Source organism: Anabrus simplex, chromosome 5, assembly GCF_040414725.1.
Source record: "Anabrus simplex isolate iqAnaSimp1 chromosome 5, ASM4041472v1, whole genome shotgun sequence".
Taxonomy (NCBI): domain Eukaryota; kingdom Metazoa; phylum Arthropoda; class Insecta; order Orthoptera; family Tettigoniidae; genus Anabrus; species Anabrus simplex.
In genome coordinates this window covers 144,053,877-144,198,055 of record NC_090269.1, presented here as the reverse complement: position 1 = coordinate 144,198,055, position 144,179 = coordinate 144,053,877, and the positions used below count along the sequence as shown (strand labels likewise).

Sequence of the window (144,179 nt, the reverse complement as noted above, 5' to 3'; positions counted from 1 at the left end):
AGAGTCTAAGTTGGGTTTAAAGCAAGGGTATAAATTATTACCAATATTGTTTATTTTATTTATTAACGATATTCTGGATGGACATGGGAGAAGCAATTGGACCGTTCCGGTGATTAATGTGTTGAAGATACCGGGGTTGATTTTTGCTGATGATGTAATACTGATGATGCTAACATCAAGAGGGATGCAGAAGGGCTTTAGTGCGGTGTCGGATTTTGCAAAGAAATGGGCCTTGAAAATCAACGGGAATAAATCAAAAGTGCTAGTAGCCCAGGTACACAAAGGAAGATAGGAAATGGATCGTGCAGGGAGAACGGCTGGAACAAGTAAGATGGAATATTTAGGAGTTATTATTAACAGAAAAGGGACTTGGGACCATCAAATAAGTCGAGCGAGAAGCAAAGGTTTTGCCGCCCTAGAATCAGTCAAAAACTTGTTGGCTAAATTTCCTGAGGTTAGTTTCAAGATCGGTGGTTTTTGGTAGGGTAATGTATGGGGCTGAAGTTTGGGAGTTGGATGAGAAAAGAGTGGAATTAAGATGAATCATTTGTAATTTCGGAAAGTTGTGATGCGGCTCCCGCAGTGCACAGCTAATGCAGGGGTGGAATTACTAAGCGGGGAAGATGCAGAAGTTGAGTGTGTGAAAAGAATAGTTAAATACTGGATGATTTTGAAAAGAGGAGAGGGCGGGAAATTATTGCAAGCCGCGTACAATCAATAATGGAAGAGCATGTATAAGGGATGTTGGCTAGAAAAAATTACAGGATATTTGGAGAAGATAGGTTTGGGGTACATATGGGATGCGGTTTGGTCGAAGACAGAAGCAAGAGGGTGGAAGGTACTCTCCAGGAGAATTAGAGATATGCAAAAGCAGAGATTGTTAGGAGAAATTAGGCTAAGAAGTTCCCTTAGTGTTTTGAATAAAGTGTTAGAAGTAACGGAGATAAATATTAGGTATGTTAATAGGCTTAATAAGGGGGTTAATGGGTCTCCACAAGAACAAGGGATGGCTAAAGGGTAGAGATAAGACTGTATGTGTATTATGTGGGGTAGTAAACGACGATTTTCATTTAATTAATAATTGTAAAGAACCAAGGTAGTTAGGGAATTGTCTTTTGAGTGCCAAACATCATGAATTATTAGAAAAAGGGGATGAAAGGTATATTATAAGGTAGATTATCAGGCAATGGGAAGATGGGGGCAGTTGAACAGGTACTTATGTACCATTAAACAGGAGTGTGAGAGAAAGGTGAGAGAGTAGGAGGCATAGGAAGAATAAGTGGATGTGTAAAGGCTGAAAAGAAGGAACTGTGTTTATGTCATTGAAAAAAAAAGTGAGTGTAATGTGTTAAGCAGGGAGCTTGTTTGATTTTGTAACTGTAAAAGGCCCTGTGGATTGTGGTACGACAGGAGATTGTGAAACTGTTGACTATCAGTTCATTGGAATTCAACCATAGTAGGACAGTGGACAAGAATTGTGAACGCAATAGATAGGCAGGCAAGGTCATGTGCTAATAGTTGATGAAACCTGATGTTGGCTGATTTTGTAACAATGACCTGATATAAATGATACGTGTAGAATATGAGGATAGAGTAAGACGAGACTGGATTTATTTAGGTATGGAATTGTAGGTATTCATTTAGAGACTATTATTGTTCTTTATTATTTTTCTTTTCCCCTTATTATTATTTGTAGCCCGGTAGCAGGAGGACACTTAGTTGTATCTAGGAAGGCATGTGTGGTTTTCTCACTATTTATGGATAGTAGATGGGTAAGGGAGAGGAAGGCATGCTCGTAACAGGATGGTGTGGGATGGGCCCCTCCCAAAAAATTAAGATAAATGTGGGACGAGAAGTGAGAGAGGAGAGGAATTGGACAAAAGTGGTTTCAGCCCCATGTGGAAATGGAATGGTGAGAGAAGTGCGCTGTCATCTGGTAAAGATAGAGGGGGGTCCTCTTTTGGGTCCCATGGGTAGTGCCTGTCGTGCCATCGCAGGGGGGGTTGCCTTTTTTCCCACCAGGGACGATGGCGCAGCCGGACAGTAGTAGTGGATAGTTAGCTTATATTATTGATATTATTATACATTTTATTGTTATTTATGTTGTTTCTTAATATTAAATGGAGACGATGGACATGGCATGGGGGACTGAGGATGACTACCGTGGTGGCACTCCCCTTGGGAGTGTCACGTTTCCGGAGTATCTGACGGGCCCCATGGCATGCCCAAGGAGTCTCGTGTTTCTTTTCTATACTATACTATACTATTGCTCATAATATATTATTTCATCAATACTTCTGATTTACAGTGATTAAGTTTACGCCTTATCAGCAATATGCACATATATGAGGATGGAGCACAGTCAACGATGCATTCAAATGCTGAGGACGGAAAATACACCCAGCCCCCGAGTCATCGGGAGTAATCACTGAGGATAAAATCCCGGACTAGGCTGGGATGGGAATCCGGGACCTCTGAAGAAAGACAAACAGGTAATAATTTAACCTATTTAATGTACTGGGATGCACAATGCAACACACCAGCAACCCAGCTCTCTCAACCATCGTCATGATGATACCGATCAGGCCGTTACAAGGTTAAGGGGAGCAACTAATACTCACGACACACGTACTGGATTCAAACGTCGACAACTAGGGAAAGGAACAGGCAAGGAAACCAGTAACATGAGAGCCGCAGAAAAAAATGGCATAGTTCTACATAGGGAGACTTGACAACAATACTACCGAAGGAGACATAAGGAGTCATCTGATAGAAGGTGGCAAAGAGGACATACGAGAGATCACACCCTTAAGTTCAAGAGGACAGAACAAAGCCTTCAGAATTGCAGTTCCATTCACCAAAAAGGAAATGACAGACAAACCAAACGTTTGGGCCAAATGGGTGACTTTTCGCCCATGCAAGTTCCACTAGGAAACCAAACAACCCCATTAGCAGGAACCACGCCAGCACACTGTCTGCAGACCACGCAGACTCCACGGTGGGAACTGACAACATAAACACAAAGACTACACTAATAGCCATGCTTTGGAATGCAGATGGCCTGAAATCACTACTATCCATAGACACAAGCACCAGATGGGACACATACGACATCGTGACGCTCACAGAGACCTTTACCACTGAAGAAGCGGAATTGGACCAATTCTACGGTGCGCACATTTTAGCAAGACAGGGAAGGAGAGGGCGACCCGAGGGAGGGGTAAGCTGCTTCATGAAGCCGCACCTACAACCAATGAGGACAGACCTAAAAACACAGACCACAATAGCGATATCAACTAAACTCATCAATATAATAGTAGCCTACTTCAACCCAAGCACATGTGCCGAAAATGTAATCGACAGCCTGGGTGAAGCCATCTAAGCATTCAATGACAACAAACCTTCAATGGTAACCAGTGACTTCAACTGCCGAATCAACAAAGAATGCAAGAAGATGGACAGCGTAATCAATTTCCTGAAAGACTACGGCCTGAGACTAGTCAACTCGGAATTGGAGTATAAATACATTGCGCATAATGGGAAGAGCACGAATGACCTGGTATCTATCAGCAACGAAGGGATAGAAGAAGTGGAACAAAGGGTTGACTCCAACCCAATCAGAAAGCATATGCCAGTTTAAACCTATTTCCAACTGAATACAGAAAAGCATATAAAACACCCAGAAACACAAGTAAGACACTCAAGGAACATAGACGAGGAGCTCTGGAAGGCGGAAAGGAAGCAATACCGGGAAGAAATGAAGAAATCGAACAAGGAAATCTAGACGAAGCCATGACTAAACTACAAAGCATTCTTTTGTCATCAACAACCAAAGAATAGCTAAAAGATGGTTCGATAGCGAATGCTACAAGGCAAGGCAAATGACACTGAAATCCCTACAAGAAGCCAGATCCAGAAACAACCAATACTACCTCCAGAAATAAGAAGGAAATACAAAGAGCTAATACGGAACAAGAAAAAAGACTATACTCAAAAGGATGAGAGAAAGGTGATCCAAGAGGCAGAGGAAAAACCCTACAGGATACTTAAATCAAACAAAACTGCACCTAAAAATTCCACAGTCAATCCACATCAATGGACGGAACATTTCCAGAAACTATTCGGAAATAAAACATCGAATGAATCTGAAATAAAGGACATACCAATACACACATTACAACATACGAAGTGAAGAAATGTGTAATGGACTCCAAGTCCAAAAAGTCTGCAGGCCTGGATGGGATTCACAACGAACACATAAAGAAAACAGCAGACATCATAGATCCACTGACCCTACTATTCAACGAATGCATGAAAAGAAAAACAATACCCAGCATATGGAGAAAGGCAAAAGTAATCACGCTATACAAAGGAAAAGGCAGCAAGAACGATCCCAGTTCATACAGGGGGATAGCACTGGAGTGTAATATCTTCAAGCTCTTCTCAAAGATCATACTACATCACATACGACGAAGAATAGCAAAGAGAGATACCACCAAGCCGGTACGGGTTCATGGAAGGCAAATCGACCTTACAGGCCATTAAAGGAATCATAATTGAAATAGACAGCCCACTGTACGCCATTTTCATCGACTACGCAAAAGCATTTGACAGCATTGACAGAAAAATAATCATACACAAACTTGAGAAAGCACTACCCGACTTACACCACTAAGGGAGATAATAAAGGCCTTACTTAACGCAAACCGGGTGGTAATCTACGAAGGAATCTCCACCACGCCCGCCCTAACGCAGATGAGAGGAGTCCTGCAAGGAGACCCAATGAGCCCTATGCTGTTCAACGTGATGACATCGGACATCATTAACGTAGTGGGGACCGAAAGGGTCAAACTAATTATGTACGCAGACGACATGGCGCTGATATCCAGGGATCCCATGTAATTACAGACTGCATTCAATAACCTCAGAGCATGGGCGGATAAAAACTCGCTAACCATCAACAGTGCTAAGACAAAAGTTATGAAATTTAGAAGGGGAGGAAAACTGGCAACATATGATGTTTTCTGTAACGGAAATGAACAATTCGAGAACGTGTCATCATTTAAATGCCTGAGTATCACACTGCAAACCACAGGCTCAAACTTCACACTGCACGTAAAGGAAAAAGCAGCGGCAGCAACCAAAGCAATGTACGAGATCCCCAAGCCGCAGAACCTCTCAGTGAACACTGCAATGGCACTATTCAAGCTTAAAGTGGCCCCGGTAGTTACGTATGGGATACAATTGATAGGGCACAAGCGAACTGTTTCAAACATGAAAAGAATTGAAAATATTAAGGCCAGGTACTTGAAACGAATCCTACAGATCTCAAAATTTACAGAGAATTGACTGGCATACATAATGGCAGATGAAACATTCTTTCTGGAAGACATCAAACAAACATTCAGGCTACCAGACATCGCCACATCGACTGCCGTCCTTCAAGATCTGCCCAGCAGATAATTGAAGGTTTCTACGAAATGGAAGTCCTAGGTACCACCTGGTGAACTGTACTCAACAAACACAACACATCAGCACACTTGCCAAAGACTGAAAAAAAAAAAACAACGAAGTGATGTACCAAAAGAAAATAATGACAAATTGTAACCTTTAACACATATGTACACATTGTGTTCAATTTCAATAAATAATACTATTGCTTTTCTCGATTATGAATTACCGTATGTGCTAGGAGATGACTTCTTCGATTAAAAGTACTCTGGCATTCATTGCAACTGTATGGTCTTAGTCCAGAATGAATTTTCATGTGGTTTCGGAGATACCGTCGTAGTATAAACGTTTTATTGCATTCCTTACACCGGTAAAACCCTTCCCCAGCATGAATTTCCATGTTGGATTGAAGATGTCCTTGTTGAGAGAAGGTTTTATCGCATTCACTACAACAGTAGGTCTTTCGCCAGTATGAATTAACATATGGTACCGGAGACCAGTTGACTGACTAAAGGTTTTCTTGCACACTTTACACATATGAACACCTTCCCCAGTATGAAGCACCATATGTGTACTTAGGTTAGTTCTTCGAGCAAATGTTCTATTGCATTCTCCGCAATGAAACGGCCTGACTCCACTATGAACCAGCGAATGGGCCCGGAGATGCGTTCTTCGCGTAAAGGCTCTATTGCATTCGACACACCGGTAAGGTCTTACTCCAGTATGAATTGTCATGTGGTTTCGAAGACTGCTTCGTTGAGTAAACATACGATTGCATTCCTTGCATTGGAACGGCTTTTCTCCAGTATGGACAACCATATGGGTTTCGAGGTGATTTGGACGAGTAAAGGTTCTACTGCATTCATCACAACGATATGTCCTCTTTTCAGTGTCAGTTTCCATTGTCAATACAGGATTTTCCTTACTGAAACAAGCAAATAACCATTACTATTCTGAATACATGTACTATAATAGCTGATGTGCCTGTGCCTTGCCACTGATTTCCACATTGTATACAGATTTCTATATGAAGTTGCCCAGACATCACAAGGTTAAATGAAATTGCCTTACCTGAGAAACAGCACAGGGAGGTCGCCATACACTGTTCTTCATGTGATGTCAGCATGGGGAATTTTAATTATACTGGCAGGACCTCTTGCTTACTGCCCATCACAATACCAAGGCAAGGAGACTAAGGACTATGAGACAGAAAACAGCAAAACACTTTTTTTCTTGAGAATTGATGTACAATAAATAAAAATAGACTGTTGAGTATGTTGAGAGTAAAAATACTTAAATTTATAATTCACAGGATAGTTTAGGATAAAATATTAATTTGGGGGATTAATGAGAAAATTTTTAAAAGAGATGTTTTAATATTGGTTTACAAGACCAGTGTTTTTATTAAACTACTAAGACAATGGTAATAAATATAAGTTGAGTTGTCTTCATTTTGGTATTTTTAATAGGAGTGTGGGCTTTTTGTCCTAAGCATAAGCACTTGTTGTCTATGTTGTTGAGATAAGAATGTATTGTATTGAGCCTATTTGGTTTGCTTTATTTCTATTTGAATTTTTTGATTATGAATTGTATTTTAGTATTTTTTAAATTTCCTGTATGTGAGGGGGGCATTAGGATTATCTGTATTGGTCTCCATAATTCGTACTCATGGTAATGATTTCTTCAAAGATTTAGAGTTTTACAATGTTAAAATTTATATCTATAATTGGATTTTTAATCCCACTGTGTTTTTTATTGATTATTGGTGAGTGGTTCAATCTTTAATATATTTTATAACTTTTATTTTTGAGGATCTATTATATCTGGGGATTGAGGTAATTAAAGTTATTATTTCGGAAGCGATGTTTTATCTTATGGGCTTTTTTTATTGTGTGGGAAATTGAATTTCAAGTACATTTCATCTTTATTGTGCAACAGGACTGCAGTATATCCAATCTTAGGTGTCTTAACCGTATACGGTCCTCTATTTTTCTCTCTATCTAGTCCACACTAAATGAACCTTACAACGTCTGAGCAACTTCATACAGAAATCTATATACAATGTGTAATTCCGTAGCCTGCGTGTTATTCAAACGTATCATCTGTAAACTTGCCAAATTTGAGCTCCATCAGTCAGTGAGATTTTACATTAAGAAAACCAGACCAGCAAACATACAAACTCCGGCATTTATTACTGCCATAATTTTTCCTTAAATCATGGTTCACATGAGATTCCTTTGATATTCTGGGATGATATGTAGCCTGTGTAAACCAGAAGGATATTGTTCTTCAAATGGTAAGATTCGCTATTACTGCGACAATACTTCTGTCTCGTCATTACTGTTGGTAATGAACTATTATTGTCAGTTGGTTAATTGAAATGACCTAGAATGGCTCTTTTCCACTAAAGATGTAGTATCTATAATTAAGTCGACCCAATGCGGACAGGTGGCTGGCATGTCCCGTCTGTCCAAAAAAAATTTTCTCAGCCCTAACATTGTCCTAACGGCTCTGTCGTTTTGACTCTCTCTGACTGAGCTATGTGAGAAAAATGGATTTGGTATATTTTGGGATGGCGTTTGTAGCTTTCACCGATCTCTTCATCGCTTTAAGACGTACTTTGCCGAGCTCCCACCTCTTATTGTTAATTAGGAATTGTTATCATCTCGGATTCTCTTAAGGTAAAATTACACCTTTGTTTCCATTTGTTTAGGAATGCAGCAATAGGTATATTTAGTACAATATATCTTTTTTGTTATTAATCCATTTCTCCTTGGCGCCTTTTTCATGTTCATGTTCTTTGTACCCATGTTTAGTTTTTGAGGGTATTTTATCCATTTTGGTTGCTATCCCAACAGCTATCATACAGCCTGTTATATGTGTTCGAGTGGTGGAGTACTTACTTTTATTCCTGACATTTAGAGACCAAACCTTTTCCCTGTGTCGACAACATGATTCTGCCCGTGTCTAAAGCATGTTACCTTTGTTTATTTGTGTTTACGATGCGCTCATTTTGTCCGTCTATGCTTTGGTTTACAACCACAGGTTAAGTTTTCTGATGAGCGTGGTGAGTTTCCCTGATCTGGTTTTGAGAGTCTCCTTTGTGGCTAATTATGTACATCGACCAAAAGTTTGGGCCAAGTAATGTGGGCAGTTTGTTCGTGGAATGTGTAATAATATAGATTGCACCCCATGTGCTATCCAGTTGATTTACGTATGCGATATTTGACTTGTAGGTGAGAGAATGAATGGTTCTCAGGCAATTCAATACTATCTACCGCTCGTAAGTTAATTACGTTTATTCTTTTCCCTTTTTCTTCGTTCATTTTTATGTTTTATGTTTCATAGATTTTATCTGTTTCTTTAAATTCATTATTTTCTTTGAGGTAATTACGGCAATTCCAAGTTTATGGGATGAAGGCCTCCTCACATCATTTGTGCACGGTGCTCCTTTTGAATTCTACTTTTTTCGCGGCCCATTTTTGCATCAGAACTTTTCGTTTTTCCATGCTCTTTAGCATTCTGAGTTCTGGGTAACAATACTCATGTTCCTCCAGCATGGGCGTCCTTTTATCTCTGTTTTTGTTTTAAATAAACCCTTCCTCTTTGGGTCATGTTTTGTGCGTCATATATAAGTTAGAATGAAAGAGAGACAGCTAATGTATTCATTTCGAATCGCTCGAAAACACATTGGTTAATATGAGTGCCCTAAAATTGTACAACTATTTGCTCTTTGATCTCCCCTTTATTTTGAGACCTATATAACGAGTGGTCCTCCAGCCCCTTGCGATCCAGTGTTATGCATCCCTTCACATTTACTACAATTCTGAAAGACATCGGTCCCTCTCCCTAAACTGGGGTAATATTCCAAAATGCGTGTTTACGCGCTAGCAGACAGCAGAAATCGTGATCGCCAATATCAATTCATTATGGGCACCTCCAAAGAACCTGTAATATCAGTACAGATACGCAGAACACGTACTTTAAAACAGGAGGTGGACGCACAGACCGAGAGCACGGTACTGTATAGGGTGGGAAATGGGCGCCGTAGGTCAAGTGTCGCAGTAGCTCACATGGAAGGCGGGCAGGGAGATACGTGATAGTGTACAGTGCTCGAGGTAGGTGGTTCGAATCACACATAAGAATCTTTTTAACATCCGGATGCCTTTGATGTGTTAAGGTTGCATAATTTATAGCATCCAAGGACTGATTTGTGTATTTGACTCTGTAAAAGACCGTATGTATCGTGCATAGGTTATGGTGCTGGGTTGGACGAAGATGAGGTGGTGATGGTCTGTGGCCAGTTAGCTACGTTGTACATGTGTGTATTGGTATGCTTCCTAGCCCATAAGTAGTGCAACGATTGGAACGATAAGAGCATGTGATGGCAGGTAAGTATGCAGCTGCGCAAACTCCCTCCTTTGAAGCACATAATCAACACTGCATAAATTATGTTAAAACAACTATTTTATTTGATATTAATTAACTTTTATATTATTTTATATTACTGAATGGCTGGAACATCCCTACAGTCTGTTTATGAAATTAGAAAATCAACACGGCTCATGAAGATCATAAATCACATTGAAATCAGGCATATGCAATTAAGATATGGGAGCGGACCGGTTGCGTTTTTGTCGATGTGCAGCGTGCATATGATGGGTAGCCAGTAGGGAGTGGTGTTGCTGTGTGGTGCTGAAGTGAAGAATGTTAATTTCACCATTTTAAAGCATATTTTGGGCCGATGACCTTCGATGTTAGGCCCCTGGAAACAACAAACATCATCATCAAAGCATATTTTCAAATGGCGATCAGCATTCATGGACTAATATCAAGACTGCACATGATAAAAGTGCATCAGAATGTTATCGAGGATTAGGTAAAGCCTGTGGTAAAATGCCCCTACCGTATAGGATGGTTATACAATGGATCAAGGTGTTTTGTGTGGCTCGGAATGAGATTGTGGATTTGCTCCACACAGGTCGGCCATCCATTTCTCAAGATCAGATTGACACTGAGAGGTCTTTCATCCGTAGACCATCAATGGAATGTCTTGGAATCATCCACAGAGATCAGTCTGTCATCAAACGGTGTAGCACATACTGTCAAAATGTTATAATGTGAGCAAACCGCATTTTTTTGGTTTCCACATCAACTCACCAACGCAAAGAAACGGCACCAAGATGCACTGGTTGGCATCCCCCTTGAGAGACAGCGGATGAAAGAGGTTCAGCATATTGTCACCATTGATGAGACGTGAGTACAAGGCTGAATAAAAGTGCACCCAGGTTCACTAAAGACCAGAGAAATTTTGACAGGAACCCAGTTGGTGAAGCTTATGCTGATCGTGCCATACAACTATGAGGGCGTTATTCTTACACATGCTGAACCTGAGGGACTAATCGTCAACAGTGACTTCTACTGCCGATATCTGTGTCTGGCTATGCGGCATAAACACCCATGTTTATTGCGTGACTATCACCTATCCTGTTGCATGATGACACTCATCATGTCGCAAACAATGTGAAGTACTTATTGCAGTGGTGGCATTGGAAGGTCTTGGAAAACTGTCCGTACTCACCAGGCATGAGTCCTTGTGACTTCTGCTTTTTACCCAAGTTAAAGGAACCCATTCCAGGCTGCCAATTTCCTTATGTGGACTCCGTGTAGTAGTGCGTTCTATCACTATTGCCACTACTTTATTTACAGCTCTTGTATTACTGAACAGATATTGGAAATTTAACCTGGAGAACAGCTCTTGTATTACTGAACAGATATTGGAAATTTAACCTGGAGAACCTAAAACATTATGATACAATACTAATGAAAATTCAGGGGAAACAAAACATTGAAAAGGTAAGAGAAATGTACTAAGCATTAGTAGCTCCATACCTTCTTGACTCTTAATTAATTTTGTTATTTACAATACAAATCATTTCTTAATGCAACTGATGCCCCAGCTCCAACTTCCCATTTCCATCTATATAAATAAAATTGTAATGACCGTGTGCCTGTACATTGACTATTTTCGCAAAATTTCCTAACAATTATCCATTTCAGGTGTAATAATGACCATCTGCATATCTTTTAGCTTTGGTGTCTATTTGTATGTTTGTCTGCTTTTTATTATTATTATTAATAATAATAATAATAATAATAATAATAATAATAATAATAATAATAATAATAATAATAATAATAATAATAATAATAATAATGTTATTTGCTTTATGTCCCACTATCTACGTTTACCTTTTTCGGAGATGCTGAGGTGCCGGAATTTAGTCCTGCAAGAGTTCTTTTATGTGCCTGAAAATCTACTGAGCATCTACTGAGATGAGGCTGACATATTTGAGCACATTCAAATACCACCGGACTAAGCTAGGATCGAATCTGCCAAGTTGGGGTCAGAAAGCTAGTGCCTCAACTATCTGAGCCACTCAGCCCGGCTGTCTGTTTCTCTGTTTGTCTATAACTTGAAAACTACTAAGTATATTTCTACCAAACTTCATATTTAGAATTCACCTGTTCTTGGGTAGGTTTTAGGGCCAATATTGTTACTAAATCCCTGAAATGACTGGGGGTTCATACAGAACTGATACTGTAATTTTACATTCACACTAAATATACACAACCAAATTTAATGGAAATCTACCTGTCTTAATGGAAATCAATTTCTAAACCTTTCTTCTCATATACACCATTTCAATATGAGGATTAATAAGGGAGATATCATTAAGGGACCATTTTACGGTACACACCTCAAGAGCGGGTGCATGTAAGGCATATTTCTTGTAACTTGAATCTACTGGAGATATTTCAACCAAACTTCATATTTGGCATCCACCTGTTCAAAGATAAGTTTTAGGTCCATACCATGTCAAAATGGACTGGGGTTTATCAGGAACCAAAACAGTGATTTTCCTCTCCTGCAATACATACAAGACCAGCCTGACTGCAAATCAACCAAGCTTGTTGGAAATCAAATTCTAAAACTTTTTCCTCATGTGCATTCTTTCAATAGGAGGATTAATAGTCAGTTTTGCAAGCTAACTCCACCAGACATAGCCCAAAAGGTGTTGTACGTAGAGCAGATTCCTTATCTATATAAATAAAATCATAAGGAACGTGTGCCTATATATTAACTATTTTGGCAAAATTTTCATACAGTTATCTGTTTCAGGTGTTCTAATGACCACCTGTATATTTGTTAGCTTTAGTTTCCTGAAACTAATCAAAATCAAGATTGAGGCAAAATCTGCCAGGCGAGCTGGAATACTGAAATTTGGTAAAATTATGTGTCAGCCTGTAATCGACAGAAAGCTTCCAAGATCTTCAAATGTTTCATTCTTACCCCTGAAAAATATAAAAAATTGAGGCAATTTAACTTCTGGTGCAGACTTTCATTTCGAGGTATTACACAGCTAAATGGCAAGTTGTATTAAAAAATGATGGCACAATCTCAGTTCAATATCAGTTATCATCAACTTTGGTCCTATGACGTTTTGTCATATCTCTATTTTGTATATGTCAGATTTGTCTCTATTTCTCGATTATAACTGCATTTTGCTCTTTGTACACATATAATTTGTAGTTCGAATCAGTTATACGAAAGATAGAATCATCCAATCCTACACAAACGTTGGCCCACCCAGTATCCATACATGAGCCAAATTCATGTTTGTAGCTGTCACAGTAGTACCGAAAAGTAATGCACTGTGAAAAAACCTCACCCAAATTTCACCCTATTCAATGTTTCTAACTCAATTTTACCCATAAATAGATGAGACAGGAGAAAATACCTTAGGACAAGCCATTTAGACCACTAAATGAGGAATCTTATGGTACAATCCATTTGTCGATATGATGTAACATTTAGCAGCAGTTAATCTGTAAATGAAGGTTTGCAATATTGTAAACATGCATATACTTTGTATGTCAATCTACATATATACATTGAAGTCGATTTGTAGCGATGTACAAAGGGTGTGTTTGCTATTATACACTGATAATGAATCTCAGCAGCAGGACATCTGCTACTGTAAACATTACTTTCCACATTGACTTTGAGTGGCAGTAGGAATGGGATCTTTCTCCAACTTCTTTCTAGCATTAGTAAAGAAGGACTACCATTGTAATTAATCATTAAGGAACCACTTTTGGTACAAGTCCCAAGGAATTTGACTGGCAGAAGTCAAGGGAGCATGCAATTTTGTTCAAAACTCTCCTAACCGATTGTGTTTGGGAGTAGGCAAGTGTGCTCGCCATTATAAAAAAATTTACCCACCTAAAATGTGACAGGCCCTGCTATTATAATGAACAATTACCAACTTGGTGTCACTGTCATTAAGAAAAGGGGCCTGTCATTATAATGATAACAGCACAGCACAATTTCGAATGGCGGTAGGGAAGGTGCCTGCTATTATGATAAAACTCCTCAACTGTAATCTGTCTAGAAGTAGGAAAGGGTGCCTGCCATTGTAACAAAAACTCCCCAAATTGATTATGACTGCACAGTAGGTAATGGGGCCTCCCATTACAATGTAAACTTATCTTCCTGATTGTGAATGGCAGTAGGCAAGTGAGTATGCCATTATCATCACAGCTCCACAACTCGCACTTTATACTGGAAACAACATATGGGAACCTCACCCTGCTGTTTCTGGATAACACCCAGAGACATGCAATTTAAAAAGTCTTATTCACTGCAAGTACAGTAATTTACTTCGATATCAGTATACACCTTAGAATACCATAGCGAAGCACGGGTACATTTTGTAATCTTTCATAAATATAAAATCAAGTAATGAACTACTTATGATTAAATACTTAAATATTATATTTAGCAGTCCACCTATTCAAAGCATGTATATATACATTTACCTATTGTATTATAGTAGTAGAGTAATAGTAGTAGAGTGCTTGAACAAATTTACATTGGACATGTCAAGCGCCATGGCTAAATGGATAGCGTGCTGACTTTTGGTCACAGGGGTCCCAGGTTGGATTCCCGGCACGGTCAGGAATTTTTTTAACGATCTTTAATATTTAGTTAAGAATTTTACGGACATTCTCCTTCGATTCATTTTATTGTATTCTCAACATAATTTGACCACAAGAAGACTTAGAACACCCTGTAGTGTTTGCAATTCACCAGTTTATTATAAATGTTTTGTTGCGACTTGTGATTTTATATGTGATGTTCCCTAGGGGAATATCATGTATTAAATAAATGTATATAACATGCATTGAATAGGTGGACTGACAAATATAATATCTAACCCTGGGGAAGGCGCATAAAAATAACCTGGCGTTCTAGACCAGGTCAGAAAAAATGGCACAAGTTAAGCTAAAATTGTTTTTATAGTTACAAAATTAGTAAATATATTTGAACCAACTTGTAAATAATTTTAAGGTATTTTAAAATTTAAAAAATTGGATCTTAACCAATTGATGTTTATTCTGTGTTTCACTTGATTCTTGACTTTCATCGACGCAATGAATACATGTCACTGCCAAGAGTTCTTTGCAGATATGCCGTTAGCATATGCGGCATCTGGTCATGTTGTTGTTTTCTTTTTTCCTAGTTGCAGTAGGTGCAACATCCAGGTCCTTCTAGTTCTTGTGGAGCTGCAGAGGGCTGATCTCCTTCAGGCAATCCTAACATTTGGCAAATGTTCCTTTTTTGAAAGTATTTTGATTTCTCTTTCCCTATATTTATCCCTGATATTTTTTACTTCAGTATATATGAAGGCACTATATAACACTAAAATAAAACAAAACTGACCCATTCCTACTATATTAACTGAAAAAGTAAAATAAAAATTAACTCATAAACGCACGTCATGTGGCGTGCGAGCAGTTTCAGACCAGGTCCACCAAACAATGAACTTACGACTGAAACTGAGGAGCAAGAGGGGCAAATTGTTTATGCACACTGACAGTGGACAAGTCCGATGTAAGGTACTGAGGGGATGGAAGCTGGCAGCTCACTGTGTTAAGAACTATAAACAAGTATCTGAAACCAGGTCGAAAAGACTGGGATGCTCTCTCTCCAGGGTTAAGTACTTAATCTTACCTGTTTCACTACCTGATTTTCAAGTCAATATGAGTTTCTATAATGGAGTTTTTTATGATCATCACTTGTAACAAATACACAACAATAATTATCAAATAATTCTGAAGTATCAAATATTCATTCTTATCAATTTACTTCAATCACTACTGATCTGCATTTAGGGCAGTCGCCCAGGTGGCAGATTACATGTTATAAACCTCATTTTAGGTCCGTATTGAAAGTTTAACAGTTCAACAATAATAAAGGTGTTTTAATTTGTTCCACCTATTCAATACTTATATTTTCACTTATAGTGGTTACATAATTAGGTTCTTAGTTACATGGGACATGTTTCACCCTCAATTAAGGGCATCTTCAGCCTAAACACAGTCATCAAAAATACAACTAAATTAAAAGTGGAAGTTAAAAGTTTAGTCAGTTATTAAAATTCGGAACATAAAAATGTGAAAAGTGATAAAATATAAAGATGCAAATGGAAAACTGTCTTATGATTAAATTATAATCTTGTCGGAGACTAAAACTTATTCTATTAAAATTCTAATTAAAACAGTTCATATAAAATATTATTGGAAAATCAAAGTGGTAATAATATAAAGCCAATGACATGAGGGCGTGAACACAAGCATAAACTTGATTGTCATGAATACAATCTTTCCAAGGCCACTGATGAAATTCGTCAGCAAGTGAGGCAGAAGCATCTGTTGAAAAATTGTAAGTGGCCGTTGGCACCGGTAGGTAATAAAATGGCAGAAACCTTGCCAGAAAATGTCAGTAGATGTAGAAATAATGTTTTACGTAAGTGGAAGTTTTTATTTGTTATCTACTGTTGAGTTGGTTGCTGCCCGTCTGTTGTGTGGAAGTTATTTGTTATCTACTGTTGAGTTAGTTGCTGCCCGTCTGTTTTACAACACCAGACTCAGAGCCAACAGACGGGCAGCAACCAACTCAACAGTACATAACAAATAACAACTTCCACTTACATAAAACATTATTTCTACATCTACTGACATTTTCTGGCAAGGTTTCAGCCATTTTATTACCTACCGGTGCCAACGGCCACTTACAAGTTTTCAACAGATGCTTCTGCCTCACTTGCTGACGAATTTCATCAGCAGCCTTGGAAAGATTGTATTCATGACAATCAAGTTTATGCTTGTGTTCATGCCCTCATGTCATTGGCTTTATATTATTACCACTTTGATTTTCCAATAATATTTTATATGAACTGTTTTAATGAGAATTTTAATAGAAGAAGTTTTAGTCTCCGACAAGATTATAATTTAATCATAAGACAGTTTTCCTTTAGCATCTTTATATTTTATCACTTTTCACATTTTTATGTTCCGAATTTTAATAACTGACTAAACTTTTAACTTCCACTTTTAATTTAGTTGTATTTTTGATGATTGTGTTTAGGCTGAAGATACTCTTAATTAAGGGCGAAACATGTCGCATGTAACTAAGAACCTAATTATGTAACCACTATTAGTGAAAATATAAGTATTGAATAGGTGGAACAAATTAAAACACCTTTATTATTGTTGAACAGGTGGCAGATTTCGAAACGTTAAAAGAGAATTCAAATATCTTAATGTTTAGACCCCTCACTTCCTGTTAATAGATTGCATTCAATTTTATTACATTATATACTTAGATCATCCATAATTTTAAATCATGAACTGACTTGTCCTCCTCCCTTCTGTGTAATTTTATAACACCTGAATTATCCACCCTATCCTGATTAGAAACGTGCCTTCCTAGAGGTGTAAGGTTATGATTAATATAAATACAATTACTAATTTCATGACCTAGATGCCCAGTATTTCAATCTCAATGTGACGAGCAAAAATTGATTGTGATGTACTACGTGTAATTCCTAGACGACGGCGAGAAGTTCTTGAGGTACCTAAAGAAAAATCATTTGGTGTAGTAATATTCCACGAGGTTTCGACAAATTCATCAAGCACTTAAATTGTTAATGTAAAAAAAATACTAATTGTTTAACTGAACCAATTTCATTTAGTTCAAAATGTGTATTAACCACCAAATTTGCACAAGTGTTATGGAGGATGCCAAGGATCAATCTTATTCTCTTGCGGACAAGCAGTAAATGTGTCACCAGATATACTTTACATGAAAACATTGAAGACATTAGGTTCAATTGGATTTCTTTTTCCCACCATCCTAAAATCTGACTACCCCTGCTGGGTTTGAAAGTGAGAGCTTGGGACCTAGAGGCTGATATCTATCACTGGTCCCTAGAGGGAGTTAGTGTTAGGGGTGTACAACTAAACTGTACTTACTTGTTTTCTTCTTTGAAGTCTGGGACCATTATTTTACCCTTAAAATCTGTAGCAGGCTGAAAGTAAGAAATAAGGGCAGAAATTTAAGATAAATAGAGTAAAGGTATAGAAAAAATAAAAAAAATATAAATATAGAGGAAGCAGCTTATAAAATAAATGTTATATTTGCCAAATTCAAATATCATTATTTCAATTTTATGAAATAGTTCTTCTCATACAGAGGCTGCCTTGCAACAAAGAATATTTTACATTTATTTTTAGAAGAAGGATAAACTTCAGAAATTTAGATGGTAACCTTATTATAACGACTTCACAGAATTAATGAACCCTTTAAGGCTCTGATGGCAATTTCCTCTAACATAATAATTGACAGAGACATCTGTTTCCAAATATCGGCAGCAAAAAAAGAATGGTTCATCTCACTTCAATTATCAGACCCAATATGTCAATTTCTGCAAAATTCAAATGCAATGGTAATTAAGAAGGGGAAACTAAAGAATACAACATTTATCACAATACCCTCAATTAACAAGAAGAAGCTGGTAAATAATTAGGTGAACTTTTTGTGGTGAATTTTTATTAGATAAACGATCTGTGATTAATAAAATAAATTCCAGTATAATTAAGCTTGTTAATTCATCACTCTTGAAATCCAACCAAAAACAAATAAATTACACCAAATATGTGGCCCAGTTTGACATTTTCTTCAACACATTAATGTATGCACCTGTCTCATGTGCAGTTCAAATATGCTTGTGGTACATTACAGAAATCTCAAACAAGAAATTCAAAATAGTTTATGACATCTTAACCTATAAATTGATGAAGAATTCAATGTAAAGAATATTATAAGATGCAGTGTGATTAGGAATTTGAAACATGGAAAACCTAACCTCACTGTGGCAGAGGTACATCCCTGTTTTCAGAGTGGAAGTTACATAAGAGTTGGATACCCATAAAGAATGGACTACCTTCTTCTCAAAGGACAAACAGAGTAAAGATGGAACTGCAATGTTGTCACAGTTTGTGACGTATTTATGACATAATTCAAGTTGCTGCGGGTGCAATTCTTCCTCATGTTCTTGCCTTGTGATTTAAATGGGAGCTCTTAAGAAACAACAGGCACTATACACTCAGAAGGACTGCCAACTACTTTAAAAGTACACAATAGTTTGAAGTATATGAAGATACAACATGTACATAATCTGAAGGTTCAATTCAATGTAATCGAACTGTAGTTTTTTCAACAGGAAATCCAACAAAAGTGCTGGTACTGATCCAGCAATCAAGTTAGAGCAAGGTGGAAAACAATACACAAAGAGATCAATACTGAAAATAACAGGCACAATGAGTCTTGCATTTGTGACTTGAATACAAGTATAAAATAAACAACTGGGATGTTATTGCTGTGTTCGTTAGTGTGCACAGAATAAGTGCAAAATTATCAGTGAGTATTTTCAAATGGCTTCAACTCACTACACATGTTCTTCAAGTTATGTCGACTACGATTTTTGGAGATTCGCTGGAAATTATATAAAATCATCTGTATGAGTTAAAGTAATTGCCATCAGGCGAGTTGGGCGTGCAGCTGTGAGTTTGCATCCGAGAGATAATGGGTTCGAACCCCACTGTCGCAGACCTGAAGGTGGTTTTCCGTGTTTTCCCATTTTCACACGAGGCAAATACTGGAGCTGTACCTCAATTAAGGCCATGGCAACTTCTTTCCCATTCCTAGGCCTATTCTATCCCATCATCACCACAAAACTTACCTGTGTCGGTGCAACATAAAGCAAACAGCAAAAAAAAAGAATTAAGTGCCAATGAAATAAGTACAATTCAACAGCAGATAGCAGCCAAAAAAATAATACTGTAACTAACATTCTTTAAATTCCAATGAAAACTAAAAAGAAAAGTAATTTATTGTCTGTTGCCTTCAAAGATTCATCAGTAGGCTTAACCTTAGTGGTTTCTCTAGTATTAGGACAGCAATTCTCGATCTTGTCAAAGTATGAGTAATGGAAAAGAAAAACAAGTAATTATATAGGGAGGTAGGAACATTAAAAGGAACACATTGCGGGATAAACATAAAGATAGGACAGGACCAGAAGAGTGACCACTTACTTAAAAGGACAACAAACTCCACATCTTCACACAAGGCCATCCCTTGTCTCAAGTTCATTTTTTTCTACTATATCCCATCATTGTGTTCATGTGTTATTTGACTTGACCTGTCACTTGCTTGTTCCTTTCCATTATTTCAATTCCCAAACAGTATTATTATCGTTGAGCAGACTTACGCTAGAATTCATCCCAAAGAAACTCTTCAGGTAGATAACTTGCCTACCATATAAAAGTTCAGTCCAGAAATGGTCAGTCATTCCAATTGTTCTTTGACCCCATAGAATATAAACTCTTGATTATTATTAACTTATGTAATTCACAATAATCTTACTACTATTTAAAAGGACTCTGATAGGGTAAATTAGTTTAAAACAACTGTACATCATCAGCAGAACAGCCAACAACCTTCATAATTTTCATTGCAACAAGGCTTATACTGATGTTACCCCTTGTGATTTTGAAAGAGACAAACAGCAGAGATGCTTTAGGTTTCTCTCAGCCAGAAGTAAATAAAGACTGTTCAGATAATGGTGAAACATTTGAATGTAGTTAACATTCATTAAGCATTTCCATCAGTTCAACAATGGTCAGCTGAATTCATCAATTTGAACCCTATTAAGGCAAGTTAAATAAATACAGAGTGGAGAGAGAGCCTTAGCAATAAGTACATAGAAAAATATGTAAAATGTTTTTTTCCAAGGATCTTCAAATTGTGTCCAGCATATGTAAGCTGTTCAGTAGATTTCTCACAATTTCCACTACCAAGTGATACCTTATCAGATAAATAGACAAATTCAATTGGGATTACCTGTGTAGGTCTTGGCTCTGACAACTCTTCTTTGGTTTCTTCTTTGAAATGTGTCATTGATGATTCAAGTTCAAACTTTTCCTGCAGAGAAGATAATATGTACAGACACAACAAGCAGTCTATCATAAACACGAATGTGTTCCACCTGGATACAGTGACTCAAGAATGATCTCTTGTGATGATGGTGAATTACAGGCCTTCCTCTATGAGAAGCCATTGTTACAAAATTAAAATAGTTACCCTAGGCCTCCCGCTATGATCGGCCATCATTCGACAATAACAATCTATATTCTTGACATTCGTCTATGCACAGCCATTATTACACAATAACAATATATATTATAGGTCTCCCTCCATGATTGGTCATCATTCCACAATAATAATAGTCAATGTATGCTTCCCTCTATGAGCAGCCATCCGTGGCATACATAAAAATCGAGCACTAGAACAGGAAAACAAATTACAATGAAACACATCCTTCCTAGAAACAGAGGCTAGAGCAAGAACTACAACAACAGATCCGTCATGCTTGACAAATACCAATATAATGGTCCGTTATTGGACATTATATATTTTCCAGTTAACTCATGCCTGGTTGGCAGCGTTTCGCCCTCGTGTGCTAGGTTGGGCTCATCAGTTGGCACCTAGCACACCTACCAAGATGCTGGCTAGTGCATACCATGGAGGCCACTGCGCAGGCATCAGTTTTTGGTAAAGAGAAAGTCTCTCATAGTGCATTGGCAATGCCGGTGGCTCCAAGTAGCCTACGCAGTGGCCTCCACGGTATGCACTAGCCAGCTTCTTGGTAGGTGCTCTAGGTACCAACTGATGAGCCCAACCTAGCACACAAGGGCAAAACACAGGCAACTAGGAATGAGTTAGCTGGAAAATTTATAATGTCCAATAACGGACCATTATATCGGTATTATAAATTTACTCATTTGGGACAAATATTTCAGATTCTCTATGGGAATCAACATCTGTATCATCTGATGGCCAAGCAGGCATCAATTTTTGGTAAAGAGACAAATTCTCTCAGAGTGGATTAGCAATGCCGGTGACTCCAAGTAGCCTACGCAGTGGCCTCCATGGTATGAACTAGCCAGCATCTTTGTAGGTGTGCTTGGTACCAACTTATGAGCCCAACCTAGCACAAAAGGGTGAAATGCTGGCAACCAGGAATGAGTTAGCTGGAAAATTTATAATGTACAGTAATGGACCCTTGTATTGGTATTATAAATATACTCATTCGGGACAAATATTTCATATTCCCTATGGGAATCAACATCTGTATCATGCTTGACAAATGCGCAGCAATCAAGATCACAATTTAGCCTGCTCAGGAGTGCTGCAAGACAGTTGAAGTCTCAGAACAGTACCCAATCACAACACTGCAGTAAATAGTAATACCTTTAAATGTCCAATGACAAGATAATTGTATACTGTAATTTATAAGTAACATCCAACAGCAAATTAATGGTCAATTGTACATTATTAACTTGTTCCATTTCAATCCTGGAGGGGAATATCACTCACGGTTATAATAATAATTATTATATTACCTAGACATGATTATGACATCACAGCCTTTAACCTGAAAGAACGCATCAGAGTTAATGAGATTACAAAGGTTGCATATTTCATATAATTTAAATAGTATGCCAACTTTAAGTAAGCGTAATCAAGAAAGTCAAATTGCCTCAGACTCAAATCATGATGTACATATCTCATTTGTTCAGAATGAAGTTGGAGTGTTAATGCTCAACTGAAGGGCACATTTTACTTCGCCAAATTATAACTAATTTCAGGACTTGTTCAAGTGGACTTGACCTCATAGCATCTGAAACTAAACATTGGAAGTGGATCGAGGCAGTACAGACTTTAGACTTCAAGGCATCCAGTAGAAAAGCCTGGCTTGTCCTGCAAAAAATGGGTGAGGGCATAACAACAACTCGAATTGACACTCCAGTATCTCCAAATAAAATTGCACCCCATATTGTATCTACATCTAGAACATCATGTGATAGTGGTGGTGGTGATTATTATTTTACGAGGTAGTACAACTAGGCAACCATTCTCGATAGACAGCACACCACTCAAGTCAAGCTGGAATTTCAGGTATTCAGAACTACCAGAGAAAAATAAAGTAAATATTCTGGTCCATTCTCTTTTGATGAATTAACAACTGCACTTAAAGATGTGAAGACAGTTAAAGCACCAGGAACTGATGGAATTCATCCAGAATTTCTTTTCAACTGTGGCAAATACTGCAAGAAGTGGCTGGAAAATTTGTTATCTGACATCATAAGAACAGGCTTAATTCCCCAAAAGGTCAAGCGCTTAAAAATTTTGTCTATTCTGAAGCCAGGAAAACTGAGTGAAAAAAGCCAACAGCTATCATCCAATTGCATTATTAAGCACTATTTTCAAACTGCTCAAAAGACTTCCTTATAACAGAATCAGCTCCTCGATACTCCAGCAAATGCCTGTGGAGCAAGCTGGATTTTGCCCAAAGTGTAACTGTATTGATCAAGTGATGTAATTAACAAACTACAAAGAAGCAGGTTTACAAAAGAAGCTGAAGATATCAGCTGCCTCTACAGACACGTCTGATGCATACAATATGGTATGGAGACATGGCCTCCTCTACAAATTCATAAAAGTAATCCTTTGCAAAAGAACTGCTCAAATTATCAATAGTATACTAGTTAGCAGGACACTACGGGTGATAAATGGATATTATGTTAGTGTTTCCAAAGCTCTTAGTAACGGCTTATAACAAGGCTAATTTATTAGCTCCCCTGCTGTTCTATTTGTAGGATGCCGACATGCCAGACACCATCTTGAGAAAGTTTGGCTTTGCAGATGACTGGGCCTTAGCCACAAGACACCAGAATTTTGAGACAATTGAAGCTAATTTAAGATCTGGTCGGTCAGACATTGGTAGTACACATTTTCAAAGGTCGACTGAATTCTGTAAACATAGAAAGAGCATGCTTCCACCTCTGTAGCAGATTAGCATACAGACAACTTTCTGCCTACTTTGAAAGCTATCAACTCAAGCATAACATCCACTCCAAGTGCCTTGGGATTATTTAGATAGAATGCTCTCCCACTAGAGGCATCTGGAGAAAACTGCAACCAAACTAAGAACCAGAAACAATATCCTGCATAAGTGATGTGGCAAACATGGGGTTCCTCCTCAAACACACTATGCATCTCTGCACTTGGACTGATCTATTCAGTAGCAGAATATTGTTCTCCAGTGTGCACTCGCATAAGAAAAATTAACACTCACCTCAACAGCATAATGCAAATTATCAGTGAAACTACAAGATCAACACCCACCTACTGAGTCATATACCTCCTCCAGGCCTTCGGCAGATGAACACTCTTTTTTCGGGAGAACATGAAAATTTTAGACAACCCTCAGCTTTTGATACATATTCAGCTATAAATGAATCTGTTCCCATGAAAAACAGCAAAACATACCCCATTTGGTTTACAGAGAGCATAATTTGAAAATTAAAAGAAAAAGAATATTACAGAAAGTGGAAGCATATTACAGAATATTAGTCAATATTAAATTCCAAGAGCTCAAATTAAACCTGAAGTTAAATACACACATGAAAGATACATTGAGACAGCGGAACAAGGCATCAATAATGATGCCAGATCTTTCTGGACATACATTAAAAATACGAGAAAGAACAGTAGGGATTGCAAGACTTATAAATATGAAAATAACTAAATACTAAGGATGAAATTGTAGAAGATCTTGTGGACTACTTCCAGTCTGTATGTTCCCCACATAAAGCATTACATCGCACACCTAACTCTCCATTTTTCACTAACTATTCATTGGAAAGCTTGCTTTATAAGAGGATCAAATTGCTCTTTAAAATATGAAAACTAAGCAACTCCAGGACCAGACCACGTACCACCATATGCGATAAAATGTAGTTCAGACATTCTTAAGCACCCACTTTTATTTATAATTTGACTATTAAAACATCCATATTTCCATCCACCTGGACATTATCATGGGTGTGCCAGCCTATTTCTATATTATCTGTGATGGCAAAAGTTTTTGAATTTATTTTATGTAATTGACTAACCACATATTAAGGCATCTTGTATCAGATAAACACTATGGTCTCCTTCACAGCATTCCACAGTCACAAACCTGTTTAACTTCACTCAGCGAGTATCCACAGAAGTTGACACAGGTGGACAAATTAACGTAGTGTTTACACACACTTTGCAAAATTTTTCGATAAAATTAATCTTGATGCTCTACCAAATAAGTTAAACTTATACAGTTTCTCAAAACAACTATTGCATATTTCATCTCCTATCTGGGCAACAGAAAGCAGTTTTTTTTCAGGCATACTCCTCCATGCAAATTCACGAATAATTCAGGGGTCAAATTTGGGCCTTTTAGATTTACTTGAATTTATCAATGACTTGCCTGAAGAAGTCAAATATTGCAGCTGTCTGTTATACAAAGATGATTTCAAAGTATTCAAAGCCATTGAAAATATAAATGACTGTAAACAGCTTCAGCTAGACTTGAAAAGTGTATTAGTCTTGGCGACTGAAAATCAACTGTTCTTAAGTGCAGAAAAATGCTGGGGCTGTACCTTAATTAAGGCCACGGCCGCTTTCTTTCCACTCCTAGCCCTTCCTTGTGCCATCATCGCCATAAGACCTATCTGGGTCGGTGCGGCGTAAAGCAACTGGCAAGAAAAAAAAAAAAAGAAAGTGCAGAAAAATGTTTACTGATATCGTTTACCAGAAAGAAAACTCCCGCCACTACACTACAAGCTAGATGACAGTAATTTACGATTGGTTTGCGAGATGAAAGACCTTGGGTTTTATTTGACCACAAGCTTACTTTGAAGTTGTATATACTGAAAGTGGTATCTGAGTCATACAAGACCCTAGGATTCATTATCTGGAAATAAAACCCTTCAAAACCACACATCTGTTCAATACCATAGGAAGACCAAAAATAGAATATACCAGCATTGTTTGAGCCCTAGGTGTCAATCATATGCCTATGAAATTGAAAATTATATAAGAGAATTTTTTAAACTCCTAGAATACCAGAGAGCCCAAAAGCGTTCCTTGGCAAGTGAGCGAAAATTCCCGGGAACGGAATGGCGCTCCTCACACAAGCAGTTTTGTATTTGCTTGTACTTCTCAGTTTTCTGACAGATAGCAGTACAAAGCAGATGATCTAGAATCTACAAAGCCTGTAGTATCTAAATCTACTGCAACTATTGCGCGAATCACTTTATTTACCTAGACATGATTTTTTCAAAGCGACCCATATTTTGTACACTGTGCAAGTTTGTAAGTAGGAAAATAGCCTCAACCATGCGTGATGTGTTCCCGAACGATGACAATTTAGCCGAATATATGAACAGATTTTGGGTCGATGTTGAGTATTTTGAGTCTGATGAAGATGTAGCTATATTGGGGTCATGCAATAATGATGTTGGCACTGTTATTTCAGAGACAGGAAGGGAGTGTAGCAACGACATTCCACAGTGCCATAAACCTCGTAGTATTATCGTTAGTAAAAGTGACAGTTTTACTGATTCGGAAAGTGACGGATATGAAGACAGTGTTGGCCATGATGTAGGCAGTAATGACAACAATGGATATATACATAATGCAGTGTTCAGTGAAGTTTCAGTTGGAAGTGACACAAGGTTTGAACCCTCCCCACTGTATCTCGAAACGTCAGGTCCAAAATATGCCCCTCCGGCTGATGCAGAACCGGTGCAGTATTTTAAACTATTTTCTACACTGCATATTTTGAATCTAATTTTGAAGGAAACTAACAGGTACACAGATCAGTTCCTCTCTTCTCTAAAGCCACTGTTGCCCCATTCAACAGCTTGACAATGACGACCTGTTAGTGTCACGGAAATAAAAGATTTTGTGGCAATATTATTGGAAATGGGTATTACAATAAGGGCAAGTATACTTTCATACTGGTTGACTAATTCAAGACAGATTCCTTGGTTCAGTACCATGTTCTCCCACAATAGATTTCAGTTAATTCTCAAATGTTTCCACCTTATTTACAACAGTAGCATCTTTCTATCTGGCCACCCTAAATACGATCCATATACAAGATTTAGCCAATTGTTGACCATTCCAATAGGCCGTTCTGGTTTTACTATACACATCATCAGGAAGTAAGTGTAAATGAATTGTTAGTGAGCACGAAAAGCCATTCATCTCTGATGCAATACCTCCATAATAAGAAGCATCATAGGTGGGGAATTTACTTTTGGATGATTTGTGACTCTGTTATCAATTACTGTCTGGGGTTTCCTTGTTGCAGAGAGGCAATGAGGGATGTAGACAAAGAAAAACTTAAGAAATTTGGATTTAGCTTGGGACATGTAGCAACTCATATATTATTGACTATGGGAAATTATTTAAAGAAAGGCTACCATGTTTTCACTGACAATTTTTTACTCGCATTCCTTGGGCCCAGTACCTATTTGAAAATGGTACTTACCTAACAGGTACCCTCGGAAGAAACAGGAAAGATATTCTGCAGGAACAGGAAGGGAAATTTGGTGTAGATTAAGAGAAGTATTTTCGGAGTAATGATGTTCTTGTTGGTGGGTACTGGGAGGAAATTCACAGTGCTTCCTTTGTCTACATTCTGCATAGCACATACTAAAACAAGAGTAGGCATCAAGGACAGCAAGTTGAAGTCAGAAAGCCAGCAATAGTGCTCGAAAACAACATTCAATGGGGGAGTGGTTGCATCTGACATGATGCTGTACACATAATTTGATGAGCACCGAACTCCAAAATATTGGAAGAAGGTGGTATTTTGTATCTTTGCGTGAATGGTGCTGAATTCATACTTGATTTATAAAAAAAACACTTTAAGTAAAGTTATGACATGGCTAAAGTTCACATCCTCCACAATAGAATCTATAGAAAAGGAATGGATCCAGGAGAAAAACCTCACAAACAATGTATTACCCAAGCTAAATCAACCAAGGGAAGGGGAACCAACGTTGGGTGAAGTTGGATGGCAGGTTGCTGAAAAGGTGCATTGTGTGTAGTAAAAAAGATGGAGGGCTATTAAGATCACGAACTGCCTGTTCCAAGTGTATGAGGGGTCTTCATAGTATCTGCGTAGGATATCACAAGTGTTAAAAGTGACCAGCATGAAATATGTACATTTGTATAGCGAAATAAAGTATTTTTTAAACTAGAAACGATAGTGCCTCACAATTTGAAATTTTCCACATAGTTAACTTAGGTAGAAAATGGCACATTAAAAAGAAGAAAGAATATATTCTAGTGTTAACATAACAAAATTTTTGAATTTATAAACATATAAAGCAACTCCTTTTCCATGATAAGTAAACATTTCGGAGGCACATGTTCAATAATAAGAAAGTTTAATGATTTTACTGAAACATGATAACTTGTTAAAAGTACGGCTGGTATTCTTCAAATATTCCTATAAGCAATTGGTACTAAAAAGGGTTAAAATACTTATAATACAAAAAACTGGTTGCTATCCACGTATGGTACATTATAGTGATATTCTTTTAAATTTCATGACAGAAGGATGCAGTAAAATTTCTATTTAAAATTATAAACTATGCTATTGCTAGTCCTGAATTACTGTCTCACTTAAATTTCCATGTACTTTAATTCTAGAAATATGTTAACATTTTCAAATGGAAAAACCAGGATGTGTGCGCAATGTAACTCACTGGTGAACAGACTCTGCAGTATCATAAGCAGTGCCACTCACAAAAATAACGGTATTGACTTCAGTCTGCCAATGCGCAAGTTTCTAACTGAACTTCATTGTGCAATTGTATGAACTCATAAAAAAAGGGGAAATCTAAGAACTATGTATTGTAAGATGAAGTTCTATTATATTATGCTTGTATGTGAACTGCTTCAATTTATTTTGTCATATTTCTTTATCATGTGTGTTTTAAGGCTCTTTAGTTTTTAGATATATACTTTGGTATTTTATATTCATATTGTAGGATATTAGGTTAGATAAAATTCTATAATATAGTCATGACGAATATAAGAACCAAGTGTGATGGCTCATCGAGTTGAGGCGCGCCCCGCCAGGCAGCGCTAGAGTTCGGTAGCTCCACAATACCTATCAGCTGGTCTTAGGAATGGTGACACAGGAAACCCTGGAGGGGCGTGCCATTCCAGCTGATGAGTCCAAATGGCACGTATGGACGAAACTCTGCAAAATGCACATGGCCTAACCACCCAAAAGCTGGTTCTATTCCCGTGATTATAAGATCTGCGGCCGTGAAAGCCTTTTTTGATATTACATCTCCAATGGGGGAGTATTTTTTAAACGGAGAATTCATTTCTCCTTTAGCAGGTTAGCAAACTAGATTTGCTAACAAGGCAGGGCCACACAGTTTGGTCTGCCACTGCTAAGCAGAGTCCTGGAGGGGCGTGCCATTCCAGCTGATGAGTACAAATGGCACGTCTGGACGAAACTCTGCAAAATGCACACGGCCTAACCACCCAAATCTGGTTCTATTCCCGTGATTATAAGTATATACACTGTCTTTTATTTTTAAAAATGAGAGATTACAATTAAAATACCATGGCAGAGAACAATGGAAAAATATCATACATGGAAATAAGAGCTACGACTTTCATCACATGTTGCGAAAAACACAAGTTACTCAAGTGTATATATACATAAATAACACAACTCCCAGCATGTTAAAAAACACCCATCAACTATTTAAAGGTAATACTCTACTTATCTCAGTTTGTCGGTTACTGGACTTTCGAAAGCTTGCGTGAAGATTTGGCGGATGTTCGAGATTATAAATCTTGCTGGATTTCTTTCACTCTGAAGAAAAATCGGCACTCCGGATAATGATAAACAAGGCTGGGGATTATATCCATAACATGTTGAAGACAACAGCCAGCACCTGAAGGATCAACTGAAATTTTGTCTATAAAATCGATACAATCAAGAAATATTTCACTCCACATCGATTTTGAGTTCAATTTTTCACTAAATACTTTCTCGGCCTGGAAAAGAGTCACACATACTTTTCGAAGGGCGTGTTAAAAACACTTCATTATTGCTTAAACCGTAGTCTGTTATTTAGGAGAGAACTGAAAATGTACTATAATTATTGTCACGCAGAGAATGGGCACAGGGCGAACACTTAATAAATTTAGAAGAGTGCTTAACAACGTACCTAGCCAAATGGTAGAGTTTCGAACTGTGTATTTCTAACCTGCTTGTCCAATAAATTAGTTCTCGATTTTGCTGAGTTTAGGCTGGATCTAGCGCGAATTAGATTTGGATTAGCATTTTTTAGGCGCCTTTTGAGCGATAATATTTTCTTTTCGGCATCAGAAAGCACACTAGAATAACCCAAACTTTGATCAACATTAGACTGACCTTTTAATTCTCCATTTGCTGCTACACTCCCGCCTTTAATCTTCTTTCTTCTTCTCCTAGTGGTGTCTAGATTCTTTTTTCCTGCTGGGAGTTTCACGGGAATTAATCTCACTTGAAAGGTATTTCGGCAAATTAGGGAAAATGTGAGGCACTGCTCCTGGACGTAATTTCCATCTCTCACGAGCCATAACCACTTTTTCACCATGCACTATAAAGTTATCTGATTTTACTACCAAATCATCAGAGAAATGAACTTGACAAATTCTTCTATTCCTTTCGTGGAATAGCTCTGGCCCATTTTTCAAATTTATTTCTATCCTTCGGTGGTGGAAAGAATTTTATACCATTAACTACTCTACCATAGCCTGACTTACAGCCAGGCACAAAACAGTATGGCATGTTGAACTATTAATTTAATCAGGCCACATAACACACATGTTTTAAGTGCTCAACACACAGTGAAGTGAGTTTAGGAACTGAAAGCAAAGGAAATTCAACTTGTTGACTTGAAATATCTTGCACAATAACATCTCCCGCACTTTTCAACACATGGTTTGCTGGTCTATTGAAGCATGTGTTGGACACCGACGTTTGCAGTGCTCCCAGTGGCGGGTCCACAAACTACCACGCTATGAGTGTTGAGTCATCACACTTGGTTCTTATATTCGTCATGATATAGTTAAGATGTAAGTACTACCATGTTAATTGTAGTTTATGTAATGTAGTTGCCACTGTAATTAGGGCAATAAGTCCTGTAGTGTGCAATAAACAAATTAATTCATTCATTAATTAATTAAACATATAAATAAATAAATGGCATGCAGTATTTACAAAGATACCAGCTAGTATCTAGGCATCCTCCAGTGACCTCTGGTAGGAAATTAAATATGACAACCTTCAAACTTGTTAGTTCCTGGAAACAAAGCTGGCAGAAAACTGCCCTCCAAGCTGTCAAACTCTACCCTGCATCTCGAGAAAACCTCCTGCATTTGTACAGCCTCACAGAATTTTTTTTTTTGCTATTGGTTTTATGTTTCACCGACACAGGTAGGTCTTATGACGACAAACCTCGCAGAAATTGGTCTGCCTTAAATAGAATACGGAACAACCCTGGCAGGTGCATAATAGATGCTGTCCATAACTGGGGTAAATTACAATCTCCAAAGTGTGACTGTGGAGCTGACAGGTAAACCATCTGCTACATTACACAGGACTGCAAGACCAGATCCTATAACGGTGACTTCACCGGCTTCTTGATGGCAACTAATGATGTCATAAAATATGTCATCAGTTTAGATACCATAGTGTGGCATTTATTATGTAAAACGTACTGTTAATATTACATGCATAACTGCAATGTCTAGCCATCAAATAAATAAATAAATGAGTTTGCTATTTGTTGCTTTCATGCATTCATTTAATATGCAATACCAATGAATTCATTCTTTTTGGGTTAAGTATTTTCCTAAAATTCATTACTTTTTATAATAAATATGAGTGTTGAAAGCCCTATTCTTTTATTCAAGTAGTTACCATTTCTTTTGTATCCTGTCAATCATTTGATGAATTGAATACAATGAATGCACCCCACTGAGATAAAGAACTAGTGAGTACCTACACACGACGCCAAGGTCAAGACCAAGAATCAGCAAATTAATGGTGCAGAAAATTTGTGGCGCCCAAAGTTAGGCTTAAGTCACAGTATATAAAATAGCAACCATTGTTGAGATTTAAGTTACACTAAGACACACGGAGTGACCAGAAATCATGTAATTGAACTTTGAAGACTTAACACGTTGAGTGCAAGACCGAAGTTGATAGGATTGCCGCCTAGTGCCGTGAGTTAATAACACTGAGTTACTCACTGGTGCTAAAACGTTCACAGGCTTAACCAAGCAAATGATCGCTGAAATGAGGGATGTATTTATATATTTATGATATATTAGGTTGGCTTATTATGTATATTAGGTAAAATATTGCGACCCCATATGGGGTCATACAGCCATTACAAATTGTACTTGTACATGCGCCCCCGTATGTGGTTGCACTTATAAACTAGTTACTGTCCTGACGCTCGGTCATACTTACCTTTTACTTTGCAGGGATGCGTACAATCCCCAATTTTAGGTCAGGAAATGTTTGTAAATGACGATTTTCCGATTTCAGGTTAGGAAATTTATGTATAAAATATAGTTATATAAAGTGGTGAAAATCATATGAAAAAGTATAATATTTTGTTTGTATATATTTTAATTTGAGTAAGAGAACCTAGCAGCAATGACTATGCAACATGGGAAACCAGTGAATATATAGTTGAAGACGGTCATAATTGTTGCAAGAGCTGGCTTGGAAACTGGGAGTACAGTGAGGAAATATATGCTGATCAATGTGGATGAACGTGCAAGATCGCTATTTGCTCGATATATCACCCAGACTATCTGCACTAAGTCTTCTACTGATCAATTTACTCATATCCACTTAAACAAATAAGGGAAGTCACAGCATTGCACACTTACATAAACAATCCGTTCGCGAGATAGACATTGATTTTGTCACCCTACAAAGCACTCTTGACGTAATTATATCGGGTGGCGCCAAGATAGGAATTGAGGAATGGAAGGTGGATTATGCACGTACTTAAGCAGACGACAAGCAGATGGCAGGAAGAGACTTTATACAGCTTCAAAACAGATACATACTGAGCACCCAAATGGGTTCGCACAGTTCTCAATTTAGAACGAACGTATGACCCCACATGGGGACGTGAAGTTAAAAAACTTGACTACTCTCACGTACCCAAATGGTGTCACCTGGCACTCAATGTGTTAAGTCACACTGAAACATAATTAAGTCACATTGTAACTTGAATAAAGGTATAAATAAAAATAATAAAACTGAGCAATGAGAGTAAAAAAAATATTGAAAACTTGATTATGATCGATATCAGGAAAGCAAACAGGTTTTGGAATTATGAAGCTCAAGTCACATTAACATTTTTGAGTGTCAAAATGAAAGGCATAGCTAAATTCTCTCTCTCTCTCTCTCTCTCTCTCTCTCCAGTCGTTCCACTCATGACTGAGTATCGTGACCCAAGGACTTTGTTGTTTCTGTTATAAGCCTGATACCATTCTGTACGTACTTGCGTTTTCCATAGTTAAATTAAACTCATTAAAATCATCCAGTGCTGACTCCACACTTCTTCTTCTTCTTCTTCTTCTTAACAACATTGACCCCAACATCAAATTTACCCTCGAATATGAGCATAACAAAACCATTCATTTTCTTGACTTAAATATTACCAGATATCCTTATTTTTTAACTTACAAAATTTTCAGAAAACCAACTCAAACAGCAACCTCTATCCAGCAAGATTCTATACACCTGCAAGTACATAAACAAGTTTCCTAAAACACCCAATTTTTCGAACATTTAACACTCCAACGTCTAAAACATATTTAAATAATGAATTAAACACCATTGCAAGATTAAACAGCCTTAACAATTCTTTCTTAAACCATATTAATAATAAATTCAAACACCGCCCCAAAACCACATTAACAAAAGACAAAACCAAACCCACTGCATTTTTAACTTTTACTTTCTCGCAAAACGCTTATAAAATCACCAACATTGTTAAAAAACATAACATGAAAATATCTTTTAGAAACAATAACAGATATGTTGATATATAACAAATCCCTAATTAAATTAATAAATCTAATGTTTTTTTCTAAATCTGGTGTGTATAGATTCCAATGCAATAACTGTGGCTCTTTGTATATTGGACAGACAGGATGTAACTTTAATATCAGATACTCAGAACACATCAATGCCATAAAATACAACAGATTCTCTGCAATAGGACAACACATATAAGACGCTAATCATAATTTCACCAGTATTGATAAAGACATAAAAATACTTACAGTTATTAACAAGGGCCTCCTTCTTAAACACTACTCAAAATTGTTTTACTCGTCTTGAAAAATATTTGAACCCCAATTTGAATTTAAATGACATTTGTGAAAACCTAATATTTTATTTGAGTTCTGCTTTTTCAAAAATGGTAAATTTACAAACCCAAATTCAATATTCCAGTCCTTACATAGTTCCCAACATTTTCCACTTCCTATAACCCCCCCTCCTGATCCACCTCGAACTACATCACCTCCTCATTTATTTTCGTATTCGTCCCTTTATTTTATTTATTTTTCTGCTTCAACTTTTTTCTTTCCTCAATACATTTCTCTTATTTCATTCTCCCATTTGAATTACATTTTCTAACATCTTTATGATTTTGACCACTCTAACTTTCAAATTTATATTTTACGCTAGTCTAAGTTCGATCTCAACTCTTACCTTCAAATATATCTCACGCTATGTCATTATGCTTTTAAGAATTTTTTTCTCTTCATAATTGTTTTTTTCATATGTTTTAATAACTTCATTGATCTAACTTATGAAACGTTTGGAAGCACAGTGCCGATCTACTCTTCAAGAACTTGCTCCGTAATAGATTTATATATTTGATCTGTAACTTTCTTCATAATTTATGGATATTTCAACAAGCAGTGCTAATACCTAAAATTATACAGTGCCTTATGGACTGCAGCTGAACTCTTCAAGAATTTACTGCATGCTAAATTTAGATACAAATTTGATTCTGAACTTCTTCACACACGGTGCTCTCTAACATATCTAACTTAAGAGACTTCTAGAAGCACAGTGCTGATCTACTCTTCGAGAACTTGTTCAGTAGTACATTTGCGTGTTTGATAGATGACTTCTCCATAATTTTTGGATCTATCGACGGGCAGTGCTATTCCCTAAAATTATACAGTGTCTCATAAACTGCCCTTGAACTCTTCAAGAATTTGGATACATATTTTGATTATGGACTTCTTCCCATACAGTGCTCTCTAACGCTTATGTCTTACTAATGTTCACGACTGACACGCAGTATGCCTAAAATTGTACAGTGCCCTATAAACTGCAGCTGATAAATATGAGTGTTATCGTGCTTCATAAACTGCATCTGACAGTATCACCTAAACTTCATATATTTTTAACTGTGCATCTTTCAGGACACAGTACTCCCTAAAGATTTTAGTGCTTCACTATCAGCAACCTACAGAATTCTTTATACTTTGCAAGTAATTTATCTGTGCATTGTTTTGTACCTTTTTGCGACCGGCTGATGATGACCAAAAATACTGGTCGAAACCGGTAGCTATTTTTAATTAAACAGGAATGTAAACTTGCATTTCTTATTGTAATAGTATAGAAAGATTGAACCAGTTTATACTATCCTTTACCTTATTAGTGAACTCACTTCAATACGGAACAATATGAAATTCTTATCTCTTGACATTTCACTAAGTTGACTGTAAAATATGGCTTCAATCTTAACAAACAATCTGAACTTAGGTCGTTCATGAGATTCTTAACTAATTTATTTAATTAAGTTAATTTTTGTTTAACTGCTCAAGCCGGTTGAACATGTACATGTACAGACTTACGAAACATAAGCCAGGAGATGTTTGACGTAAACTTGTACGGACTAGGCTGGCAATGTTTTACATGTAGAGCTGTGTATCATTTGTTGGATGGCAAGGTGAACTTTAGCATGGATCACAGCACAGGGTATCATTTTATGCACGGAAGTATCTTCTACCATAATGCGGTATTGTGTTGGCGCAAACAAAAGTTTGTTTCATCTACGTCGATTGTTGTACACAATGGAAGATAGGAAACTTAAAAGGGTCCACCTTTTCAATACAAATAAATGTTATAGTTTATTTACAACATATATTTACACTTGGAACTATTTTTGATGCTGTTTGGCGTCATCTTCAGCCAAAATGTGGGAAATAGGCATAGCATGTAGACATTTATATTATACAAGGTGTTACATCAGTGCGATTAAAAGAGAGAATATGAAGGCGTGAAGTACAATGTCAGTTTCAAAATGGTCATGAAGGGCGAGTCCAAATTGTATAAACATGAGATAACATAAACACATAAACAAAAAACATATATACATATAAACTGTAACAAAACCATGCGGAAGTACGAGATGATTGGCATTGGAGATTCAAATTATTTCAGACACTCTTCCTGCCGCGAGTGTAGTACAAAACATAGATTAGGTTTCAATAAACACAATCGTCTCAAAAATGCACATAACATTTTAAAAATATTTGGGTTGAGATGAAATTTGGCAGTTAGGGATTGAAATCACTTATTCAATAAGTGTCAATTCAAAAAAAAACTGTGAAGGGCGAGACAGAAATTGCACAAGCATGAGTTTGGACTCGATAAATGCAAAAAACACATGTAACACACTCAGAAATGTAGGTTCTTGATGGATTTGGCATAAAAGGTCTCCGTTCAATCATTCATTGAATGGCACTGGTGCGAGTGTAGTTCAAATGCGCGTGAGGATTTAACAGCCTCCTAGAATTGCACGTAACATCTGAACTCATGGTGCGAGATAACTTGGCAGTGAAGGTTCGAATTGTAGATATTCAGTAATGCCATTTCGAAACAGTCCATGAAGGATGAAACAAAAGCTATAATTCATATGAGTTAGGACTCATTAAATAATACTTTCAAATACAAATAACATATTCAAGTTTCCGTAGTACAAGGTGAAATTGGCAGTTAAAGAATTAAAATTTGTAGATATTTCTTCGTCAGGTGCCATATAGGTCAAGCGCAGTGTAAGTATGAGACAGGGCTCAATATATCCAAACTTGTACAAATGCATATAACATATCTGAATCCAAGTGTGAGATGAACATGGTAGTTAAAGAATCACTTTGTTGAGGGTGTAGTAAACATATTCAGCTCGACAAGAATACAAAATTTGAATTAAGGAAGACGTTAGAGCTTAGAGGTTGACTGTGCTAATATTTGTGGTGTATATTTGCAACGTTACGTATAGGGTGGGGGCAGATTTCTATGATGATTATTGCGGGACCTAAGGCGGTAAAGCTATGGCGCGAGATGAAGAGGAACAGAACACATTGGATAGTTTAGGTCTGGGGAGCGGCCATTGTGGGATTAGGAGGGGAGAGGGAAGGAGTGGTAGGGGAGGAGGAGTGGAAGGTGGGGTGATATGGAGGGTGATGCGGTGAAAGTGTGTGGCGTGACAAAGTATTATGCATAATGTGAAAGACAGATCCGTTTTACGGAATATTAATATTTCTGAAAAATTCAATGATGAAGTCGAATAGGATCTTTGGTTTCTCTGAGATATCATTCAAGTTAAGGTTTGGATTGAAATATTGGTCTAAGTGAATATAGAGGCTTTCAGTGATGTCTAGGAAAGAACCTTTGTTTAGAATTTATGTAAAGTTGTGCTTAAATTCTTTTATATGTAAGCTGACCACGGAAAAACGATTGTGTTTTATGGCATTGACATGTTCTGGATATCTGATTTTAAAACTGCGTCCTGTTTGCCCTAGGTAAGAGCTTTTGCAGTCTTGGCAAGAAAACCTATATACACCTGATTTAGAAAAAGGACTACTTTTATTTATTGATGAGGAGTTATGTAAGATCTCTATGCTTCTATTGTTAGTACGAAAGGCTATTTTAAGGTTGTGTGTTTTAAGAACATTAGTGACGTTGTAAATTTCTTTATTAAAGGTGAATGTAGAAAACATGGCAGTGCTAGAATTGTCTTTTATTAGGGTGTTTTTTGGGTGGTGTCTGAATTTATTGATTATTCTTTCAATAAAGGTTTTACTATATCCATTAAATTTTGCTATAGAGCGAATGGTGTTCAGTTCTTTATTTAAGTTTTTTCTGGACATCGGAATCTTGAATGCTCTGTCTACTAAGCTATTATATGTAGCCGCTTTATGTGTTTGGGGATGTAGTGAGTCATTTCTTATAGTAGTGGCCGTTTGAGTGGGCTTTCTATAGATACCACAAGTGAACGAAGAGGGGTGCCTATTGATTGTTAGGTCTAGAAAGTTGATGGAGTTGTTTATCTCTGATTCTAAGGTAAATTTAATGTCATGATCAATGTTATTAAGGTTTTTGAGGGTGGATGGCGCGTCTATGGAGCGTTCATCTAGGATTATGAATGTGTCATCTATGTACCTAGCCCAGAGTTGGATATTAGCAAATTTGATGTTATTGTCGATGGCGGTGTGCTCTAGGAAATCAAGGTAGATCTCTGCTAAAATTCCTGAGGCTGGTGAACCCACAGCCAAACCATCTTGTTTGTAAATGATCTTATCAAATGTGAAATAATTACTGTTAATTAGTAATCTTAATATAGTTATAAAGTCTTAAACTTCTAGTTTACTTAGTTGGTTGTTAGCAAGCAAGTTCTTTTCGATGATCGGGAATAATGAGTTGGTTTTTATACTGGGATACATGTTGAATATAACAAAGGAGTGCATTGAATGATATGGTTGAAGTTTGAAACTGTTTAGTTTGTTCACTACTTCTACAGTGAATCCTGATGGATTTATTTGATGATAATTTATAATTTTTATTAAGAAATTGTTGGATAAATTGAGATAATTTATATAAGGGGCTTGGTCTGTAGTTTATTATGGGTCGAATCGGCACACCGGTTTTGTGGATTTCGGGTAGTGCTTTAGCTGTTGGCAGACCTGGGTTCATAGTGATTAACTTTTGTTTTTCTTGCTCAGTGAGGAGAAAAGATGTGTTTTTTAGAATTTGTTTCAATTGCCTTTGAATTGATTGTGTTGGGTCCTTCATAACTATCGAAAAGGAGTCATTATCTAAGAAATTTTTGGTTTTTTGAATGTAATCTGTTTTATCCATAACGACTGTTGTGTTGCCTTTGTAATAATGAGTTGGTTGTCTTTGACTTTCTTTTTAAGATTGAGAATTTGTTTTCTTTCAGTAAGGGAATCTTTGTTGATTTTGGTGATTAGGGGTCACGGTGCGATTTTTTGAGAAAAAACTTTTGTTTAATTGTTTTTTTACGTCCATTCTGAGTTTGTCTTGTAGGTCATATGGCATTTTGCTGATAGCACCTTCTGATTCAACTACGAGTTTGGAGGCTGTAAGGGCCGAGTTGAAACAGGGCCAGTTGCGCTTTGGACCTTTTGAAAGAATTCTTATGTCATCCTCATCTAAGATGGTGGTGGAAAGATTAATTACTGGTGGGTGGAATTGTTGTAGAATGTCATTAGCGAGTTTATGCTTGCTGTTAAGTTTTGGAGGGGAGTTACTGTGATTTTCCTTATTTTTAAGTGCTTCAAGTTTTATCTCTAGTGTTATCTGTTTTTTGGACTAACCTATGTTTTCTACTACACTCGCGGCAGGCAACATTCAACGGAAGAGTGTCTGAAATAATTTGAATCTCCAATGCCAATCATCTCATACTTCTGCATGGTTTTGTTACAGTTTATATGTATATATGCTTTTTGTTTATGTGTTTATGTTATCTCATGTTTATACAATTTTGACTCGCCCTTCATGACCATTTTGAAACTGACATTGTACTTCACGTCTTCATATTCTCCCTTTTAATCACACTGATGTAACACCTTGTATAATATAAATGATGTTATACCTATTTCCCACATTTTGGCTGGAGATGACGCCAAACAGCGTCGAAACTAGTTCCAAGTGTAAATATATGTTGTAAATAAACTATAACATTTATTTGTATTGAAAAGGTGGACCCTTTTAAGTTTCCTATCTTCATTCTCAGTTGAATACGGACAAAAATGAAATTCTTAGATTTAAATGTTGTAAACAACACGGCTGCATCCTCGCATGGACTGTATTTATCTAATGTAGTTCTCAAACGCATATTAGGTGGAAGTAATAATGAGGATAATCTGAATCATAATTAAAGTGTTAGTGCTGATGATTATGCACAGCAGGAAATTACGTGTATAACATAATGACAGCACTAGGCGAGTTGTCCGTGCAGCTAGGGGCGCAAGGCTGTGAGCTCGCATCTGGGAGATAGTGGGTTCGAATCCCACTGTCGGCAGCCCTGAATATGGTTTTCCTGGTTTTCCAATTTCACACCAGGAAATGCCGTGGCTGCACCTTAATTAAGGCCATAGCTGCTTTCTTCCAACTCCTAGAACTTTCCTATCCCATCATCGCCATAAGACCTATCTGTATCGGTGCAATGTAATGCCACTAGCAAATTCATAGATGTTTAGGTAACATTTCTAAAAATTCAGAACCCTTAACATGAAAGGGTGCACTTCAGGAGAACAGCATCCTGTTTGAATGCTTAAGGATAACTTTTTGTTGTAGAGCAATTATATCACATATAATAGTAATATAAGTGAATGCTCACCCTAGCATTCATGGGCACCTGTTGATTCAAATTTTATTCCAACACAAAGGTGAGTAGGCATTTTTTAATTTGCATGCCACCTTTTTGTATATAAATACAACATCTGCATGATATGAACTGTGTGTCCACTTATTTTGAACAAAACCAGACAAGCTGCTTAGAAGGTATATACCAATGTTTGTGACAGCATGAAAAATTCTGATATACTTCTGAAATTTATTACTGCTGTAGGGTAAAACTTAGTCAACTTTTAACATCAGATTGAAGGATTCATTAATTACATCATGAAGTACATACTGGTACGATATCTCAATCATTCAGACTGAAGTTTGGTCTTTAAGCTTGATTGAGGGGCATATGTGACTTCATTAAATGACTGCTTATTAATTTCAGGACTTGCGCATGTGGATTGGAGGTCATACTATAATTACTTCTTTCACCTTAAAAACTAAATTTTCTTCTGTTAAAATATTATATTTAAATATCTCAATATCTGTGATTATTTTAATTACTGATGAAATTAGATTTTTTCTTGAGATTCTTTCTAACTGATTCTTGTGACGTTGAGCACACTTTGAGGCTGGGCCACCATTTTTATCATGGAGTTTATTTCAGAGATAATCAATTTTTTATTTACATGGATATAAACAAGGCCTCACAATTATTCTCAGATCTAAACGGGTTAATTGTATCAGACTATATACGGAATATTGTTCACTTTTTTGACTAATACTTTTATTTGATGAGGTATTGTTTTTCCTTTTTGCATGTTTTAATGATGGAGGATTTGATTCTTCACACTGACATTTACCGTTTTGTTGTTGTCATGTAACCATACATTTTAATTTACTCCACCTACTCTAACTTGAATCGCCGGGCTGTGTGGCTCAGATGGTTAAGGCACTGGCCTTCTAACCCCAACTTGACAGGTTCAATCCTGGCTCAGTCCGGTGATATTTGAAGGTGCTCAAATACGACAGCCTCGTGTCGGTAGGTTTACTGGCATGGAAAAGAACTCTGCGGGACTAAATTCCGGCACCTCGGCGTCTCCGAAGACCATAAAAGTAGTTAGTGGGATGTAAAGCAAATAACATTCATTCATTCTAACTTGAATCTTGAAAGATATAACTTTTTGGTTTATTACTTGTCTGCCTTCTGATTCTTACAATATATGATACATAATTTGTGGAAAAAATAAATATTGAAATCCCTTTTCATATGACGCTAACTTCACTACAAGATTGAATTATTTGCTTTATCACTTAATTGCCTGCCCACTGATATTATGATTATTTCAATATATGATATATAATTTCTGGAATTAGTTGATACTGAATTCCCATATGATACGTGCTAATTTCACTATATGACTTAATATCAATTTTGGGATTCCAGAATAATTTTGACTAATTGATTTAATTGAAGAAGCTATATATATGAAATGATTATCCATTCTTTCAAAGAATCTATTTAATAGAATTTCTGTATTTTAAACAGCTAATACTTTCAAGGAATTACTTTATCTTGTTTAATTTTGCTGATTTAACTACTTAATACTGTTTTCTTTTAATTTTTCAAGAAATTATTGTAAGTTATAAATCATTATGTAAAAGAATATAGATTTGACGTACATCATGTTTTAAAAATATGAGCAATCATCTTTAATTTTTTTCTTAGTTGTTATTTTACCTTTAATTCTAATAAGTAAAATTTATTAATATCTATAGGGTGTTCCTAATTTACTGGAGGATTTCTTGGGGAGCTGGATTTAATTTGGCAATTTCTAATCTCGTCTTTCTGGTTTTGCCAGAGTGTTGATCTATTGAATTGTTTCCACATGAGATTAATGTTACTGGTAAGAAATTTCTTCACCATAATTTCTGTAAGAATGTACACCCAATGACAACTGTTCAGCCATTTTCTCACTATTTCTATTTCAGACAATGGTTGATTATGTATATTACCTCAAATGCATTTTCCTGTGCTGGCACTGGCTCTGTTACTCTGATGTGGTTTCTTGCTTCAGAAGTATCATTTCTGGTAGAGGTTCATGATTTTCCCGTGGAAAAGAGCATATATTGGGCATGTTATTCACTCACATCTGCCAATCTAGTCACCTACGAATTAAATTGGAAATTATTTGCCAGCAGTTGAGTTCATTTCAAAATCTCACTAATGTTTAAGGAAAATGTCTATATATAGAGGATCCTTAAAGTCTAGGGGTGAAGTTCAAATGAAGAATTCCTGCCATTTGCTGCTAGCAGCAATGACACCAACAGCCACATACTATGTATTTTGAGAAAAAGCTGTTATAGGGAGCAGTGGGCCTTTAAACAATACTTATCACAAAATGCCCATGTGTGCATTACAATACCCAGTGGAAGACCTTGGAACTAAATGAAGAAAATTAGAATTTTTACTATATAGGAAGTCTCCCAAGCCATCAAAAGTATTACTTTCCAGGGGCTCTTCAGACTACATGTTTCAAAATAGGTCTCTCACTGAAATCAGTTTAATAGTTTTCTTGCGTTTTCTACAGTGTGTCAAGACCTCTAACAAAAGAATAATAACTCTTCAAAGATATTTACACAGTAGCAATGATCTGTCACATGATACCAAATATGAGGTCTTGGAACCACTTGATGGGCATATGAAAATCAGGTAAGAAAACCATCAATTTTATAAAAATTGTATATTTTAATATAACATAAGATTGGAAATTAATGTTCATCAGTGTAATATCTAAGCTATTTCTCATAAATTCCATTATCAAACAAAGGCTCATCAAATTATGTTCACTACCCTGAATGTGTTTTCCTTTGCTGGCCCTGGCTCTGCTAACTCTGAATTTGTTTCTTGTTTCAGAGAATTCATTTCCGATACAAATTCAAAATTTTCCTGTGGGGGGAAAAACATATATTAGTTATACACTCTGCACATATCTACCAATAAAGTCAATAACAAACGAGGATGGTAATTCATTATCTGACAGTATTCGATTATTTCTTCAATCCACAGGTACATGTTTAGGTAACATTTCTAAAAAATTGAGAACACTTAACATGAAAGGGTGCAGTTCAGGAGAAGAAGAACAGTATCCTATTTGAATGTTCAGGGATAACATTTTCTTGTAGAGCAATTATATCACATATAAAAGCCTTTAAAATGTCAATGTGAAATCAGCAGATATGTACATAAAAATTGATAATTTATTCTTCATTCTAAACAAAATAATTTTTAAGAATTCAGACCACAAACTCTACTTTACCCCTGTAACTTCATTTCAACCAAAAACCAGTCTCCTCCATCTCACATACTGTATTTTAAGTCCCCAGCTAAACTACTTGTTGGAACCTCGACAAATCTATAATCAACTGCGATAGAGAGCCTGAATATCACCAAGGGGATATACTAAGGAAATGAGGAGTGAATTAGTATTCCATTACTTCCCTTTCCTAGCCCGACATATTAGTCACCCACAAATGAAATTCTTTTACATCACACCCACACAGACATTCCTTACAATAACGATGACACAGAAAAGGGGCGGGACTGGCAACAAGCAGCCACAACCATCAATTAAGGTACAGAAATAAGAAACCACAGACAACCAGCTTTGAGGATGCCGACAGAAGGGTTCAACCCACTGTCTCAGGAAAGCAAGATGACAGCTATGCGATCCAAATCATGTAGCCATTTTACTAGGTTCCTATGAAATCTATACACCAAACAACCTTAAAACCAGACCTAAATGCATTACGAGGAACTACCAACAAATGGAAGAAATGATGTGGTGCTACTACAAACATGACACACCTTTGCCTACCAAAGAACTGCTGTTCAGCCTCCTCTACATTTTTCAGAATTGTGTCCTATCATCCTTTCAGATAACTCTTGAATTATTTTTACGCAGGACAAGTGGATATCAAACAGAAATCTCATTTGGGTGAAAATGTACCTTATGGGCTGGTAAACAAAACCCAGAACCTCTAGGTAACAGGAAGGATCTCTATCATAAACCCAAAAACTGGCTATGAAATTTTGATGCAGACAGTAAAAACTACAAAGTAACCAAACACTAACCTGAACACTTCAACTAACAGTAACTTACAGAGGTCATGAGACACCACCTGTTGGTCTCATGAATAGTAATGTCTTGTGACAGTATGCTTCTCTTGACAATGAAATTCTTTGAAATTATGTGAGTGTAATATCTGTTACCTACTGTGTTTCACAGACATGTTACTAACCCACCATGGGAGTATGATTTTTGTTCTTCTTGTGCCTACTTTTATGACACACTTAGGAGACCCGGAAAGCAGCCTTGACAAGGCCAATTGATAAAACATGACTTTCGGGATAGCTGAATTTGAAGTATTAAAACACCGGTCGCGTAGGAGCGCATGGCTGTGAGCTTGCATCCGGGAGATAGTAGGTTCGAATCCCACTATCGGCAGCCCTGAAGATGGCAAATACTGGGGCTGTACCTTAATTAAGGCCACGGCTGCTTCCTTCCATCTCCTAGGCCTTTCCTATCCCATCGTCGCCATAAGACCTATCTGTGTCGGTGCGATGTAAAGCCCCTAGCAAAAAAAAAAGTATTAAAACAGTGGAAGTTGATGATGATTTTTGTTGTTTAAAGAGGCCTAACAGCTAGGTCATCAGCCTGGACAGTGGAATAATGTGAATTAAATTACTCATATATCGGCAGACGTATAACAGTGGCATCTGTAACTAATTATATGCACATTTATCAATGCTAACATATACTACCTTAATTATGTAAAAGCATTTTGCTGGGAATACCTAAGATTTTTATCATTAACTTGGAATATTTTACAAGTGATGCAGTGGTGATAATTTTGTAATAACTTAATGATTAAGTATTTCTACTGAACATACTTTGATATTGCACTGGAACTATGCATATACTGATGTCGACAGCTGTCTGTGGAAAGCTGTGCTTAGACAGCTTGTTAGCCAGACACGTTGACTTGACCTTCACTTGAAATAAAGTACGTATTCTTCTGAGCTATGGAAGATTTACGAGGATATTCCGTAATTATTTTGTACAAGTTTCAGTACATATCAACAAGGATTTGTCACCATCAGAAGAGGATTTTTACCTACATCACATAATAAAGGTGCAATGTACCAATATATACAACTTCCTTGTCAACATGTGTTGTTAAACAGAGTCCAAAACCGACAGTCCACAGATGGGAAGATGTCCAACTTGAATATATCAGCTGAGGGTAGAACTGCTCCATCCAAAATGAAACCAGCAACCTATATTAAGTTGGTATTTCATCATGCCAAATATCTGTTTTGTAGATTTGTAGTTTACTTTTCTTCTTTCTTTGTGTGGTCTCACAGACAGTTAGTTGTTTCCCATTTTATGAGTAGTAGTTCATATGATATGGATTTTCTTGGGTGCATTTGTGCTAAAAGGTGATCTTCGAGAACTGAATATATTTGACCTCGAGTGATAGATTTTGTAGTTGAGTGCGAAGCATCAGTGACAGTGGGGAATCACCTAATTTTCTATATGTATTGTATTTTTGCCATCAATGAATATTTCTTGAATATTAAGTCATCTGAGAACTAATAATATTCTTGTGAATTTTCTATGAAAATATTTTTGGTCTGCTAGTGATATTCCAGTAATTTTAGGAGTTTTTCTTTGCCTCATGATAATTGAAGTTAATGTCATCTCAATGTTTCAACAGACGGCAGATAGTTGTACGTTTCTCTAAAATGACAATTAGTAAAGTTGCCAATTAAGCGTAAGGTATGAGACATATTATTTAATTCAGTGAGACATATTTTGTTATACATCTAATTTTAGACCATGTGTTTTTGTGAAATACTGTAATGAATTGCAGTTAAATGTGTAGAGTCTTCAGAAAATTAATTAACTGTGGAAATTTATTACATGATTTAAGTGTTGGAATTAGCATGCATCTGACACTTTTCTGACATGTTTGTGGAGATCTATTAAGATGATGTGACGATGAAGTAATTGATATATTGTGTGGTGGAAGATAATTTTGTCTTCTTATGTCAAGTTAACGTGGTACATAACAAAGTCTTTGAAGATTATTAAACCTGTATGTTTTGCAATTTTTTAATCATGTGTGATAAATCACCTGTAGAAATTTATAAATATCAGATTATACTGAAGTGCTTTCTAATTTTATTCACTGATGATTATCTAAATTATACTGTAGAAGTTCAAATTAATCAGTCGGTGAACTGTAATTCCCTTAAAGCAACTTTTAATACCCTAATTCTGCTAATACTTGTGACTATGTGATCATTACCATTACCTTTTATATGTGAATTACTACTAGCTTGTTGTTTAGAAGGGCCTAACATGTAGGTCATCGGCCCTATATGTGAAATAAGTGTTTATGATGAGCCTGAGATTGCTGTATGTTATCATGTTCTGTAAATACTTTACATTTCTTCTTTAGATACTTTCTAGTAGTTAGTACGTAGAATTTGTTGCAATGGCAATTTTCATAGATTATTCAGATTTATTCCAGAGTTGTAGATAGCAGTATTACTGTATTTCAGGCATGTGTGGCACATGTGCAACTTGTATGTTGATTTCTCTGTGCTGAAATTACCTACGTTGCTATTTGTTTTCAGTGTTCCTTATCCGCTCTGTTAATTATTGGTTATTTTAATATATGAGCTTGTGATATTTTTAGCTAGTCGAAGTGACAACACAATATTGATTGACTAGTTAATTAATGGGATAAACAAAGATCGTGTCTCACTACTTAATGTTTTCACAGAATTTGGACTTGACAAAAAAACAAGAAATATTCTAAAGGATAAGCTGAATGAAACGAAAGCTGAAATAAAGGTTAAGGGCAGATGTAATGATGAGTTAGAAATAAATGCAGGTGTACATCAAGGTGATGGGATCTTCCCTTTACTCTTTAACTGTGCTCTTGAAAAAGTTGTCAGAAAGTGCAGAAAAGCAGGTGCACCATGTCACGTACGAGGACCAAAAATTAAGGATCCTGATATATACTGAAGCATTTGCTGATGATATGGCATGTATTGCCAAAGGCATCTCTGATGCACAGAAAAAGATTGCTATAATGGAAGAAAAAGCAGCAAAAATAGGACTTACAAGATCATATAAAAAAACTACATTTATGACAAATGTCAAAACTGCCCCACCTGAACTTACCAATGATATGAATAAAATGACAAGAGTAAAGGAATTTAAGTATTTAGGTGAATGGAACACTGAAAATGGCAATGAAAATAAATTAGTAGCTTCAAGAATTCAGAAAATGGAAATTGCTTTTCAACATACAAAGAATGCTTATAACAAAAAATGCTGATCCTGGAACAGCAAAATTCATTATTACTCAACAGTGATCGAAACTGAAGCTTTTCATGCTTCAGAAATTCTCAATTGACATCATAAAATTATAAAAGAACAATTAGGGATTAAACAAAAGAAAGTCATGAGAAAAATCTTAGGGCCAAGAATTAAGAATGGAATACATTACATACATACATAATGAAAAATATTTTAAAATATCTAAACTTATTGATACAATGAGACTGTGATGAATTCCATATTTAAGCCATTTGGAAAAAACAAATAACAACACACTTCCTTATCAAATACACAACCTTCTGCGAATCAAAAGTACAAGATCAAAATGATATAAGCAATTTTGCAGGATAGATATCATTGGATCATGATACTGTGTTTCCAAGATGTACGAGCTCTTACCCATACTAAATACAACAGGTCTAAGATTATATGGGAAGCTGTGAAAATATGTAGGAATCCTAACAATTTAGCATGGACACTGGCTGTCAATTAAGTAATACAAGATTGCCAGCCATTAAGAAGTAACATAGGTATTTCCATTCCCTGTCCTTTCACTATTGTAATTATGTTTCGGTGTTTTCCAAATTCAAACATTCCTCATCACCAAATGTTTCCTTCCAGACTTGTATTAGTGTCATACTTTTATATATTTACACCTGTTATGCCTCTCCCCTCCCAGCCTGACTCTGATGGTACCGTTAGCTGCCATTTGGAGTGCTAGCGCTGTGCCAGGGTACAGTAAGCCATCTGGTGATGAATGAACACACCAATTCATATTATTAATGGCTAAATTCAAACCTTCATTATTGGAGAAGTCTTCCTCGAGAAGAGTCGAGGCTACCTTCTGAAGACGCACAGCAAAGTTCTCTGAGAAACGTAAAGAATTTCACCTTATTTTCTTGATATGGCATACGCCTATATCATACTAAGATTTGTCAAAGCTACAGATGCGGAACTGGGGTGCACTAATATGTCGGGTAGTTTTAGACATCACTCACTCCTGTAGTTCTTGTACCTTGGGACCCATGAAGCACAAATTTATTCTGAGAATATTGCAAATTATTTATAGAATTCTACCTTTTAGCAACTCTTGGACAACATCACATCTATGAAGAAGTAGTTAACAGTCTTTGGAATGGAATATTACTGCCATGTCACAGTTATTTGTTGAATGTAGCTCTAACAACCTTTAAAGCTTTCCAAGACACTGAGGTTCCAAAATGTTCTCATGCAGGTATCCACGTACATGCCAGGATAACTACCCACACATGCTGGGTTATTTGAGCATCACCAAATACCATTGGACCTAACCAGGATCACACTTGTCAACAACAAATGAACATGGCATTGCTTTATCCTTGTAGGTACTCAGACTGACATGTTTCCTGTGAATATTAAGAGCCACCAATGAATTGGAAGTCACACACTCCAAAGATTAAAATGGTATGAGTTGAGTGTAGAAACCAACAGGGCAAAGACAAATGATTAAAAACTCTCATTTCTTCTCCAAAACTTTCCACTGAACCTTAGGTTTCATCAGGTTTTTTGGTTTGAGATCTGCTATAGTGACAATAAACTCCCAAACTTATCTGAATACTAAAGGTTAAATTCTATTCAGTATAAAGTTATCTGGAATGACACTTACAAACGAAGAACCAGCAGTTCCTTCAAGCCATACTGGTTCCTCTTTTATCTCTATTTTGTGGTCCATTTCACACTGCATATATAGTAGTTCATAGGTGCTGAGTTTGTAAATTGCTTACAATGACCCTGCACTGAAACATATATATTATTACTGTCTAGGTAATAGTCCACAGAATAAGCAACAAGCCTGTAATTTTACATGTCCATTGATATCATGATCATAGCTAAAGGACATACAGTTTCACACAACTGTCAATATCATGATAATATGACCTCCAATTTTATAATACTGACAATATTGTGATGATGGCAACAGGACTTACAGTTTTACATGACTGTGAATATCATGATCGTAGCCACAGGATATAGATTTACATAAAAATAAAACCACAGGGATGTCACTTTTCATTTTATAAATCTCTTATTCATTGATCAGAACCAAACATCAGTGAACTTCATTAAAATCCAGTGACTAAGCCACTTGTTTATCAGAATGAACACCTGGTTCCATATCTTGGTTTGATGCAGCTGTCCACAACAATACACTATGCTAACATACTAAAACATCCGAAATATTCTTGAATATGTTTGTTTTATTTTGCCTGGAATCATTCTGCCATTCTTATCCTCTGCACTTCCATGATATTGTACTATAAATATATAGGTACTTAATAAGGCTGATCCTAAGCACTGTCAATGATTACTTACATTTCTCCCACATGTAACATGAAGTACTGGTATTTGACTTGTTAATTTTATACTTCAATATGAGGGACAGTACTAAATGTTACCAGGTTAACTTCTTCAGGTCAGAATTAAATCCTACAAAAGTTATTTTATGCAACGAAAAAAGGAAATGTCGGGAATGTTTTATTTTGCCTAGTATCTTCCTGCCATTCTTATCCTCTGCATTATCATGATGTTTTACTATAAAAATATTGGTATTGAATAAGGCTGATCCAAAGCACTGTCAATGATTACTTCCATTTCTCCCACATGTAACATGAATTACCAGCTACTATCTGCGCACCTTTTCTGGATCGATTTACTCCCTATTGCTGAACTGATCGACCTCGGCAATCTTCAAAATTCGTACTGGCAACCTTTGAAACACAAATCATGAATCGCTTATGCATCGCTGTGCGACATCTGGCGTACACTTTACGTACTATTACTGTTGTTATTTATACAGCAAAGCCAAACTATACAATTCACTCTAGGAATAAGATTCGCATGCAGAAATGCTATATAATGTTATATAATGTGTGTGTGACACAATTGCTGGCTTAAGATAACAAAGGTTTAGCAAAATTCATATCGATCAATCATATTATCGATTCAATTCAGATTTAATTTCCAATCAGTTGGCAGTACTACTGGAACCGAAATTGCTCCCTCCTTACTTCTCAAACCCGTACACAAATCTATTGATAAAAAGTGCGCAGATAGTATACTAAATATATTCTGATATACCAACAAATTCTACAGAAATACAGATCATTTTACAGATAACATACTGTAATGTACCATAAAGTGGGGTAACTGTGAACGGCGAGGTGCCGTTGACAGTAATTCAGCGTTTTCTAAATTTAATGCCCTGCACTCCACTGTGTAAATAAATAACTATGGTTACAAGCATTAAAAATCGCCAATAATCAATATTTTCAGATGATTTAACAGTCCCTACAAAATAACGTTGTTTACCAACTCCAGAAAATAAAATACATTCTGGAAATGATGTTCTTTTTCCTAACCTCAAATATTTTGCCTAATATTAGAAGTATTTTAAGTTTCAGAATTTAAAACAAGTCCTTGTGTTCAAGGTAAACATCTTGAATGGACATTTAGAGAAAGCAAAACATTTTATATTTATTCTGTGGTGACGTAAAAACTTAAGTATGAAGCCTTGTCCTTCAAGGGGTGACTTTGAACAGCAGTCCGATGTTCTCTGACACTGACAGATCAGCTGTTCATTGATGGCTGATGGTTTGTTATGAAGTTTGTTATGTGTGTAGCTTGAGTGTGTTGTGTTAATCTAATTTGGAAACATACCGGGTAGGTGTTATTGATAATATTTACATATATTTTTCTATAATAGAGGAAAATACCCCTAACTTTGGCCAAAATTAACATTGCTTTGTATTCATTTTGCAGATATAGTGAGAAACTAGAAGCCATCTCCCGGTTCTCAAACCTAATGGGAACTACTCAAAAAGTAGTATGGACAAAGCCTTACTGTTAATTCCAGAGAAGAAGATGTCACTAAGCAAAGTCTCCCAAATATTTAAAATACCTAAATGGACCCTGTCCCATAAAAAGACAAATACACATTCAAAGAAACCTGGAGGTCACACTATTTTTACTTCAGATGAAGAACAGAAACTGTGCGATTGTGTGATTCAATTGGGTGCCTGGGGATACGCATTTAATTTGTTTGAACTAAGGGTGATCACTAAAATATTGTTGGACAGAATGGGACGGAAGGTAGCTAAGTTTGGGTCTACCAATCTTCCTGGATTAGATTGGGCTAAGTCATTTCTAAGCAGAACAAAACCACTATTGTCAGTGAGGCAGTGTAGTAATATTGCTCCAAACAGAGCAGCTCTGAGAAGAGAGGTTGTTGAGAAATATTTTGAAAACCTCAATGATTCTCTACATGGTGTACCACCAGAAAATATTTCAAACTTTGATGAGACAAACTTCTCCAATGATCCAGGGAGCAGGAATACTCTTGTCAAACATGGCAGCAAATATCCTGAGAGGGTAATGACACATTCCAAAACCGGATTTTCAGTCATGTTTTGTGGTATGGCTTCAGGTGTTTTGCTACCAGTGTATGTTGTATACAAAGCTGAGAATATGTGGAGTAAGTGGTGTCGTGGTGGACCTTCGAGAGCCCGTTACTTGATGGGCACCACAATGAATTGCAAATTTTATACCAGACACAATATATCTGTGTTAACCACAACTTCATGTGCCCTCCTGACAATGTCCAACAACATTTCAGCATGATTTAACAAGCACCACAAGAGCATCCCATTTTATTACCTTGATTGATGATGAAACAACATCTAACAGTTCTCCGTCAGGTAGTGGTTATTTACAGCAATTTCCAATGGCTTGCATATGGATAACATCACACAAATAGATTTGGTGATGAACTATGGGATCAACATTTACCAGTTCCCATTCACTATTGAATTATTAATTATTAGCAGTATTAGAACTAACAGTTCTGTGTATATAATAAATAAATACTTGAAATAGTCTCAATGATGAGCATACTCGAGATGTTAGAACCTAGTTTATTTTGAAATTTAATCATAATTTCATCCCAGTTATTAATGTCAATTTGTATATATTTGTTTCATTTGTTTTATGTCAATTGTGTGCATGTACATTAGTTGAGTTATTAGATGCTTTACATTAAGGCTGAAGATGGCCAGTCCCGGCCTAAACTAGTCCCTAATTAATGTAATTTATAATTTTATATATTATAGTATTGAAAGGTGGACCATTACTATATTAATTTAGTACCGGTAATTATGTTGTGAAAATGATCAGTCAAAAATGTTTTAAAATAAAAGTGTGGGGGAGAAAAACATATAATTTGCTTGGTCACATTCAGTACCTAACACCTCTTGCAACTTCCTGAAAAGTCTACTGTCAATATCTTGAGAAGTTTGGTTTTATTTACAAAAATAATTTTAAAATATTCAAGTATTTACAGTACATGAACAACTCTCAAGTTTTCAAACGTGGAACGTTACTAACAATATGTTTTGTTCGTACCCTGCAAAGTAAAAAAAAAAAGAAAAAAATCAATCAATATCTAGTGTATTCCTCTTAAATCGTGTGACGTGAAAATGGGAACTAATGTTTACTGCACATAACTGAATTATAACATCAAAATATTTACGAGATTTTTTAAAATTTATCTGGCAGGTCTGCTTGTGTATCGAGCCGTTATCTACATTATCGGCCATTGTTGGAACTGCTGCCTAACTGTGGAATTTACCATCAGCTTTTAATTCAAAACTATATCCCTAATTGTTACGTATTTGCTGGATATTTGGCTGGACTAATGTGATTCGCTGAATTGCCGTTTGATTTCTGCGCGCCTTAGCGGTGCGCGTTTTGAATCATGGGAATTTTGCCACTTCCGCCTTCTCTGTGAGAGAGTGCAGTCGCTCTCTTGTGGTTGAGTATTCAACATGGCTACGTTAAGCCGAGCTACTGAAGTGACATCGTTGCGGTATCGCAGCGCTTTAATAATGGAGCTTGACTCTGGAGGATAACTTTATCAACCTCAGGGCTATGCCCTTTAATTTTTTTAAATATTTCTCAGTGTGCTCCAGCCTTAATTCCTTATTATTGGTGTAAGAAGAAAACTTCATATGAGTGTTTACCGTTAACTAGGTGGGATGTACAAAATGTATTGTAAGTTGGATATCTTAACTCTACTCAAGTAAGTACTGTAAAGCATATATTATTAAAGTGACCTCGTACGGCCAAGGAGCACATCTTCGAAACGTCTGTTTGTTAATAAAAAAACTGTAAACGTCTGGTAACAAAATTTACTGTAACGGATAGGATTTAAATTTGTAAAAGTATGTAACAAAGTTTTACGGGAACTTGGAATCGCTAGGTATGCATGTATGAGGTTGTAGTTCGCGGGTGTTGTTTAAACTTACTGTGTTGTGGTTCGTATCTTGTTTGCCTTCCCATTCTTGGTGACGTTATTATTATTATTTCCGTCGTGACCATTATTATTATTATTATTATTATTATTTTTCTATGTGTATTTTCCTCCCTGTTCTTCTTCTTTGTTTGGAATTGCCTTCCTACTGTGTTGCTTTTGCGTTTGCTGGCTGACAATTTGTAATTTGTATGAGATCGTTATCTGCATTGTCGGGACGTTAATTAAATGACACCTCATGTATGCATCTTAGCGTTATCCAAAGCCCCCTCCATTCAAAATTATCTAAGCTGTTGGCGTACTGTTTAAAAATAGGTAAATGTAATTTCCTACTATAACCCATGGGAGTAATAATATATTATTACGATTTTTAGTAAGGTCGAATCTGTGAAAAATTGAAATTTGCTGGTCGACATTTAATTTAATGTATGCCATTCTCTTAACGTTTACTTGTCACATCTATCCTTTTTTTGAGTTCCTTGCCTTTGTGGATTATTACGTATTGGTCATCTTCTTTTTATCTTATCTGATGACACGTTATTAATTTTGTTGGCTTTGATGATTATTATGAGATGATGGCTTGGCGTCGGTAAATGTTGCTCCGGGGGTGTGTGCTTCGTGTTCTGTTGTTGTGTGGGCATGCACTGTGTATCTTTTCCTTTGATATTTTCTTATTTCTTATTTTTTATTCGCGGTTGGAGCCACTGATGTTTTTATTATTATACTCCTTGGTGTGTTTTTTTTGGGGGGCGTGTGTCCTCTTATTTGTAGTGTAGCAAATTTCAGTTTGAAACAGATTTTATATCGCGGGCCCGCATATCGGTTGCAACCAAATTTTAAGATTTAGTTTTTAATCTTTCTCTACATAAGGTAACGAGTTAGTTATGAATTTCAAACTTTGATTTTGGTGGAAGCCAATGTTAATTTAATGTAAGCTTCATTTCATCTTAATTTCAAAATTTATTTTAAAATACTGTTTCTCTCATTTAGTTTAATTGCATTTTAAATTTTTGGAAAAAGAAATATATATATTTATTGTTCTTATTTTTATACCATTTTCAAATTAAATTTACATAGTAAATTTTCTTCATTTTAAATTTATCTCGTGTGTCATTTAGTAGCTAGCAATATTTACCTGGCAACCTGTCAAAGTTATGTAAGACCCTGGCCTCTTAATTCTCCCCTTTGCCCTCCACGCTTCATATTTTATGCTACTGCCCTTACGGTAAGTATTGTGCTTGTTTTCTTCTTGATGTTTGTGCTTTTCATTTGGATGTTTTGTTTACTAATTGGTAAGGTTGCAGTAGTGATTGGTAGTATTCTCTGTGGTTGTTGTTGTTGTAAGGGCAGTAGCATAAAATATGAAGCATGGAGGGCAAAGGGGAGAATTAAGAGGCCAGGGTCTTACATAACTTTGACAGGTTGCCAGGTAAATATTGCTAGCTACTAAATGACACACGAGATAAATTTAAAATGAAGAAAATTTACTATGTAAATTTAATTTGAAAATGGTATAAAATAAGAACAATAAATATATATATTTCTTTTTCCAAATATTTAAAATGCAATTAAACTAAATGAGAGAAACAGTATTTTAAAATAAAATTAAAATTAAGATGAAATGAAGCTTACATTAAATTAACATTGGCTTCTACCAAAATCAAAGTTTGAAATTCATAACTAACTCGTTACCTTATGTACAGAAAGATTAAAAATTAAATCTTAAAATTTGGTTGCAACCGATATGCGGGCCCGCGATATAAAATCTGTTTCAAACTGAAATTTGCCACACTACAAATAAAAATAATAAAAAAACACACCAAGGAGTATAATAATAAAAACATCAGTGGCTCCAACCGCGAATAATTTTTTTTTTTTGCTATTTGTTTCATGTCGCACCGACACAGATATGTCTTACGGTGACGATGGGATAGGAAAGGCCTAGGAATGGGAAGGAAGCGGCCGTGGCCTTAATTAAGGTACAGCCCCGGCATTTGCCTGGTGTGAAAATGGGAAACCACGGAAAACCATCTTCAAGGCTGCCGACAGTGGGATTCGAACCCACTATCTCCCGATTACTGGATACTGGCCGCACTTAAGCGACTGCAGCTATCGAGCTCGGTCCGCGAATAAAACACTACACAATTAAAGGAAACCAGATTAAATAATAACAAACAAGGTGGATAATGATCCCAACCAAATAAGAAAATATTACAGGAAAAGATACACAGTGCGTGCCCACACAACAACAGAACACGAAGCACACACCCCCGGAGCAACATTTACCGACGCCAAGCCATCATCTCATAATAATCATCAAAGCCACCAAAATTAATAACGTGTCATCAGATAAGATTAAAAAAAAGATGACCATTACGTAATAATCCACAAAGGCAAGGAACTCAAACAAAGGATAGATGTGACAAGTAAACGTTAAGATAATGGCATACATTAAATTAAATGTCGACCAGCAAATTTCAATTTTTCACAGATTCGACCTTACTAAAAATCATAATAATAATAATAATAATAATAATAATAATAATAATAATAATAATAATAATAATAATAATAATAATAATAATAATAATATATTATTACTCCCATGGGTTATAGTAGGAAATTACATTTACCTATTTTTAAACAGTACGCCAACAGCTTAGATAATTTTGAATGGAGGGGGCTTTGGATAACGCTAAGATGCATACATGAGGTGTCATTTAATTAACGTCCCGACAATGCAGATAACGATCTCATACAAATTACAAATTGTCAGCCAGCAAACGCAAAAGCAACACAGTAGGAAGGCCATTCCAAACAAAGAAGAAGAATAGGGAGGAAAATACACATAGAAAAATAATAATAATAATAATAATAATAATAATATCGCCAAGAATGGGAAGGCAAACAAGATACGAACCACAACACAGTAAGTTTAAAATTGTTACATACTTTTACAAATTTAAATCCTATCCGTTACAGTAAATTTTGTTACCAGACGTTTACAGTTGTTTTATTAACAAACAGACGTTTCGAAGATGTGCTCCTTGGCCGTACGAGGTCACTTTAATAATATATGCTTTACAGTACTTACTTGGGTAGAGTTAAGATATCCAACTTACAATACATTTTGTACATCCCACCTAGTTAACGGTAAACACTCATATGAAGTTTTCTTCTTACACCAATAACAAGGAATTAAGGCTGGAGCACACTGAGAAATATTTAAAAAAATTAAAGGGCATAGCCCTGAGGTTGATGAAGTTATCCTCCAGAGTCAAGCTCCATTATTAAAGCGCTGCGATACCGCAACGATGTCACTTCAGCAGCTCGGCTTAACGTAGCCATGTTGAATACTCAACCACAAGAGAGAGACTGCACACTCTCACGCAGAAGGCGGAAAAGGCAAAATTCCCATGATTCAAAGCACGCACCGCTAAGGCGCGCAGAAATCAAACGGCAATTCAGCGAATCACATTAGTCCAGCCAAATGTCCAGCAAATACGTAACAATAAGGGATATAGTTTTGCATTAAAAGCTGATGGTAAATTCCACAGTTAGGCAGCAGTTCCAACAATGGCCGATAATGTAGATAACGGCTCGATACGCAAGCAGACATGCCAGATAAATTTTTAAAAAATCTCGTAAATGTTTTGATGTTATAATTCAGTTATGTCCAGTAAATATTAGTTCCCATTTTCTTCAAGTTAAATAACACGCCAAAATATGCAGTTGTAAATCAGATATGCATTTTTACAGCACAGCAGGGAAAGACTTCCCGGCACGTGTAACGAAAAGCTAACAATTTTCAAAAAGAAATCAAGCTATGTAATTCACCAAACGAAAATAGAGCTAACACAAATTATGTGGACTTCTGTAACAGGTTTGCCTGATTCCTGACGGAAAGGTTTCATATGATGTACCGGTGTGGTACTATATTATGAAGTTCGCTATTGAGACCTAGAAGATCGGAAGAAGTAAAACGACTGAGCCTTGAACTTTGCCGAAACTAGAAATCACAAATCAGTAATGAAAAATCAAGGAGAAGTAATACAATTAAAAGAATAAAACTGTACAACATATAGCGAATTACTAATGAATATACAGTATTCAACATTAAGTAACAACATACCTGCCACTTCGAAACCAAACCGAATAGTACGGCGCATGCAGTAATCGTAAATTATAAACAAACGATACTAGTACCGTATCACTTAAGCAAAATGCTACACGAAAATGCTTGACTTCTGTCAGCTAGTAGAACAGGCTCTATTTAGAAAAGGATTTGATGATCAACTCTAGATTACGATCAAAATGATTATAGAAACAAAGAGTAGGGCCTACCTAACAAATTACATGTGCACCATACCAAGGAGCCGAATTGAACATTGATACCGGTACTCCATACAGTATTTATTATTAAATGATCATACCTTGATGATGATCATAAGCTTCAGGGCTTAATTATTAACAGGGGAGAAGGAGCTCCCGTTTGACAATACTTGCTAAACTTTTGGTAGGTACGGTATCAGAAAGGCTTTGGTTTTTACAGAATGAAGAAACTTAAGCTTCCAATATTTAATGTTTTTTTGTTTAATGGGATATCAAACCTATAACTTAAATTTACGATGGCCGCCCAGGTCTAGAGTTCGATCCAGGTAACTCTGCATTTACAAGCTTATCAGTTTTTACCCAACAAGGCATTAGCTGCCCTTAGTCCATGGGGAAGCAACAACACAAAGTTTGGGATCCAAATGATCTGGAAAACAGGAGCAGAAGCTCATACAACCCGGCCGAGAATTACAAAAAGGAAAGTAGAACAGGCCGAAAACAAAAGGCTGGGACGCTCAACCAACTCAGGCAATCCCATGAGATGGCTTGCCATAAAACCTAAGGGGTGACACAGAGGATAAGATGTAGGTATTACTTTGATGACTAAAACGGGAAAGAAAATAACTGACTAAAATGCTAAATGTAAATTTAGCAAATAGTAAAACTTAATCACCCAAAAGGCAAAGTGAACAATGGAAACGAGGATCCACACTCGCACATTCTTAATACCGTACATTACATGATATCAAGTAGGGTAGTTACACTCCAAAATCCAAGCGAGCTGTCAGTGTGGTTAGGGGCGCGCTGCTGTGAGCTTGCATTCAGGGGATAGTCATTTCGAACCCCACTGCCGGCAGCACTAAAGGTAGTTTTCCGTGGTTTTCCATTTTCACACAATGCAAATGTTGGGGCTGTAACTAAATTAAGCTGACGACCGCTTCCTTTACACTCCTAGAGACCCAGCCCTTTCCTATTACATCGTCGCCATAAGACCTATTCTTGTCGGTGTGATGTAAAAAACAAGTGTAAATATTAATTTAAAAAAGAACAGTCAAAATGATGATTCTGTCTCAAAATCTGCCTGCCTTCTGGCGTATAAAGTGTTGCATACCACTAGAGAGGGGCTTTTCTGCTTGTATGATAATAATAAGAAGAGGAAGAAGAAGAAGAAGCAATAGAAAATCAAATTACTGACAAATGTAGAGAAGAAAAGAAAAAATGGACTAAATAAACGTCTAAGGAAATACAGGAAGTTATTGATTAACGATGGTGAAATACGTGCTCAGTTAGGAAAATTTTGATTTCTCTGGTACTTTATATTTAGCGATTGGTATTATCAGAGCCCTTCCACAGGTTCTACTTAGCCATAGGTTCTACTCAGACCATTAGCGTTGGTTCCCATCTCCTTGTTGGTACCTATCACGTATATCTCAGTTAAATTTGAACCGATTGAAAAATTCTAAGGCACTGTCAATATTATTGTTTTAAACAGTGACCAATTAGAAAGAAAGTATCTAAATCTTCTAACTAGGTATGGTTTTGCTCAGTGCAATAGAACATATCCAACTCGAATAAGTGACTCTGCTAGCACCTTAATTTACCACATATCCGTGAATAATTCTGAACTAAGCTATACAGTATCAAATATTAGTAATGACTTAACTGACCATAATATTTTAGTTTTTGACATGCTATGGCCAAACCAAAACACTCACCCAACATCTCCGCAATCTATTTCTGCAATAACTTGTAGGTGTAAGGAGAATGAATCAACCGTATCATGCGAACATTTGCCACATAGATATATTGTATGCTTTATTCATTAACCAAATACAAAAAAATGGCATTAAAACAAGCTGTCCTAATAAACATAATAGGACATTAAAGGGCATAAACACACCTAAGAAAATTCCTCAGGTTTTTTCTTTGATATTTGTTCGTGGCATCGACCTCTGTAGATTTTTTTGTCACTACTTTCATCATATGATAGAAACCTGTGTGTAAGTGGAGTTGTGGAACTGTAGAGTGTTGAATGTGAGGAAAGGAACTTTAAGGACAACACAAACACCAAGACCCCAGGCCAGAGATATTAATCATTTACAATTAAAACCCCTAACCAGGCCGGGAATCGAACTCGGAGCCGCCGGGTAACAAGCAGACGCGTTGACCCCTAGACCGCGGGGCCAGACATTCCTTAGGTTACTGATGATCTTCTTACCATTATAAAGAGACGAGACTGCTTGCATGCAAAACTCAAACATGCTACTAAGTCAAGAACACTGCAGATGTAGAAATACAGTAACTAATTTAAAAAGAAGACTCAAACATGGCTACAACTCAAACCTATTCAAATCTCGTAATATTAATCCAAAACAGACATGGAAATTAATGTAGAAGATCATTCATAATAAAAAAGTAACGAATGTCTCGTGTACCACGCTTGAAATTGAAGGCAAAATAATAACCGATAAACAGGTTCTGTGTGACTCATTCAACTTTTTTTAAATAAACATTGCATAAAACTACACTCTAAGTATTCCTAAACATAATACTGTGTCTTTCTGTGAACTTAATAGTCATGAATCCCTTTACCTGAACCCAACGGATGTAGCAGAAGTAACGTCCACTATATCTGACCTTAAAAGTACGAATAGCTGCAGAATAAATTGTTGTATTTGTGTAGTACTGGTGTAGTAGAGGTATCCACAGAAACTCTTACTAAAATTCTGTTGTTGTATTTAGGATAGGCTTAACTGCAGTTTGGAATTGTGTAGTTCTTGTGTATTCAGTAATTAACAGCAGTTTTAGCTGCCTCTGTGGATCCGTGGTAGAGTGTCGGCCTCCGGATCCCAAGATAGCGGGTTCAAACCCGGCAGAGGTAGTCGGATTTTTGAAGGGCGGAAAAAAGTCCATTCGACACTCCATGTCGTACGACGTCGGCATGTAAAAGATCTCTGGTGATACATTTGGTATTTACCCGACAAAATTAATTAAATCTCAGCCATAGACGTCCAAGAGAGATCCGGTTTACTCTAGGTCCGCTAGATGGCAGACAGAGTAAACCGGAACGTCGAAATTGACGAGCAGACAGCCAGATGGCGTCAAATCGAAATGTCTGCAAAAGGAAGCTGAGGCCATACGATTATTATTATTATTATTTAACAGCAGTTTTTATCCTCTTAGGGGTTGTAGGATAAAAAATAGAGTACGACTAAGTAGTATTGTAGTGTAGTCGTATATTAATTACCTTACTGTCGTGTGATCTTTGAGTACTATCCCAGGCAATATTGTAGTGACTTATTAGAAATGAGAGTGCTTATTCTATTATTTTGAGTAGTCTTGCACATTTCATTTCTGTTTGTGCTTAGTAGTGACTTGTATTGTAATTCGGATACATCTGAAAGTAGTTTAAAAATTACTGTACTGTACTGTACAGCAGTATACAAGTAATACCCATCCTATTAGAATTTAGTGTGCTTATTTTATTATTGTAAAATATTCGTGTAGTACTGGTGTAGTAGGGGTATCCATAGAAACTATTACTAAAATTCTGTTGTTGTATTTAGGATAGGCTTAATTGCAGTTTGGAATTGTGTAGTTTTTGTGTATTCAGTAATTAACAGCAGTTTTTATCCTGTTAGGGGTTGTAGGATAAAAAATAGAGGATGACTAAGTAGTATTGTAGTGTAGTCATATATTAATTACCTTATTTTCGTGTGATCTTTGAGTACTATCCCAGACAATATATCCCTCCATTCATTTATTTTTTTGCAAATAAGTTATTTTACCTTCATTTTTTCCGTAAAGAATGGCTAAGGAGCGCGAGTGTATGAACTGTGGGTGTGGCGAGGCATTGAGGGGTATGAGGGAGGAGTTGGAGAGTTTGAAGGAGATAATTAGGATTCTCACAGAAAACAGGAAGGAAGATAGGACTCCCTCAAACAATGTACAGGTTACAGTACGTGTACAAGAGGGAGGGGAAGGAAAGGGGGAAGCTGTAGAAGACAGGTGGTCTAATGTTCTAAGGGGAAGGAGATTGCAGGCTAAGACCTCTATTCAGGATCAGAGTTCAGGACAGGTGTGTGTGAGAAATCGGTATGAGTCACTCCAGGTAGAACAACAGAGGGAAGATGAGGGACAGGGAACTGTTGCTGAGATGTGTGGAAGTAGGAGGAAGGGAAAAGTTAGGAGAGGGAAATGTAGAGTAGAGGATAGGAAAAGACAGGTGGAACAGGGTCATGCGAAGGAGAAAAGGGAGGAGGAAGTAGCTTTTGCAGCTATCAGGAAAGATAAGCCTGACCAGGAGGGGAGGGGAGGGGATCAAATGAAGTGGGTAGGGCTGAGGCTCTGGTCATGGGGGATTCCATCGTTAGACACGTGGGGAAAGTGTGTGGAGGAAATAGAACTAGGGTAGAGTGCTATCCAGGAATTAGGTTGAGGCAGATGTTAAGGAAAGTAGAAGAGAGGGAGGAGGGGAAGGAGAGGTGGTAGTGTTTCATGTTGGTACCAACAACGTAAGGCAAGCTGATATAAGTACCAACATAGTTGGAGATGTGTGGGATTGGGTAAATGCAGCATGGGTGAAATTTAAGAAAGCGGAGATTGTTATTAGTGGAATACTGTGTAGGAGGGATACTGACTGGAGGGTGATTGGGGATTTAAGTGAGACTATGGAGTGGGTATGTGGAAAACGGGGAGTGAAATTTCTAGATCCTAATGGGTGGGTGGGAGATAGGGATCTGCGCTCAGATGGCCTTCACTTAAACCGCAGTGGTATGTATGAGTTAGGAAATTTGTTTGGAAGGGTAATAGGGAGGTACACTCAGGGAAACGGGGTGGCCTAGGGAGCGGTGGTAAGGGAACAGGGAACTGGCAATCAAGTAGGGATGACATAAAATTGTTAGTGTTGAACTGTAGAAGTATTGTAAAGAAAGGAATAGAATTAAGTAATTTAATAGATATATATTTACCAGATATTGTAATAGGGGTTGAATCATGGCTGAGAAATTATGTAATGGATGCAGAAATTTTCTCACATAACTAGAGTGTGTATCGTAGAGATAGGATAGGAATGGTGCGAGGGGGAGTATTCATTCTGGTGAAAGAAGAATTCGTAAGGAACGAAAAAGTTAAAGATGAGACACATGAAATTCTAGGTGTAAGGCTAATTTCTAAAGATAATAGGCAACTTCATATATTTGGAGTGTACAACCCGGGAAAGGGTAGCACTGACACGGATTCAGAATTATTTGATAAGATAATCAGCTATGTAGGAAACGACATGGAAAGATATGTGATTGTAGCGGGAGATCTGAATTTACCAGGTGCCAATTGGGAAGGAAACGCGAACGACAGGAAGCACGACCAACAAATGGCAAATAAGTTAATATGGGAAGGACAGCTGATTCAGAAAGTGATGGAACCAACCAGAGGGGAAAATATCCTGGATATGGTGCTGATAAAACCAGATGAACTCTATGGAGAAACTGAAGTAATAGATGGTATTAGTGATCATGAAGCTGTTTTTGTTGTAGTTAAATATCAATGTGACAGAAAGGAAGGTCCTAAAAGTAAGATTATTAGGCAGTACCATATGGCTGATAAGGCAGGCATGAGGCAGTTTCTAAAAAGTAACTATGATTGGTGGAAAACGGTAAATAAAAATGTAAACAGACTCTGGGATGGTTTTAAACCAATTGTTGAGGAATGCGAAAACAGGTTTGTACCTATAAAGGTGGTAAGGAATGGTAAAGACCCACCTTATTATAATAGAGAAATAAAGAGACTAAGAAGGAGGTGCAGAATGGAAAGAAATAGAGTTAGAAATAGCTGTGGAAGTATGGAGAAATTGAAGGAACTTACTAGACATTTGAATCTAGCAAAGAAGGCAGCTAAGGATAACATGATGGCAAGCATAATTAGCAGTCATACAAATTTTAGTGAAAAATGGAAGGGTATATATAGGTATTTTAAGGCAGAAACAGGTTCCAAGAAGGACATTCCAGGAATAATTAATGAACAAGGGGAGTGTGTATGTAAGGATCTTCAAAAGGCAGAAGTATTCAGTCAGCAGTATGCAAAGATTGTTGGTTACATGGATAATGTCCAGATAGAGGAGGAGACTAAGGCTAAAGAAGTATTAAAATTTTCATTTTTCAACAATGACATGCAGGGAAATAGCACCCCTATAGCCGTGTGCACGTTAGTTGAGCTGCAGCAAACGATATAAGAAAGGGCTTTTGAATCACAGTGTATAAACCGCTCATGAGCTTATTATCATCGATATACAAGTTGGGGTTTATAATCACCCTGAATAGTCATGTTATAATAAAAAACCAGAAGCGCCATGCTTTAGATATCTCACTGAGTTCGACGTATCTCCTAATTCTCGTTCAATATTATTAAGGGATTAATTAGCCAGATTGTAACGCTGTCGACGTATTTCTTTTAAAATATCATAATCTACGTCTTCTGTTAGTAGGTCATACTTATATATTATTTTCAGATTTGGGGTCTGGTTTATAACTCTCCATTTTATACCGTAAATTCTCAATATTTGGTTAAGTAACACATGAAAATTTCTCGGCATGACTATAATATCTCAACGTTATTTTGTTTCCTAACTGGGTCGTTGTCATGAGCGCTCAGATTTTGCTGAGAAACGAAATGTTGCAAACACGTATCACATCCCCTGAGACAGTTAACTGCAAACGTATAACTCCATCTAGAACCAAGTTCGACCAGTTGATAACAGGCAGACAAGTGAGGTTCGATTTGATGATGAAGGAAATTTTTACCAGGTAAGCTAAACAATCCAGATGCGGCAACTGCAAGAAAGAAATCAACAATGAAATATGTGCAGTGTACTGTTTAGTGAATTTTCACCAGAAGTAGGCTTACAGTAAAATTTGCTGCCTTGTCATCTTGCATGCAGGTTGCTTCTAAAATTTTCATGAGAATCTGAGTTTTTTAAATGCTATTTGTTCGGGGCGTCGACCTATGGAGATGTTTTGCTCCCACTTGCACCATGTGATATGAACCTGCGTGTAGTTAGAATGGAAGAAGTGTAGAATGTTGAATGTGAAGAAAGGAACGTTAAAGACGACACAAATACTCAGTCCCCAAGCGAGGGATATTAATATTTTACAACTGAAAACCCATAAAGCAGCCGGGAATCAAACCCGGCGCCACCGGGTAACAGGCGGACGCGTTGCCCCCTACACCGCGGGTCCGGATAGAATCTGAGTTAGGCTTGTTTGAAATATTGATTTTAGCCTTTAACTGATTACTGCACACCTGCTGTACAGTAATTGAATAATCAGACTTAGAGTTAGTATCTAGAATTAATCCTTTCCAGAAAACTCCGTACCACCCTCGGGACTGCTTCTTTTAATATTTTGGAATATTGCAGAAAGCGTAGTCCTCTCAGGACCTTGTCCTATTTTAGGAACACAAGAACGATACAGGTCATTGACCGCAGAAAACGAAAATATATTGATAAAAAATATTGAAGTTATTTTAGTTACATGTATCTTTATTGAAATTAGAGCAAAATTTAAAAAAAATAAATAGGTCCCAAATGGATTGATTTCGGTGACCAAATTTGTTAATACGACGATGGAGTGTAGCCTCCGAAGAGACCTGTTGCTTATTCAATCTTCCTGTAGGTGTTTTACTTATTTTTATGCGTAAGACTAATTAATTCCTTAAGGTTTATTTCTTTATCTGCAATTCCCTTCATATGTTATATAAAATTATGTTATCATTATAAAGCATAAATTTTATTTTATGAACCGTGTACTGCGATTTTATTCGAATTTTTACTGTCAACCACATATAATTTCTTATTATATCATTTTCTGGTTGTAACATTTTCAGTACTACAGAAACATATTCTTCTTCATTTACTACCGCTTGTCCCACAGCTATGGGATCGCGGGTGCGATCTGTATAGCACATGCGGATTTGGCCACGTTTTACGGCCAGATGCCGTTCCTGACGCAACCCTATATTGCGTCTTTCTCTGGTGGTTAGTAGTGTAGTGTGTTGTGTGAATATCAAGCATAAAGTGTTGGGACGAACAAAAAACCAAGTTCCCGTGCCAAAAGAATTAATGAAATGGGATTAAAATCCTCGACCCAGCAGAGAATCGAACACGGAACCCTCTGAACGAAGGCCTCAACTCTGAACATATAGCCAAACAGCCGGACTACAGAAACATACAGTATGGAAAGGATTTACAGTGCTCAGGGTTTAGTGTTTTAAATTTATTATCCCTCTTAATCCAAGCCTGTGCCGGGCTTGCATTTTTCGTTCATTATTATTCGTTGGGGCGGGGCTCGATTTTTTGTGTGTTCTTATGTTTTGTCCGGGGGGCTTCTTGAACCTCGAGTAAAAAAAGAATAATGTAAGATCATTATCGTTGGAGATTGAGATATTGGATGACGGTGATTGTTCTGTGAATTGTTTTAGATTCAGCCTACATCTGTTTAAGTATGTTCTCAATAAATGTTATCATTCATACGTTACTGTGTTCTGGTGTATAGCTCAAATACGCATTACGCCTGAAATAACCTCACATGCCTTCTAATGTGAGGAGGTTATGTCATCATAAGACTTAAGGAGGTTGTGCAGTTGATCTACTATTGAAAATTTGACATGAAATTTGTCTGTAATTGTCCTGAACTTCGAACTACGTTTCATTCTTAAAGTTTCAGGTTTTTAATTTTCTCATAAGTTTGATTGAAGTTGTATTCAAAATGTGACATTCGTTTTTAATCATACATACTTATGTATAATAAAACACTACACAGACAATTATTAACATTTTAATCAGAGGTCTAATTAGACTATGATTTGAATTTTCTTTACAATTTTTGAGATTTGCTTTATTGAAAAATATTCATGACTGCATAAAAATGTATATCCTTGCTGGATGTCAACTATTTTTGTATCAATGTGGTTCAAAATTTTACACTGACTGACAGAACAAATGCAACACCAAGGAGTGGTTCAAAAGGGATGAAAGTTGGGAAAAAAACAGAGACGGCACGGACGAATAATTGATGTTTATTTCAAACCGATATGCAGGTTACACAATGCGCACGGCATCGACTCAGTAGGATGTAGGACCACCGCGAGCGGCGATGCACGCAGAAACACGTCGAGGTACAGAGTCAATAAGAGTGCGGATGGTGTCCTGAGGGATGGTTCTCCATTCTCTGTCAACCATTTGCCACAGTTGCTCGTCCGTACGAGGCTGGGGCAGAGTTTGCAAACGGCGTCCAATGAGATCCCACACGTGTTCGATTGGTGAGAGATCCGGAGAGTACGCTGGCCACGGAAGCATCTGTACACCTCGTAGAGCCTGTTGGGAGATGCGAGCAGTGTGTGGGCGGGCATTATCCTGCTGAAACAGAGCACTGGGCAGCCCCTGAAGGTACGGGAGTGCCACCGGCCGCAGCACATGCTGCACGTAGCGGTGGGCATTTAACGTGCCTTGAATACGCACTAGAAGTGACGTGGAATCATACGCAATAGCGCCCCAAACCATGATGCCGCGTTGTCTAGCGGTAGGACGCTCCACAGTTACTGCCGGATTTGACCTTTCTCCACGCCGACGCCACACTCGTCTGCGGTGACTATCACTGACAGAACAGAAGCGTGACTCATCGGAGAACACGACGTTCCGCCATTCCCTCATCCAAGTCGCTCTAGCCCGGCACCATGCCAGGCGTGCACGTCTATGCTGTGGAGTCAATGGTAGTCTTCTGAGCGGACGCCGGGAGTGCAGGCCTCCTTCAACCAATCGACGGGAAATTGTTCTGGTCGATATTGGAACAGCCAGGGTGTCTTGCACATGCTGAAGAATGGCGGTTGACGTGGCGTGCGGGGCTGCCACCGCTTGGCGGCGGATGCGCCGATCCTCGCGTGCTGACGTCACTCGGGCTGCGCCTGGATCCCTCGCACGTGCCACATGTCCCTGCGCCAACCATCTTCGCCACAGGCGCTGCACCGTGGACACATCCCTATGGGTATCGGCTGCGATTTGACGAAGCGACCAACCTGCCCTTCTCAGCCAGATCACCATACCCCACGTAAAGTCGTCTGTCTGCTGGAAATGCCTCCGTTGACGGCGGCCTGGCATTCTTAGCTATACACGTGTCCTGTGGCACACGACAACACGTTCTACAATGACTGTCGGCTGAGAAATCACGGTACGAAGTGGGCCATTCGCCAACGCCGTGTCCCATTTATCGTTCGCTACGTGCGCAGCACTGCGGCGCATATCACATCATGAGCATACCTCAGTGACGTCAGTCTACCCTGCAATTGGCATAAAGTTCTGACCACTCCTTCTTGGTGTTGCATTTGCTCTGTCAGTCAGTGTATTTATCATTAATTTTCTTACCAAGATTTACCACAAGAATATCATTTTTAAGAGTCAAGATTGAAAGTCGGTTAAATAATTGTATGCTAATTACATTTTTCTTCATTAAGTGGTGATTTCCAGGTTGCGTATTTATTTAGCATTCGCATTAGGTAAATTGATCATTTTATTGTAAGTTAGGAAAACCAGAGGATCCAGGGCTTCAGTTTCATTTTCGTGGGTTTTTGAAGAACATAATTACATATTTTATAGAAAGTTACATTCTGGACGTAAGGCGAGTGATTTGTCTCCGATTCTTTTGGTGATGTCTGTGCGAATTACCAAGTACATGTACATCTCTCCTCGTTTTTTATGATATTCTCCCTATTGTTTGAATCTGTATTTTTTTCTGATTGGCTTGAGGAAGTTACCTTACACTCTATTCAACAAGGGGTTTGCTTCATAGGATTTCGATTAACTGTCTTGATATTCAGTATTATTCTTTATCCATTCTGCATTGTTAATTTATCTGAGGTGAAATCCGTACTGTAGCAATTTTAATTTGCAAATAATTCTATATTCATTGATGTATTAATTCATATTTGACGCACTAATTAAACTGATTTCTCTTGAAACGTGCAATCTTATTCAGACAGTCATCTGTATATTTGGGATGTGTATGCGTTTAATAAAGTGGATATCGAATATAACCTATGTCTTTGTTGCGTTTCACGAGGAGTATCCGTGTATATTTAGTGAAACGTTAGCTGCAATCAGTACCAGTTTAAGTTATTCCACTTTGATCAGTTTGATTTGATTGTCCTTCATTAATTTCTCTAATTGTGCCCCAACACTCAAAGCTAAAATTTTAATCTCATAATATATCATATATACTTCTGATTTTCAGTGAAAAACCTGATGCATGATTTTCAAGTTTACGCCTTATCGGCAATATGCACATAGGTAAGAACGGAGCAGAGCCAACCATGAATTCAAATGCTGAGGACGGAAAACACACCCAGCCCCCGAATCATCGGGAGAAATCACTGAGGATAAAATCACGGGCTTGGCTGGGATGGGAACTCCTGACCCTCTGACGAAGGACCAACTCGTAGTAACCAGTTTAAACTACTGGGATGGAAAACGTACAAGTGCAATAACATAATTCTATTGTTTTCCTCGAGCATGAATCATCGTATGGGCTAGGAGGTGACTTCTTCGAGTAAAGGTACTCTTGCAATCATCGCAACCGTGTGGCCTTTGTCCAACATGAATTTTCATGTGGTTTCGGAGATACCGTCGTAGTATAAATGCCTTATTGCATTATTTACAGCGATGAAACCTCTCCCCAGCGTGAATTTCCATGTGGGATCGAAGATGGCCTTGTTGAGTGAAGGTTTTATTGCATTCACTACAACAGTACGGCCTTTCGCCAGTATGAATTGACATGTGGGTTCGAAGGTGGCCTTGTCGAGTGAAGGTTTTATTGCATTCACTACAACAGTAAGGCTTTTCGCCAGTATGAATAAACATGTGGTCTCGGAGACCACTCCTTTGACTAAAGGTTTTCTTGCACACATTACCTTTAATGAGACCTACTCCAGTATGAAGCACCATATGAGTCCGGAGATTAATTTTTTTAGCAAAAGTCCTATTGCATTCTCCGCATTGGTAAGATTTGACTCCAGTATGAACTAGCATGTGGGAGCGGAGATGCGTTCGTCGCGTGAAGGCTCTATTGCATTCAACACAACGGAACGGCCTTTCTCCAGTATGAATTGTCATGTGGTTTCGGAGACTACATCGTTGTGTAAACGTACGACTGCATTCCTTGCACTGGTACGGCTTTTCTCCCGTATGGACCACCATATGGGTTTCGAGGTGATTTGGACGAGTAAAGGTCTTATTGCATTCAACACAACGATACGACCTCTTGTCAGTGTGATTTTTCATTGCCAATACAGGATTTTCATCACTGAAACAAACAATAACCATTACCATTCCGTGTCGTGTTATGCAATTCCACACAGTAATACAGATTTCAACATAAAGTTGCCCAGACGTCATAATATTTAATGAAATTGCCTTACCCAAAAACAACACAGGGAGGTCGTCAAACGCTGTTCATCATGTGATGTCGGTTTGGGGAATTTTAATTATACTGGCAGGCCCTCTTGCCAACTGCCGGCCACAAAACCAAGGCAAAGGGACCATGGACTACGAGACAGAACACAGCAGAACACTTTTTTTCTCGAGAACTATTCGAGATGTGAAGACCATTCATATAAACCTTTGTGAGGGAAATCGAATTTCAGGTAAATTTCAGCTCTATTGTGCAACAGGGCTGCAGTGTTTCCAATCTTAGGTGTCTTAACTGTACGCTGTCCTCTATTTCTCTCTCTATCTAGTCCACATTAAATAAACTTTACGATGTCTGGGCAACTTCATACAAAAATCTGTATACAATGTGGAAATCCGCAACCAGCGCGTTAATGAAATGTATCGTCTGTAAACTTTCCAAATTTGAGCTAAATCAGTCAGTGAGATTTTACATTAAGAAAACCAGACCAGCAAACATACAAACTCCAGGATTTATTACTGCTATATTTTTTCCTTAAATCACGGTTCACGCGAGATTCCTTTGATATTCTGGGATGATACATAGCCTATGTAAAGCAGAATGATATTGTTCTTCAAATGGTAGGATTCGCTATTACTGCGACAATACTTGTATCTCTTTAACAGCCCACCTGGTGGCCATGATCGTTAAGGCGCTGAAGTCTAAACGGTCTTACACCGAGGTTAGCCGGTTCGACTCCCGTTGGTCGCAAAAACTTTCACCATCAGAATATTGGCCGGCAGGGTAGGGGAGGTGGTGGTATACAATTTCTAATCACTAGATTGCGTGCCAAAAGCCTAGATTAAATTCCAAACCTCTCCGCAGTGCTCATATGGAGTGAGGGCATATGAGGCCGTTGATGGTGATTCGTCCGTCGGATGGGGACGTTAAGCCTTGAGCAGACCCCTTGGTGCTATTCGACAGGAGTAGGCTGTGCCGGCACCGGGTTTCGCCCTCTCCCTGTTATCATATAGCACGTCATTCATTTCATCTCATTAACTCCTCTGATGAGGTTGACGTCAGGAAGGGCATCCGGTCATAAAAACTCGCCACGACAGATTCATCTCACCTCATACCCGACCCCGTAGGGAAACGGGACAAGGGTTGGACAAACACTTGTATCTCTTTAACATTACCGTTGGTAATGAACTATTATTTTGAGTTGGTTAATTGTCACGATTAGTTAAGTCCACCCATTTCGGACAGGCGGCTGGCATGTCCCGTCTGTCCAAAAAACTTTCCTCAGCCCTAACATTGTCATTACGGCTCTTTCGATCTGACTCTCTCTGACACCTATGCGAGAAAAATGGATTTGGTATATTATGGGACAGCGTTTGTACGCTTCCACAGATCTTTTCATCGTTTTAAGAGGTAATTTGCCGAGTTCCCACCTCTTAATGGTAATTAGGAACTGTTCTCATCTCGGATGTCCTAAGGTAAAATTACACTTGTTTTCCTATTTGTTTGGGAATGCTGCAATATGTACACTTATTACATGATATCTTTGTGTTTTAATTCATTTCTCCTTGGCTCAATGGTGCCTTTCTCATGTTTGTGTTCTTTCTATTCATGTTTACTTTTGTGGGCATTTTATCCCTTTTGGTCGCTAACCTAATAGCTATAATACAGCCTGTTATATGTGTATAGTATGGTATAGTACTTGCTTTTATTCCTGATATTGCGAGATCAAATCTTTTCCCTGTGCCGGCAACATGATTCTTCCCGTGTCAAAAGCACGTTACCTATGTTTGTGATTACGGTGCGCTCATTTCATCCGTCTATGCTTTGGTTTAGGACCGTAGGGTAAGTTTTCTGAAAAGTGTGGTGAGTTTTTCTGATCTGGTTTTGAAAGTCTTTTTGTGGCTGGTTATGTACATCGACCAAAATTGGGCCAGGTAATGTGGGCAGTTCAGTACTATCTACCGCTCGTAAGTTAATTTCGTTATTCTGTTCCCTTTTTCTTGGTTCAGTTTTATGTTTTACCTTTCATAGATTTTATCTGTTTCTTTTCATTCAATATTTTCTTTGAGGTAATTACGGAAATTCCATGTTTATGTGATGAACGCCTCCTTATTTCATTCGCGCACGGCGTTCCTCTTGAAGTTCACTTCCTTTCGCGGCACATTTTTGAGTCAGAACTTTTCAGTTTCCGTGCTCTTTAGCATTCCGAGATCCAGGTAACAATACTCATGTTCCTCCTGCATGGGCGTCCTTTCTTCTCTGTTTTTGTTCAGAAAAAATCTTTCCCCCTTTGGGTCATGTTCTGTGAGCCATATGTATGTTGGAACGGAAGAAAGAAAGTAGTATAATTGGATGGTTCGGCCGCCTCCTCCTCCTGGCGGGAAATTTGAATTTTTGGCGGGAGATTTGAATTTTGGCGCGGGATTTGAATATGTAAACAAAGCCACGTGCTTTTTGACAGCTGTCATCGACAACAACGCATCGCTAACCTCACTGCTGCCATCTTGACGGGCCTAAACCTCAGTAGTGCCAACTTAACCTAACTAGCGCGAGGTAAACAAAGCCACGTGCTTCTTGACAGCTGTCATCGACAACAACACATCGCTAACCTCACTGCTGCCATCTTGACGGGCCTAAACCTCGGTAGTGCCAACTTAACCTAACTAGCGCGAGGTAAACAAAGCCACGTGTTTTTTGACAGCCACGTGCTTTTTGACAGACAACAACGCATCGCTAACCTCAGTACTGCCATCTTGACGGGCCTAAACCTCAGTAGTGCCAATTTAACCTAACTAGTGCGAGGTAAACAAAGCCACGTGTTTTTTTGACAGCCAAGTGCTTTTTTTGACAGCTGTCATCCGCCATCTTTAAACTACAGAGCACTGTGCTGCCCTCTTTATCGTAGTAGATGTAAATTCGTCACCTGTCATCCGCAGTGCTGCCAACTTCGCGGGTCTAAACCTTAGTGCTACCAACTTAACCTAACTAGCGCGAGGTAAACAAATCCACGTGCAGCTGTCATCCGCCATCTTTAATCACAGTGTTGCCCTCTTTGTGGTGGCGGATAATTTGAAAAATGCTTTTTGATAGCAGCCATCTTTGAGCACCGTGCTGCCCTCTATGTGGTGGCGGTAAATTCCACGTGCTTTTCAAACCTATATGCTTTTCTGACAGCTGTCATCCGCCATCTTTAATCCAGAGAGAACAGTGCTGCCCGGTGGCGGCAAATTCCACGTGCTCTTGTTTGGAAACAAATCAACATGCTTTTTTGACAGCTGTCAACCGCCATCTTTAATCACCGTGCTGCCCTCTTTAGCTACTTACGTCATCCGCCATCTTTAATCCAGAGAGAACAGTACTGCCCTCCATGTGGTGGCGGCAAATTCCACGTGCTCTTGTTTGGAAACAAATCAACATGTTTTTTTTGACAGCTGTTAACCGCCATCTTTAATCACCGTGCTGCCCTCTTTAGCTACTTACCTTTGACAGCTGTCATCCGCCATCTTTAATCCAGAGAGAACAGTACTGCCCTCTATGTGGTGGCGGCAAATTCCACGTGCTCTTGTTTGGAAACAAATCAACTTGCTTTTTTTGACAGCTGTCAACCGCCATCTTTAATGACCGTGCTGCCCTCTATGTGGTAGCGGTAAATTCTACGTGCTTTACAAACCTATATGCTTTTCTGACAGCTGTCATCCGCCATCTTTAAGTTGTAAATCCTCGATTCTCGTGTTAGAAGTTGTAAAACAGATTCTTAATCCGAGTTCCTTCACGTCAGGAAGGCCAACCGGTCGAAAACAATAGTGTATGATGTAAGAGGCTAGATACTGCCAGTTTTGCGTCAGGAACGGTAACTCAACAAATTCTTGCGATTTAAAATCTTAGTTTTGCGTCAGGAAGGGCATCCGGCTGTAAAACAATAGTTCGTGATACAGCGATTTAAAATCTAAGAAGTGCATCTAGCTGTAAATCCCCGATTCTCGTGTTAGAAGTTGTAAAACAGATTCTTAATCCAAGTTCCTTGACGTCAGGAAGGGCAACCGGTCGAAAACAATAGTGTATGATGTGAGAGGCTAGATACTGCTAGTTTTGCGTCAGGAAGGGTAACTCAATAAATTCTTGCGATTTAAAATCTTAGTTTTGCGTCAGGAAGGGCATCCGGCTGTAAAACAATAGTTCGTGATACAGCGATTTAAAATCTAAGAAGTGCATCTAGCTGTAAATCCCAGACTCTCGTGTTAGAAGTTGTAAAAACAGATTCTTAATCCGAGTTCTTTGACGTCAGGAAGGGCAACCGGTCGAAAACAATAGTGTATGATGTAAGAGCTTAGATACTACCAGTTTTGCGTCAGGAAGGGCAACTAGTCTTAATACAAAACAGATTCTTAATCCTAGTTCTTTGACGTCAGGAAGGGCAACCGGTTGAAAACTATAGTGTATGATGTAAGAGGCTAGATACTGCCAGTTTTGCGTCAGGAAGGGCAACTCAACAAATTCTTGCGATTTAAAATCTGTAAAACACATTTTTATTCCCAAGAGAATCGAACCCGGCACTGCCGGGTGAGAGGCATGCACACTAAACCGAACTGTAGGCTATAGGTTACATTTTTTTGTTCCACAGTCTATGAAGTTGTATCAGCGCAGTCATTCTGAGCGAGCCGCGGAATGCATGTGTTGGCTGAAATTGTACACGTATCTTCCGGCTGTAGTAGTAACCTTGAACGAAGACACGGTGTGCTGATAAGCGACTTGTAACTCACGAACGTCTTCTTAGCTGAGTAGCATTCAGCTCATGTAAGCTCCTAACATATTATGATTGTACGGAGAGGTTAAAACACAGTACCAATTAAGGTTGTAAAATATTGTTCTGTAAAACTGAAATAGTCCTCCTCTGTGGTGTAGTAGTTAGTGTGATTAGCTGCTACCCCCGGAGGTCCGAGTTCGACTCCCGGCTCTGCCACGGAATGTGTAGCATTTAGCCTATGTATGACGTCAGGAAGGGAAACCGGTCGAAAACAATAGTGTATGATGTAAGAGGCTAGATACTGCCAGTTTTGCGTCAGGAAGGGCAACTAGTCTTAAAACAAATTCTTCTGATTTAAAATCTTAGTTTTGCGTCAGGAAGGGCATCCGACTGTAAAACAATAGTTCGTGAGACAGCGATTTAAAATCTCAGAAGAGCATCTAGCTGTAAATCCCCGATTCTCGTGTTAGAAGTTGTAAAACAGATTCTTAATCCGAGTTCTTTGACGTCAGGAAGGGCAACCGGTCCAAAACAATAGTGTACGATTTAAGAGGCTAAATACTCCCAGTTTTGCATCAGGAAGGGCAACTCAACAAATTCTTGCGATTTAAAATCTTAGTTTTGCGTCAGGAAGGGCATCCGGCTGTAAAACAATAGTTCGTGATACAGCGAGAAATCGCAGTATACGCGATAAATTTTTTGTAGCGGGGTTTATAACTAGATATCCCGGTACCGGCACATAGCCTACTCCTACTGAAGAAGCCAGCACAAGGCTTATTGCCTCCATCCGACGGGTGAATCACCATCAACGTCTTGTACTCAAAATCATTTTCGAAGGAGTCAGCACAAGGTTTAACACCCCCTATCAACAGCCCCTACTTATTGCTGGCTTTTTTGCACACCCCGTCTCCTAGATCATACACCATAGTTTTACGACCGGTTGCCCTTCCTGACTAGGATTTTAAATCGCAGTATACGCGATAAATTTGTTATAGCGGGTTTTATAACTAGATATCCCGGTACCGGCACATAGCCTACTCCTACCGAAGCAGCCTGCACAAGGCTTATTGCCTCCATCCGACAGATGAATCACCGTCAACGTCTTGTACTCAAAATCATTTTCGAAGGAGTCTGCACAAGGTTTAACTCGCCCCCATCAACAGCCCTTACTTAATGCTGGCTTTTTTGCACACCTCGCCTCTTAGATCATACACCATAGTTTTATACGACCGGTTACCCTTCCTGACTAGGATTTTAAATCGATAACTAGATGTCCCGGTACCGGCACATAGCCTACTCCTACCGAAGAAGCCTGCACACAGCTTAACGCCTCCATCCGACAAATGAATCACCCTCAAACACTCTTCAATCATTCTCGCTACTTCGGAAGATAGCGGGTTCGAACTGGAAGCTGTAAAAAATAGCAAATGCTAGGCGAGGAGCCTGCGCGATCGTCATAACGTGATTTAGCTAAATGTAGTTTTAGCTCAATACCTTTAAGTGCCTACAGGTAAGGAATACCGCGGATGTAGCTTAGTACCCTCCCGTTTAAGTCGAGAAGTCGAGGATCGCGCGCTAACTTTCCAAGGCTCGATCCGCTGCAGAACTCTTAAATTCTGACACCTCGGCATCAACAGGAGGTTCGATTCCGGCTTAAATACATCAGCCTGCGGGACTTCAGGAGAGCTCTTGTTGCATAAACACTTCGGTCCGACTGTACTGCAGTTGTCAGCGATTTTCACATCCGCTTGGTAACAAGCAGCATATTTACTCGCTGCAGTCTGCGTGAAGTGCTCACAGTTCTCTGTATGCGTTTATTACGTACACACATCTCCCGTCTAAGTACTGTCTGCTGTGAATATTATTCTTCAGCCTTTATCTTAAGGTAAGGTAGAACTGTTAGTTACTTTTTGCAAAGCAACTTCTACGCTAGACATCTACATTCATTAGGTACCATTCGAGTTACAGGCTTGAACGTACGCATTTTATTCATACGAGTAACAGTCTGCAGCACATGCATTTTTAAGGTATGTTTTCGAACTTTGAGTTGTAAAGATAGCTAGGTTAGATGATGTACCCTACACTACATTCATATATGTTTCTTCTTTTTAGGTACGACCAGAATATTATTATTCGAGTTTCAGGCTTGAACGCACGCATTTTATTCATCTGAGTAACAGTTTGCAGCGCGAAGATTTTAAGGTATGTCTGACCTCTATTCGTTGAAACTTGGTTTCTTCTAAAACATCGTAACTTTAGTCTATTGATAAATAGTCATTTTCTTTAATCCTCATGCTATAGACGAGGTTAAATTTATAATTTCAAACACGCACATAGCTATGTCTGACCTCAGCAGGCTGAAACTTGGTTTCTTCTAAAACATCGTATCTTTAGTCGTTCTCTTCAATCCTCATGCTACAGAGAGGTTAATTTTATCATTTCAAACACACACACACACATAGCTATGTCTGACCTCAGCAGGCTGAAACTTGGTTTATTCTAAAACATCGTAACTTTAGTCTATTGACAAATAGTTATTTTCTTTAATCTGCATGTCATAGAAGAGGTTAATCTTATAATTTCAAACTCACAGCAATGTCCGACCTCAGTAGGTTGAAACTTGGTTTCTTCCGAACATTGCAACTTTAGTCTATTGATAAATAGTTGTTCTCTTCAATCCTCATGCTATAGAAGAGGTTAAATTTATAATTTCAAACACGCACATAGCTATGTCTGACCTCAGCAGGCTGAAACTTGGTTTCTTCTAAAACATCGTAACTCTAGTCTATTGATAAATAGTCGTTCTCTTCAATCCTCATGCTATAGACGAGGTTAATTTTATAATTTCAAACACACACATAGCTATGTCTGACCTCAGCAGGCTGAAACTTGGTTTCTTCTAAAACATCGTAACTTTAGTCTATTGATAAATAGTCATTTTCTTTAATCCTCATGCTATAGACGAGGATAAATTTATAATTTCAAACACGCACATAGCTATGTCTGACCTCAGCAGGCTGAAACTTGGTTTCTTCTAAAACATCGTAACTTTAGAGTATTGATGAATAGTCGTTCTCTTCAATCCTCATGCTATGGACGAGGTTAATCTTATAATTTCAAACTCACAGCAATGTCCGACCTCTATACATTGAAACTTGGTTTCTTCCGAACATAGTAACTTTAGTCTATTGATAAATAGTCGTTCTCTTCAATCCTCATGCTATAGGCCTAGTTAATTTTATAATTTCAAACACACATAGCTATGTCTGACCTCAACAGGCTGAAACTTGGTTTCTTCTAAAACATCGTAACTTTAGTCTATTCATAAATAGTCGTTCTCTTCAATCCTCATGCTATATAATTTCAAACTCACAGCCATGTCCGACCTCTATACGTTGAAACTTGTTTTCTTCCGTAACTTTCGCCTAATCTCTATCGGTCGTTCTCTTTTCAGATGTTCCCCTGCTGCGAGGAATGTAATGTAACGTTTACAAGGCGAGATAACTTCATGCGCCATATGAAATCAAAACACCCTAGCATAACATCTGCTTAATGTAAAGTTTGTAGTGTGTATTTCGCTAACGTAGAGCGATACGAGGCTCACTTAGCAGAGGTACATCAAATATCTACTTGCCCTCAGGTAGTAGTAGGGAAAAAGCGTGCAGCTACTGATGTAGCTGTAGAAAGTACTAGTAGTAAAAAACCTAGAAAAAATCATGAACTTCAAACTATTCACTGCGAGCACTGTAACACTGATCTACCATCTTCGCATTTTCAGGGACACTTACGGAGTAATGCGCATAAAAATAATGCGTGTAGAAGTGGTAGTAACGCAAACATCGAGGAAATTAATACAGCATTTAAAAGTAGGATTGCTAGTTACCGAATTCGCACCAGTCAAACGTTTCAGAGCACTTCAAACTTTTTAAATTGCGTTCAACCGGATGTACAACAGCTTCTTGCTAAATCTTTGTCCAATCATAATTTATTTAAAGTTAATTTTGAACTTTTCGCCTTGTACATTAAAAGCACGGATGAATCCGAAATAACGGACATTAAATCATTTAATACGAAGAATTTTGTCATAAGTCAGTCAACTAATTTTGGTGATGTACTTAGGGATGTCTCTAACATTATTTCAACTAAGAGCGAGGAATTTCAGGAAAAGGAATCAGGGTGGGCTTTAGTTGAAATAATGTATCTAGAAGTTAACATCAATAAGTACAATCCCATGCGAGGTTCATCGTACATCGAGCTGCCGACATGGATTCAGCGAAAAGAAGCTGTTGTAAACATCCAAAACAATGACGAAGCATGTTTTGCATGGGCGGTGATGTCGGCTTTAAATCCTGCTAAATCGAATGTAGCGAATAGAACATCATCGTATCCACACTATTCAACGCAGCTAAATTTCGATTTCGATAGTATAGAATTTCCTGTGCAGATAAAGGATATTAAGCGCTTTGAGGAATTAAATAATATTAGCATTAATGTGTATGGTGTAGAGAAAAAGTCTGTAGTAGGTCCTCTGTATTATACATGTCATAAGAAGAGTACTCATGTTAATTTACTCTATATTGAAAACAGTGAAAATAGCCACTTTTGCTGGATTAAAAATCTGAGTAGTCAGTTGTCAAACACGTGTAACAAAAAGTGGCTATGTGATGGATGCTTGCAGAATTTTAGAACTGAAGATCAGTTAACGAAGCATTCCAAGAATGACTGCAATCATGTACGTACAGAGATACCTTCTACAGGCAATAATGTTTTAAAATTTACAAATTTTCACAAGCAGATGTGGGTACCGTTCGTGATTTATGCAGACTTTGAAGCCATCCTCACGCCATGCAACACATGCTCACCTAATCCTGACAACTCTTTCACTAATACTACGCACATGCATGTCCCGTATAGCTTCGCGTATTACATCAAGTGTAGTTACGATAGTACGCTTAACAAGTTAGAGCTGTATCGAGGACATGATGCTGCTAAAGTATTTTTAGAAAGACTTGAAAGTGATGCAGTTCGTCTCGGTCGTATTCTAAATAGTAATATTCCTATGAAGCCACTCACCGAAATTCAGTTAAATGATCATGAACGTGCTACAAAGTGTAGCACTTGTGATGGGGAATTTTCCGAAAATGACCCTAAAGTTTTTGATCATGATCATTTAACTGGTTTCTACAGATGTGCCGCTCATTATAGCTGTAATCTTAAGTATAGAGTACCTAAATTTATCCCTGTAATTTTTCATAACTTATCTGGTTACGACACTCATTTCATCATTTCACAATTTGGAGCTTCAGATGAAAAAGTAGATATAATCCCTCAGAATAAAGAGCGGTACATTGCGTTTGCAAAGTCTGTAAAAGTAGATGCTGAGCATTCTATAAAACTTAGATTCCTTGACTCGTTTCGCTTTATGGCGAGTAGCCTCGATAAACTTTCTAGTCATTTACAACCTGAACAATTTACGGAAATTCGACGCGTTTTTCCCGAAGAAGCGCAGTTTAATTTACTTCGGCGTAAGGGTGTTTTTTGTTATGAATATCTCGACTGCTTAGAACGCCTCGAAGAACGTGCCTTACCATCGAAACAATCCTTTTACAGATCGCTGAATTCAGCAGATATTAGTGATGATGACTATTTACATGCACAACATATCTGGGAGCAGTTCCACATTCAAACGCTAGGTGAATACTCCGATTTATGTTTAAAAACAGATGTACTTTTGTTAGCTGATGTTTTTGAAAATTTTCGCTGTGTTTGCAAGAAAACCTACAGCCTTGACCCATGTCAGTATTTTACTGCACCTGGGTTAAGTTGGGACGCGATGTTAAAATACACGCAGGTGAATTTGGAACTGCTAACTGATATTGATATGGTGCACTTTATAAAATCATCTATTCGAGGCGGTCTAAGTCAGTGCAGCGGGCGATATTCCAAGGCAAATAATAAGTACATGCCGAGTTTCGATTCTAGTCAGGAATCTCAGTATATCGTTTATCTCGATGCTAATAATCAGTATGGGTGGGCGATGAGTCAGCATCTACCGGTGAGTGGTTTCCGCTGGCTAACGCAGCGCGAAATTGATGCTTTACAGCTGCACGCCCTAGGCGATGAAGCTGATAAAGGCTATTTCCTCGAAGTTGACTTACAGTATCCTAAAGAGTTACACACTTCTCATAATGACTTACCGTTCTGCCCTGAAAATATGAAGCCCCCGTACATCGCATCAACGACGAAAATGCTCATTGCTAATTTATGCGATAAATCTAAGTATATCATTCATTACCGAAATTTAAAACAGTGTTTGCAGCATGGTTTGAAGTTATCCAAAATTCACCGCGTACTAGAATTTAATCAGTCACCGTGGCTAAAGCCATATATCGATCTGAACAATAATTTAAGAACGAATGCGGTTAACGAGTTTGAAAAAGATTTCTACAAGCTCATGAATAACAGTGTGTTTGGTAAGACTATGGAAAATGTTGACAAACGCGTTGATGTAAAATTGATTATAAACTGGGAGAATATTAAGAAAAGGTATGGTGCTAACTATTTAATAAGTAAACCAAATTTCCACAGCTGCACCATCATACATGAGAATTTAGTTATTATACAGATGAATCGTGTTAAGGTTAAGTATGACAAACCTACCTACGTCGGCTTTGCAGTACTTGAATTGGCTAAAACACTCATGTATGAATTCCATTACGATTATATGATGAAGAAGTACGCGCATAATGCGCAATTGCTCTACACAGATACCGATTCGTTTATTTATCAAATCAAAACTGATGACTATTACAATGATATAAAGCCAGACTTTGGTAGGTTTGATACAAGTAACTATCCTGCAAATAATCAATATCATCTTCCACTAGTGAACAAAAAGGTTCTAGGCAAAAAGTAAGATGAATGTGCTGGGAATATTATCGATTCATTTGTAGGTACTAAATCCAAGTCATATTGCATAAAACTCTTAAATGAATTACAAATAAAGAGATTGAAGGGGGTTAAAAAGAATGTCGTTCAGAATCAGCTAAGTTTTGAAAACTATAACAATTGCATTAAAAGTAATCCACCTGTTTTGCATAAGCAAATGTCTGTCATTAGAAGCAAGAAGCACCAGTTGTACACTCATTTAATTAGTAAGGTAGCCCTTAATTGTGATGATTGCAAACGGTTTGTCATCCCAAATTCTACCAACACGCTAGCCTGGGGGCATAGTAGTATTGATAGGTACTACTTTACATAAAGCAGATGTAAACATTATGCTAGAGGTGTGTACTTACGTTACGCTGTCTTACATCACAATTCACTGTACATATTGTAGGGAGAGGTACGCTGAGAGAGTAGTACGGCAAGTTTAAACTTGTACATTCAAGAATTGCATCGAGAAGTACGCAAACATCACTAGGGTAAAATGATTCGAGATAAAACTTGTACATACAAGATGTAAATAAATAATGTAGAATTGGGATATTCTTTTATTTTAGGTTAGGTATTACCTTCCACCCGCTCCTTATTTGCAAGATAGAGTTTTTGTTTATTACACAAAGAAGAAAAGCAAGAAAGAAGGTGTTGAGCATATTCGTAAGTATGTTATTGTCTAGCTCATGTTGAGAAGAGATTTTTTTTCTAAACAGTGTTTGATTGCAATGCAGTGCCAAACAAGAGCACGTAGAATTTGCCGCCACCACATAGAGGGCAGTACTGTTCTCTCTGGATTAAAGATGGCGGATGACAGCTGTCAAAAAAAAGCATGTTGATTTGTTTCCAAACAAGAGCACGTGGAATTTGCCGCCACCACATAGAGGGCAGTACTGTTCTCTCTGGATTAAAGATGGCGGATGACGTAAGTAGCTAAAGAGGGCAGCATGGTGATTAAAGATGGCGGTTGACAGCTGTCAAAAAAAGCAAGTTGATTTGTTTCCAAACAAGAGCACGTGGAATTTGCCGCCACCACATAGAGGGCAGCACTGTTCTCTCTAGATTAAAGATGGCGGATGACAACTGTCAAAGGTAAGTAGCCAAAGAGGGCAGCACGGTGATTAAAGATGGCGGTTGACAGCTGTCAAAAAAATGCATGTTGATTTGTTTCCAAACAAGAGCACGTGGAATTTGCCGCCACCACATAGAGGGCAGCACTGTTCTCTCTAGATTAAAGATGGCGGATGACAACTGTCAAAGGTAAGTAGCTAAAGAGGGCAGCACGGTGGTTAAAGATGGCGGTTGACAGCTGCACATGGCTTTGTTTCCAAACAAGAGCACGTGGAATTTGCCGCCACCGGGCAGCACTGTTCTCTCTGGATTAAAGATGGCGGATGACAGCTGTCAGAAAAGCATATAGGTTTGAAAAGCACGTGGAATTTACCGCCACCACAAAGAGGGCAGCACGGTGCTCAAAGATGGCTGCTATCAAAATGCATTTTTCAAATTATCCGCCACCACAAAGAGGGCAGCACTGTGATTAAAGATGGCGGATGACAGCTGCACGTGGATTTGTTTACCTCGCGCTAGTTAGGTTAAGTTGGTAGCACTAAGGTTTAGACCCGCCAAGATGGCAGCACTGCGGATGACAGGTGACGAATTTACATCTAAAGAGGGCAGCACAGTGCTCTGTAGTTTGAAGATGGCGGATGACAGCTGTCAAAAAAGCACGTGGCTGTTAAAAAACACGTGGCTTTGTTTACCTCGCACTAGTTAGGTTAAGTTGGCACTACTGGGGTTTAGGTCCGTCAAGATGGCAGTACTGAGGTTAGCGATGCGTTGTTGTCTGTCAAAAAGCACGTGGCTGTCAAGAAACACGTGGCTTTGTTTACCTCGCGCTAGTTAGGTTAGTTGGCACTACTGAGGTTTAGGCCCGTCAAGATGGCAGCAGTGAGGTTAGCGATGCGTTGTTGTCGATGACAGCTGTCAAAAAGCACGTGGCTTTGTTTACAAATTCAAATCTCGCGCCAACATTCAAATCTCCCGCCAAAAATTCAAATTTCCCGCCAGAATTCAAATTTCCCGCGCCGCGGGAGGAGAAGGCGGCGGCCGAACCATCCAATTATACTACTAAAGAACATAGGAAGTTCGGGAGCAAATGTATTCATTTGGAATCGCTCGAAGACACATTGGTGACTATGATTGCTCTAAAATTGTACATGTAAGTGATTGTAACCATTAACCATTTGCTCTTTGATCTCGCCTTTATTTCGAGACCTATATAACAGGTGGTCCCCCACCCCCTTGCGATCAAGTATTACGCATCCCTGCACATCTACTACAATTCTGAAGGACATCGGTCCCTCTCCCTAAATTGGGGTAATATAGCGAGATGTGTGTTTCCACGCTAGAAGACAGCAGAAATCGTGAGCGCTACTATTAATTCATTACGGGCACCTCCAAAGAACCCGTAAAACCAGTACAGATACGGAGAACACGGAGACGCACAGACCAGGAGCACGGTACTGTATAGGCTGGGAAGTGGGCGCCGTAGGTCAAGTGTCGCAGTAACTCACACAGAAAGCGCGCGGTAGGATATGTGATAGTTGACAGTGCTCGAGGTAGGAGGTTCGAATACCACATAAGAGAACTTTTAACAGCCGGTTGCCTGGGATGGGTTAAGGTTGCATATTTGATAGTTTCCAAGGACTGATTTGTTTATTTGACCCTGTAAAAGGCCATATGTATCGTTGCATTGGTTATGGTGCTGAGTTGGACGGGAATGTGGAGATGATTTTTTTTTGCTTGCTGCTTTACGTCGCACTGACACAGATAGGTCTTATGGCGACGGTGGAACAGGAAAGGGCTAGGAGTGGGAAGGAAGCGGCCGTGGCCTTAATTAAGGTACAGCCCCAGCATTTGCCTGGTGTGAAAATGGGAAACCACATAAAACCATTTTCAGGGCTACCGACGGTGGAGTTCGAACCTACTATCTCCCGAATACTGGATACTAGCCGCACTTAAGCGACTGCAGCTATCGAGCTCGGTGTGGAGATGAGGGTCTGTGGCCAGTATAGACAGGGAAGTGGGCACTGTAAGTCAAGTGTCGCAGTAACTCACATGGCTAGCGCGCGGTAGGATGTGTGATAGTTGGCGGTGCTCGAGGGTTAGAAGGTTCGAGTCCCATGCAAGTAATTTTAAGCCAGCTGCCTGGGATGTGGCAGTGATGTATACTTTACAGCGGTATTCTTCACAGACTGATTTATTTGGCCCAGAAAAGGGCCGTTGGTATGGAGTTGGGTTAATAGACGCTAAGAAACAAGTGGCAGGATTTCAGTTACCCACGTCGTTCAACGCAGCACCTGCTCGAACTGACGACCTCCGTGGTCGATAGAGAGCTGCGCGAGATGCTGTAAGGACCGTCTGGCCTATTGCAACATCTCTGGCGAAACGGATCGGCATGCCTCGGTGATGAGCTGTCTAAGGTGACAAGGACTGGCCGGTTCCTGTACATACACCAGTTTTTACATGGACCCACAGAAAAAATTTAGGGGCGTAAGATTGGGAGATCTGGCGGGCCAGGTGGCAGGTCCTTCCCTTCCTATCCATTTATCAGGATACGTCGCATGCGGTGCCGTGGAGCCCTGTCATGTTCAAACCACATTCTGCAGCGGCCAAGGAGTGGCACATGTTCCGGAAACGGCGGTAGTTCATCTTGGAGTAACTGCAGATAGCGTTGGCTGGTCTGATGGCCCTGAAAAATGGGGACCGATGAGGTGATCATCCATGATTCCACACCACACATTCACGCCCCACTGTACCCGAAAGGTTGTCTGCCGCACCCAATACGGATTATCCACACTCCAGTAATGCATATTATGGCGATTAACGGTTCTTTGTTGTGGAATCATGCTTCATCAGTAAATAAGAGGGCCGCTAGAAAAGCAGGATCAGTGTCCACTTGCTGTAGGATCCATTGACAGAACGCCACCCGAGCATCGAAATCATGACCATGGAGTTCCTGGTGTAAGTGCAGATGGTACGGGTTAAACCGGTGGATATGCAATATCCGCCTAACAGACGCTGGGCTGATGTTCGTCTCCTGTGCAGAGGCCCGTGTGCGAGTACGACGGTTATGTCGGACAGCGTCAAATACGACCTCTTCATTGTCAACAGACGTCACGGGATGACCTCCAAAAGGTCGTGTCCTTTCCAGGGATGCAGTATCCCGCAGGCGTCTTTTCTCATTCCAAAATGTCATGCCCCTCGGTTGTCGTCTATCCGGTAGCGTTCTTGGTACATACGTTGTGCCCGATTTGCATTCTGTTCAACTTCTCCACAGATAAGTGATGATGATGATTGTTGTTTTAAGGGGCCTAACATCGGAGGTCATCGGTCCCTACCACAGATAAGTAACATATCCACATACCCGTCACTGGCCTGCCATCGCATGCTGTTATCGTTCCAATGGGGCATACTTTGCACTATTTGTGGGCTAGGAAGCATGAAACATGTACGACGTAGGTAACTGGCCACAGTCCATCATGACCTCATCTTCGTCTAACCCAGCACCATAACCTATGCACGATACATAGGTCTTTTACAGGATGAAATACACAAACCAGTCCTTGGAAGCTATCAAATATGCGACTTTACCACATACCAGGCAACTGGCTGGTAAAAAATTCTTATGTGGGATTCGAACCTCCTACCTCGAGCACTGTCCAGTATCACATACCTCCCCGCCCGCTTGCCATTTGAGCTACTGCGACACCTGACCAACGGCGCCCACTTCCCAGCCTATACAGTACCATGCACCTGGTGTGTCCGTCCACCTCCTGTTTAAAGTACGTGTTTTGCTGGTCTGTACTCGTTTTTACGTGTTCATTCGAGGTACCCATAATGAATTAATAGTAGCGCTCACGATTCCTGCTGTCTTCTAGCCCATAAACATACATCTCGTTATATTACCCCGATTTAGGAAGAGGGAATGATGCCTTTCAGAATTGAAGTGAATGTGAAGGAATGCATAAAACTGGATCATAAAGGGCTGGTGGACCACCCGGTATATATCCCTAATTTATTTTCTCCCTTTGAATAAACATGTTTCCAATTACTTTTAATTGGTACAGTCAGGTTTATGATACGAGACGCGGGTTCAGTTTCAGACTGTTTTCTGTCTGTTCCAGTCGAGTTCGTTATTATTTCTCTCCAACACCGTCATAAATTTCTGCCAAACGCTATCCCCCTCTTGCAAGACAATCTCCATTGTGGTTATTGCCAAGAGAGGGATGGTATACTACGTACAACCAAACTCACAATCTCTCTCTGTGTATTAGTATAGATAGGTACTGTATACATTATTAGAGTTACGAAGAAAATTTATATAAACTTTCTTCTGGTAAATTGAATTATAAGTACATCTGCTCTCCTTCATCGTGCAACTCACCCCTTCCCTAGCGATTTCTAAGACGTAGAATCATGCGCACGTAGGGAAAAACGAGGCGTGAAACGCGACTAGAAAAGGCCAGCAGAGAAACGCCATGAGCTGGAAACGATCCTCATTATTGATTAATAAGGATATCAGTCTACAAGTACAGCAATAAAATCAAAATAAAATTTAAATGGAGGTTTATTGATAAAATAAGATTGAAGCAGAAAGGTAAATTGTGATGTTAATAAATAAAAAAGGGCAAAATATTGTATCATAAGCATACCTCGTTCAATGGATATCTGAACATTATAGCGTGAATGCGGCGTTTTTACGCTCCAGGATAGAAATAAAATATTACCACAAGCTTGCCCCCACACATATTACCAGATTACATCATGTGCAGGTAATTATACAGCTCACACGCCCAACTAGGTCGTTCTTTTTACGAGATTTACTTCATTAACAACATATCCCTCATTGCACTCATTATCAACACAACAACAATAGTCATAGCACACAAAAAAAAAAGCTCCATGCATAATGGAGGGGGAAAAAGGTAAAAAAAAACGTTAGATAATAACACGCTAGAGAGAGAAACGTCTCTGGACCAAAGAAGTGAATAAATCAAAAGGAGAAAACAAAGGCATCTGCATAGCCCAACTGAATAAAAGTAAACAATCATGGCTGCCTCACGGCCAAGCAAGCGCCCGAGACAGAGACCAAGATAGAATAAGCAGTACTGTACCCAGAACAAACAAAAGGAACAAAAACAAAATCATAAACGAAAATACAACTGACCGATACATCGTCTTTCCCCTCCCCTCACTCACACACACGCACCCAGCTTCACACACACATGCCAGCACGGCAGGCAATAGGAGCGGTAGCTCCAATTAATAAAGCAGAGCAACAATTCATATAGGGTGACTCACCTGGTCACGAACTACAGGTCTCGCATTCACCAGACAGCAGTGTGCACGATGCAAACAATAATACAAAGGGGTCGGAGGGATCCCGTGCTCATAACCATCATGTCATACGCCTCGTACGACGAGAATGAAGCTTCCGGTCGACACGGAGAGTATACACATATATGATGGAGAAAGACCACACGATGCAGTGCACATAAATAGAACCAAATTTTGAGACCCAGTTACTAACATGGTATAGTCACAAACATTCGTGCTGCATGCGGCGGAAGACACACATTAATCAGCTATATTCAATGGGGTGAATAGTACTACAAAGAAACAAAAATTAACGCACCTCCAATATGAATAATCAAAATCTTAAGATGCATGTAGTATGAGCTCGGTTTGAATATATTAAACACGCATTTATAAGATAGGAATGCAGCTCTGCTCAGTGAGGGCTTCATTGTTAATTAATCTTCCATAAAGAAAGCAAAGATTCCCTTAAAGAGGTAATACTCCTCGTCTCGCAAAAGGAACGATCTTCCGTGTTTATATCAGATAGTGAAGCCCTCTCTACTACTTCATCAGAAACGCATAAGTTATTCGATTTGAGGCCATAGGAAGCCATTTATATATTTGAAAAAGGTCACATTTATGAACATGCCACTAGGCATGGTTCAATTGTTTAACAGGATTAACCATTCAGGCTGCTGATTAACTTTAGCCCTAGAACACTAACCCTATTTCGCCACACATTATTACTAACCCTTCGTAAATTTGACTATTCCAAATTTAATTCTTATATTTTCTATGCAACAGCTTATATTTGACAAAATTTTGGTTATTTAGAGTTCCTATAGTGTCGTAAACTTAACATGAATCAAAATAGGTGGATATTAAATCATTTTATGCGATTATTTATTAAATATAAAAAACTTGACACACACAAAATATTAAATGAACACGTTTTATAAGAAATGAATTTTATAACACAACATATTCAAATAAACCCTTAAAATTAAGAATGTGGGTTATTTACATCGCAAAGAAACCAAAACTACCAAGAAAATAAATAAAATAAGTATGAATGTAAAAAAAAAGGCATGAAGACACATACTTATCAGTTCACACTATCACTAGCCGTTCGTCAATATGACGACACCCACCCAATTATTACAAGAATGAGCAAAGATATCAACAATCGCACTTGCCACAGTCAATAACTGCTCGAAAAATTCAGCTACACAAAATGGCGGTAGGCACGCATGTGCGGAAGGCAATAACCTATACCGTTCTGCTACCTACCGTCGTAAAATTTACGAAGGGTTAGTGTTCTAGGGTTAAAGAGTCCCATGCACACATTTTCCTATGGCATGCTTCACATTTTCTTTTGTTACATGGCTCGGTTAAGATATAATATGAGAGTAAAACACAGAAAAGCATCTTTTTCTTTTAGAATTATGAAGAAACTTCTATCTAGGAAATATAATTGATTACACTTGGCTGACGCCATTATGTAACAGGACAAACCATTTAGGCAAGATTTTCACATTTTAAGGCTACTGAATGTACATTTATCTCTAACTTGCTTCAAATTTTATTTACCTACAGGACCACTCTAAGACACACTCATAGTAATTAGCCTGTATGTAAACCAATGGTTCCATTTGTATACTGGCCATATTTGAGCAGCAGCATCATCAAGTACTTTCAATGTGAAAGAGAACAATAAAAAGAGACCAGGATAAAGCATGTGCCAAAAATACAGCAAAATATTTTTTCACGTGAACTATTCGAGATTCGAAGAAAATTCATATAAATGTATTTCTAGCAAACTGAATTTCCAGTACACTCGGTGTGCTTCATTGTTCAATATTACAAATCATTTAGACTTCACATTTACTTTTGCTAAACAGCCAAATAGTAAGGCAACATATTCACAGATTAATGCTAGCTATGAGTTTAAAATGTTTAAGCAACCTCTCCTTGGTCTTTCATACACTCACACCTGTTTTCTAGAACCCTTGATTTAACAGCATCATGGGTACGGTTGGTCATTTCGTATCCAATACTCCTCCTTTATTTCCGTACCTTCTTATGTTAGTGCTATTTTGACACGCCCCTGCAGGGAATGTGGTGATAATATCTCAAACAACGGTTACATTTAGGCCCTTAGAATGTGGTTATTGGTGTCCCGTAGGACCTAACCTTGTTTTCCTCTTCGCATCTTGATGTTTAAAGTGAGCTTTGTCTCATCCTTGTATGACAAATTCGATATTTCACATACATTAACATATGCTGACATTCGAAAGGGCCCAAATAACGGTTGTCAAGGGAACCCCTCGATACTCCAGAATGATACGTAGCATACATTACACGGAATAATTTATTGGTCAATTGGAGAAAGAAGTTTCAAAACTACTTCAGTAATTTTTGAGATTCATCATGTGTTCAGTTTACAAATAAACAATCTTACAGTCTCTCTTTATGTATTAGTACAGATTTCTTAAATGCAACGTGTTACCCACAAGGTACCAGAATAATTTGCCACACATACAAATACATGTAGATATGTATGATTTGTTAATAAGTAAGCTATATTTTCCAGTTTTCACATAATTCTGTAACTTGCAGGCTTTTCAGTCTGTCTCAAACACTAATTGTAACAAATATACTGATAGAACAACCATGGTAGGTAAGACCTCATGACTTACACTCGTAACGTCATGTCTGCATATTCATGTGCAAGTTGAAGCATGAAATACCAGAAAATCAACAAAGACAAGGACAAATAGGGCAGCAAATAATGATCAAAATACAGCAAAAACAAAATTTACAATCAAATATGCAACACAAACGCCACCTTGCTATTATGTTGATTCTCAGCCAATGTGGAGGTTAAAACACGTTTCCTTCATTTTCAAGAACATACCCAGTTGAGGAATGATTATCCCTAATACGTAACGCACATTTGAAAGAATACAGGAATTTTAATTAAAATTCCATTTGTGTTACTTTATTATGTATTGGGTTTTGTTTATGCATTGGTTACATTTTTCAGTTTGTATGTTACTATATTGTCATTATTACTTCTTTCCCCTTTCTTTTTTACTTTTATGTTCAGGATTAGATTTTATTTCATTTGCTGAGCTTTGCTTTCTTTATTCGTTATATGTTCTCAGAATCCATTATTTAGTTATCTTTGATTTTATAATAGGAGAGTGCATTTCTTTCATATTTATGAATTATCTTTTAACTTACCTGGTTAAGTATAAGAGAGGGCAACAAGCCCATTCTTCCCCTATGCTCAAGTCAAATAATTAAATACATCAATAAATAAACAATGACACAAACACATTTGCACATGCAACATCGGACATCATATTTAAATTGCAATATACTTTTCTGCACAAAATATGAACTAAACATCATAAACAAGAAAAATGACTTAAATTTGATTAAAACAATAAAAAATGGTAAATTATTCAGGCTAATTAGGCTAAGAATCATCCAATTCAAATGTAAATTCAACAAATAGCTAAAAGAGAAGATGGGGAATAAATAAATTTCCTGAACATCCAAATCCCATTAATTAAATATTGAAGTATGCCACCTGGTCCACTATATTTCTTGTGTTTTAGTTTGTGAATAGCATTCTCAGCTTTTATTTTTGTAATTTCTGTCATGATCAACAAATATGTAACTGGATAATATTTCAGCAAGCACAGTAGGGCTTGCACCGCATCAGCTATAGAGCCAATATTTGAATTAATTCATGATATTACAGACCGAAAATAATCAGCAAATCTATCCAAAATATCTTCATTAGTGGATATTGCAGTATTTTCCAACTTCATGTTCTGAAAGGATGATCCAACATTTGCCTTCTCGTTTCTAATGAAACTCCAAAATGGTTTAGAATTTTTATTCAGAAGTTCCTCCACATGTTTGATGTAGTATTTATATGCCATGTCGATCAACTATTTACCTAATTTTCTTATCTTGATATGATTTTCTTAGCAAAATATGGATGAGCTGATTCTTTCCAAACTTTCTGTCTTTAAATTTATAATATTAACAACACTTGAATTAAAAAACAAGGAAATGAATGCATTTGGTTCAAATTTGTAACAAAACAGTAAGCTCCAATAAGAAGTTTATTTGTTCATAGAAGTGCTGTGCCAGTATTAAATAAACTGAAAAATTTCTCCCATTTGAAGCCGTTTAACATTCCATACATAGTAGCAAAATTTGTTTTCAAATTGTAGACATAAACTGAAGAATAAGTTTTCTTTCCAGCACGAATATCAGAGGTTCATTTTTCAATATGTAATGAAAGATGAGCATCCTCTGGTACCAATGAGAATTATTCTCTAGTACCAGACATTAAATCAGCAAAATCAGTCATTAATAAATTCAAAGTTGTTGAATTGTATTAACCATGATGTTCAAAGACAGCAAGTTATGTAGTGACATGAAAATGAGCAATGTTCCTTCAACCTCTACATTGCTCGGACCTCTAATTGATGGAATATTAGTCACGCACAATTATAATATGAGGGATGTAAGTAAAGTAGTCGTAACATCGTTCAGACACTTGCAGAGATCAGGCATTTTAATAACAGACTGATATGGATATTCCACATAATCAACACTGCACAAATTGTGTTCAAACAACTATTTTATTTTATATTACTGAATGGCTGGAACATCCCTATCGGTCTGTTTATGAAATTTGCATATGATGGACATCCAATAGGGAGTGGTGTTGCTGTGTGGTGCTGAAGTGAAGAATGTCGATTTCATCACACTAAAGCATATTTTCAAGAGGTGATCAGCATTCGTAGACTAATATTGAGACTACACATGATAAAATGCATCAGAATGTTATCGAAGTTTATGTCAAACCTGCGGTAAAAATGCCCCTACCGTAAAGGATGGTTACACAATGGATCAAGGCGTTTCGTGCGGCTCGGAATAAGATTGTGGATTTGCTCCGCACACATTGGCTATCCATTCCTCAAGATCATATTGACACTGTGAGTGGTCTTTCATCATAGACCATCAATGGACTATCTTGGAATCATCCACAGAGATTGGTCTGTCATCAAATGGTGTAGCACATACTGTGTAACACATACCAAGATTCAATGATTGGCATCCCCCTGGAGGGATACCGCATGAAAGAGGTGCATTTCTGCAGCATATTGTCACCATTGATGAGACGTGGTTACAAGCCTACAAGCCTGAATAAAAGTGTCAATCGAATGAATAGTGTCACCCAAGTTCACCGAAGACCAGAGAAATTTTGACAGGAACCCAGTCGGTGAAGCTTATGCTGATAGTGGCATACAACTATGAGGGCATTATTTTTACGCATGCTGTGCCTGAGGGACTAACCGTCAACAGTGACTACTATTGCCGATATCTGGAGCAACACCTGTATCCGGCAATGAGGCATAAATGACAATGTTTATTACGTGACTATCACCCTATCATGTTGCATGATGACGCTCATCATGTCGCAAACAATGTGAAGTTCTTATTGCAGCGGTGGGACTGGAAGGTCTTGGAAAACTGTCCGACCTCACCTGGCATGAGTCCTTGTGACTTCTACCTTTTACCAAAGTTAAAGGAACCCCTTGCAGGCTCCATACCTTCTTGTCACTTAATTAATTTTGTTACAATTCAAATAATTTCTTAATGCAATTGATGCCTCAGCTCCAACTTCCCATTTCTATCTATATAAATAAAACTGTAATGACTGTGTGCCTGTACATTGACTATTTTCACAAAATTTCCTAAGAGTTACCCGTTTTAGGTGTAATAATGACCATCTGCAAATCTTTTAGCTTTGGTGTCTGTTCGTATGTTTATTTACCTGTTTTCTAATAATAATAATGTTATTTGCTTTACGTCCCACTATCTACGTTTACCGTTTTAGGAGACGCTGAGGTGCCAGAATTTAGTGCTGCAAGAGTTCTTTTAAGTGCCAGAATATCTACTGAGATGAGGCCGATATATTTGAGCACATTCAAATACCACCGGACTAAGCCACGATCGAATCTGCCAAGTTGGGGTCAGAAAGCCAACACCTCAAATGTCTGAGCCACTCAGCTCAGCTCTCTGTTTGTTTCTCTGTTTGTCTATAACTTGAAAACTACTGAGTATATTTCTACCAAACTTCATATTTAGACTCCACCTGTCCTTGGGTAGGTTTTAGGACCAAAATTGTTTCTAAATCCCTGAACTGACTGGGGGGTTCATGTGAAATTGATACTGTAATTTTACACTCCCACCGAATATATACAACCTAACTTAATGGAAATCTACCTGCCTTAATGGAAATCAATTTCTAAACCTTTCTTCTGATATGCATCATTTGAATATGAGGATTAATAAGGGAGATATCATTAAGGGACCATTTTTCGATACACGTCCCAAGTGACTTAACTCAAGAGCGGGTGCACGTAAAGCAAATTTCTTGTAACTTGAATCTACTGCAGATATTTCAACCGAACTTTATATTTGGCATCCACTTGTTCAAAGATAAGTTTTAGGTCCATATTATGTCAGAATTCCAGAATGGACTGGGGGTTCATAGGGAACCAAAACGGTGATTTTACTCTCCTGCGATATATACAAGACCAGCCTGACTGCAAATCAATCAACCTTGTTGGACATTGATTTCAAAACTTTTTTCTCATGTGCATTCTTTTGATAGGAGGACCAATAAGGGAGATATCATGAATGGTAGGTTTTGCAAGCTAAGTTTGGCAGAAATAGTCCAAAAGGTGTTGTATGTAGAGCAGATTCCTTATCTATATAAGTACAACTGTAATCAACATGTGGCTGTATGTTCACTATTTTGGCAAAATTTTCATACAGTAATCCATTTCAGGTGTTATAATGACCATGTATATTTGTTAGCTTTAGTTTCCAGAACATCCTCATTTTTAACCCCTCTCCCCCAAATCAAGATCAAGGCACTATCTGCCAGATGAGCTGGAATATTGAAATTTGGTAAAATTATATGTTTTAGCCTGTAATCGACAGAAAGCTTCCATGATCTTTAAATGTTTCATTTTTAGCCCCGAAAAATATCAAAAATTGAGGCAATTTAATTTTTGGTGCAGACTTTCATTTTGAGGTATTTCGCAGCTGTATGTTAAGTTGTATAAAAAAATGACAGCACAATCTCAGTTCAATATGAGTGATCTACAACTTTGGTCCTATGACATTTTGTCCCTTGTCTATTTTTTATATGTCAGATTTGTCTCTATTTCTCGATTACAACTGCATTTTGCTCTTTGTAAACTTATAATTGGTAGTTCGAATCAGTTATACGAAAGATAGAATCATTTAATTCCACACAAACCTTGGTCCACCCAGAATCCATACATGAGCCAAATTCATGTTTGTAGCTGTCACATTAATACCCAAAAGTAATGCACTGTGAGAAAATCTTACCCAAATTTCGCCCTATTCAACGTTTCTAACTCAATTTTACCCATAAATAGATGAGACAGGAAAAAATATCTTGGGACAAGCCATTTAGACCGCTAAATGAGGCATCTTATGGTATTATCCATTTGTCGATATGATGTATCATTTAGCAGCAGGTTATCTGTAAATGAAGGTTTGCAATATTGTAAACATGCATATACTTCGTATGTCAATCTACATATATACACTGAAGTCAATATGTAGCGATGTAGAAAGGGTGTGTTTGCCATTATACTTAATATTTTAGACTGAGTATGAATCTCAGCTGGAGGACATCTGCTACTGTAATCATTACTCTCCACATTGACTTTGACTCGCAGTAGGAATGGGATCTTTCTCCAACTCCTTTCTAGCATTAGTAAAGAAGGACTACCATTGTAATCAACCATTAATTATTTAACCATTAAGGGACCATTTTTTGGTACAAGTCCCAAGGAATTTGACTGGCAGAAGTCAAGGAAGCATGCAATTTTCTTTAAAACTCTCCTAACCAATTGTGTTTGGGAGTGGGTAAGTGTGCTCATCATTATAAAAGAATTTACCCATTTAAAATGTGACAAGCATTAGGCATTGTGGCCCTACTATTATAATGAAAACTTACCAACTTGATGTCACTGTAATTAAGAAAAGGGGCCTGTCATTATCAAGATAACAGCACAGCACAATTTTGAGTGGAAGTAGGAAAGGGTGCCGGTCATTTTAATGAAAACTCCCCAAATTGATTGTGATTGCACGGTAGGTAATGGGGCCTCCTTCATTAAAATGTAAACTTACCAATTTGATTGTGAATGGCAGTAGGCAAGTGAGCATGCCATTATCATCACAACTCCACAACTTGCACTTTACCTTGGAAACAACGTATGGGAACCTCACCCTGCTGTTTCTGGATAATGCTAAGAGACATGCAATTTAAAAAATCTTCTTCACTGCATGTACAATAATTTACTTCGATATCCGTATACAATGTAGAATACCATAGTGAAGCATGGGTACATTTTGTAATCTTTCACAAATATAAAATCAAGTAATGAACTACTTATGATTAAATACTTAAATATTATATTTAGCAGTCCACCTACTCAAAGCATGTATATATATATATTTATCTAGTATAGTAGTAGAATAATAGTAGTAGAGTGCTTGAACAAATTTACATTGGATATGTCCAACTCCATGGCTAAATGGATAGTGTACTGGCCTTTGATCACAGGGGTTCCAGGTTCGATTCCCGGCAGGGTCGGTAATTTTAACTACCACTGGTTAATTTCTCTGGCATGGGGGCTGAGTGTATGTGTCGTCTTCATCATCATTTCATTCTCATCATGATGTATGGGCGTCAAATCGAAAGACCTGCACTTGGCGAGCCAAGCATGTCCCCGGACGCTCCTAGCACTAAAAGACATATGCCATTTCATTTTACATCAGATATAAATTAACATTTTAAAATGGTAAGTCACAAGTTATAATTCACTGTGTTACAACAAAATATTTATAATAAACTGTTGAATTGTGAACACTACAGGGTGTCTTAAGTCCTATTGTCGTTGAGAATACATTGAAATTAATCTAAGAAAAATGTCCGTAAAATTCTTAAATAAGTATTAAAGATGGTTAGAAAAAAGCTTTAAGGTTCTAAATTGAACCCTTGCTTTAAGGTTCTAAATTTAACCCTTATTCTTTCAAGGTAATGATCTATCAGTACCCACAGTTCCTTTGAAAACTGACATGGTAACGTTCCATCGTTACCGACCTTTGTTATTATTTCGTTATTTACATGCCTGATAGCAACATTTTGCACGGAATTAGAGCAGAATTTTAACTCACGTTATACTCGATGGGGACTGCTGACTACCCATATTTATCTATACTTTTAGAGTTCAAAATGTGCTCACTGCAGTTTGGTGTCTTGTTTAAGTCATGACTGGCAACATACATACTAGCCTTTCTCTCTGTCTTTGTTGATGATACTGATTATATAGTGAAATTAAGCAGTATCATATGCATTATACTTAGTTTACTTGGTAGTTCACTATTTAAATAATTTTCTTAGGTAATTATGTGCGTATTGTAAGCAAAGTTTTAGATATAGTCTAGTCGGATATAGTTCATTTTGGTTAGGCCTAATTACTTATTGCATGTGACATGGTGTAGAGAGTTCATTTAGCAGACTATATCACTGAATATCTTGACAATTTTTCAAGTGATCATGTTTCTTTGTCCGAACCAGAAAGTGTAGATGAAGATGATAATAATCAAGCACTTCCAGTAGGAAATGTGTATTTTATACAAAATAGTCAACTCTTTTCAGCAATACATCACTTTACACAATTTAATCTATCCTTGGATCTAATGCGCACAGAATCTTGATATTTACTATTCTGGTAAACAATGATATGAAATTTCTACTAACATCAATCACAAATTTGTGCACTGAACATTTCTTAGAATTAAGTTAAAACTTTCAAAATATTCAACTTGTAACTTTCTTTGTTATTTTTAAAAATTGAACCCTTCTGCTTTAGGGACATGACTTACATGCTTTGATAAAAAGTGATACATGCCCTATTTACACACTTTCATGTTGATATCTTTATTGGTGTGCCTTCCATGTTATTTTAAAAGTGAGGTAAATGTGGCTGACAATCTTCACACATCCACCAACTGAGAGATTGAAACAAAAGGGTTAAAATTACTGAGTGAAAACTGACACCATTGTGTCTTTTCTTCCATCAGACATATGAAAAATCAAGACATAAATGATTCTTGACAAATCTTTTAAAAAGTGCTCCTTGTTGATTCAGGTCAAAGGTGAGTTACTTATTGATTTGAAGTCCAAACGGGCTGAGGATGATAAAGCAGGCCATAGAATCTGATACTGTAAAGTCTATGTGCGAGTAGAGAGAGGACTGAATGTAAAATAATGTAATATTACATACTCTGTTGTTGGGCCCGACATGAGAAAGACGACTCACCTCTGCTGAGGTGTGTAACTGACAGAACTTGAACAAGTTGTCAGTGTATTGAAGGAAGACTGTGGAGTATTAAGGGCAGAGGAACGACTCGAGTCTCTGAGCATATGCAGCTCTATAGCTTGATGTTTCTTCTTAATTTTAACTTTAATTAACTCCTGATATAAGATTTGCATGTTATAAATCTCATTCCGTATCGACAGTTATCACATTACAAATAAAACATATTTATGTGATCCTTCTTTTCAATACAAAACAACCATCTATATTAGATGGGGCAATATCTATACATATATTGAAAAGGAGGATCATGTAAATCCCTTTTTTTGTAAAGTGAAAACCTGATATAAGATGTTAATCTTCTCTGATAGGTCGTTTAAGCTTCCTACAGGATTGTTCCTTTGGTCTAGATATATGAACATTTCTTTATTTATACTCAGGAACTGCCTTTTATTTAAAGTTTTCATGATACTGAGGTCATTGTCTATATTTTTAGGTCTACATAATTTAAATTGTTATCAACTTCTGAATTGAGTGAAAATCTGAAATTTGGGTCAATGGAATTAAGAAGATTCAAGATTTTAAGACCATTTATCAGTTTTTCATCTAGTATTGCAAAGATGTCATCCATATGCATGGACCAATTGTATAAACCATCTCTTTTGTCAATAATTTTAGTCTTTTCGATGTGCTTAACATAAATTTCTGCTAAACTGCCTGATACTGGGTCACCCATCGGGAGAAAATTTTGTCAATATATTTTATTAATCATGAAATAGTCGCTGCTCAAGATGAAGTCCAAAGAAACTACTAACACATCTATTTCTTGAAGACTCAAATTACTAAACTGAACCAAATGATCTTTAATAATATTGATAGTTTCCTTTATAGGAATGCTCGGATACATATTTTTAATATCGAAAGAGTGCATTATGTGATGGGAATTTAGCTGTAGATTTTTGGCAGCTTTACAGAATTCAACACAATTCTTTATAGATTTGTTAATTTTAAATGTGTTTTGAGAAATTTGTGAACAAACTGTGACACTATAAGTCAGATGATTTCTATCATTTATAAGAGGTCCAATGGGCACTCCAGGTTTAGATATCTTGGGCATTGCTCTAGCAGTAGGAAGTCTTGCCTTCATGTTAGATTTTTGGTTTCCTGTTCGTTTAACAGAAATTTATTTTTCAAAATTTATTTAAAATTTTTGGGAGTCCATTGGTGGGATCTTCTTAACTATTGAAACATTACTTTCTGAAAAAAATTGTTTGGTTTTCTCAATATACTGAGTTTTATCCATGAAGACTGTAGAATTGCCTTTATCAGCTTTTGTAACTATGAGGTCCTTATCTTCAATTTTCTGTGTAAGTTCTCTCAATTGTTTATTGTTGGTGTATTTAGGATCATCTTTTTTATTGGAACTAACCAAGATATCCTGTCATTTATTTGTAACAGGATCATCTTTTTTAATGGAACTAACCAAGATATCATGTCATTTATTTGTAACATCAAAGAGTATTTCCTCTTGTTGATCTAGGCATTATTTCCTCTTGTTGATCTAGGCATAAGTTTTTTTTGCCTGTTCTATTTTTGCAACTGTGTTCATTTTATCTTGAGTTTGTTAGATTAGGGCCAATTATGTTACAGTCCTTTGCTTAGAATGGCTTTTCCTGTTTTGCTGAAAGGGATATCAGAAAAATTCTTAATCGGTGGGTGAAATTCAACTTCCATTGCTTTATTGTCACTTAGTTCAGGGCCGAGAAATATAATAGATTTATCGTGTGTGACTGGATGATAGATTGCATCCATGCATTCACAAATATGGACATTGACCTCAATGTCATAAAAACTATCAATAAAAGGCAGTTATGAAACATATAGTGTATGAAGAAATTTTCATATATCAGAACCAAAGGAACAATCCCACAGGGAACTTCGGCCTATCTGAGAAGATTAACAGCTTATATGAGGAGTTAATGAAAGCTAAAATTAAAAAAGAAACATCAAGTCCTAGCACTACATACACATGGAGACTCTCGGGTCATTCCTCCCCCTCTGATATGTCTTCCCACCTCCCCTCCACTCTCTTCCCATAATACACAAACAACTTGTTCGAGTTCAGTCATTTACACATCTCAACAGAGGTGAGTCCTCATTCTCATATCAGCCCCAACAACTGAAGATGTAAGTTATATAACATTTCAATTTACATTATTTTACATTCAATCATCTCTCTACTCAAACTTAGGTTTTCATTCCATTGAAGACTTCACAGTATCAGATTCTAACACCTGCTTTATCATCCTCAGCCCATTTAGACTTCAAATCCAGAAGCATCTCACCTTTGAACTGAATTAACCAGGAGCACTTCCCAAAGATTGGTTGATAATCTTTTATGTGGAGATATTTCATACCTCTCATAGAACAAGGAAAACTTTTTTTTTTTTTTTATACAATCTTCAAGACTTAGTTAAGAATTTTACGGACATTTTCCTTTGATTAATTTTTTTGCGTTCTCAAAATAATTCGACCACAACATGACTTGGAACACCCTGTAGTGTTTGCAACTCACCAGTTTATTATAAATGTCTTGTTATGACTTGTGCCTTACCATTTTAAAATGTGATTTTATATCTGTTGTATATTTATGTAAGCACTCTAGCTTATGATGTTCCCTAGGGGAATATCATGTATTAAATAAATGTATATAACATGCATTGAATAAGTGGACTGACAAATATAATATTTAACACTGGAAAGGGTGCATAAAAATAACCTGGTGTTTTAGAACACAAGTTTAGCTAAAATTGTTCTTATTGTTACAAAAGTAGTAAATATTTGTGAACCAACTTGTAAATAATTTTAAAGGTATTTTAACAATTAAAAAATTGGATGTTAACCAACTGATGTTTATTCTGTGTCTTTACTTGATTCTTGACTTTCACTGACGCAATGAATACATGTCACTGCCAAGTGTTCTTTGCAGACATGCCATTAGCATACGTGGCATCTGGTCTTGTTGTTTTCTTTTTTCCAGATGCAGTAGGCGCAACATCCAGGTCCTTCTAGTTCTTGTGGAGCTGCAGAGGGCTGACCTCCTACAGGCAATCCTAATATTTGGCAAATGTTACTTTTCTGAATGTATTTCGATTTCTCTTTCCCTATATTTATCCATGATATTTTTGACTTCAGTATATATGGAGGTACTATATAACACTAAAATAAAACAAAACTGACCCATTCCTACTATATTAACTGAAAAAGTAAAATAAAATTAACTCGTAAATGCACATGTCATGCAGCGCGCCAGGAGTTTCAGACCGCGTCCGCCAAACAATGAACTCAGACTGAAACTGAGGAACGAGAGGGGTGAATGGTTTATGCACACTGACAGTGGACAAGCCCGATGTAAGGTACTGAGGTTATGGAAGCTGGCAGCTCACTGTGTTAAGAACTATTAACAATTATCTGAAACCAGGTCAAAAAGACTGTGATTCTCCCTCTCCAGGGTTAAGTAATTAATCTTACATGTTTCACTACCTGATTTTCAAGTTAATACGAGTTTTTATACTGGAGCTTTTTGTGGTCATCACATGTAACAAATACACAACAATAATTATCAATTAATTCCGAAGATTCAAATATTCATTACTGAAAACGTTAAAAGAGAATTCAAATATCTTAATGTTTAGACCCCTCACTTCCTGGTAATAGACTACATTCAATTTTATTACAGTATATACTTAGATCATCCATCATTTTAAATCATGAATTGACTTGTCCTCCTCCCTTCTGTATAATTTTATAACACCTGAATTATCCACCCTATCCTGATTACAAACGTGCCTTCCTAGAGGTGTAAGGTTATGATTAATATAAATACAATTACTAGTTGCATAACCTAGATGCACAGTATTTCAATCTCAATGTGACGAGCAAAAATTGATTGTGATGTACTACGTGTAATTCCTAGATGATGGCGAGAAGTTCCTGAGGTACCTAACGAAAAATCATTTGGTGTAGTAATATTCCATGAGGTTTTCACAGAGGTGCCAACCTTTAAAGTGGGTTATCAGTAATCCCATTTTTAACTCCCCCTGCCAAAAACGTTTAAGAGTCAAATCCAAAGCACCCCGTTTGCCCTTTCCTACAGCAATCTATTCTAAAGTATATAATATAACACAATAAAATTTGCTCATTACCTATTAGTTCTGGGAGAAAAAATTCTTTGTAGCTTGTTTCGCACCCAGCAGCTGCTTTTCGGTGTAGGTTTTCTTGTAACATACTTCCCCCTGAGATGACATTTTCATCTTCAGAACCATAAGCGATTCCAGTGTAGATGTACTTAGTGAAGGCCTGAATTCTGTCTGATTTTTCCTAACAACACTGAAAACTCTTTCTGTGGGAGAGTTACTATGAGGTACGCTTAGTACTACAAATACAACATTACTTAAGGTTTTATACTTAATTTGTCCACTTTCATTTTTAAGCTCTGCAATCTTGCCCCAATTCACATCAATGTTAGGTCCATGTGCAATATACTCTGGGAAAGTATCATACTAGTAAACTGCAAATTCTTCTTCAAGTTTGTCATGTTCACTTTCTTTGACCAAAGTTGGGAATCTTCGAACAAAGTATTCACGAGATGAATAGGAAACCTTCATTCTGAGAGAGATTCTACAACTTTGGCATGATGAAGAAATTCATCATCAAGGGGAAATTTCCTGGTAATGTAACTGCAAGATGCCATCTAAAACTCTCTTACAGAATTATAAAACATCTCTTCATCACAGTCATTATCTTTCAAGTATGCCCTAGCTTTTGCTCCAATTACTAAGTCCTAATTGGCTTTCTGGTATTTCCTCCTCTTGAATTCAATACTCAAGAGGGAGGTAGATTCTGACTGAAGAGAACGTGGCTGAACAAATCTGACCAATAGGTCAGTTACAAGACCAGTAAGTTTCCTCCTAAGAAGATGTATGGCTGGAGCATCTTGTTGCAGAAATATATTCACACAGTTAAAAACAGGAAGTGTACTCTGAAGAAAGTAGCAAAACAGTTTTGTGTGTGAGTCTTGTATGAAAGATTTCACAGTTTCAAACTGCTTGGTGGTCCATTTTTATGGTGGGTCTCACTACAAAACATGAGTGTCAAAGCTTCCCACTGCTCAAGAACTCTATCAACAGACTGAAGAAGCGACAGCCAATGGGTACTAACATATTTCAAAATCTTGTGACCCTCTGTGCCACAAACAGCCTGATAAACTTTCAACGTGTTTCGTCTTTTAGAACTCTTATCAAGATAGTAATATAACTGAACCAAAAAGTTCTCTACATTGACTGGCAATTGGGCTGCTGCTTTTTGTGCACAGATGTGTATGAGATGACATGAACAACCCTGGACATAAACAGAAGAATGTCTGTCCTTCACAAATTGGGCAACACCTTTATTTGCCCCTATCATTGTGTATGCATTGTCAGATGAAAAAGAAATGCAATTTTCCCATGGAATGGCTAAAGAAAACAATTAGCTATTAATAACAGAGAAAATTCCCTCACCAGTATTGTCGCTACTCTCTAACAATGACGATAGAAGAGTTGATATTTGACCTCTCTGAGCATTAAAGAAAGAGACAACTATAGTATAAAGTTTAACTGCATTTGAATCCGTACTAAAATCAGTAGCCAAGGAAAAAGGTGTTATTTGCAAAAGTTCACTTAATTCCTTTTTTGCCTCAGATGCCGTGTATTGAACTAAAGCAGAGGTTTTAGTTCTTGCACAACCATATTTCGGAGATATTTTAGAGTCGGGGAACATTGATCTAAACAAATTTTCAGCGTGGTCTGAAACTGATAACAGAATATTATGCTCCAAAAGAAATGATGTGAACAATAATTCAGCATTTGTCACCGCAGTTTCGTAACTATTTACGAAGAACGACAGACTGGTTTCGTAATTTTGATTCACTGTATGTGTGATGTTTCTTGGATTCTATGTGTCTTCTGCAATCATCTCGTCCACCGTGAGCCATAGAGAAATCACACGAACACACACTGCAGAACACGTGGTTTTCACTAACACGTGAGGCTAGTAAGCATGGCCATTCCTTTGTGTAACCATCTTGATATTTCTGTAACACTGCTGTCTTCTTAGAAGAAGATGCAATTTGACAATTGCTCTGCTTTATTTCACAAAACCAATCACTACTTTTCGAATCAACGTCTAGGATAATTAGAATTGAAATGCGCAAAATATATACCATTCTTTCTACGAACATGACAGAGAGCCGAATGCGCGCACTGGAGAACAGCAGAGCAAGGGAGTAGCGAGTAGCAAGGAGTAGAGCCTACCTCACGGCCGACTTGATACGTCATTCCCGCTCATTCTAGCTAAGAGAGCAGCGTATATCTATGTAGCTGGCCGTGATTTCACAACGCTTACAAGAAACGAAAGGAAGTGACGACGAAATAACTGCCAAATATGTTTAGTAGCCAACATACAAGCATTGAAACGAGGAGGGTTAACCAGTAATGCTCTAAGAGATTGAACATTTTTTACTTGATTCCTTTTTTCGCAGAAATTAATTTTTATCGTGACAAGGTTGCTTTTCCATAATAATTTCCCCTTCGACCGTAATGCCGTAATTGTGAAGTGAAATCCGTAATCATTACGGACAATCCGTAATAGTTGGCACCTCTGTTTTCACAAATTCATCAAGCACTTAATATTGTTAATGTAAAAAGTACTAATTGTTTAACTGAACCAATTTCATTTAGTTCAAAATATGTATTAACCACCAAATTTACACAAGTTTTATGGAGGATGCCAAGGATCAATCTTATTCTCTTGCCGGACAAGCAGCAAATGTGTCACCAGATATATTTTACATGAAAACATTTAAGACATTAAGTTTTGATCGGATTTCTCTTTCCCACCGTCCTAAAATCTGACTACCTGTGCTAGTTTTCAAAGCGAGAGCTTGGGACCTGGAGGCTTATACTCTACCACTGATCCCTAGAGGGAGCTAGTGTCAGGGGTGTAAAAATTTACTGTACTTACTTGTTTTCTTCTTTGAAGTCTGGGACCATTATTTTATCCTCAATATCTGTAGCAGGCTGAAAGTAAGATATAAGGGCAGAAATTTAAGATAAATAGAGTAAAGGCATAGAAAAAATAAAAATATATAAATAGAGAGGAAGCAGCTTATAAAATAAATGTTATATTTGCAAAATTCAAATATCATTATTTCAATTTTATGAAATAGTTCCTCTCATGCAGAGGCTGCCTTGTGACAAAGATTATTTTGCATTTATTTTTAGAAGAAGGATAAACTTCAGAAATTTAGATGGTAACCTAATTATAACAATGACTTCTTAGAATTATTAATGAACCCTTTAAGGCTCTGATGGCAATTTCCTCTAACAATAATTGGCAGAGACATCTGTTTCCAAATATCAACAGCAAAAAACAGAATAGTTCATCTCACTCCAATTATCAGACCCAATATGTCGATTTCTGCAAAATTCAAATGCAATAGCAATTAAGAAGGGGAAACTAAAGAATACAACATTTATCACAATACCCTCAATTGACAAGAAGATGATAAATAACTAGGTGGACTTTTTGTGGTGAAATTTTATTAGATAAAGGATCTGTGACAAATAAAATAAATTCCAGTATAATTAAGCTTGTTAATCCATCACTCTTGAAATCTGACCAAAAACAAATAAATTATACCAAATATGTGGCCCAGTTTGACATTTTCTTCAACACATTAATGTATGCAACTGCCTCATGTGCAGTTCAAATATGCTTTTGGTACATTACAGAAATCTCAAACAAGAAATTCAAAATAGTTTATGACATCTTAACCTAAAAATTGATGAAGAGTTCAATGTAAAGAATATTAAAAGAAGCAGTGTGATTAGGAATTTGAAACATGGAAAACCTAACCTCACTTTGGCAGAGGTACATCTCTTTTTTCAGAGTGGAAGCTACATAAGAGTTGGACATCCATGAAGAATGGACTACCTTCTTCTCAAAGGACAAACACAGTAAAGATGAAACTGCAATGTTGTCACAGTTTGTGACGTATTTATGACATAATTCAAGTTGCTGTGATTGCAATTCTTCCTCTTGTTCTTGCCTTGTGATTTAAATGGGAGCTCTTAAGAAACAACAGGCACCATAGACTCAGAAGAAGGACTGCCAACTACTTTAAAAATACACAATAGTTTGAAGTATATGAAGATATAACATATACATAAACTGAAGGTTCAGTTCAATGTAATCGAACTGTAGTTTTTTCAACAGGAAATTCAACAAAGGTGCTGGTACTGATCCAGCAATCAAGTTAGAGCAAGGTGGAAAACAATGCACAAAGAGATCAATAATGAAAATAACAGGCACAATGAGTGACTTTGTGACTTCAACACAAGTATAAAATAAACAACTGGGATGTTATTGCTGTGTTCGTTAATGTGCACAGAATAAGTGCAAAATTGTCAGTGAGTATATTCAAATAGCTTCAACTCACTTCACATGTTCTTCAAGTTATGTCGACTACGATTTTTGGAGATTCGCTTGAAATTATATAATATCACCTGGGTTACGTCGCGCATTCCCATCTACAAAATGTCACTGTAAAATATGTCACAAATGGAACATAATAATTGCCTTAACACAGTTGAAGTCTAAAATCTGCAGTAAATTAAGAAATATATTATTTTTGGAGAATAATATGTATACCTACTTTACTACTTTACAAGTACATTTGGTGCTACGCTCGCAGTAATACACGTACGTCTTTTGTTTGTCTTACACTTTCAACAATTCCGTGTGTGATGTCTGTGTTCACTGAAGTTCTTTGCTTTCGTTTCATTGCTTCATTTCTCAATGACATCATTTCCTGAATTGTATCGTGATATGCAAGATTTAATAGGCGACAAAAGGCTATGGCCAATGTACATAAGAAGAATTCCGTTGACTAGTGATTTATTGGTCCAGGGATCGTGCTACTTTCGTTCAAACAAAAATAAAAATATTCATTGGTCCGGGGATCATGCTATTTTTCTGTTGACTTCCATTTTGCTGTTTGAACTGGCCGCTCTAGTCATTTGGACAAATGGATAATGAGAATCCACAGACATAGCACTCCCATTGCATGGTGCTAGCCCTGGACCAGAAGAAATTAACAAAAGACGGCACCAGCAGTGGAGTACGACATAAACGAGTCCTGTCTATAAGCCTTAAGTATGTTTTCATATTTCTCTAATAACGACGGTATTTCTTAATTTACCGCAGATTTTTCACTTCATTTAAGTAAAAGCAATTATTATGTTCCATTTGTGACAAATTTCACAGTGACATTTTGTAGATAGGAATGCGCGACGTAACCTATCATCTGTATGACTTAAAGTAATTGCCACCAGCTGAGTTGGGCATGCAGTTGTGAGTTTGCATCTCAGAGATAGTGGGTTCGAACCCTACTGTCGCAGACCTGAAGGTGGTTTTCTGTGTTTTTCCATTTTCACACCAGGCAAATACTGGAGCTGTACCTCAATTAAGGCCATGGCAACTTCTTTCTCATTCTTAGGCCTATTCTATCCCATCATCAGCACAAAAGTTATCTGTGTCAGTGCAACATAAAGCAAATAGCATCAATTTTTGGTAAAGAGACAAAGTCTCTCATAGTGTATTGGCAATGCCAGTGGCTCCAAGTAGCCTACGCAGTGGCCTCCAGGGTATGCACTAGCCAGCGTCTTGGTAGGTGTTCTAGGTACCAACTGATGAGCCCAACATAGCACATGAGGGCAAAACGCTGGTAACCAGGAATGAGTTAACTGGAAAATTTATAATGTCCAATAACGGACCACGGTATTGGTATTATAAATTTACTAATTCGGGACAAATATTTCATATTCCCTATGGGAATCAACATCTGTATCGTGCTTGACAAATGAGCAGCAAATCAAGATCACAATTTAGCCTGTTCAGGAGTGCTGCAAGACAGTTGAAGTCTCAGAACAGTAACCAATCACAACATTGCAGTAAATAGTAATACTTTTAAGCTAGCCCCGTGGTGTACGGGTAGCGTGCCTGCCTCTTAACCGGAGGCCCCGGGTTCGATTCCTGGCCAGGTCAGGGATTTTTACCTGGACCTGAGGGTTGGTTCGAGGTCCACTCAGCCTACATGATTAGAATTGAGGAGCTATCTGATGGTGAGATAGCGGCCCCGGTCTAGGAAGCCAAGAATAACAGCCGAGAGGATTTGTCGTGCTGACCACACAACACCTCATAATCTGCAAGCCTTCAGGCTGAGGAGCGGCTGCTTGGCAGGGGGCCTTCAAAGGCTGTAATGCCATGGGGTTTGGGTATGGATTTTAGTAATACTTTTAAATGTTCAATGACAAAATAATTGTATACTGTAATTTATAAGTAACATCCAACAGCAGATTAATGGTCAATTGTATTATTAACTTGTTCCATTTCAATTTTGGAGGGGAATATCACTCACAGTTATAATAATTATTATAATATTCCCTAGACATGGTTATGACATCACAGCCTTCAACCCAAAAGAACGCATCAAGGTAGGGCTATAAACTAGTCTGAGTATGTTAGTTAATGCAGAGTTAATGAGATTACAAAGGTTACACATTTTATATCATTTAAATAGTATGCCAAGTTAAAGTAAGCCTAATCAAGAAAGTCAAATTGCCTCAGACTCAAATCATGATGTACGTATCTCAGTTGTTCAGAATGAAGTTGGAGTGTTAATGCTCAACTGAGGGGCACATTTTACTTCGCCAAATTATAATTAATTTCAGGACTTGTTCAAATGGACTCGACCTCATAGCATCTCAAACTAAACATTAGAAGTGGATCAAGGCAGTAGAGACTTTAGACTTCAAGGTATCCAGAAGAAAAGCCTGGCTTGTCCTGCAAAAAATGGGTGAGGGCATAACAACAACTCGAATTGACACTCCAGTACCTCCGAATAAAATCGCAGCCCATATTGTATCTACATCTAGAACATCATGGGATAGTGGTGGTGGTGATTATTATTTTACGATGGAGTATAACTAGGCAACCATCCTCGACAGACAGCACACCACTCAAGTCAAGCAGGAACTTAAAGTATTCAGAACTACCAGAGAAAAATAAAGTAAATATTCTGGTCCATTCTATTTTGATGAATTAACAACTGCACTTAAAGATGTGAAGACAGTTAAAGCACCAGGAACTGATGGAATTCATCCAGAATTTCTTTTCAACTGTGGCAAATACTGCAAGAAGTGGCTGGAAAATTTGTTATCTGACATCATAAGAACAGGCATAATTCCCCAAGAGATCAAGCGCTCAAAAATTTTGTCTATTCTGAAGCCAGGAAAACTGAGTGAAAAAAGCCAACAGCTATCATCCAATTGCATTATTAAGCACTATTTACAAACTGCTCAAAAGACTTCCTTATAACAGAATCAGCTCCTCGATACTCCAGCAAATGCCTGTGTAGCAAGCTGGATTTTGCCCAAAGTGTAGCTGTACTGATCAAGTGATGTAATTAACAAACTACAAAGAAGCAGGTTTACAAAAGAAGCTGAAGATATCAGCTGCCTCTATAGACACGTCTGATGCATACAATATGGTATGGAGACATGGCCTCCTCTACAAATTCATAAAAGTAATCCTTTGCAAAAGAACTGCTCAAATTATCAATAGTATACTAGTTAGCAGGACACTACAGGTGATAAATGGATATTATGTTAGTGTTTCCAAAGCTCTTAGTAACGGCTTATAACAAGGCTACTTTATTAGCTCCCCTGCTGTTCTATTTGTAGGATGCTGACATGCCAGACACCATCTTGAGAAAGTTTGGCTTTGCAGATGACTGGGCCTTAGCCACAAGACACCAGAATTTTGAGACAACTGAAGCTAATTTAAGATCTGGTCTGTCAGACAATGGTAGTACACATTCTCGAAGGTCGACTGAATTCTGTAAACAAAGAAAGAGCATGCTTCCACCTCTGTAGCAGATTAGCAAAGAGACATCTTTCTGTCTACTTTGAAGGCTATCAACTCAAGCATAACATCCACCCCAAGTGCCTTGGGATTATTTTAGATAGAATGCTCTCCCACTAGAGGCATCTGGAGAAAACTGCAACCAAACTAAGAACCAGAAACAATATCCTGCATAAGTGATGTGACAAACAAAGGGTTCCTCCTCAAACACACTATGCATCTCTGCACTTGGACTGATCTATTCAGTAGCAGAATATTGTTCTCCAGTGTGCACTCGCATAAGAAAAATTAACACTCACCTCAACAGCATAATGCAAATTATCAGTGGAACTACAAGATCAACACCCACGTTCTGGTTACTAATCTTGAGTCAAGTACCTCCTCCACACCTTCGGCAGATGAACACTCTTTTTTTCGGGAGAACATGAAAATTTTAGACAACCGTGAGCTTTTGATACATATTCAGCTATAAATGAATCTCTTTCCAAGAAAAACAGCAAAACATACCCCGGTGGTTTACAGATAGCATAATTTGAAAATTAAAAGAAAAAGAATATTACAGAAAGTGGAAGCATATTACAGAACATTGTAAGTCAATATTAAATTCCAAGAGCTCAAATTAAACCTGAAATTAAATACACACACGAAAGATACATTGAGACAGTGGAACAAGGCATCGATAATGATACCAGAGCTTTCTGGACATACATTAAAAATAGGAGAAAGAACAGTAGGGATTGCAAGACTTATAAATATGAAAATAACTAAATACTAAGGATGAAATTGTAGATCTTGTGGACTATTTCCAGTCTGCATGTTCTCTACATAAAGCATGATATCGCATACCTAACTCTCCATTCTTCACTAACTATACATTGCACATCAATAACCTCGTTTTATAAGAGGATCAAATTGCTCTTTAAAAGCTGAAACCTAAGCAACTGCAGGACCAGACCACGTACCACCGTACGAGATAAAAGGTAGTTCAGACATTCTTAAGCATCCACTTCTATTTATTTATAATTTGACTATTACAACATCCATATTTCTATCCATCTGGACATTATCATGAGTGTGCCAGCCTATTTCTATATTATCTGTAATAGCAAAAGTTTTTGATTTTATGTTATGTAATTGACTGACAACATATTTAACCCATAGAGAGCCAGACAACGATATATCGTTGTTTCGTATATACGCGTAAAGTGCCAACCACGATATATCATTGTTTGGACAGCTTGAAATTCTATACGAGTTGTACTACTTGGGCCGTCAGATTGCAACATCCTTTGTGTCGAGTCCATAGAGAAATGTCATTAGATTTTAACTACGCCGCTAGATACTGCGTAAATTCATTCGCTATCATGCATTGAATTTCTAAAATCCGTGTTCATCTACGACGTATGATCTTCATGCCGCGTGAGTAAAATGGCGACTAGCGGGAGAAGTTATTTTGTTAACGATGACGAACTGGCTGTATATCTTAATAACTTTAGTGAAGAAGAGGATGATGAAGACTCTGATGAGGAATTCATTCCTCCAACAAGTGAGGAAGGGGAAAGTGAAAGTGTTATTGGGAGTGATAACGGCGCGTTTTCTGTAAACACTCAACCACGTGCTCATTGTACGAGTGTGAACGTTGAAAGTGGTAATGACCGTCTGAGTGACAGTACTGATGATGATGACGGCTGTAACAATATCCAGCGGTAACAATTTCCTGTTTTCCGTGAAATTCAATTAGGTCAAGATGAAAAATACCAACCCTAACCTGATTATTATGATACTCCTGGCCCGAGACACGCCCCTTCGTCAGACGCGAAACTATAGCGTACTTTTATTTTATTTTTCATGGCTCAATTATTGAATCTCATAACTACATACAGAGACAGGTAGATATGAGAAATCATGTCTTGTCACCACATGCCAGAGCACAGCAGTGGAGCCCGGTTACATTGACTGAAATGAAGGCTTTCATTGCTGTTTTGTTGGAAATGGGTATAACTACAAGGCCGAGCATATGTTCTTATTGGGTCAAGAACTCCCGTTATATTCGATGCTTTGGAAATATGTTCTCCAGAAACAGATTCCAATTGATCTTGAGAATCTTTCATCTTGTTAACAATGATAATTTATCACCATCTGGTCATCCTAACTACAACCCATGTGCCAGGTTCGATCCCATTGTTGAACATGACAGTTGTATATTACGATACCACTGTACATAACTCTTAAATTACTGAAGATAAAAATGCAAAACTTTACATGTTTATTCACCTGAAATAGGACATCTCAAAGAAGTCATCAATATTTACCGTTGAGTTGAATTTTCTGTTCTTTTCTGTTTGGTTTCTGATTTTTAATGTTTGGTGTTTTAAAATTGTTTGGAAAATATTTCTTTTCAAGATACCCAAGAGCATTTTTGTGCTATATTTTAGTTAATTACTAAGAATGTCTTCTGGTTAACATTTAATAAAAATTTCAAGTCATAGTTATAATATTTGTGAACTATACAGTCCAAAGAGTGAGAACCTGCAAAATTCTCTAAATCTGTCTGGCACTCTTGGCATACTGTGAGCAAATGGGCCTGGCACTAAGAGGGCTAAGGCATCTTGTATTAGATAAACACCATGGTCTCCTTTCCACAGCATTCCACAGTCACAAACCTGGTTAACTTCACTCAGCGATTATCCACAGAAGTTGACACAGGTGGACAAATAAACGTAGTGCTTACACACTTTGCAAAATCTTTCGATAAAATTAATCTTGATGCTCTACCAAGTAAGTTAAACTTATACAGTTTCTCAAAACAGTTATTGCATTTTTCGTCTCCTATCTGGGTAACAGAAAGCAGTTTTTTTTTCAGGCACACTCCTCCAGGGAATACCATGCAAATTCAGGAATAATTCAGGGGTCAAATTTGGGCCCTTTAGATTTATTTCAATTTATCAATGACTTGCCTGAACAAGTGAAATATTGCAGCTGTCTGTTATACACAGATGATTTCAAAGTACCCATTCAAAGCCATTGAAAACAAACGACTGTAAACAGCTTCAGCTTGGCGACTGAAAATCATCTGTTCTTAAGTGCAGAAAAATGTTTACTGATATCGTTTACCAGAAAGAAAACTCCCGCCACTACACTACAAGCTAGATGACAGTAATTTACGATTGGTTTGCGAGATGAAAGTCCTTGGGTTTTATTTGACCACAAGCTTACTTTGAAGTTGTATATACTGAAAGCGGTATCTGAGCCATACAAGACCCTAGGATTCATTATCTGGAAATAAAACCCTTCAATACCACACATCTGTTCAATACCATACGAAGACCAAAAATAGAATATACCAGCACTGTTTGAGCCCTAGGTGTCAATCATATGCGTATCAAATTGAAAATTACATAAGAGAATTTTTTAAACTCCTAGAATACCAGAGAGCCCAAAAGCGTTCTCCGGCGAGTGAGCAAAAATTCCCGGGAACGGAATGGCGCTCATTACACAAGCAGTTTTGTATTTGCTTGTACTTCTCAGTTTTCTGACAGATAGCAGTACAAAGCAGATGATCTAGAATCTACGAAGCCTGTAGTATCTAAATCTGCTGCAACTATTGCGCGAATAACTTTATTTACATAGACATGATTTTTTCAAAGCGACCCATATTTCATACACTGTGCAAGTTTGTAAGTAGGAAAATAGCCTCAAGCATGCGTGATGTGTTCCCGAACGATGACAATTTAGCCGAATACATGAACAGATTCTGGGCCGATGATGGCAATATTGAGTCTGAAGAAGATGTAGCTATATTGGGGTCATGCAATAATGATGTTGGCGCTGTTATTTCAGAGACAGGAAGGGAGTGTAGCAAGGACATTCCACAGTGCCATAAACCTCGTAGTATTATTGTTAGTAAAAGTGACAGTTTTACTGATTCGGAAAGTGACGGATATGAAGACAGTGTTGGCCATGATGTAGGCAGTAATGACAACAATGGATATATACATAATGCAGTGTTCAGTGAAGTTTCAGTTGGAAGTGACACAAGGTTTGAACCCTCCCCACTGTATCTCAAAACGTCAGGTCCAAAATATGCCCCTCCGGCTGATGCAGAACCGGTGCAGTATTTTAAACTATTTTCTACACTGCATATTTTGAATCTAATTTTGAAGGAAACTAACAGGTACACAGATCAGTTCCTCTCTTCTCTAAAGCCACTGCTGCCCCATTCAACAGCTCGACAATGACGACCTGTTAGTCACGGAAATACAAGATTTTGTGGCAGTATTACTGGAAATGGGTATTACAATAAGGGCAAGTATACTTTCATACTGGTTGACTAATTCAAGACAGATTCCTTGGTTCAGTACCATGTTCTCCCGCAATAGATTTCAGTTAATTCTCAAATGTTTCCACCTTATTAACAACAGTACAGTCTTTTCACCTGGCCACCATAAATATGATCCATATGCAAGACTTAGCGAATTGTTGACCATTCCAATAGGCTGTTCTGGTTTTAATACACACATCATCAGGAAGTAAGTGTAGATGAATTGTTAGTGGGCACGAAAAGCCATTCATCTCTGATACAATACCTCCATAATAAGAAGCACCATAGGTGAGGAATTAAGATTTGAATTATTGGTGACTCTGTTAAAGGAGCTTCATAGGTGGGGAATTTAGTTTTGGATGATTTGTGACTCTGTTATCAATTACTGTCTGGGGTTTCCTTGTTGCAGAGAGGCAATGAAGGATGTAGACAAAGAAAAAAGTAAGAAATTTGGATTTAGCTTGGGACATGTAGTAACTCATACATTACTGACTATGAGAAATTATTTAAAGAAAGGCTAACATGTTTTCACTGACAATGTTTTCTCACATTCCTTGGGCCCAGTACCTATTTGAAAATGGTACTTACCTAACAGATACCCTCAGAAGAAACAGGAAAGATATTCTGCAGGAACAGAAATGGAAATCTGGTGTAGATTAAGAGAAGTATTTTAGGAGTAATGATGTTCTTCTTGGTGGGTACTGGGAGGAAATTCACAGTGCTTCTTTTGTATACATTCTGCATAGCACACACTAAAACACGAGTAGGCATCAAGGACAGCAAGTTGAAGTCAGAAAGCCAGTAACAGTGTTCGAATACAACATTCTAAATGGGGGGAGTGGTTGCATTTGACATGATGCTGCACACATACTTTGATGAGCGCCGAACTCTAAAATATTGGAAGAAGGTGGTATTTTGTATCTTTGCGTGAATGGTGCTGAATTCATACTTGATTTATAAAGAAAACACTGAGTAAATATATGACATGGCTAAAGTTCACTTCCTCCATAACAGAATCTATAGAAAAGGAATGGATCCAGGAGAAAAACCTCACAAGCAATGTATTACCCAAGCTAAATCCACCAAGGGAAGGGGAACCAACGTTGGGTGAAGTTAGATAGCAGGTTGCTGAAAAGGTGCATTGTGTGTAGAAAAAAAGATGGAGGGCTATTAAAAAGATCACGAACTGCCTGTTCGAAGTGTATGAAGGCTCTTCATAGTATCTGCGTAGGGTATCACAAGGTTAAAAGTGACCAGCATGAAATATGTACATTTGTATAGCAAAATAAAGTATTTTTTAAACTAGAAACTCTAGTGCCTCACATATTGAAATTTTCCAAATAGTTAACTGAGAGCATTCAGCTGCAGACAATAATATTAATGAAAGAATGAAGAATCTCGTACACTAGTATGGGTTGGACATGATGTGTCTGTTCCGTGTTGCTGCATCCAAACTCAAGGTCTCCGTGTTGACCGCCAACCTTATGTAGAAGATGGCACATTAAGAAGAAGAAAGAATATATTATAGTGTTAACATAACATAACTTTTGTTTTATAAAGATGTAAAGCAACTCCTTTTCCATGATAAGTAAGCATTTCGGAGGCACATGTTCAATAATCAGAAAGTTTAATGATTTAACTGAAACATGAAAACTTGTTAAAAGTACGGCTGGTATTCTTCACATATTCCTATAAACAATTGGTACTAAAAAGGGTTAAAACACTTATAATACAAAAAACTGGCTACTATCCACGTATGGTACACTATAGTGATATTCTTTTAAATTTCATGACAGAAGGATGGAGTACAATTTCTTTTTAAAATTATAAACTATGCTATTGCTAGTCCTGAATTACTGTCCCACCTAAATTTCCATGTACCTCACCTTAATTCTAGAAATATGCTAACATTTTCAAATGAAACAACCAGGATGTGTGCGGATTGTAACTGACTGGTGAACAGACTCTGCAGTATCATAAGTAGTCTCCAGTCAGAAATATAACGGCATTGACTTCAGTCTGCCAATGCGCAAGTTTCTAACTGAACTTCATTGAGCAATTGCATGAACTCATAAAAAAAAGGGGAAATCTAAGAACTATGTATTGTAAGATGAGGTTCTATTATATTATGCTTGTATGTGAACTGCTTCAATTTATTTTGTCATCTTTCTTTATCATGTGTGTTTTAAGGTTCTTTAATTTTTAGAAATAAACTTTGGTATTTTATACTCATATTGTAAGATATTAGGTTAGATAAAATTATATAATATAGTTAAGATATAAGTACTACCATGTTAATTGTAGTTTATGTAATGTAGTTGCCACTGTAATTAGGACAATAAGTCCTGTAGTGTGCAATAAAAAATTTAATTAAATCATTAATTAATTAAATATATAAATAAATAAATAAATGACAAGCAGTATTTAGAAAGATACCAGCTAGTATCTAGGCATCCCCCAGTGACCTCTGGTAGGGAATGAACTATGACAACCTTCAAACTTGTTAGTTTCTGGAAACAAAGCTGGCAAGAAAACTGCCCTCCAAGCTACCCTGCATCTCGAGAAAACCAACTGCATTTGTACAGCCTCACAGAATTTTTTATTTTTTTGCTATTGATTTTATGTTGCACCAACACAGACAGTACTCATGGCGACGAACCTTGCAGTAATTGGTCTGCCTTAAATAGAATACGGAACAACCCTGGCAGGTGCATAGATGCTCTCCATAAGTGGGGTAAATTACAATCTCCAAAATGTGATTGTGGAGCTGACAGGCAGACAATCTGCCACATTACAAAGGACTGCAAGGCCAGATCCTATAACGGGGACTTCACCGATTTCTTGATGGCAACTAATAATGTCACAAAATATGTCACCAGTTTAGATACCATAGTGTGGCATTTATAATATAGAAAGTATTGTAAATATTACATGCATAACTGCAATGTCTAGCCATCAAATAAATAAATAAATAAATAAATAAATAAATTAAATAAATTAAATAAATGAAATAAATAAATAAATCAATCAATCAATCAATCAATCAATCAATAAATAAATAACTGAGTTTGCTATTTGTTGCTTTCATGCATTCATTTAACATGTAATATCATTGAATTCATTCTTTTCGGGTTAAGTATTTTCCTAAAATTCATTACATATAATAATTATTTGATATACTGTGACTTAAGCCTAACTTTGGGCGCCACAAATTTTCTGCATCATTAATTTGTTGATTTTTGGTCTTGACCTCAGCGTCGTGTGTAGGTACTCACTAGTTCTTTATCTCAGTGGGGTGCATTCTTTGTATTCAATTCATCAAATGATAATTAATTGATAAGACACACGGAGAGACCAGAAATCATGTAATTCAACTTTGAAGACTTAACACATTGAGTGCCAGACCGAAGTTCATAGGGTTGCCGCCTAGTGCCATGAGTTAATAACATTGAGTTACTCCCTGGTGTTATTATTTATAAGTTTCTTGTCTATTACATTTACTCCCTTGTGCCTAAATGTTCACAGGCTTAATGAAACAAATGATCGGTGAAATGAGGATGTATTTATGATATATTTATGATATATTAGGTTAGCTTGTTATGCATATTAGGTAAAATATTGCGACCCCATATGGGGTCATACAGCCATTACAAATTGTACTTGTACATGCGCCCCCGTATGTGGTCGCACTTATAAACTAGTTACTGTTCTGACGCTTGGTCATACTTACCTTTTACTTTGCAGGGACGCGTCCAATCCCCAATTTTAGGTCAGGAAATGTTTGTAAATGATGATCTTCCGATTTCAGGTTAGGAAATTTTTGTATAAAATATAGTTATATAAAGTGGTGAAAATCATATGAATAAGTATAATATTTTGTTTGTGTACATTTTAATTTGAGTAAGAGAACCTAGCAGCGATGATTGTGCAACATGGGAAACCAGTAAATTTATTGTTGAAGACGGTCGTAATTGTTGCAAGAGCTGGCTTGGAAACCGGGACTACAGTGAGGACGTATATGCTGAAGACTGTAATTCATCAATGTGGATGAACGTGCGAGATCGCTATTTGCTCGATATATCACCCGGACTATCTGCACTAAGTCTTTTACTGCTCGATTTACTCATATCCACTTAAACAAGGAAGGGAAGTCACACCTTTGTACACTTACCTAAACAATCCGTGTGCGGGATAGAAATTGACGTTATTATATGGGGTGGCGCCAAAACAGGAATTGAGGAATGGAAGGTGGATTATGCACGTACTTAAATAGACGACCAGCAGATGGCAGGAAGAGACTTTATACAGCTTCAAAACATATACTTACTGCGCACCCAAATGGGTTTGCACAGTTCTCAATTTTGAACGAACGTTCGACCCCATATGGGGATGTGAAGTTCAAAAACTTAACTACTCTCACGTACCCAAATGGGGTCGCTTGGCACTCAATGTGTTAAGTCACATTGAAACATACTGTAATTAAGTCACATTATAACTTGAATAAAGGTATAAATAAAAATAATAATACTGCTCAATGAGAGTTCTAAACAATATAGAAAACTTTACTATGATCGATATGAGGAAAGCAAACAAACAGGTTTTTGGAATTATGAAGGTAAATTCACATTAACATTTTTGAGAGTCAAAATGAAAAGCATAGTTAAATTCTCTCTCTCTCTCTCTCTCTCTCCAGTCGTTCCACTTGTGACTGAGTATCGTGACATAAGGAATTTGTTGTTTCTTTTATAAGCTGATACCATTCTGTACGTACTTGCGTTTTCAATAGTAAATTAAACTCATTAAAATCATCCAGTGCTGACTCAACTCTTCTTCTTCTTAACAACATTGACCCCAACATCAAATTTACCCTCGAATATGAACATAACAAAACCACTCATTTCCTTGACTTAAATATTACCAGACATCCTTGTTCTTTAACTTACAAAATTTTCAGAAAACCAACTCAAACCGCAACCTCTATCCAGTAAGATTCTATACACCCGCAAGCACATAAGCGAGCTTCCGAAAACACCCAATTTTTAATACATTTAACACTCCAATGTCTAAACCAGATTTAAATAATGAATTAAACACCATCCGTACCATTGAAAGATTAAATAGCTTTAACAATTCTTTCTTAAACCGTATTATTAATAAATTCAAACACTGCCCCAAAACCACATTAACAAAAGACAAAACCAAACCCACTGCATTTTTAACTTTTACTTTCTCGCAAAACGCTTATAAAATTACCAACATTCTTAAAAAACATAACATGAAAATATCTTTTAGAAACAATAACAGATATGTTGATATATAACAAACCTCTAATTCAATTAATAAATCTAATGATTTTTTTCTAAATCTGGTGTGTACAGATTCCAATGCAATAACTGTGGCTCTCCGTATATTGGAGAGACAGGATGTAACTTTAATATCAGATACTCAGAACACATCAATGCCATAAAATACAACAGACTCTCTGCAACAGGACAACTCATACAAGATGCTAATCATAATTCCACCAGTATTGATAAAGACATAAAAATACTTAGTTATTAACAAGAGCACCTTCTTAAACACTACTAAAAATTGTTTTATTCATCTTGAAAAATGAGACTTCATTATCTGCTTTTGAAAAATGGTAAATTTACAAACCCAAATTCAATATTCCAGTCCTTACATAGTTCCCAACAATATTTTCCACTTCGTATAACCCACCCTCCTGATCCACCTTAAACTACATCACCTCCTCATTTATTCTCGTATTCTTCCGTTTATTTTATTCATTATTTTTCTGCTTCAACTTTTTCTTTCCTCAATACATTCCTCTTTTTTCATTCTCCCATTTGAATTACATTTTCTAACATCTTTAATGATTTTGACCACTCTAATATTCAATTTACGCTAGTCTAAGTTCGACCTCAACTCTTACCTTCAAATATATCTCACCCTATGTCATTATGCTCCTCAACTGTTCCAATATTGTGCTTTTTAGTATTTCTTCTCTCTTCATAATTTTTTTTTTTCAAATGTTTTAATAACTTCATTGATCTAACTTACGAAACTTTTGGAAGCACTCTTCAAGAACTTGCTCCGTAATACATTTATAAGTTTGATCTGTAACTTTCTTCATAATTTTTGGATCTTTCAACAAGCAGTGTTAATACCTAAAATTATACAGTGTCTAATGGACTGCAGCTGAACTCTTCAAGAATTTACTCGATGCTAAATTTACATATGAATTTGATTCTGGACTTCTTCACACACATTGCTCTCAAACGTATCTAACTTAAGACACTTTAGAAGCACAGGGCTGATCTACTCTTCGGGAACTTGTTCAGTAGTACATTTGCGTGTTTGATAGGTGACTTCTCCATAATTTTTGGATCTATCGACGGGCAGTGCTATTCCCTAAAATTATACAGTATCTCATAAACTGCCCTTGAACTCTTCAAGAATTTGGATACATATTTTGATTATGGACTTCTTCCTGTACAGTGCTCTCTAACACTTATGTCTTACTAATGTTCACGAAGGACACACAGTATGCCTAAAATTGTACAGTGCCTTATAAACTGCAGCTGATAAATATGTGTGTTATAGTGCTTCATAATCTGCATCTGACAGTATCATCTAAACTTCATATATTTTTACCTGTGCATCTTTCAGGGCACAGTACTCCCTAAAGATTTTAGTGCTTCACTATCAGCAACCTACAGAATTCTTTATACTTTGCAAGTTATTTATCTGTGCATTGTTTTATACCTTTTTGTGATCGGCTGATGATGACCAAAAATACTGGTTAAAACCGGTACCTATTTTTAATTAAATAGGAATGCAAACTTGCATTTCTTATTTAAATAGTATTAAAAGATTGAACTATTTTATACTTTCCTTTAACTTATTAGTGAACTCACTTCTTATCTCTTGACATTTAACTAAGTTGACACTGTAAAATATGGCTTCATTCTGAACAAACAATTTGAACTTAGGTCGTTCATGAGATTCTTAACTAATTCATTTAATTAAGTTAACTTTTGTTTAACTGCTCAAGCCAGTTCAACATGTACATGTACAGACTTACAAAACATAAGCCAGGAGAGGTTTGACGTAAACTTGTACGGACTAGGCTAGCAATGTTTTACATGTAGAGCTGTGTACCATTTGTTGGTTGGCAAAGTGTACTTTCGCATGGTTCGCAGCACAGGGTATCATTTTATGCACGGGAGTATCTTCTACCATAATGCGGCATTGTGTTGGCGCAAAATAAAGTATGTTTCATTTACGTCAATCGTTGTAAACAACACGGCTGCATCCTCGCATGGTCTGTATTTATCTAATGTAGCTCTCAGACGCATATTAGGTGGAAGTAATAATGAGGATAATCTGAATCATAATGAAAGTGTTAGTGCTGATGATTATGCACAGCAGGAAATTACGTGTGCTACATAATGACAGCACCAGGTGAGTTGGCCATGTGGCTAGGGGCGCAAGGCTGTGAGCTCGCATCCGGAGATAGTGCGTTCGAATTCCACTGCTGGCAGCCCTGAATATGGTTTTCTGTGGTTTCTCATTTTCACACCAGGAAAATCCTGTGGCTGCACATTAATTAAGGCCATAGCTGCTTTCTTCCAACTTCTAGACTTTCCTATCCCACCATCGCCATAAGTCCTATCTGTGTCGGTGCAACATAAAGCCGCTAGCAAGTTCATAGATGTTTAGGTAACATATCTAAAAATTTAGAACCCTTAACATGAAAGGGTGCAGTTCAGGAGAAGAACAGCATCCTATTTGAATGCTCAAGGATAACCTTTTGTTGTAGAGCAATTATATCACATATAATAGTAATATAAGTGAATGCTCACCCTAGCATTCATGGGCACCTGTTGATTCAAATTTTATTCCAACAAGAAGGTGAGTAGGCATTTTTTTACTTTGCATGCCACCTTTTTGTATATAAATACAACATCTGCATGATATGAACTGTGTGTCCACTTATTTTGAACAAAATCCGACAAACTGTTTTGAAGTTATATAGCAATGCTTGTGACAGCATGAAAAATTCTGATGTATTTCTCAAATTTATTACTGCTGTAGGGTAAAACTTAGCCAACTTTTAACATCAGATTGAAGAATTAATTAATTACATCATGAAGTACATACTGGTACGATATCTCAGTTATTCAGACTTAAGTTTGGTCTATTAGCTTTATTGAGGGGCATATGTGACTTCATTAAATGACTGCACATCAATTTCAGGAGTTGCTCGTGTGGATAGGTCATACTATAATTACTTCTTTTACCTTAAAAACTAATTTTTCTTCTGTTAAAATATTATATTTAAATATCTCAACATCTGTTAATATTTTAATTACTGATGAAATTAGATTTTTTTCCTTGAGTTCTTTCTAACTGATTCTTGTGAATTTAAGCAAACCTTGAGGCTGGGCCACCATTTTAATCGTGGAGTTTATTTCAGAGATAATCAATTTTTTATTTACATCGATGTAAACAAGGCCTCACAATTATTCTCAGATCTAAATGGGTTCATTGTATCGGACTATATACTTTTGGAATATTGTTCACTTTTTTGCCTGATACTTTTATTTGATGAGGTATTGTTTTTCCTTTTTGCTTGTTTTAATGATGGAGGATTTGATTCTTCACACTGACATTTACTGTTTTGCTGTTGTCATGTAACCATACATTTTAATTTACTTCATCTATCCTAACTTGAATCGCTGGGCTGAGTGGCTCAGACAGTTAAGGCGCTGGCCTTCTAACCCCAACTTGGCATGTTCGATCCTGGCTCAGTCTGGTGGTATTTGAAGGTTCTCAAATACAACAGCCTTGTGTCGGTAGATTTACTGGCACGTAAAAGAACTCCTGCGGGACTAAATTCCGGCACCTCGGCGTCTCCGAACACCATAAAAGTAGTTAGTGCGACATAAAGTAAATAACATTCATTCATTCTAACTTGAATCTTGAAAGATGTAACTTTTTGGTTTATTACTTGTCTGCCTTCTGATATTGTGATTGTTTCAATATATGATACATAATTTGTGGGAAAAAAAAGATATTAAAATCCCCTTTCACATGACGCTAACTTCACTACAAGATTAAATTATTTGCTTTATCACTTAATTGCCTGGCCTCTGATATTGTGATTATTTGAATATATGATATATAATTTCTGGAATTAGTCGATACTGAATTCCAGTATGATAGGTGCCAATTTCACTACATGACTTAATATCAATGTTGGGATTCCAGAATAATTTTGACTAATTGATTTCATTGAAGAAGCTATATATATATAAAATGATTATCCATTCTTTCAAAGAATCTGTTTAATATAATTTCTGTATTTTAAACAGCTAATACTTTCAAGGAATTACTTTATCTTGTTTAATTTTGCTGATTTAACAACTTAATACTGTTTACTTTTAATTTTTCAAGAAATGGTTGTAAGTTATGAATTATTAGGTAAAAGAATATAGATTCGACGTACATAATGTTTTAAAATTATGAGCAATCATCTTTAAACCCTCAGCGCTGACCTCTATACGTTGTATAGACCCTCTTTTCTTCCGTAGCCGCCGACCTCTATACGTGGTATAGACCCATACATGGTTTCACATTTACGGCTATAGCGCGAAGAGTTTTGGAGTTATGGATTTGCAAATTGTTTTTTTTTCCAAGACGAAACGTTGGGGTTTATCACTGTTGTGATTGTTGTAAAATAAGAATTGAAGATCGTTAAAATGTAGTTGTTTTGGTAAGGGTAAGTATTTGTCGAGTAAATCTGGGCACTAGTAATCTCTGCTTTTTTAAAGCCTTTTGCTTCATTCTTTCCCACGTAATAAAATAAAGAAATGAAGATCGGAGAAGTTTGTCTTTTCATGCAATGTTCTTTGCACTATTTGTACACTGAGAGTGTGAATTATTTATTATATTGTCTTTATTACTCGGCTTGTAATATTTTTGCAGCTCTCCACGAGCGCTCTGTGTAGGCATCAGTTAGTGCTGCTGTCTGTCATACGATATGACAACCAGTTGTTCATGGTAAACATCTCGCTTGAAAAACGATGTCTCGACCTTTTATCTGAAATATGTATCCAGTTGGTTTGTTTCGTAATGAAAGTTATTCACCTAATTCAGTTTCGTCCTGCTGCTTTCGGTCTCGTTGCAGTTTCATCAGTCCGTGTGACGCACTGCACTCAGCCGTGGTTTGACTGATGACAGTATTAGCAGCAGCGATAATGAAATAAATGATGCGGCTCTGGCGTATGCAGTGATAAATGATGAGAGTGACGATGAGAAGGAACCAGTACTTGGAAATTTCATGTAGGAGACTATTGATAATTATACATGTCAAAGGGAAGTTTTCAACAGTGAATTCGGATTCCTAAATTGCCTAATAATATCCAGACAAGTCACAGGGACAAACACTGAGCAGTTAGGCCTATCTTATCAGGTTCAGATGGAGGAAGGTTTGTTTACAAAATAAGCTCGCTCAGCTGGGGAACGTAATATTCAAGGCCGGCGCGCATCAGATAATACAGTTCCAAGGTTACAGGAAAGATATTTTATCATGGAATTATTACCCAAGGGTGAGAAATACAAACCTCAGAGACGTTGTATGATGTGTTCAAAACACAGCAAAATGACTACGTTGGTGTAGGCCTACTGCTACCAGAAGTGTGACGTGGGTCTCTGTCTCGAAGAGTTCTTCAAACTCTTATCACATAAAACAAAATTACTAGGTAATGTGAAACAATTATGTCATTATATGCATGTACATAGTTCTATCATAAGGAATTCAAAATTTCATAAATATCGGGCTACTCTTATACTTGTAGTAACGCTGTAAGTGAATCAATGTATTTCAGTCGCGCATAGTTGAAATCTCATCTGGCCGCAGGGTAGGAAGCTCCTAAAATGGCTGCGACGCTGAGGGGTTAATTTTTTTCTTACTTGTTACTTTACCTTTAATTCTAATAAGTAAATTTTATTAAGATCTATAGGGTGTTCCTCATTTCCTGGAGGATTTCTTCGGGAGCTGGATTTAATTAGGCAATTTCCGATCTCGTCTTTCTGGTTTTGCCAGTGTTGAGCTATTGAATTGTCTCCACGTGAGATTAATGTCACTGGTAAGAAATTTCTTCACCATAATTTCTGCAAGAATGTACACCCAATGATAACTGTTCAGCCATTTTCTCACTATTTCTATTTCAGACAATGGTTGATTGATTATGTACATTACCTCAAATGCATTTTCCTGTGCTGGCACTGGCTCTGTTAACTCTGATGTAGTTTCTTGCTTCAGAAGTATCATTTCTGATAGAGGTTCAAAAGTTTCCTGTGGAAAAGAGCATATATTAGGCATGCTATTCACTCACATCTGCCAATCTAGTCACCTATGAATTAAATTGGAAATAATTTGCCAGCAGTTGAGTTCATTTCAAAATCTCACTAATGTTTAAGGAAAATGTCTATATATAGAGGGTCCTTAAAGTCTAAGGGTGAAGTTCAAAGGAAGAATTTCTGCCATATACTGCTAGCAGCAATGATACCAACAGCCACACACTATGTATTTTGAGAGAAAGCTGTTATAGGGAGCAGTGGGCCTTCAAACAATACTAGTTGTCACAAAATGCCCAACTGTACATTACAATACCCAGTGGAAGATCTTGGAAGTAAATGAAGAAAAATCAGAATCTTTACTAAATGGGAAATCTCCCAAGCCATCAAAAGTAATAGTTTCCAGGGGCTCTTCAGAATACATGTTTCAAAATAGAAGGTCTTTCATTGAAATCAGTTCAATAGTTTTCTCACATTATACTACACAGAGTCAAGACCTCTAACAAAATAATAATAACTCTTCAAAGATATTTACACAGTCAAAAGTACCATCTGTCACATGATACCAAATATGAGGTCTTGGAACCACTTGATGGACATACGAAAATCAGGTAAGAAAACCATCAATTTTATAAAAATTGTATATTTTTAATATGACATACGATATCTTAGCTATTTCTCATAAATTCCATTATCAAACAATGGCTCATCAAATTATGTTCATTACCCTGAATGTGTTTTCCTTTGCTGGCCCTGGCTCTGCTAACTCTGAATTTGTTTCTTGTTTCAGAGATATCATTTCCGATACAAATTCAAAATTCTCCTGTGGGAAAAAAACATATATTAGGTATGCACTTTGCACATATCTACCAACAAAGTCAATAACAAACGAGGATGATAATTCATTATCTAACAGTATTCGAGTTAATCTCTAAATTAATACGTACCTGTTTAGGTAACATTTCTAAAAATTGAGAACACAACATGAAAGGGTGCAGTTCAGGAGAAGAACAGCATCCTATTTGAATGCTCAACGATAACTTTTTGCTGTAGAGCAATTATATCACACATAAAAGCCTTTAAAATACCAATGTGAAATCAGCAGATAGGTACATAAAAATTGATAATTTATTCTTCATCCTAAACAAAATAATTCTTAAGAATTCAGACCGCAAACTCTACCCCTGTAACTACAGCTCAACATGAAACCTGTCTCTTCCATCTCACAGGTTGTATGTTAAGTCCCCGGCAAAACTACTTGTTGGAACCTTCACAAATCTATAATCAACTGCGATAGAGAGCCTGAATATCACCAAGGGAATATACTAAGGAAATGAGGAGTGAATTAGTGTTCCATTACTTCCCTTTCCTAGCCAGACATATTAGTCTGTCACAATTGAAATATTTTTACATCACACCAACACAGACATTCCTTACAATAACGATGACACAGAAAAGGGGCGGGAGTGGCAACAAGCAGCCACAACCATAAATTAAGGTACAGAAATGAGAAACCACAGACAACCAGTTTTGAGGCTGCTGACAGAAGGGTTCAACCCACTGTCTCAGGAAAGCAAGCTGAGAGCTATGTGATCTAAATCACGTAGCCATCTTACTTGGTTTCTATGAAATCTATACACCAAAAAACCTTAAAACCTGATCTAAATGTCATTACGAGGAACTACCAACAAATGAAAGAAATGATGTGGTGCTACAAACATGACAAACCTTTGCCTACCAAAGAACTGCTGTTCAGCTTCCTCTACATTTTCAGAATTGAGTCCCTATCATCCTTTCAGGTAACTCTTGAATTATTTTTACATAGGAAAAGTGGATATCAAACAGAAATCCAATTTGGGTGAAAATGTACCTTATGGGCTGGTAAACAAAACCCAGAACCTCTCGTTAACAGGAAGGATTTCTATCATAAACCCAAAAACTGGCTATGAAAGTTTGATGCTGACAGTAATAACTACAAAGTAACCAAACCCTAACCTGAACACTCCAACTAACAGTAACATACAGAGGTTGTGAGACACCACCTGTGGTCTCATGAATAGTAATGTCTTGTGACAGTATGCTTCTCTTGACAATGAAATTCTTTGAAATTATGTGAGTGTAATATCTGTCATTTACTGTGTTTGCCGCACTTGTTACTAACCCGCCGTGGGAGTATGATTTCTGTTCTTCTTGTGGCTACTTTTATGACACGCTTGGGAGACCCAGAAAGCAGCCTTGATAAGGCCAATTGATAAAACTTGACTTTCAGGATAGCTAAATTTGAAGTATTAAAACAGTGGAAGTTGATGATGATTTTTGTTGTTTAAAGGGGCCTAACAGCTAGGTCATCAGCCTGAACAGTGGAAGTATGTGAATTAAAGTACTCATATATCAGCAGACGAATAATAGTGGCATCTGTAACTAATTATATGCACATTTATCAATGCTAACATGTACTACCTTAATTATGTAAAAGCATTTTGCTGGGAATAGCTAAAATTTTTATCATTAACTTGGAATATTTTACAAGTGATGCAGTGGTGATAATTTTGTAATAACTTAATGATTCAGTATTTCTACTGAACATACTTCGATATTGCATTAGAGCTATGCATATACTGATGTCGACAGCTGTTAGTGGAAACCTGTGCTCAGTTAGACAGCTTGTTTGCCAGACACGTTGACTTGACCTTCACTTGAAATAAAGTACGTATTCTTCTGAGCTATGGAAGATTTACGAGGATACTCTGTAATTATTTTGTACAAGTTTCAGTACCTATCAACAAGGATTTATCACCATCAAAAGAGGATTTCTACCTACATCACATCATAAAGGTGCAGTGTACCAATATGTACAACTTCCTTGTCAACACATGCGTTGTTAAACAGAGTCCAAAACCGGCAGTCCACAGATGGGAAGATGTCCAACTTGAATATATGAGAGGAGGGCAGAACTGCCTCCATCCAAAATGAAGCCAGCAACCTATGTTAAGTTGACATTTCATCATGCCAAATATCTGTTTTGTAGATTTGAATTTTACTTTCCTCCTTTCTTTGTGTGTTAGTTGTTTCCCATTTTATGAGTAGTAGCTCGTATGATATGGATTTTCTTGGGTGCGTTTGTGCTGAAAGGTGATCTTCGAGAACTGAATATATTTGACCTCAAGTGATAGATTTTGTAGTTGAGTGCTAAGCATCAGTGACAGTGGGGAATCACCTAACTTTCTATCTGTATGGTATTTTTGCCATCAATGAATATTTCTTGAATATTAAGTCATCTGAGAACTAATAATATTCTTGTGAATTTTCTATTAAAATATTTTTGGTCTGCTAGTGATATTCCAGTAATTTTAGGAGTTTTTCTTTGCCTCATGATAATTGAAGTTAATGTCATCTCAATGTTTCAACAGACGGCAGATAGTTGTACGTTTCTCTAAAATGACAATTAGTAAAGGTGCCAATTAAGCGTTAGGTATGAGACATATTATTTAATTCAGTGAGACATATTTTGTTATACATCTAATTTTAGACCATGTGTTTTTGTGAAATACTGTAATGAATTGCAGTTAAATGTGTAGAGTCTTCAGAAAATTAATTAACTGTGGAAAGTTATTACATGATTTAAGTGTTGGAATTAGCATGCATCTGACACTTTTCTGGCATGTTTGTGGAGATCTATTAAGATGATGTGACGATGAAGTAATTGATATATTGTGTGGTGGAAGATAATTTTGTCTTCTTAGGTCAAGTTAACGTGGTACATAACGAAGTCTTTGAAGATTACTAAACATGTATATTTTTCAATTTTTTAATCATGTGTGATAAATTACCTGTAGAAATTTATAAATATCAGATTATACCAAAGTGCTTTCTAATTTTATTCACTGATGATTATCTAAATTATACTGTAGAAGTTCAAATTAATCAGTCAGTGAACAGTAATTCCCTTACAGCAACTTTTAATACCCTAATTCTGCTAATACTTGTGACTACATGATCATTACCATTACCTTTTATATGTGAATTACTACTTGCTTGTTGTTTAGAAGGGCCTAACATCTAGGTCATTGGCCCTATATGTGAAATAAGTGTTTATGATGAGCCTGAGATTGCTGTATGTTATCATATTCTGTAAATACTTGTATATTATTACAAGATATTAGAATCATTCCATCTCATTTTTCGCCATTGTAAAGTGAATACTTGTATATTTCTTCTTTAGATATTTTCTAGTAGTTAGTCTATAGAATTTGTTGCTATGGCAATTTTCATAGATTATTCAGATTTATTCCAGAGTTGTAGATAGCAGTGTTACTGTATTTCAGGCATGTGTGTGCCACATGCGCAACTCGTATGTTTATTTCTCTGTGCTGAAATTACCTACATTGCTATTTGTTTTCAGTGTTCTTTATCTGCTTTGTTAATTATTGGTTATTTTAATATGTGAGCTTCAGATATTAACAGCTAGTCAAAGTGACCATATAATATTGATTAACTAGTTAATTAATGGGATAAACAAAGATCGTGTCTCACTACTTAATGTTTTCACAGAATTTGGACTTGACCAAAAAACAAGAAATATTCTAAAGGATAAGCTGACTGAAACAAAAGCTAAAATAAAGTTTAAGGGCAGATGTAGTGATAAGTTTGAAATAAATGCAGGTGTACGTCAAGGTGGTGGGCTCTTCCATTTACTCTTTAACTGTGCTCTTGAAAAATTTGTCAGAGTGGTGAAAAGCAGGTGCACCATGACATGGACTAGGACCAAAATTTAAGGATCCTGATATATACTGAAGCATTTGCTGATGATATGGCATGAACTGCCAAAGAAACAGATTGCTATACTGGAAGAAAAAGCAGCAAAAATAGGACTTACAAGATCACATGAAAAAACTAAATTTATGACAAATGTCAAAATTGCCACACCTGAACTTATCATTGATATGAAGAAAATTACAAGAGTAAAGGAATTTCAGTGTTTAGGTGAGTAGATCATTGAAAAGGCAATGAGAATAAATTAGTAGCTTCAAGAATTCAGAAAACTGAAATTACTTTTCAACATACAAAGAATGCTTATAACAAAAAATGCTTATCCTGGAACAGTAAAATTCATTATTACTCAACAGTGATCAAACCTGAGGCTCTTTATGCTTCAGAAATGCTCAATTTATATCATGAAATTATAAAAGAACATTAGGGATTAAACAAAGGAAAGTCATGAGAAAAATCTTAGGGCCAAGAATTAAAAATGGAATACATTACATAATTAAAAATAACTAAACTTACTGATACAATGAGACTGTGATGAATTCAATACTTGACCCATTTGAAAACAAAAACAAATAACAACACACTTTCTTATCAAATACACAAACTTTTGCAAATAAAACGTACAAGATCGAAATGGTATAAGTAATTTTGCAGGATAGATATCATTGGATCATGATATTGTGTTTCCAAGATGTACAAGCTCTTACCCATACTAAATACTACAGGGCTAGGAAATATGTAGGAATCCTAACAATTTAGCAGGGACACTGGCTGTCAATTAAATAATACAAGGTTGCTAGCCATTAAGGATTAACATAGGTAGTTCTATTCCCTGTCCTTTCACTATTGTAATTATGTTTCGGTGTTTTCCAAATTCATACATTCATCATCACCAAATGTTTCATTCCAGACTTACTTTCATATATATATGTACACCTGTCATGCCTCTCCCCTCCCAGCCTGACTCTGATGGTACCGTTAGCTGCCATTTGGAGTGCTAGTGCTGTGCCAGGGTACAGTGAGCCATCTGGTGATGAATGGACATACCAATTCCTATTACTAATGGCTAAATTCAAACCTTCATTATTGGAGAAGTCCTCCTCGAGAAGAGTCGAGGTTATCTTCTGAAGACGCAGAACAAAGTTCTCTAAGAAACGTAAAGAACTTCACCTTATTTTCTTGATATGGCAGAAGCCTATATCAATTAAGAATTATTTTTTTTTGCTACTTGTTTTACGTCGCACCAACACAGATAGGTCTTACGGCAACGATGGGACAGGAAAGGGCTAGGAGTGGGAAGGAAAAGGCCGTGGTCTTAATTAAGGTACAGCCCCAGCATCTGCCTGGTGTGAAAATGAGAAACCACAGAAAACCATTTTCAGGGCTGCCGACAGTGGGGTTCGAACCTACTATCTCCCGAATACTGGATACTGGCCGCACTTAAGTGACTGCGGCTATCGAGCTCGGTGCTTAAGAATTGTCAAAGCTACAGATGCGGAACTGGAGTGCACTAATATGTCGGGTAGTTTTAGACGTCACTCACTCCTGTAGTGCTTGTACCTTGGGACCCATGAAGCACAAATTTATTCTGAGAATACTGCGCATTATTTGTAGAATTCTGCCTTTTAGCAACTCTTGGACATCACATCTATGAAGAAGTAGTTAACAGTCTTTGGAATGGAATATTACTGCCATGTCACAGTTATTTGTTGAATGTAGCTCTAACAACCTTTAAAGCTTTCCAAGACACTGATGTTCCAAAATGTTGTCATGCAGGTATCCACTTACATGCCAGGATAACTACCCACACATGCTGGGTTATTTGAGCATCACCAAATACCATTGGACCTAACCAGGATCACACTTGTCAACAACAAATGAACATGGCATTGCTTTATCCTTGTAGGTACTCAGACTGACATGTTTCCTGTGAATATTAAGAGCCGCCAATGAATTGGAAGTCACACACTCCAAAGATTAAAACGGTATGAGTTGAGTGTAGAAACCAACTGGTCAAAGACAAATAATTAAAAAATTTCATTTCTTCTCCAAAACCTTCCACTGAACCTTAGGTTCATCAGCATTTTTGCTTTGAGATGTACTATAGTGACAATAATCTCCCAAACTTATTTGAATACTAAAGGTTAAATTCTATTAAGCATAAAGTTAACTGGAATGACACTTACAAGTGAAGAAACAGCAGGTCCTCCAAGCCATACTGGTTCCTCTTTTATCTCTATTTTGTGATCCATTTCACACTGCAAATGTAGTAGTTCACAGGTGCTGAGGTTGTAAATTGCTTCCAATGACCCTGCACTGAAACATGACCCAGAAATATATTATTACTGTCTAGATAATAGTCCACAGAGAAAGCAACAAGCCTATAGTTTTATATGTCCATTGATATCATGATCATAGCTATAGGACATACAGTTTCACACAACTGTCAAGATCATGATCACATGACCTCCAGTTTTATAATACTGACAATATTGTGATGATAGCAACAGGACTTACAGTTTTACATGACTGTAAATATGATCGTAGCCATAGGATATAGATTTACATAAAAATAAAACCACAGGGATGTCACTTTTTATTTTATAAGTCTCTTATTCATTGATCAGAACCAAACCTCATTAAATTCCAGTGACTAAGCCACTTGTTTATCAGAATGAACATCTGGATCCATATCTTGGTTTGATACAGCTGTCCACAACAATATACTACGCTAACATACTACAACATCCAAAATATCCTTAAATTTGTTTGTTTTATTTTGCCTGGTATCTTCCTGCCATTCTTATCCTCTGCACTTTCATGATATTGTACTATAAAATATAGGTACTTAATAAGGCTGATCCTAAGCACTGTCAATGATTACTTACATTTCTCCCACATGAAGTACTGGTAATTGACTTGTTAATTTTATATTTCAATATGAGGGACAGTACTAAATATTACCAGGTTAACTTCTTGAGGTCATCACTGGTTATTCTATTAATATATTATTGGTTTTATGGTTCCAGAGTCAGCATTAAATCCTGAAAAAATTATTTTATACAATGAAAAGAAGGAAATGTCAGGAATGTTTTATTTTGCCTGGTATCTTCCTGCCATTCTTATCCTCTGCACTTTCATGATGTTTTACTATAAAAATATTGGTATTTAATATGCCTGATCCAAAGCACTGTCAATGATTACTTCTATTTCTCCCACATGTAACATGAAGTACCAGCTATACTAAATATATGCTGATATACCAACAAATTCTACAGAAGTACAGATCATCTTACAGATAACATACTGTACCATAAAGTGGGGTGACTTTGAACAGTAATTTAGCATTTTCTAAATTTAATGCTGCACTCTGCTGTGTAAATAAGTAACTATGGTTACAAGCATTAAAAATCACCAATAATCAATATTCTCAGATGATTTAACAGTCGATATAAAATAACATTGTGTACCAACTCCAGAAAATAAAATACATTCTGGAAATGATGTTCTTTTTCCTAGCCTCAAATACATTTGCCTAATATTATAAGTATTTTGAGTTTCAGAATTCAAAACAAGTCCTTGAGAGCAAGGTAAACGTCTTGAATGTACATTTACTGAAAGCAAAACATTATATATTTATTCTGTGGTGACATAAAAAATTAAATATGAACACTTGTCCTTCAAGGGGCGACTTTGAACAGCAGCTCCTATGTTCTTTGACACTGACAGATCAGCTGTTCAGTGATCGCTGATGGTTTGTTATGAAGTGTGTTGTGAATGTGTGTTGCTCGAGTGTGTTGTGTTAATCTAATTTGGAAATATACCAGGTAGGTGTTACTGATAATATTTATGTATATTTTTCTATAATACGGGAAAATAACCCTAAATTTGGCCAAAATTAACATTGCTTTGTATTTATTTTGCAGATATGGTGAAAAACTTCCTCCTGGTTCTCAGACCTATGGGAACTACTCAAAAAGTAGTATGGACAAAGCCTTACTGCTAATTCGAGAGAAGAAGATGTCACTAAGCAAAGTCTCCCAAATATTTAAAATACCTAGACGGACCCTGTCCCATAAAAAGAAAAATACACATTCGAAGAAACCTAGAGGTCAAACTATTTTTACTTCAGATGAAGAACAGAAACTGTGCGATTGTGTGATTCAATTGGGTGCCTGGGGATACCCATTTAATTTGTTTGAACTAAGGGTGATCACTAAAATATTGTTGGACAGAATGGGACGGAAGGTAGCTAAGTTTGGGTCTACCAATCTTCCTGGATTAGATTGGGCTAAGTCATTTTTAAGCAGGAAAAACCACTTGTCAGTGAGGCAGTGTAGTAATATTGCTCCAAACAGAGCAGCTCTGAGAAGAGAGGTTGTTGAGAAATATTTTGAAAACACCAACGAGTCCCTAGATGGTGTACCACCACGAAATATTTCAAACTTTGACGAGACAAACTTCTCCGATGATCCAGGGAGCAGGAATATTCTTCTCAAACGTGGCAGCAAATATCCTGAGACGGTAATGACACATTTCAAAACTGGATTTTCAGTCATGTTATGTGGTATGGCTTTAGGTGTTTTGCTACCAGTGTATGTCGTATACAGAGCTGAGAATATGTGGAGTACATGGTGTCGTGGTGGACCTTCAAGAGCCCGTTACAATAACACAAAAAGTTGGTGGTTTGATGGATGCACCTTTCAAGATTGGTTTTTTCCTGTTTATTTACCTCATGCTAAACAGCTGACTGGCCCAAAGGTGATTATTGAATACAACCTATCCAGCTATTTTTCAGCTGAGGTTGTCCAAGCTGCTAAAGACAATTATATTAGGTTTATCTGCCTCCCACCTACCATCACTCACTTGATGCAACCACTTGATGTGGCATTCTTTAGGCCTTTGATGGGTCAATGGAGAAAGACACCAGCAAAATGGAGAGAGGAGTGTGGGAAAAGGAGCAATTTAACAAAAGATATTTTTCCTTCCCTACTGAAATCCAGCCAACGGCCGTAGCCATGTTGAACAACCGCATCCTGTGAGATCTCCGAAGTTAAGCAACATTGGGCGTGGTCAGGAGTAAGATGGGTTGCCACGTGCTGTTGGTGGGGGTAAGGGAATGGAGGAGCGGAAAGGAACTGGCCATCCTACCGCACGTAAACTCTGGCTCAGGAACACCTCTGCGGAGGTTCGGACCTGCCTTCGGGCAGTATAACCCTTACCTTATTGAAATCCACACTAACTAACATTGAAGCCACTTCTGCTGCCAACTTGATATCTGGATTCAGAGCTACTGACATCCATCCCCTGAATTAAAATGAAGTACTAAGGAAACTTCGTGAATGTCAAGTCACTAATGATCAGGATCAGGAAGAATTTTCAATGAAATTGAACGAATCTGTGTTGGTCATGTTGCAGAATTACAGGAGGAAATCGACGTCTGACCAAAGGAGAAAAGTAGCAGTCCAGGCTGGTAAGAGCACTTGTGTAGAGGATTTCCGTGAACAGACACAACCTTCCACAAGTCAAGAGAAGCAAGCTGCGAGTCGGAAGAAGAGAGGTCGTCCATCTAAACAGCTTGCCGAAGAAGGAAAAAGTAGGAAAAAAAGATGAATTTCCAAGTCAAGTGATGAAGAGCTGGATGATGATGAATTGCTCGATAAACTAAGTAGAAGTGATGACAGTGAAGAAGGGGATAGTTACAGATAGCGCATACTTGAAGAGTATCAAGCTGAACAACAAGCTGACGAGGTTTTAGATTCTGCAAGTTTACACTGGTGTGCTTCAAGGAAAATATGTCCTCGTAATGTTTCCTGGAAATAAAAGTGTAAAATATTATGTTGGACAACTTACAAGTGATGATGAAATAATATTTTTGAGGAAATGGCATTCCAAGCTGGAATCAAATGATTCTTTTTATGGCCTAATGTTTCTGATGTGTCAAGTTTTGAAAAACAAGATATTTGTAGAATTCTGCCTGAACCTAAGGTAGATAGAAAGGGAAGACTTCATTTTGGGATTGCATTTGATGGCTATGACATCTCCTAGAATAAACATTACTTCACAGCAACTTCCTCTACTGTAGAGTGTTTACGTCTGTATTTCTTCAAAATGTAATATCTCCTATTCCATTAGCTTGATTAAAGTCATTCAAATTGTTTTCAAAAGACCTGTTTTTATATATATATTTTTAATTTCATAAGTAGGTTAGCACTCACTTCCATTATTAGCAAAATTTAGCCATAATTGTATAAAAAGAATTGATGTTGTTAAAGAAAATTTGTAAATAATACTCAGACATTTAAAATAAGTTACTTTCAAAACTACTTTTATATCCAAAATACTATGCTTTTTCATATGATAGTGGTGTCGTTGACCAGTACATGGTATGACTTCCACAGAGTAGACAAATTCTCTATGTTCAAAGTGATCCCGACCCATGGGGTGAAATTGATCATAGGTTATAAACTTCATGGTTCTGATCTATACTGAATTGTAAGTACAATATAATTATTAAATTAGTGTAGTAATGGTCCACCTTTCAATACTATAATATGTAAAATTCAAAATTACATTAATTAGGGACTAGTCTCGGCTGGGGCTGGCCATCTTCAGCCTTAATGTAAAACATCTAAACAAATGTACATGCACACAATTGACATAAAACAAATGAAACAATAATATACAAATTGACATTAAAAACTGGGATGAAATTATGATTAAATTTGAAAATAAACTAGGGTCCAGTTTCTTCAAATAATGTTAACTGTTACCTCTGCTGTTTAGGAAACTTAACACATAATTTAACAAAATGGTCATCTCATCAGGGATTGTTAACTCTAACAAATTGTTAATACTTGTGTTAAATTAACCTGGCAGCAGCCCTGTGTTAAATCTCTTAACTGCTAAAATTTCAAAATGGAGGCATGGAGAAGACATAAGTTTGAAGCTTTACTGCTGTATGAAGACTATTTATAAACTGAAGAAGAAATAACTACTTTCTAGAGTTGTCAGAAGATATATTTCTAATTACCAAAGCCATAATGAACAAGATACTAGACGATATTGAAAATAGGTTAGAGTTTCCAACAGTGAGGACAAATATCATGAGGCGGGATCCGCTTCGGACCACATGGAGGTGATAGAACACTAAAATGCGAACACATTTTACTCAAACTTGTCAGGACTGCAACCTAATGATTTCCGAAAAATTTATGAAAGCCCCGATTCTAATGCAGCACCTATATACTTGAAGAGCTGCACCCTCAGCAAGTGGAGTAGTGGCTGAGTGGTCATCGTATTTGTCTCCGAACTGCGACGATCTGAGTTCAAGTCTCGCCATAGACATGCTTTTTTAATACAAATTACATCATTCTTTCAGGGAATGTGAAGGTAAAATGCGAATAAAATGAATAATCAAATTGCAGTGGAACTTTATTTTCTACCTCAAATTAATATATATATATATAGAAAGAGATCCAGCAGTAACTGTAAGAACGTTTAGGCCTATATTAATTTCAGGTAGAAAATAAACTGTGGCCGCCTCCGTGGTGTAGTGGTTAGCGTGATTAGCTGCCACACCCGGAGGTCCGGGTTCGATTCCCGGCTCTGCCACGAAATTTGAAAAGTGGTACGAGGGCTGGAACGGGGTCCACTCAGCCTGCTTGGGAGGTCAACTGAGTAGAGGTGGGTTCGATTCCCACCTCAGCCATCCTGGAAGTGGTTTTCCATCGTTTCCCACTTCTCCTCCAGTTAAATGCCGGGATGGCACCTATCGTTTGCCTGCCCCATCCAATCTTTCCATCCCCCCACAAGGCCCCTGCTCAGCAAAGCAGGTGAGGCCGCCTGGGTGAGGTACTGGCCATTCTCCCTAGTTGTATCCTCCGATCGAAAGTCTGAAACTCCAGGACACTGCCCTTGAGGTGGTAGAGGTGGGATCCCTTGCTGAGTCTGAGGAAAAAACTGACCCTGGAGGGTAAACAGATTAAGAAGAAGAAAATAAACTGTACTTCTTTCGATTACAATAGGTATGAATCTATGATTGGCCCCACAGATTTCTGAACATTGACACATCGCCCGTCGCTCTCATTATAAGGTGAGATAAGTCGTAACATAGTAGATGTACTGGAAAGTGTATCTAGAATGCAAAATAAAGCTTAAAGTGAAGCTTTAATATTTTTGTTCCAATTTTTTATCTTGACATTCCCTCAAATATTCATTTCTTCTTTATCGTTTACCCTCCAGGGTCGGTTTTCTCTCGGACTCTGCAAGGGATACCACCTCTACCACCTTAAGGGCAGTGTCCTAGAGCTTCAGACTCTGGGTCGGGAATACAACTGGGGAGGATGACCAGTACCTCGTCCAGGTGGCCTCACCTGCTGTGCTGAACAGGGGCCTTGCTGGGGAATAGACAAGGATGAGGGAAGGAAGCGGCCATGTCTTAAGTTAGGAGAAGTGGGAAACCACGGATTACCACTTCCAGGATGTCTGAGGTGGGAATCGAACCCACCTCTAATCAGTTGACCTCCCGAGGCTGAGTGGACCCCGTTCCAGCCCTCGTACCTCTTTCCAAATTTCGTGGAAGAGCCGGGAATCGACCCCGGGCCTCCAGGTGTGGCAGCTAATCTCACTAACCACTACACCACAGAGGCAGACATATTAATTTATTTTGTGCAAAAATCACAGCTGCGACGAGACTCGAATTCACGTCAACGAGGTTCGCAGACAAGTACGGTGACCACTTGGCCACCACTCCGTTCCGCTGTGATGTAACTCCCTAGTGTATATGCCTTGCATTGGAATCGGGGATTCATCAATTTTTCAGTTATTAGGTTGTGAATCTGACATGTTTAAGTAAAATTTGTTCACCTTTTAGTGTTCTACCACCTCCACTTTGTCCGGAGTGGATTCTGTGTAATGACATCTGACCTCATTTTTTTTTTTGAAAACGAAAGCGTGTTGACTTAAACCCTTATACACGAGTTACCGTTGAGTGTCTCCCCCAGGTACATTGAAGCTAGGTGAAATCGGTTGACTGCAGGGTCTGGCTTCTACTTGTTAGATATTATGCTTGAGACACTTTTCATGTACCGGTAATTGTAGGCGACTATGTTCACGAGTGCAAGAAAAAGTGCGTAGAATACTGCAAAGAATTCCTGCTGCCACTGCAGCATTAACAAGGCATTACATTATTTCCCCGCAATAAAATAATGCCTGAAAACCATTCAAAGCACATCAATTATCACATTTTCCCATTGATAGGAATACAAGAATAGGCTATATCGAATGTTGTGATATAACAGTCCTTTCTTTCATTTTTTACACACACTTGCATAATTTTAAATTAAAATGAAATGAAATAAAAACTTGCATTCATCATAACGCTTTTGTTCCTCTTACTTAACAGGTTTACGTCTTACCGGTCTCCACTAACCATAACCTATAATAATGTCAACCATGTGTCTGTGTGACAAAATACTATTTCAACACACCACTACGAGCACTTTATGTAAAGAAACAAAAGACGCTCACTGCCAAACGCGTTCAGAAATCTCACTGAAATGTGTTCCTGAAACAGGGCACTTTTAAACAAAGTGTTAAATTAATAACAATTGTTAGTTAACATTTGTTAAGTGAAATTTAACATACAGTTGAAGAAACCGGGCCTAGGTTCTAACATCTTGAGTATGCTCATCATTGAGACTATTTCAAGTATTAATTTATATACACAGAACTGTTAGTTCTAATACTGCTAATCATTAATAATTCAACAGTAAATGAGAACCTAGTTTATTTTGAAATTTAATCAATTTCATCCCAGATTCATTTGAATCTCACAACAGTTAGTCTGAAGCACACACAATAGGCCATATACCTCATGCTGTATTAAGAGGTTAACTTGATGGGCACTGCAATGAATTGCAAATTTTATACCAGACACAATATATCTGTGTTACCCACATCTTCATGTGCCCTCCTGACAATGTCCAACAACATTTCAGCATGATTTAACAAGCACCACAAGAGCATCCCATTTTATTACTTTGATTGATGATGAAACAACATCTAACAGTTCTCCGTCAGGTAGTGGTTATTCACAGCGGTTTCCAATGGCTTGCATATGGCTAACACCACCCAAATAGATTTGGTGATGAACTACAGGATCAACATTTACCAGTTCCCATGTACTATTGAATTATTAATGATTAGCAGTATTAAAACTAACAGTTCTGTGTATATAAATTAATACTTGAAATAGTCTCAATGATGAGCATACTCGAGATGTTAGAACCTAGTTTATTTCCAAATTTAATCGTAATTTCATTTCAGTTTTTAATGTCAATTTGTATGTACCGGTATTTGTTCATTTGTTTTATGTCAATTGTGTGCATGTACATTTGTTGAGTTACCGGTATTAGATGCTTTACATTAAGGCTGAAGGAGGCCAGTCCCAGCCGAAACTAGTCCCTAATTAATGTAATTTAGAATTTTACATATTATAGTATTGAAAGGTGGACCATCACTACATTAGTTTAATACCGGTAATTATATTGTGAAATTGAACAGTCAAAAATGTTTTAGAATAAAAGTGTGGGGGAGAAAAACATATAATTTGCTTTGTCACATTCAGTACCTAACACCTCTTGCAACTTCCCGAAAAGTCTATTCTCAATATCTTGAGAAGTTTTGGTTTTATTTACAAAAATAATTTTAAAATATTCAAGTATTTACGGTATATGAACAACTCTCAAGTTTTCAAACGTGGAACATTACTAACAACATGTTTTGTACCCTAAAAAAAAAAAAAAAAAAAAAAAAAAAAATCAATCAATATCTAGTGTATTCCTCTTAAATCGCACAAACTCTTAAGTTAAATAAAACGCCAAAATATGCAGTTGTAAATCAGATATACATTTTTACTGCACAGGAGGAAAAGACTTCCCAGCACGTGTAACGAAAAGCTAACAATTTTCCTAAAGAAATCATGCTATGTATTTTACCAAACGAAAATAGAGCTAACACAAATTATGTGGAATTCTGTAACAGGTTTACCTGATTCCTGATTGAAAGGTTTCATATGATGTACCGGTACGGTACTATATGAAGTTCGCTATTGAGACCTAGAAGATCGGAAGAAGTAAAACGACTGAGCCTTGAACTTTACCGACGCTAGAAATCACAAATACGTAATGAAAAATCAAGGAGAAGTAATACAATTAAAAGAATAAAACTGTACAACATATAGCGACTTACTAATGATTATACAGTATTCAACATTAAGTAACAACATACCTGCCACATCGAAACCAAACCGAATACTACGACGCATGCAGTAATCGTAAATTATAAACAACCGATACTAGTACCGTATGACTTAAGCAAAACACTACGCGAACAAGCGTGACTTCTGCCAGCTAGTAGAAAAGGCAATATTTAGAAAAGGATTTGAAGATCAACTCTAGATTACGATCCAAATGATTATAGAAACAAAGAGTACCGGTACATAACAAATTTAATGTGTACCAAACCAAGGAGCCGCACTGAACATTGATACCGGTAGGCTACTCCATACAGTATTTATTATTAAAAGATCATAGTTTACGTACTAAACGTAACAATAATTAATATATAAAATGAATACGGCACCTGTATTAATAATAATAATAATAATAATAATAATAATAATAATAATAATAATAATAATAATAATAATAATATTAATAATAATAATAATAATAATTGTTACGAGGTGAAGGGCACTAGACGAGAAGAAACCGTAGGGCCTAGGCGACTGGACATATGACCACAGAAAAAGCACTATATTTTGAATGTATTCCAAAAATGATATTCTTTTATTGTTTCTAATTTTCAAAGCAGCAACAACAGCAACATATAATAAAAATCAGAATAACAATTTACAAATGGAATTTAAAATAATAAGCTTGAGAGCTTAATTATTGACACGAGAGAAGGAGCTCCCGTTTGAAAATACTTGCCAGACTTAAATACATCTTTGGTACGGTATCAGAGAGGCTTTGCTTTATACAGAATGAAGAAAATTAAGCTTCCAATATTTAATGTTTTTCGTTTAACGGGATATCAAACATATGGTAACTTAAATTTACAACGGCCGCCCGGGTCTACAGTTCGATCCAGGTAACTCTGCATTTACAA

At 37.3% G+C, this 144,179-nt stretch overlaps 1 protein-coding gene across 2 annotated transcripts; it reads right to left on the bottom strand.

Annotated features, from left to right (window-relative positions):
- Positions 1-43,327: 43,327 nt before the first annotated feature.
- LOC136874708 (uncharacterized) lies at positions 43,328-143,336 on the bottom strand. 2 transcript variants are annotated; one of them, XM_068227753.1, is made up of 6 exons: positions 143,298-143,336; positions 134,192-134,321; positions 127,963-128,058; positions 127,138-127,233; positions 106,586-106,641; positions 43,328-43,428 (listed from the first exon to the last, which is right to left on the bottom strand). In XM_068227753.1, the coding sequence occupies exons 2-6, from the start codon at positions 134,255-134,257 to the stop codon at positions 43,401-43,403; spliced, it is 342 nt and encodes a 113-aa protein (XP_068083854.1). In that variant the 5' UTR covers positions 134,258-134,321; positions 143,298-143,336; the 3' UTR covers positions 43,328-43,400. The 2 variants fall into 2 exon arrangements, with proteins under 2 accessions (XP_068083854.1, XP_067004459.1); XM_067148358.1 differs by lacking the exon at positions 143,298-143,336 and adding an exon at positions 143,058-143,174.
- Between the last annotated feature and the right edge of the window lie 843 nt (positions 143,337-144,179).

What these genes read in the sequence shown, in the direction of transcription:
- LOC136874708 (XM_068227753.1), bottom strand. Translation starts at nt 134,257, where the DNA reads ATGGATCACAAAATAGAGATAAAAGAGGAACCAGTATGGCTTGGAGGA. An exon ending in CACAGGAAAATGCATTTGAG is followed by an intron (nt 106,642 to 127,137) that starts GTAATGTACATA and finishes TCTTACTTTCAG; the next exon opens with CCTGCTACAGATATTGAGGA. An exon ending in GACTTCAAAGAAGAAAACAA is followed by an intron (nt 43,429 to 106,585) that starts GTAAGTACAGTA and finishes TTCCCCCCACAG; the next exon opens with GAAAATTTTGAATTTGTATC.